The 139,550-nt window shown below is 44.6% G+C and overlaps 1 protein-coding gene across 5 annotated transcripts; it reads right to left on the reverse strand.

The window, feature by feature from the left end:
• Nucleotides 1-46,080: 46,080 nt before the first annotated feature.
• LOC115092619 (arylsulfatase H-like) lies at nucleotides 46,081-121,169 on the reverse strand. 5 transcript variants are annotated; one of them, XM_029603684.1, is made up of 12 exons: nucleotides 120,948-121,169; nucleotides 104,937-105,069; nucleotides 100,608-100,733; nucleotides 94,285-94,437; nucleotides 84,182-84,303; nucleotides 77,336-77,461; nucleotides 75,889-76,312; nucleotides 66,436-66,572; nucleotides 62,564-62,698; nucleotides 56,869-57,031; nucleotides 47,715-47,836; nucleotides 46,081-47,085 (listed from the first exon to the last, which is right to left on the reverse strand). In XM_029603684.1, exons 3-12 carry the CDS (start codon nucleotides 100,631-100,633, stop codon nucleotides 46,718-46,720), a joined length of 1,776 nt encoding a protein of 591 aa, XP_029459544.1. In that variant the 5' UTR covers nucleotides 100,634-100,733; nucleotides 104,937-105,069; nucleotides 120,948-121,169; the 3' UTR covers nucleotides 46,081-46,717. The 5 variants fall into 5 exon arrangements, with proteins under 5 accessions (XP_029459544.1, XP_029459545.1, XP_029459543.1 ...); XM_029603685.1 differs by lacking the exon at nucleotides 104,937-105,069 and having other exon boundaries at nucleotides 100,608-100,682; XM_029603683.1 differs by lacking the exon at nucleotides 104,937-105,069.
• Nucleotides 121,170-139,550: the final 18,381 nt, after the last annotated feature.

Genomic DNA, 139,550 nt, shown 5'->3' on the forward strand with positions numbered 1-139,550 from the left:
AGGGATAAAACTTCTGTATTACAGAGTACATTTGGGGCTAATATTAAAGATAGTCTAATTCTTCATAATGAAGTTGAGTCTTTGGAAAATGTTAGAGCAAAAAAAATCTACATTTGTTGAATTTTCCTAAAACTAGTTTTTTGGCTCCAGTTGAACTTTTGAGGAAATATGCCTATGAAATGCTCAGATAGAACGAGATAAAGAGCTTCCTTTGTCTCAGTGCTATTATGTTCCGGAAGCTAAGGGTATGGTTAATAATATAGAGGGTGATTTAAATTTTTTAGCTTCTTTTGAAAACACAGATGTTTCAAACTTTCTTTGTTCTTCAAATGACAATATCTCTTCCAGAACAACTTGAATAATTCCCTTTGCTCTGGCTGCTGACAAAGAGTTGTTTTTTAGACAATATTTTAAGTATAAACAGGAGTTGTTCAGCAGCCAAAAGCTATAAATGTTTCCTGATGTTTCCTGTCCCACTCATTTCCATAAGAAAGCTTTTCTCCAGAAGACAAAGTGTAGTCAATTTAGGTGCATCTTTTTTTTACCTGAAATGTTCTTGTAAGTGTGTAAATGTATTAAAGGAATACATTTTGTTTTTTTGGATCTTATGCATCTTGAGCAGCTCATTTTGGAAAGGTTAAATAGAGCTCCAACATCTCAGTTAGCTTTGGAGGGTGATACTTAGTATATAGTGGTCTTGTTACACCTTGCCTTGGATATATCATTTTCTTTAAATCTCCCTGAATGTAGACTTGTAATGCTTACCTTTTTTCTTTTTTTTTGTAAATTATATTTTAATTTTGCTTGATGAAATCATTTCCTTTGCCTTATCTCATGTAAATGATTTAAAGCTATATAAAACTAAAATTTAAAAAAAAAAATTGTTCCACGAAGAAAGATAGAAGCTCCAGAACCAAATGTATTGAAGATTCAATTGGTCTTCCTGGTGGCTGGTGTAGTTGTTTGTGAATTTTGGAAATAGTATGCGTTCTTAGGTGTCAAAAAGGTTTGTTCCTTTTAGTCAAAAACTCAATTTTAGAACCAAATCCAATTAAATTTCTATTAGTGACATCAGTTCAGAGAGAAAATCTCCAGGTAATTCTTCATAAAAAAGAGAGTTGGAAAGTTGTCCCTGATTTTCCTTTATGTAATCTGTATATCCTTGGTACCTCCCTTTTTGGCATGTTTGATAATAAGACTGGTGTTCTTTTGTTGCTCCTTCAAAGCATCAGCTTCACAACTTGTTACATTATGATATGTTCTGACTAATTGTTGTTCCACCAAAACTAAATCTTTTAATGTTAAATCCATGTAAGTCTTAATGTAAGGTTGCTGATTAAATTCAATCTTCCATTAGAGGAGGGGACTGTGGATCCCTTCTTAACCACTGAGAACAATTTTGGTTCTTTAAGCTAAACACTGAGTCTGTTATGTCTTAATCAAGAGATTGATTGATATTCACTAATTTAGCTGACATTGAGCTGAAGGCTTAATGTGGAACATCAGTTCCAGCTGATCATGAGATGCCAGGCCCTCATCAGCTGTTTGTCTATATTATGACTTCACTTCCGGGCCTGGCTAGAGCTTAGTGCTAAGGAAGAAAAACACGCCTACATATCATATCGGTTTGTCTTGTTGCTAGTAGTGGTGCTATTCGTGTTGTCCTTTTTCAAGAGAGAATTCGTAATGCCATTGTGTTCTTTTACCAGATATTGTTGCGTCAGTGGACCCTTGGCCTGAGGTGGTGCTGGCACCACCTGTGGGGGAAACCCCCAGAGGTCCCCACTGTCGGGAGGTGAGGCCAAGCGAGAAGTGGAGGCCGACTGAAGCTTCGCCAATACCAGCCCTTGTTCTCCACAGGTGGAGCCCTTGGATACCGGGGCCAGCTGGACCTAGGTGGGAATCCACGTGGTTGATCCCAGAGACTATGTGCAGAGACGGAGGGTCCCAGAAGGAAGAGACAAGATCCGATGTCGGGTCCAGACGAGGGTTGAGGCAGGCGGCTAGTGACAAGGTCAGGTCCGAGCAGAGGGTCAAAGCCAAGGAGGTCTGTCAGAAGGTGAACAGGAGTAGACATGAAGCGCATGACTGGAAAGCGTGGAGACCTTTGCCAAGGCAAGCTCTGAACGACTGAGCCTGCTTTATATAGGGAAGCTGGTTGACGTCATCTGGGGCTGCGGGACTCTTTCCTGCCATGGCCCCTTTGAAGTCCAGAGAAGCGCACACCTAAGGCTGACAGGCCAGGGAAGAGGAAGTGGTGGTGTCTCCCTGCAGCACACGTGGGGAGGCCCAGTCAGCCCCAGAGGAGGATGCAGCGACACAGGAGGTTCCCAGGAACACAAGCACGTAGGTGGCTGCCTATCGTCTCCAAAGAGGTTGTTCTGTTTGAAGCACTGTGGAGTCTTGGTCACTGCAGTGATGACTCCACCCATGGGGAGTCATCACTGCAGTGACCAAGCGGGGAACTGCAGTGATAGGCTGGAGTTAAGGAACACACACAGTATGGATGGAGGCTTTATTGTACTGCTGTAATAATGATGTAGGCAGGTAGGCACTGAGGTCCGCGAAGTGCCAATATGTTCAACAGGCCCCGGATGTAGAATCTCACCCAGATGATATGATAGGCAGTAGCCTGCAGTCTGGCAATGCTGTTGCTGGTAGGTGAAGTTGGTGCACCGGATCATAGAGGTACTCACAGGAATAGGTGACCTCCTGGTGGTGGTAGAGAGGGACCGAAGGTCCGAGGTGCGGGATACTAGCAGATAGGCCCTCAAGGAGCGAGTGCCCGATGTCTGATATCCTGTAAGGTAGAAAGAAAGACAGACCCCCGAGGAGCGGTTGTCTTTGTTAGTGAAACCCCGAAGGGAAGATAGAAGCGAGGGATCTCAGAGGAGCAGGTGTCTAGAGCTTCTGAGGAGTGAGGCCCTTTGAGCGAAGCAGCATCTAAGTGAACAGCTTAGAGTGGTAGGAGCAGCTTAAATTGAAGTCTTTGCTAACTCGATTTGGTATCGGAAGTGGAGGCAAGATATACCCAGAGGTACTGACGTTATGCGGTGGGGACAATGTTCCCGCCATGATGTGTATTTGAGTGCAGGAGTTGTGCGTGCGCGCGCCCTGGAAGGCCACAGGAGTGAGCATGGTGGACTGGGATGCCCATGCTCGTTTGGAGATGCCGAGGTACTCTGCATCGGAGGCAGCCATCTTGTCCAAGGAGGAGGAGAGAGGAATAAGAGGTAAGACAGAGTGGTCGCAGCTGTCTGCAACCGGGCGCAACAGAGGTCGGGCCATATCCAGGGGCCCGGCTTCGGGGGTGAGTGAGCCCTGCCACGGCCAGGGAGCGCAACAGATATCATTTTGTATCATCAAGCTTTGAGATGGATTGCCCTCTCTGTGATCTCCCCTGACACAAAAATTATATCAAAATACGGCTGTGTCAGGATTTCATGGAAAACAGTGATAAGTCTCGGGTTATGCAAGACTGAAAATTTTCTGGAATATACATTGACTTTTATGTGCATTAGAAAACAAAAAGGGAAAAAGCATACATCAGTTTGGACACTATGACCGATGTTTATAGATAAGGCAAGGAAGGTCAGATGATTATTATTGACTGGAATAAATATAGTATCATCATATACAGATTGGGACAGAAACCATTAAAAAAACAACCCCCCCCCCCTTTCCTTCATGTGCCTCTCACCCAGATTTTGGGAGGAGAGGGGAAGAGGGAGGAAGGATAGAGTTAGGGAAGTTCCTTCCCTGTCCGCTCCTCTCTCTCTCTCCCCCCCCCCCCCCCCCTAAAATGCTATTTGCGAAAAGCTTAATGCCAATGAAAAAGGTATAGTTATTTCCGGCATTAAAACTGTGTGATATGGCTTTGCAAACTGTGAAGCCAGCCCACTTGGTCAGAAACCCCGCCCCAAACTCCTCCCCCTTTTCCAAATTAGCATTGCACTATGCTTTATGGTGTTTTACGTATGCGAAAAGCCCATAACGCGAGTTGGAAAATAACCCCCTAAGTTTTGAGCTTAGCAGGACAAATCTTTTTGAATATTGGTATCCATGGTTCTTGTAAATGTCATTATTTTATGTGGAAATTCTCCTGTTAGAGCCCATGATGAATATTTTCATGACTGTATAAATTCAGCAGGACATTCCAAAAATCACAAAATATTGTATCTAAAAGTGCACAAAAATGTGTACTTTTATATTTGCAGCACTTTCTAAATCCCCATCCAAAAGTAAAGAACAAGAATTTAATTACTTAGATTAAACCAATGGCTCATTGGAGGCAAGGAGCTCTCACCACCTCATCTTACCTTTGAATATCCCATTCCAGCTGCCTCACTGTGCACCTTCTTTTTGAGTCTCCAAAAATGCCCCATGGTCAGAGGTAAAATAAGTTAATGTGGTGTTTTGCAAACCTTCCTTGTCAACTGCTTCTAGAATTTTGCCTGAAACTAAAGTTGAATGGTAGCCATGTTAGACCTCTTAAAGAACTATAAAGGATAACCTAAAAGTTGCAGTTGATACCTTTACAGTGGACTACTATCATAATACATTGGTGCCAAGCTCTGAAGAATTATGCGTTCTTCCTTAGGTCAGTGAAAAATGGCTCATTTTACAATAACCCGAAGAAGAGAACAGAGCTTCCGAAAGCTAGTTTCAATAAGGAGTGTGCAAGGATTTTTTATTTTATTTTTTTTAAAGAGTTGGGGTTTTTTTTGTGTTCCATTTCTTTACCTTTATCATTTTATTTCAATGTTTCAGTTTAGTGTGCTTTGAGTGGATTTAATGCAGGATTTAATTTATTTTTTATTTCTTCTCATTTTGAAAATGACACAACATGAAACATTTGTTATTGTTTCTGTGTCATTTGTAATAAAAGCACATCCCTAGTTATAACTGTGTTAAGTTAGTCCAATTGCAAGGTATTATCAGCAACTTCTTGCTTAATCTCTGTTTTTGAAACTAAAGTCATCAATAAATGTTAGCAGTGGAATACTAGCGAATCTCCAAGCACAGAATAAATAAAACAGAAAGAAACTGTTAATTATTGACTTGTATTAGAATTGTATTTCTTCACAGACCTCAGACAAATAGCAAACTATCTCAGCTGTAACATTACATATTGAATTCTATTATATGAATTATTTTAACAAGTATTCTTTTCAGGTAAAAAGTATGGTACTGTATTAAAACCTCCAGTCTTGCACATTTCAAGCAAAAACACAAATTAAAGGTATGTTCTAAAAAAAAATAAAAAAATTGTACAATTGCCTAGACCAGTATTTCCCAATCCTCTCCTGGAGGCACACCAAACGAGTGTGGTTTTCAGGATATCTGTAATGAATATGCGGAGAGATTTGCACACATTGGGTCACCATTGCTTGCAAATCTCTCATGCATATTCATTGCGATAATCTTGAAAACCTGACTGGCTAGGTGTGCCTACAGGAGTGGGCTGGGAAATACTGGTCTAAAAGTGTATTTTATATTTATGATATGATTCAAAGCAATGGAAGTTACATGAAACCAAACCAAAACATGTAAAGAATTTTACTCAAAAAAAATGCCTAGGAGCGTGCCTTCATTTTTAAATGAAATGAAAAATGCTAAGAAAAACGTACATCTAATTTGAAAATAAAATTTTAAAACACCACTGAAGTTTGGTTTGGTTTTTTTTTTCATTGATTTTTTCATTATGGAAAATCATGAACACACAGCCACCCAAGAACTACCATAATTTCTTTCTTTAACCACCCTTCCTTCAGTCTGTTCTGCTCCCCATAGTTACTAGCTTACCCTATCCATGGGGTTGTAGCAGTCCAAATGGGGAAGGAGGAATCCTCAGTTGCTCCTACCTCCCTGAATTCTGGTGGTTAAATGGGAGCAGTCTGCCCTGAGAACAGCACCATTTTGTCTTACAGCCTTATTCTGTATGATCGTAAAGCATATGGCTATAAAATAAAAAGGCACCAGCCCTAGGGCCCTGAGGCCGGTGCCATTTTGTTGAATGGCCATGCAACAGAATAGTGCTGGTCTCAGGGCAATCTGGTGGGGCAGGAGCAACTGGGAGACTGATCCTGCCCCATTTAGACTACTACAACCTCATGGATTAAAGTTAGCAGCTACTTATGGGAGGGGAGACGCAGCGTTACTTTTTATTATTATTGTGACAATACTGAAGATTGTGGTGTTTGATTAAAAAAAAGCATTTCTTTTTGTTAAATGAAATTAAATATACATAAAATGAAACACAAAGGAAAAATATAAATGAAAAAATAAACCAAAACTATTTTTTTGTACGCACATCCCTAGAACAGCCTGAACCTACCAGATTAAGTCATTTTTTTCATCATGCTATGTTCAACTTTCTCAACGTTATTAAGAAGGGACTCTGTCCCTCTTCAGTATGGACTAGACCCTTTGGCACACAGGAGCTGATTTTTCAACATGGCTTGAGCACCCCATCTTTAGTTTTAGCTGGTTATGTCAAAGAACCTTTCTAACCACAACCTAGCTTTGCTAATCTGTGGTAGAGAATGTGCTTAAATCTAATTGGCTAAAACAGGATCGGCATCTCATTGGTTTTTCCATAAGATGGGTTAATGAGACCCTCATGGCTGGTGCTGAAAATGAATGCTAGCTGGTTACCTTTCATTCCCCCTACCTCCTCATCCCAGTATGTGGACACCCAGTATGAGGTATTGCCTGACAATTCACTGTCAGAAATGTTCCATTTTCTGAGCTCTTTCAGGCTGAGGATCTGTGTTTTGACAGGCATAACAACAGGGGTTACCTCCCAACCATCCAGTCCATCTCTTCCACATTATCCCCATATAATCCGTGCCGACTGGTACCAATGAATCTCTCGGTGGTGACAAGTGGAGTGTGCACGTGCAAGAGAGAGAAAAAGAGAAGGAAAGGCCCTTTCTTGTTCCTAAAAAAGCAGAAAATCAGCCCGTTACTCCCTTGAGCACAATTCTGGGCTCAGGCTCCAGGACAAACAGCAGATAAAAAGGAAACCATTTTTCTTTAGGATGAGGTAGAACACAGAAAGAGGTTAATCTGCAATTAAAGCATGTGAAGCCATCACTGCAATTTCCCTTCTTGTTACTGTTTGTTCTCTCGCTTTTCATAAGCATTCAGTTGCAAAACTTTGCTCACGAAGGATTAAAGCAATGAAAGCTGCTAGGTTAGACGGAGACATTTTATTACTACTGTTAGTCATAATAATACTTATTATTATGATAGGATTGGATATATACAGGGCTGTATGATGGTGATAAGTATTTCAAGTACTATAAATCCAGGACTTACAATCTAAGGGGATACTTTTAAAACAAACTTCTGCACATAGGATATTATGTTCCACACCAAAATGAAGTTTTATATAATTGCCTGCGCAATGGGCAGGTAAACTTACGCATGTATGCCAGGTTCGCTTGCCAGCTCCACGGCATTTGACACAATCAATCAAAATATTATATTGATATTCAGCAGATTAGAATCCCTTGAGATCTCTGGGGTGGTTTTCTTTCACAGTCGGTCCCAACAAATACGTTTGGGTCTGTCCTTTTCTTCTTGGAGAGCACTTTGAACTGGTGAATCACAAGGCTCAGCCGCTCATTAACCTATTCATTGCTCCCTTGTATAAAGTTTTGAGTACCCTCGGCATAAATTATAAAATTTACACCAATGATTTTCAATTCTTCTTTCTATATTTAACATTTCTCTCTGTTTTCAGTATGTAAATAAGTGGCTATTCCCTAACAAACTTTTATTAAACATTGATAAAACAGAGCTCCTAGTATTAAGTTTCCAATAAAAAAAAAAACTTGCCATCTCACTTTTCATTTAATGATCACAATATAGCAAAATTGCTTACCTGAAATAGGTGTTATCCCAGGACAGCAGGATGTAGTCCTCACATACGGGTGACGTCACTGATGGAGCTCTATCACGGAAAACTTTCTGTCAAAGTTTCTAGAAACTTTTGACTGGTACACTGAGCCCACTGAGCATGCCCAGCATTCCATTATCCCTCGAGCCACAGGGGTCTCCCTTCAGTCTTGTTTGTAGCAATAAGTATGAGCGAAAAATAAAATAATAAAACGTTTCGGACCCAACTCCGCGAGGTGGCGGGTGGGTTTCGTGAGGACTACATCCTGCTGTCCTGGGATAACACCTAATACAGGTAAGCAATTTTGCTTTATCCCAGCACAAGCAGGATGCTAGTCCTCACATATGGGTGATTAGCAAGCTAGAGGCTGAGTCATATTTGTTTTGAACCAACAGTGTACAACTTGTGCAACAGGCACAACAACTGGTGAACTGTTGGAAAAAATGAGGCAGCCTGAAATCACAGCAGGTTGGATGTGGAAGGAGTTGGGATTATACTGGAAATAAGTTCTTTAAGACAGATTGTCCGAAGGCTGAATCTTGTCGTCCTTCCTTATCCAAGTAGTAATGGGCTGCAAATGTGTGAAGAGAGCTCCATGTTGCAGCCTTACAAATTTCAGCAATCGGTATGGAACGATAATGCGCTACTGAGGTTGACATTGCTCTTATGGAGTGCGCCTTTACTCGTCCCTGGAGAGGAAGGTCTGCTTTTTCATAGCAGAAATCTATACAATCTGCTAGCCAGTTGGAGAGTTTGTTGGAGAGTTGGAGAGTCTATTGCCATACCCAGTTTGTTTTTGTCAAAAGAAACAAAGAGCTGGGTGGATTTCCTATAGACTGCAGTGCGGTCTAGGTAATATGCAAGTGCACGTTTACAGTCTAAAGTGTTTAGAACTCTTTCACCTTGGTGAGAGTGAGGTCTTGGGATGAATGTGGGCAAAATTAAAGACTGATTCAAGTGGAAGTCAGTAACCACCTTGGGAAGGAATTTTGGGTGAGTACGGAGGACCACTCGGTCATGTAGGAACCTGGTATAGGGTGAGTATGTGACAAGTGCTTGTAACTCACTAACTCTTCTAGCAGATGTAATAGCTACTAGGAAGAGAAGTTTCCATGTAAGAAATTTAACATCACAGGAATCTATGGGCTCAAAGGGAGAATGCATGAGCCTTGTTAGTACTGCATTAAGGTCCCATTCTGTCACTGGTAGCCATGGTGGGGGTTTTAGCTGAATTAAACCTCTCATAAATCTACTGACAAGGGGTTGCACTGATATCGGAGCATCCCCTATTCCCTTGTGGTAAGCTGAGATAGCACTCAAGTATACCCTTACCGACGAAGTCTGGACACCAGAATCTGAAAGGTGCCAGCGATAGTCTAATAAAGATGATGTGGGGCAGGAAAAGGGATCAATACTTTTCTGTGTGCACCACGTGGTGAATCTTTTCCACTTACAACGATAGGATTTTCGTGTGGAAGGCTTTCATGAAGCTACAAGCACTTGAGAGACATTAGTTGAAAGATTGAGTGGTTGTAGGATCAAGCTTTCAACATCCAGGCTGTGAGGATAGGGTCTGAAGGTTGGGATGGCGCAACCTGCCCTGGTCCTGAGTTATGAGAGTGGGTGCTGTGCCCAGGTGAATTGGTTCTCTGATCAAGAGGTCGAGAAATATGGGAAACCATACTTGTCGAGGCCAATATGGGGCTATGAGTATCACTGACCCCTTGACCTGTTGTAGCTTCACTAGAGTTTTGGTTATTAGCGGTATCGGGGGTTAAGCGTATAGAAGGCCTGAGTTCCAGGGGCGAGCAAAGGTGTCCATAGATAACTGGTGTTTCTGCTTGTGCAGGGAGCAGAATCTGTCCACTTTGTGATTCAGTTCGGATGCAAAGAGGTCTATTGTTGGTTGATCCCAGCGCTGGAATAGTCTGGTCATTACCACAGGATCCAGGGACCACTCATGGGGATGGAATTGATGACTGAGGTGATCCGCAACTATGTTGTGTATGCCTGCTAGGTAAGTGGCTCGGAGAAACATGGAATGTGTCAGGGCCCAGTCCCAAATCTGCGTGGCTTCTTGACAGAGGAGATAAGAGCCTGTGCCCCCTTGTTTGTTCATGTACCACATGGCTACTGTATTGTCCGTTTGTATGACAGTCCTTGAATGCATGAAGAGCATAATGTATAGCTCGAAGTTCCAGGAAATTGATTTGAAATGTTGTTTCGAGTTTTGTCCAAGTACCTTGAGTTTGAAGATTTTCTATGTGTGCTCCCCAACCCAAGGTGGATGCATCTGTAGTTAAGGTTATTTGTGGAACTGGTTGCTGAAAAGGGTAGGCCTGTGAACAAGTTGTTCCTGTTTGTCCACCAGAAGAGGGATGAACGTAACTGGTGGGTTACTTGAATTGGAGATGACAGTGGTTGAATGGCTTGGAGCCTTTGTGATTTCAAAGTCCATTGCGTTACTCTCATGGCTAATCTGGCCATAGGCGTGATGTGGACCGTGGAAGCCATGTGGCCCAGCAGTGTTAGAAACTGATGGGCTGAAGCAGTTTTCTTTTCGCGCAGAGCTTTCGCTAGTTTGGAGAGTGTGTCTGCGCGGTCTTTTGGCAGGAAGACTTTTGATATGGTGGTGTTCAAGTCTGCTCTGATGAACTGTAGAAGGCGAGAAGGCATGAGGTGGGATTTTTGGTAGTTGATAAGAAATCCCAGCGAGTGAAGCAGATTGATTGTGAGCTGGAGAGAGTTGAGAGCTCCTTGTTTTGATTGGCTCTTGATGAGCCAGTCATCCAGATAAGGAAAAACGTGTATGCTGTCCTTGCGTAAATGGGCTGCTGCTACTGCTAGGCACTGTGAATATTTGGGGTGCTGATGCCAGTCTGATTGGCAGAACCCGGTATTGAAAGTGTTGATGACCCACCAAGAAATGCAGGAACTTGCTATGAGGAGGGAATATTGGAATGTGAGCATAAGCACCCTGAAGATCCAGAAAACAGAGCCAATCTCCTGTTTGAAGAAGTGGAAGCATGGTGCCTAAGGACACCATTCTGAATTTCTCTTTTCGTAGAAATTTGTTGAGATTTCGGAGATCTTGGATAAGGCGAAGGCCTCCTGTTTTCTTTGGAATGAGAAAATAGCGGGAATAGAATCCTCTGCCCTGCTGAGGTCGGGGAACAGGTTTCACAGCCTTGGCACTCAGGAGGGTGAATAATTCTAGTTTCTAGAAGCATGTTATGATCTTTGTGTACCCAAAGAGGGTTTGGTGGAGAACCTCTGGGCATTGTGAGAAAATTCAGATGGTAACCTTGTGTTATAATGGATAGAACCCATTGATCAGTGGTGATGCTTGACCAGTTGGGTAGAAAATAGGAAACCCTGCATTCGACTGGTAAGTGTTGCTTCGGGTTTTTGGAGAGGTTGCTGTTCTCTGGGATCATTTCAAACCCAGATGCTTGGCCTGTCTGAGGTGGAGGCTGAGGTCTGGATGCTTTTGTTTGTCTAAGTGGACCTCTTTGTGATGGCCTTGTTGTTCTACCATGAGTAGCTGGTGGATAGTATCTGCGTGGCCTGTAGAATGGTTTTCTGGTATCCTTTCTGGAAGGTCGCCTTGCAGAAGATGGAGTTTCTTCAGCTATGATGGAGAGTTGGCGCAAAGTCTTGTTGTGATCTTTCAGTTGTGCAACTGCAGCTTGCATTTTATCACCAAATAGGTTTTCACCTGTGCAAGGAAGATCAGCCAACTTTTCCTGTACCTCAGGTCTGAAATCTGATGCTTTAAGTCATGCCCATCTTCAGGCATTAATGCCAGTTGCTGGCATTCTGGAGGATATCTCGAATGAGTCATAGGCTGCACGGACTTCATGTTTTCCAGCTTCTAGACCCTTATGTATGATAGAGTTGAAAGAGTCTTGATGCTGTTGTGGAAGGGTTTCTGAAAAGTCTTGCATTTGTTTCCATAAATTCCGTTGGTACTGCTTCATATATAATTGATATGAGGCAATTCTGGATAGTAATAGGGAATCTTGGAACATTTTATGACCCAAGGTGTCTAAGAATTTTTGCTCCTTTCCAGGAGGTATGGAAGAGTGGTTGAATTCTTTTTTATCTCTTCTGCGCAGACTCTACCACAACAGATTGATGTAGCAGTTGAGGCTTTTGAAACTTGGGTATGTGTTGCACCAAATATGTGGCATCTGCCCTTTTATTAACAGGTGGCACTGTGCAGGGATGCTCCTAAAAGCGGTGTTGGAGGTCAACCAGAACCTCATGTACTGGTTTGGCACCAATCTCTTTAGGAGCGTCAACAAATTGTAGGACTTCTAAAGTCTGGTGTCTGGTATCCTCCTCTGTAAGCAGCTGAAAGGAAATTGTTTCAGACATTTCCCTCACAAAGGGCCTCATTTTCCACGCCGCTCGCACACGAAAAGTCCCTTATTGCGTGCGATACCAGGATGGGGGTGGAGTTGGGGCAGAGTTGGCCCCGGAAGAGGAGGCGTCGGGGCGTCACCGGGGCCGACTCTGCGCCGACGCTGCGGACAGCGAAAAGGTAAGTGCCTGTTTGCGGCAGCTTTCGCTCCCAATAGCTACACCTCCTATGGTGGCGCTATTGGGTGCGAAACCGGCAGCGATCTCACCGTGACGGTGCGATCGCTGCCGGCTAGCGCAGGCCCTCCCCCCATTTCGGCCCCCCGCCCCTCATCTTCTAAAGTATCGCAGGCCTGTGATGCTTTAGAAAATGAGGCCCAAAGTTAGAGAAGGAGAGATCTTCAGGAAGTGACTTTCTCCTTTCTTCCGGTGGTGTGGGGTCCGATAAGGTGTCCTCAGTAGAGGAATCTGTGTCCACATCCTCTCAGGTGTCTGAGAAAGTGTGTGGACGTGGTCTAGAAGGAGGAAAAGAGAATGGCATCGATGGTGATTTGGTCTTCGATGGATCCATTGATTATTTCTTCTTTTTCTTCGATGGCATCGATGGCGTTGGAAGCGGCATCGATGGCATCGGTGTTGGAATCGGGCAGCTCGACCCTGAGAGCCCCGACGCCCTGGCATCAGCTGAGGAGTCGATGGTTGACGGTCGGAGTTGATGGAGTCAGCATCTGAAGAGTCCGGTATCGGGTCTTTCGGGTGCTTAATCAGTGTCTTCTGCCCCGATGGTGCAGGTTGCGTTGGCAGGGCACCGATTAAGGTATCGAGCCTGGACAGCAATGGAATCACATTAAAATCCATTGTGAAAGCTTAATTTTTCAAGTTACAAATGTTGAAAAAGACTGCATCCCCTGTTCGATCCCCAGGATTTTCATGCAGTTCTCCAGTCTTTAGTACTTAACTTGTAACAGGAATCTAGACTGCTATCGGCCCGAATTTAAATGGCCGGCACACGTAAAAAAATGGGGGCTATGCGCGCAGTTGGGCCTTGCATGCGCTGCGCTCATTATAAAAGGGGCCCAGCCGCGTGCATAACCCTTGTTACACGCACAAGAGCTGGGCCAAAGAAAAGGGGTGGTCCGGGGATGGGGAGGGGCGGTCCAGGGGGTGGGGCGGAGCTGGAGGCGGTCGGTACAGCGGTCATTTGCCGCTGTGCCGGGGAGCTGGCGTAAGTTTTAAAACAAAGAAAAAAAAAAAAGGTAGGGCATTTTAAGGGGTCAACAAGGAAAGGGGAAGAGGGTAAGAAAGTTTCCTCCCAGTCCACTCCTTAATCTTAGCCGAGTTTGCTCTGTCTTGAAAGTGTATAGACCACCTTGATATTTATGATCGGTACACAAAAGTTTATCTGAAGTTCCAACAGTGAAATTGGCCTATTTGAACATCACAAGGGAAAGGGCTTTCTCAGTAGCAGGGTCAAACTTATGGAACACTCTTCCTGATGAGTTAAGAACCATATCCTGTATAACATCCTTTAATAAGACACTTAATAGCTACTTTTTTTTTTTTTTTTTTTTTTAGAAAAGCCTTTAAGGAGCAATAAATGGATATATTTTTTTGGCAACTGTTGTATTTTCTGTGAATTAATTAGTGTATTTTAATTGTATGTGGTATACATATTTTTAACAGCAAAAGGATGACAAGATGGAATCGGAAAAAATGGACTTTATTGAACTTGCCCGACTCTGGCCGAGTTTCGCTCACACGAGCTGCCTCAGGGGCTACGGTACACAAATAAAAACAATTAAAAGTACACACAAACATAAATTATGATATAAACCACACATAAATCATATTAAATAATATAAATAAAAAATACAAACAATAAATTAGTAACTAGTTTGTGTGTGTATATAGAATAACATGTGCTAATATTACATGAGACAAATGAGTGTCCAAAAGTACAGATATCACCAAAGCATATCTCTAACATGGCAAGCAAAAAAATGGGTGGGAGACTATAAGTGAATATCAGGAATTCAACATGAGAGTATTATCAAACAGCCTTCCTCAAAACATTACATACAGTATATAATTTTTAATGTAAATAAGAACAGAAAGAAAAAACAGACCAAAATTAAAGACAAACAAATTAAACAGCTTAAGGAAAAGTATGGAAAAGGTATCCAGATGAAAAAATATATAGATTAGTGTGGATGGTTGCAACATCTACTTGATATAGTGTATATAGAATAACCAAAATAGATATTATTAGTGTCTATACCTTATTTAACCAATGTAATTGGCTCTGTTCAGTTTCAATGTCATTTACATCAGGGTTGGAAAACAGCATGCTCAGTGTCAGCGTGTTCAAAGAACAGACACTTGTAATTCATTGATGTGAATGCACCTTTATGTTTTGTTCCTTAGCCCGTTGGCTTAAATGTTTATACATTTTCACAGCTGGAGATATATTTACTATACATAAGAGACCAGTCCATTTAGTACCGGAAGAATGGTATAATGTAAACATATTGTATGGCTGATTTAAGTTTTTAATATACAGATACTCTAATGAAGTGTTAAAAGGGCATGTCTTACAATTAGTTTACAATATTGTTTTTAATTAATATTTACGTTTTTGTCCATGTTTCTATTTATTTTTTCATTTAATTATTTTTGTTTTGAAAGAATCGCATTATCACTGTTTGCACAGTCATCAAGCTGTTTAATTTGTTTGTTTGTCTTTAATTTTGGTCTGTTTTTTCTTTCTGTTCTTATTTACATTAAAAATTATATACTGTATGTAATGTTTTGAGGAAGGCTGTTTGATAATACTCTCATGTTGAATTCCTGATATTCACTTATAGTCTCCCACCCATTTTTTTGCTTGCCATGTTAGAGATATGCTTTGGTGATATCTGTACATTTGGACACTCATTTGTCTCATGTAATATTAGCACATGTTATTCTATATACACACACAAACTAGTTACTAATTTATTGTTTGTATTTTTTATTTATATTATTTAATATGATTTATGTGTGGTTTATATCATAATTTTATTCATTATTACAAATATTTATGTTTGTGTGTACTTTTAATTGTTTTTATTTGTGTACCGTAGCCCCTGAGGCAGCTCATGTGCGCGAAACTCGGCCAGAGTCGGGCAAGTTCAATAAAGTCCATTTTTTCCGATTCCATCTTGTCATCCTTTTGCTGCTAGCCACATTGGATTGGTTACCGGTTTGTTTCCTTGGACCATACATATTTTTAATAAACTAAACTAAAGTTTACCCAGACTGCAAGGAGGTTTTCCAGGGGTGGGGACAGAGTTTTCACTTATGGTTATCATTTTGATTTTAAAAGTAGGGACATAGGTTTACATGGGAAATCTATATTCTCTGGCTGGCAGGCGTAACTTTTGCAAGTACCTGCAGTGGGAAAATTTATAAAACAAAGATTTGCACGTATGTTCCCTTTGAAAATTGGTGTGATTTATGCACATATTGGCCACTGTAACAATATAGTAGTATTAGTTTTGGTCTCTGTGCAAAAGATAGCTTTTAAGTATAAGGCAGGAACAGTTTGAAGCAGGGGATTAAGATGGCTATTGTAGCAGGACTACATTTCCCAGGTTTCCCAGCACCTAGTTTAAGAAAGGAGGTACAGGAAAGGGCTGCGTAAGAGGGTGTCACCTTCAGCTCACCAACAGGCTGCTAGTTTCCATAAAAAGAACCAGAGGGGAACAGCAAAAGACTCACATGCATACGCACAAGGAGGAGAGGAGGTGGAGAGAGAGAGGACTGCATTTGGCCTAATAATGGAGTACAGTGCAGACGAGGAGGGGCCAGGGCTAGATGGACTGCCCAGTTTTTATGCTAATTCTCTTGCCTAGAAAACAGCAGGGAAATTGTGGCTATTTTCTTGGGTGTTTGAGGACCCCATTTAGGAAACAGCAGATGGTTAGACTTTAGATCAGAGTCATAGAAAACGCTGCAGCATGTTAGCGTTGATGTGGCACAACTTGTAAGAAAGCCAGAGAGTGACAGCTCTAAAGGAAAAAAAGAGAAAACAAGGATAGAAAAAAAGAGAAAGCTAATTCAGACAACAGGGAATCGTAATGAAGCCTGAGGCCAATTTCAAGGATAGGAGTTGTTTGCTTTACTTTTGAGTTTAGAGTGTAACCCTACCTTTCTGCCCATGTGCGTTAGTGCCCCCCTGGCCTGGCACCCTGGGCAGCTACTTGTCCTGCCTGACAGCTCTGGCTCCCCTCTCTTTTCCCCCCTTCCTGCCCAGCATGCTTCTGACCCTCTAAGATCATAAGAACATAAGAACATGCCATACTGGGTCAGACCAAGGGTCCATCAAGCCCAGCATCCTGTTTCCAACAGAGGCCAATCCAGGCCATAAGAACCTGGCAAGTACCCAAAAACTAAGTCTATTCCATGTAACCATTGCTAATGGCAGTGGCTATTCTCTAAGTGAACTTAATAGCAGGTAATGGACTTCTCCTCCAAGAACTTATCCAATCCTTTTTTAAACACAGCTATACTAACTGCACTAACCACATCCTCTGGCAACAAATTCCAGAGTTTAATTATGCGCTGAGTGAAAAAGAACTTTCTCCGATTATTTATTTAGTTAGTTAGTTAGTTTTTATACCGTCACTCGGTAAAGCCATCATAGCGGTTTACAAAATTTAAATTGTAATTCTCTTAACAATTGTGGAAAAAGTATAACAATGTGCATATTAAACAGAGGTTAAACATTTCAAGTCCAGAAAGTATCATTATGTGGGAGGAGGAGGGATTGTTTGTTCTGGTTGGAGAGAAGTTATTTTGAGGTTTTTGGATGAAAGTTCGATTGGGAGTTAGGATGTTCAGAAGTATGAAGGTCAGTGTAGAATTTGCGAAACAGCAATGTTTTATTCCCTGGCAAGCCTGATGGTCATTATGTTTTAACCGGTTCGATTTTGAATTGTGGTACTAACCCACTCAGAAGAATCAATGTGCTGATGCCCTGTCACATTCATTCGAGGTCAATTCATATCATAGGCACAGCAAGGATCATGTTAGCTGCTACCGCGATTGTGTCACGAGGGAAGACAATAGTTCCAAGACGTCTTTGAGAGCAAGTTCTAAGATGGGCCCACGACTCCCACCTGGCAGGACACCTGGTTTCGGGAGACCTTTGGAGTTACTCACCTGTTTATTATTGGTGGCTTTGTCTACAACAAAATGTGAAAAGATATGTAGAGTCTTGCCCAACACTTGCTGCTAACAAGAGCTCCAGAGGGTGACTCTCGGGTTTGCTACAGCTGCTGTCTGCTCCCAGAGAACCCTGGACAAATCTGGATATAGATTTTATCACGGACCTGGGTGTTTATCTGGGTGGATTTTATCTGGGTGGTAGTGGATAGGTTCTCCAAAATGGTCCACTTCATTCCACTCCTAGGGTTACCCTTGGCACCTGAGTTGGCCCAGCTACTCATCCAAACAGAGAAGGTGGAAACCTCAAATCACTGGTATAATTCAGATACGATAATAGTGATTGGGAAAAAGGTCAAGGTCTACAAAATTCAAATAGCTGATCCACTAAAATATTATCTTCTCTTAATGAATAAAATATATCTTTGAACAGCTATTTGAATTTTGAGGACCTTGACCTTTTTCCCAATCACTATTATCGAATCCAACTATTCATCCAACATGACTTCCAGCTACACTGTCTCCCTCGCCATATTCTCTTGGACCAAGTTCACTGCATGCTATTTGCATGACTTATACAAGACATTTGGGATTGTGTTAGACTTCTTGTCCACCTTTCATCCTCAGGCTAATGGACAGACTGAGCAGATGAATCAATCACTCAAGTCATTTATACGCTTCTATGTAAATCATCATTAGGATAACTGAATCTCCCTGCTTCCCTGGGTGGAAGCTTGTCATAACAACCACATCTGGACATCACCGAAAATAACAGAGTCAAATGAAAGAATGTACATAGTATGTAATACACTGTTCAGAACATTCAGGACCAAATTTCTTATGCAAATAAAAATGTTTACTTTCCTTTTTCTTTTCAATCATCCAAAGCAGCAGGAATTCTTGAATTCTAGAGACTTCAAAGGCAACCCAACATAATGCTATGTTTTTTGAAATGATCTGCGTCTCAGTAAAGTGTCCAGCCACCAATGTAAAAGGGCAGGAGTTACTCGACTTATGGCATTCAAGGCATCAACCTCTGGAACAAGCTGCTGCATGCTCAAAAATACAGGCAGACAAGAAGAGGCAGCTGGCACTTCAACTCTGACCAGGGGACTTACTGGTTAAGCACCCATAACTTGAGGCTTTGCATGCCATCCCTCAGGTTTGTACCATGGTTCGTCAAACCATTCCCAATGATACGGCAATTGGGGAATGTAGCCTATAAGCTGAAGCTACCCTGCACGCTTCATATCTCTACAATTCCACTCATCCTCCAGACCAACCAGGAACCAATACCTCCCCACTATACGGACCCCCTCTCCCAAACTCTCAAACTACACATCCGCCAAAGCACGAGCGCTCTCTTTAGCCGGCCCTGTACTATGGAGCTCAATGCCCACAGCTCTACGCCAAGAACTGTGCCCTAAAAACTTCAAGCAAAAACTCAAAACGTGGCTTTTCACACAGGTTTACACCTAAAACTTACACCCTGATTAACTAATCCCCTCTATCTTTATTCTCTCCTGCCAAAACCCAGTTCCTTTCGTCTTTCCTTCTTTCTTCCCTTTCCCCCCCCAAACATGTTTTTCCCACCACCCCTCTCCAACTTCCCTCTTCTCCCCCCTCCTGTTGTCCTCTCCCCCTGTACCTTATCTCTCCTCTCAGACTTAATCCATACCTCTGTTATTATCCTGTATACAGCCCTCTGAATATATGATCCAATACATATCATCTTGTATATATTATACTACTCTATACATACACCGTTACAATATTTATTCCCTTTAAACTTTATCTAAATACTCTGTAAATGTTATTACATTCTGTTGTGCATTATATTACTTCTTAACTTCATTTACTCCAACACGTTTTTTGTCAAACGCCCCTGGCGTATGTTTTCTGTTCCATGTACACCGACGCGATATCTTTGATGAGCATCGGTATATAAAAACTGATAAATATCCATGACATGTTGCATGTATCCCTGTTGAAGCTGGCCATCCTATCCGTGCCCTTGAGACCTCTGTTTCAACCTGCTGACATTCGTGTGGAAGAAGATATACATTTCGAGGTTGCCAAGATTCTGGACTCAAGGAGGTTCCAAAATAAGCTGAAGAACCTCATAGCCTGGAAGGGATATGGACCCAAGGAAAGCCCTCTGGATTCTGCCTCCAACTTGCAAGCTCCTCAGCTAATCTAGGAATTTCACCAATTCCCCACAAAACTAAAGCCCAGGAAATTGGGGAGGGGGCTATGAAGGAAAGGTACTGTTGGACTCTACTGACCCCAGCTGCTTTCCCCAACTCACCGGTGTCCTAGCAGAATACTGCCATTACGTGCACACAAACACACCCACAACATGGACCTGGCAAGAGGCACCTTAGGTGCGCACTCAGGTGCACGCATTATGTATGCGCCCTAGGCGGGAAACTACTGTAGTAGCTCTTGGGGAGGGAGGTGGCGATGGTGAGAGGATGTGGCTGGTATGAGTGGTATTAGGGATTAAATATGTGTGTGTATGTGTCTGGGTGTGTGTGTGCACTCTTCCCCCTCACAACTTTGCCCCTCCACACCTCTCCTCCCCAGCACGTATATAGGGAGTGGGTTGTGTGTATGTGTTATAGGGTTGGTGTGACAGGTGAATCAGGTAATAACTGAAGATGTGTATGCATATTGGGTAATGGCTAGGCACGTGGGGTGTGCGTGTCAAGGAGTGAATGGGCACATGGGGAGTGTGTGGGTGAGGGAGCTGGAGATGATTGGGGGAAGATAGGGGTGGGGGATTGTGATGAGTGGGGTGGGAGTCTGTGGGTGGAGGTGTATGTGGGGGGTAGATGTGTTTGTGTGTGGATAGGGTATGTATGTGGGTAGGGGCCATGTATGGGTTGCGGTATGCGTGTGTGTGGTATACTCTCATGCCTGTCTCCCAACCTCCTTCTCTTTCACTCCCCCACCCATTTCCCAGCTCCTCTCCTTCCACTCGCCTTCCCACCAAGCCTCTCCCTTTTCACTCTCCCACTGCTCCCATCCCTTCCCCTTCCAGCCCCCTCTCCCATTTCCTTCCCTTTCCAGCCACTTCCCCTTCCCTTTTCCTTTCTCACTCCCACTCCTCCCCCCCTTACTGGCCCGCCCCGTTCCTAGTTCGCTCCGACATCATCAGCAGTTGCTTGGGCCTGGGAATACTCAGCAGTCCTTCTGCTGCTTGCAGCATTTCTCTTCAGCTTTTCTGTCAGTGAGTCAGATTCTTTTTTTGTTTCATTTTGCTGGTGAGGCCAGAAAACCCCCTCTAGCTGTCTTGTTGCCTGTGGGAGTGGAGCCTAGGAAACCCTAACAGTCTCTCCCTTACCTGCGCTGCCACTGCTCTCACTGGCCCCACACTTTGCATGCTGTCGCTTCTCCCTCTCTGCCTGTGGTCCCTCCCTCTGGTCTGGGTGAGGTTATTGCATTGCTCATGTGCAGATGTGATGCAATTGTCAACCGTACACTGAGTGAGTTGACTTGTGTCGTGGCTGATATAGATGTTATAAATGTAGTAGTCGTGTATAGCAGCGGTGAGTGAACTGATGTTATAACACACACAGTAGCATGATTTAACATCCATAATATATCGGGCTTGGTAGTGTGTCCGTCAATGCTCGTGCATGTTCCCCAGCCCGCCGATAGATGGCGCTATAATATATCGGGCTTGGTAGTGTTTCCGTCAGTGCTCGCGCATGTTCCGCAGCCTGGCGATAGATGGCGCTATAATATATCGGGCTTGGTAGTGTTTCCGTCAGTGCTCGCGCATGTTCCCCAGCCCGCCGATAGATGGCGCTATAATATATCGGGCTTGGTAGTGTGTCTGTTAGTGCTCGCGCATGTTCCGCAGCCTGGCGATAGATGGCGCTATAATATATCGGGCTTGGTAGTGTTTCCGTCAGTGCTCGCGCATGTTCCCCAGCCCGCCGATAGATGGCGTTATAATATATCGGGCTTGGTAGTGTTTCTGTCAGTGCTCGCTCATATTCCGCAGCCTGGCGATAGATGGCGCTATAATATATCGGGCTTGGTAGTGTTTCCGTCAGTGCTCGCGCATGTTCCGCAGCCTGGCGATAGATGGCGCTATAATATATCGGGCTTGGTAGTGTTTCTGTCAGTGCTCGCTCATATTCCGCAGCCTGGCGATAGATGGCGCTATAATATATCGGGCTTGGTAGTGTTTCCGTCAGTGCTCGCTCATATTCCGCAGCCTGGCGATAGATGGCGCTATAATATATCGGGCTTGGTAGTGTTTCCGTCAGTGCTCGCGCATGTTCCCCAGCCTGGCGATAGATGGCGCTATAATATATCGGGCTTGGTAGTGTTTCCGTCAGTGCTCGCGCATGTTCCCCAGCCTGGCGATAGATGGCGCTATAATATATCGGGCTTGGTAGTGTTTCCGTCAGTGCTCGCGCATGTTCCCCAGCCTGGCGATAGATGGCGCTATAATATATCGGGCTTGGTAGTGTGTCTGTTAGTGCTCGCGCATGTTCCGCAGCCTGGCGATAGATGGCGCTATAATATATCGGGCTTGGTAGTGTGTCTGTTAGTGCTCGCGCATGTTCCCCAGCCTGGCGATAGATGGCGCTATAATATATCGGGCTTGGTAGTGTTTCCGTCAGTGCTCGCGCATATTCCGCAGCCTGGCGATAGATGGCGCTATAATATATCGGGCTTGGTAGTGTGTCTGTTAGTGCTCGCGCATGTTCCGCAGCCTGGCGATAGATGGCGCTATAATATATCGGGCTTGGTAGTGTGTCTGTTAGTGCTCGCGCATGTTCCCCAGCCTGGCGATAGATGGCGCTATAATATATCGGGCTTGGTAGTGTTTCCGTCAGTGCTCGTGCATATTCCGCAGCCTGGCGATAGATGGCGCTATAATATATCGGGCTTGGTAGTGTGTCTGTTAGTGCTCGCGCATGTTCCCCAGCCTGGCGATAGATGGCGCTATAATATATCGGGCTTGGTAGTGTGTCTGTTAGTGCTCGCGCATGTTCCCCAGCCTGGCGATAGATGGCGCTATAATATATCGGGCTTGGTAGTGTGTCTGTTAGTGCTCGCGCATGTTCCCCAGCCTGGCGATAGATGGCGCTATAATATATCGGGCTTGGTAGTGTGTCTGTCAGTGCTCGCGCATGTTCCCCAGCCTGGCGATAGATGGCGCTATAATATATCGGGCTTGGTAGTGTGTCTGTTAGTGCTCGCGCATGTTCCCCAGCCTGGCGATAGATGGCGCTATAATATATCGGGCTTGGTAGTGTGTCTGTTAGTGCTCGCGCATGTTCCGCAGCCTGGCGATAGATGGCGCTATAATATATCGGGCTTGGTAGTGTGTCTGTTAGTGCTCGCGCATGTTCCCCAGCCTGGCGATAGATGGCGCTATAATATATCGGGCTTGGTAGTGTTTCCGTCAGTGCTCGCGCATGTTCCCCAGCCTGGCGATAGATGGCGCTATAATATATCGGGCTTGGTAGTGTGTCTGTTAGTGCTCGCGCATGTTCCCCAGCCCGCTGATAGATGGCGCTATAATATATCGGGCTTGGTAGTGTGTCCATCAGTGCTCGCGCATGTTCCCCAGCCTGGCGATAGATGGCGCTATAATATATCGGGCTTGGTAGTGTGTCTGTTAGTGCTCGCGCATGTTCCGCAGCCTGGCGATAGATGGCGCTATAATATATCGGGCTTGGTAGTGTGTCTGTTAGTGCTCGCGCATGTTCCGCAGCCTGGCGATAGATGGCGCTATAATATATCGGGCTTGGTAGTGTGTCTGTTAGTGCTCGCGCATGTTCCCCAGCCTGGCGATAGATGGCGCTATAATATATCGGGCTTGGTAGTGTGTCTGTTAGTGCTCGCGCATGTTCCCCAGCCTGGCGATAGATGGCGCTATAATATATCGGGCTTGGTAGTGTGTCTGTCAGTGCTCGCGCATGTTCCCCAGCCTGGCGATAGATGGCGCTATAATATATCGGGCTTGGTAGTGTGTCTGTTAGTGCTCGCGCATGTTCCCCAGCCTGGCGATAGATGGCGCTATAATATATCGGGCTTGGTAGTGTGTCTGTTAGTGCTCGCGCATGTTCCCCAGCCTGTCGATAGATGGCGCTATAATATATCGGGCTTGGTAGTGTGTCTGTTAGTGCTCGCGCATGTTCCCCAGCCTGGCGATAGATGGCGCTATAATATATCGGGCTTGGTAGTGTGTCTGTTAGTGCTCGCGCATGTTCCGCAGCCTGGCGATAGATGGCGCTATAATATATCGGGCTTGGTAGTGTGTCTGTCAGTGCTCGCGCATGTTCCCCAGCCTGGCGATAGATGGCGCTATAATATATCGGGCTTGGTAGTGTGTCCATCAGTGCTCGCGCATGTTCCCCAGCCTGGCGATAGATGGAGCTATAATATATCGGGCTTGGTAGTGCGTCTGTTAGTGCTCGCGCATGTTCCGCAGCCTGGCGATAGATGGCGCTATAATATATCGGGCTTGGTAGTGTTTCCGTCAGTGCTCGCGCATGTTCCGCAGCCTGGCGATAGATGGCGCTATAATATATCGGGCTTGGTAGTGTTTCCGTCAGTGCTCGCGCATGTTCCGCAGCCTGGCAATAGATGGCGCTATAATATATCGGGCTTGGTAGTGTTTCCGTCAGTGCTCGCGCATGTTCCGCAGCCTGGCGATAGATGGCGCTATAATATATCGGGCTTGGTAGTGTTTCCGTCAGTGCTCGCGCATGTTCCCCAGCCTGGCGATAGATGGCGCTATAATATATCGGGCTTGGTAGTGTGTCTGTTAGTGCTCGCGCATGTTCCGCAGCCTGGCGATAGATGGCGCTATAATATATCGGGCTTGGTAGTGTGTCTGTTAGTGCTCGCGCATGTTCCCCAGCCCGCTGATAGATGGCGCTATAATATATCGGGCTTGGTAGTGTGTCTGTTAGTGCTCGCGCATGTTCCCCAGCCTGGCGATAGATGGCGCTATAATATATCGGGCTTGGTAGTGTGTCTGTTAGTGCTCGCGCATGTTCCCCAGCCCGCTGATAGATGGCGCTATAATATATCGGGCTTGGTAGTGTGTCTGTTAGTGCTCGCGCATGTTCCCCAGCCTGGCGATAGATGGCGCTATAATATATCGGGCTTGGTAGTGTGTCTGTTAGTGCTCGCGCATGTTCCCCAGCCTGGCGATAGATGGCGCTATAATATATCGGGCTTGGTAGTGTGTCTGTTAGTGCTCGCGCATGTTCCCCAGCCTGGCGATAGATGGCGCTATAATATATCGGGCTTGGTAGTGTGTCTGTTAGTGCTCGCGCATGTTCCCCAGCCTGGCGATAGATGGCGCTATAATATATCGGGCTTGGTAGTGTGTCTGTTAGTGCTCGCGCATGTTCCCCAGCCTGGCGATAGATGGCGCTATAATATATCGGGCTTGGTAGTGTGTCTGTTAGTGCTCGCGCATGTTCCCCAGCCTGGCGATAGATGGCGCTATAATATATCGGGCTTGGTAGTGTGTCTGTTAGTGCTCGCGCATGTTCCCCAGCCTGGCGATAGATGGCGCTATAATATATCGGGCTTGGTAGTGTGTCTGTTAGTGCTCGCGCATGTTCCCCAGCCTGGCGATAGATGGCGCTATAATATATCGGGCTTGGTAGTGTGTCTGTTAGTGCTCGCGCATGTTCCCCAGCCTGGCGATAGATGGCGCTATAATATATCGGGCTTGGTAGTGTGTCTGTTAGTGCTCGCGCATGTTCCCCAGCCTGGCGATAGATGGCGCTATAATATATCGGGCTTGGTAGTGTGTCTGTTAGTGCTCGCGCATGTTCCCCAGCCTGGCGATAGATGGCGCTATAATATATCGGGCTTGGTAGTGTGTCTGTTAGTGCTCGCGCATGTTCCCCAGCCTGGCGATAGATGGCGCTATAATATATCGGGCTTGGTAGTGTGTCTGTTAGTGCTCGCGCATGTTCCCCAGCCTGGCGATAGATGGCGCTATAATATATCGGGCTTGGTAGTGTGTCTGTTAGTGCTCGCGCATGTTCCCCAGCCTGGCGATAGATGGCGCTATAATATATCGGGCTTGGTAGTGTGTCTGTTAGTGCTCGCGCATGTTCCCCAGCCTGGCGATAGATGGCGCTATAATATATCGGGCTTGGTAGTGTGTCTGTCAGTGCTCGCGCATGTTCCCCAGCCTGGCGATAGATGGCGCTATAATATATCGGGCTTGGTAGTGTGTCTGTTAGTGCTCGCGCATGTTCCCCAGCCTGGCGATAGATGGCGCTATAATATATCGGGCTTGGTAGTGTGTCTGTTAGTGCTCGCGCATGTTCCCCAGCCTGGCGATAGATGGCGCTATAATATATCGGGCTTGGTAGTGTGTCTGTTAGTGCTCGCGCATGTTCCCCAGCCTGGCGATAGATGGCGCTATAATATATCGGGCTTGGTAGTGTGTCTGTTAGTGCTCGCGCATGTTCCCCAGCCTGGCGATAGATGGCGCTATAATATATCGGGCTTGGTAGTGTGTCTGTTAGTGCTCGCGCATGTTCCCCAGCCTGGCGATAGATGGCGCTATAATATATCGGGCTTGGTAGTGTTTCCGTCAGTGCTCGCGCATGTTCCCCAGCCTGGCGATAGATGGCGCTATAATATATCGGGCTTGGTAGTGTGTCTGTTAGTGCTCGCGCATGTTCCGCAGCCTGGCGATAGATGGCGCTATAATATATCGGGCTTGGTAGTGTTTCCGTCAGTGCTCGCGCATGTTCCCCAGCCTGGCGATAGATGGCGCTATAATATATCGGGCTTGGTAGTGTGTCTGTCAGTGCTCGCGCATGTTCCCCAGCCTGGCGATAGATGGCGCTATAATATATCGGGCTTGGTAGTGTGTCTGTTAGTGCTCGCGCATGTTCCCCAGCCTGGCGATAGATGGCGCTATAATATATCGGGCTTGGTAGTGTGTCTGTTAGTGCTCGCGCATGTTCCCCAGCCTGGCGATAGATGGCGCTATAATATATCGGGCTTGGTAGTGTGTCTGTTAGTGCTCGCGCATGTTCCCCAGCCTGGCGATAGATGGCGCTATAATATATCGGGCTTGGTAGTGTGTCTGTTAGTGCTCGCGCATGTTCCCCAGCCTGGCGATAGATGGCGCTATAATATATCGGGCTTGGTAGTGTGTCTGTTAGTGCTCGCGCATGTTCCCCAGCCTGGCGATAGATGGCGCTATAATATATCGGGCTTGGTAGTGTTTCCGTCAGTGCTCGCGCATGTTCCCCAGCCTGGCGATAGATGGCGCTATAATATATCGGGCTTGGTAGTGTTTCCGTCAGTGCTCGCGCATGTTCCCCAGCCTGGCGATAGATGGCGCAGGCGGCTCCCTGGCCGCCTTGGAGGCTCAAACACGCCGTACAGCGGCCATGTCACAACACCAGCTACAACAGGGTCGAAGGACAGCGGCCATTGCGTGACAGGCAAAATATAGCAGAGGAGACCCTGGCATGCCGCGAACGGTGCGTGTCCTGCGGCACACGCGAACGAAGCGTGTGAGGATGAAGGCCCGGCGTGCTGTTTGCGGCGAAAAGGGAAGGCCCCCGTGTGCTGCGATAGGTGCGCCAGGCCTTCATCTTTGCCACGAATGGTGCGGGTCCCAAGGCATGCTGGTGAGAGAGAATGTGTGTCGGGGAGGGTGAGAGAGAGCATGGGGGGGGGGGGATGCTGGTGAGAGAGAATGTGTGTGTGAGAAAGGGGGGAGAGGGTGTGAGAGAGAACATGGGAGGTAAGTGAGGGTGGGTGGAGGATGCTTGAGTGTGGGTTTCAGAGAGAGGGAGCCTATATGAGGGGAGGGGGGGGATGCTTGAGTGTGGGTTTCAGAGAGGGAGCCTATATGAGGGGATGTGTGTGTGTGTGCCAGAGTGTGAGGGAGCCTGTATGAGGGTGTGTGTATGTGGAAGGGACACTCTTACAGTGAGTTTCTAGGGAAATTCTGCTCAAAACAAGAGCAGATGTGCCAATAAAAAGACTCGCTGCCTGGGTGTAGAACAGGTACAGTTGCTAGTTTAATATAATTACTCAACAACTGTTTCTCAAATACTATCTAGAATCTAGAGTTTATATACCAAACATTCCAACTATAATATAGTCATATTATATGTTCACATGTTGTAATTACTTACATTAAAGTTAACTTTTGCCGAATAGGCAAACTTCTTCTTGAACACCCAGTGCAATGCCCAGCCTGCTTGTCGCTGCAGCTCGGCATTACAGCCACAGAGATGGAAAGACATTGAAACATACACACGCTTAAGGGAAAGCCACACCAGCGCCCGAGCCAAGAAGGCCTGCCTAGAGTCCCACGGAAAGAACCCACAGCTTGGGATCAACTGGAAGGGGAAAGAGAACTAATGGGGACAGCCCCAATTATAAATTATTTTGTATGCCCTTGGAGACAGATGCCAAGCCAGAAAAAAAGGATCACATGTATAAGGTGATGCCAGGCAGTTTCCGTGGACAGTATCCTTTGAGTTCAGGATTGGGCATTAAAAGCTTGACTGAAGAGCAGCCAGTGTTTATTTGTTTCCTGAAGCAGGAATAGTCCTGTATTTGTCGGAGCTCATCCAGGAGGGAGCTTGTAACTATTTTTATTTTTTTGGTAAATGAAAGGAAGCTAATAGTATCGGTGGGCCGACTCTGATTTTTATGCAAAGCACATGGATGTTTTATACTCTGAAAGCTTTTTGCTTCAAGAGCTGACTTACATCTTCTGTGATGCCCTCTGTCACAGGCTAGCTTCTATAATGAAATTTTGCTTTTGTTTTCCCTTAGCTGTTTTGACTGTAAATGGCCCTCTTTCTTTGCTTGTGTGACAGTTTTTTTGGAGGGTGGGGTTATTTGGCCTCTCCAGCACTCGCAGCTGGTTTTACTCCTTGTTTTGTGTATGCGTAATCGCCCTCTGCTGATATTCCCACTTGGTCAGGGAATGAACCAAGGGCAGATCTGACTAAGCCACTGCTGGACATGGGCTTGTTTGAGTGAGTGTGCGGGATGGCCTGCATCTTAGAGAGGGACTGTTTGCTTGGAAAGGTTATCCAAGCACGCTGGTAGGCAAAATCCCTATTCACAAACTGATCCCTTTCTGCTGGAGAAGGAAAGGCAGAGATAAAGTAATAAACCTTAAAAAAAAAATTTAAAAAAAAATTCAGATTCCACTATATAAAGAGCTGTTGAAATGCAATCTAACTTTTTTTTCTGTTTATTTACAGCAGCCAATATTGTCACCTGAGACGGACAGTCCTGAAGTTCTAGTGTGTGACCCAGAGCCACCAGCTTCAGCCACCGGTGCAGACATCCCAGCCTCAGAGCCTCCGACCGCCCTGGTAGGTCAGTTACAGCTGATTTGGTTCTTGCTACCCACGTTGGCCGGCTGGTGCAGACGTGGCAGCAGGCAGGACAGAACTGGTGAGGCAGAAGTGGCATTGGGTGGGTGGGGTTTGGCTCCATTTAGGTTGGGGTAGGTAATGAACAAATTAGGTACAAGATGGAAAAAAAAGTATAACTAATTCAGCATTTGGCCTGAGCAGCTTCTGTGGTTAGTCTGCCTGCCACTCTCTTCTAGGCTCATAGGCAGTCCAAATCCCCACTGAAAGCTGACAAGTTCTAGATGCACCATGAAGTGGGGAGGGGATAGAGGGAGTCTGTCTGTCTGCTTTCATATTGTTGGGACTTCCTGACCACTCACGTCTGCTCCCCTGCGATGCACTCTTCAGGAGCTCCTTTATGGTGCAACCGCCAAGAAGTGAGTGGATCATCACCATGGAAGGACTAGTACCCCCTCCCCCCCATTCCAACCCCTCTCAAAACTCCAGAGATTACATAAATGTTACCTCTGGTGGGTGTGTAACTCTGCATTTGATAGTGACATGAGGCTGGGGACAGTGATGTCATTCAGTTGAAAGGTGCTATGGATCTTGCTCTCTGAGACAAAGACCAGTCATAGGACCTGTATGTGACTGGCATCACTGTATTGCTAATTTTAATAGCTTTCATACCAGCGCAAATTGAGCCAACTGTGCTGTAATGCTGCTTTATATTTAAAAATGTGAATCCTGTAATAAAACAGATTCAAAATCTAGGCAAATCTTCATGTCTCTCAGCTTTAAATGGCAAAGGATGTCCAAGGGCACGGTAATCTGGTTCCATTTTTTTTTTTTTTATAATAAAGCTGTCACAATCTGCATTCTTCCCACAGGGACTGAGGACTGAGACTCCGGCTGTCCTTCCTTCCCAGCGGCAGCTCTGTTTGCATTTGACCGGCAGGGATGAGCACAAAAAATGGAAACGGAAGGGGATTTTGATAGGGCAGGCTATTTATGTGTATGTTTATTTACTTATTTATTTAAATAGATTTGTTGACCGAGCCCTCCAAGGTTCGGGGTGGTTTAAAATAAAGCGAGCGTAATGAGGAATTATAGTACAGAATTTACATATAAAATAATGAAAATAGATAAAATCAGTAAATGAATAAACAAAAACAGGGTAATAGGGAAACTATAGACAAACTTAAGGTAGAGGACATGTCAGTGGACATAATCAGACAGGATAAAATTATAAAAGTCTTTGAAAGCCTGTTTAAATAGGTAATGCTGCAGGGCTTTCTTAAAATCTTGCTTATCATTTCAAATTCTGATGGAATTGGGTATGGAATTCCATAAGATGGGGCCATGCAGAGATGTTAAGCCAGGCTTCTCAAGCCTGTTCTGCTGACCCCACTGCCAGTCGGCGTTCCATGATCTCCATCGTGAATATGCATGAGATACATTTGCATATGTTGAGTTGCCAGTATAAGCAAATATATCTCATGCATGTTTATCATGGGTCTCATCATGGGGTCAGCAGGATAGACCTGGGAAACTCTGCTTTTAAAGCTGACGATTGGTAAAGTTTTCCATTTTGTCCAAGTCCAGAAAACGAAATGCTTGTGGCATTGGGAAGTACTTTCTAGGGCCCCTTTCACCAAAGAGTGTTTTGCTGTAGGCCAGCGCTGGAGGCAGCTGCTATTCGGAGAACTGCTTCAGCAGGAAAGTTTTGTTTTAATGTCTCGTCCTGAAGCCAGCCTGGTGAATAATGGCACTGTGGGTAAAGTGCTGCCTAATGCCTTCTACTTTACTTTTCCTGCCCCATTGCCTTTGCTTACTTATATTCAGAGGAGAATACTAGTGATGGACTTCAGCCTTGAGGGGTTCATTTGATGTGCTGGCTGCACGGGTTTTATTGCTAGGGATGAGCTTATTGAGCCTCAAACAAAAGGGGGTTTTTTTTTCTAGTTTTTGCTTGCATAACTTGTCAATTTCTGGGTTTTTTTTTTAATTTAAAAAATGTATTTTTTTGTTTCAAGTTTAAAAAAAATAAAAATGGATTTTAAAATAATTGGCCAGGAGCTAATCTTCATGTAAATGTTTATTTATTTATTTAAAAACTTTTCTATACCGTCGTTAAGTTAGATAACCATCCCAACGGTTTACAGCAAGGCACGCTAATGAAAATGTGAGTGGTATAGATTACAAATTAATCATGTGCCATCATAGTGCGGTAACAATTCATTTCAAAAAAACTATGGGGCGGATTTTAAAAGGCGCGCGAATAGCCTACTTTTGTTTGCGCTCCAGGCGCAAACAAAAGTACGCTGGATTTTAGTAGATACGCGCGGAGCCGCGCGTATCCGCTAAAATCCTGGATCGGCGCGCGCAAGGCTATCAATTACGTATAGCCGGCGCGCGCCGAGCCGCGCAGCCTACCCCCGTTCCCTCCAAGGCCGCTCCGAAATCGGAGCGGCCTCGGAGGGAACTTTCCTTTGCCCTCCCCTCACCTTCCCCTCCCTTCCCCTACCTAACCCACCCGCCCGGCCCTGTCTAAACCCCCCCCTTACCTTTGTCGGGGGATTTACGCCTCCCGGAGGGCGGCGTAAATCCCCGCGCGCCAGCGGGCCTCCTGCGCGCCGGGCTGCGACCTGGGGGCGGGTACGGAGGGCGCGGCCACGCCCCCGGACCGCCCCAGGCCGTAGCCACACCCCCGTACCCGCCCCCAAAACGCTGCCGACACGCCCCCGAAATGTCGCGACAACCGGGCCCGCCCCCCGACACGCCCCCCTCGGAGAACCCCGGGACTTACGCAAGTCCCGGGGCTCTGCGCGCGCCGGGAGGCCTATGTAAAATAGGCTTCCCGGCGCGCACGGCCCTGCTCGCGTAAATCCGCCCGGTTTTGGGCGGATTTACGCGAGCAGGGCTCTGAAAATCCGCCCCTATGTGTGTAAATTAGGCTTGTCTGTTGGGATCATATTAGGCGGTTTGAATTTAACATTAATGTGCATTTGTAGCTTACAAGTATCTACTTTTAGTTTGGTGCGTCCTTATCAGTCAACTGTTTTTTTCCTTCTCTTTATCTTTATAAAAAGCTTGTTTAAAAAGCCAGGTTTTCAGATTGGTTTTGAATATTTTGAAATTACTCTGCAGCCTTAGTTCGAGTGGCATGGTGTTCCAATGTTTCTGTTTTAGCAAGCCGAGCGTCAAGATGCAAACAGCCCTGATGCCAGCTTTGGACATGCAGATGGGGACGCAGTCCAGCCCCGATCGTCCCTTGCAGCCCTCTGGGTTGTGTTGTCTGGCACTCGCTCATCATCCATTTGCTTTGCAGTTTCTGTTGGAAGGTTGAGAGCGCTCAGCCTCGGCTAATCCTGGTTTTATTTCGAAACAGACAGATCGGTGCTTGATAGCGTAACCTTTTGCTCAGCTGTGTAATTTTCTTTCTTTCTAGCCCTTTTATATTTGAAGTTTTGTAATTTTATGTTGGTTTGATTGATCTCAATGTTTTAGTTTGTATTTCTGCCAGGGTTTTGTTTTTTTTTTATTCTTCTAATGATAATGTTTAATTCTTGCTGTCATTTCACACCATAACAGATCCCGCGTTCCTGCGAAACGTGTGCTGCTGGGGGGGGTGGGGAGAATCTCAGCACTGTGCATGAGTGCATCACATGGCTAGCGTTTTCCAGCTGGCTCCACATTATTTTCAGGGACAGGGTAATCTGGTCCTGGTTTTACCCTATGGCATGCATGGACTTGTGGTTCTGACTTCGCTCTATGCTCTGCTAATCCCCCCCCCCCCCCCACACCACAACTAGTACTACTTCCCAAGAAAGGCAGGACTTCAAGTCCATGCATGCAGTAATAGGAACCAAGCGTGAATCAGTTACTTTGTGACACAACTCATGGGTAGTGCCATAGATTATGGTGCCAGGGTCGGGTGAGGCACAGTGGTAGGATGGGGTTATCTGCCCTGACAGTACAGAGTGAGAGCAGCACCCCATGGATTGATTGCTTTCTTTCATTAACAGTGACTCTGGTCACTTTAAAGGGAGGATGTCAAACTCTTCCATTGCGGAAGGAGATTCAGCACATTTCTGAGATTCATGGGAGGGTAGTACCATGACACAAACCTCAGCTGCATCTAAGCACTGGCCCCCTTTCCAGCCTGCAGGGTAACATATAAACTAGTTATCAGCATGCATTAATGTTATTTAAGGACTTGCCTTTCTTCCTAGGCTAAATATTCACATTAAGTTTTGCTTTCTCTGGGCAAAGTGGTTGGCTGAATGTCAGTAACGCACTTAGCAATGTAAGGGAGTTAATGAGCATAAGAACCTATGCCAACTCATCTTCCAGTCTGTATTCTGCTTGAAGCAGAGGCTGTTGGTGGAGAAGGCACATATTTAATAAGTAAACAAGTTAAGTTAAAGAAACACATGCTTCTAGCATGGCACAAGAACAGAGTATATTTTTTAGTTGTCGTGTCTTATGCTTTGTGCCCCCAATTCTGCCAAAGCACGGATGGCCCCGTTCTCCCAGCACATCTGTCAGGGGTCCTCCCCCTTGATATTTTGAGCTGAAATTTGGCAGGAGTGGTGGGACTTCACTAAGCAATTCTTACCAAATAGCCAGATTTCCCATAGAGATGGCCCTTGCTATGTGCGAACGGATAGATATGATGACAGCTATAAGATCTTTGCACCTAAAAACTTGGGGGAGAATAAAAGGGCCCAGTTTGATTTGTGAAAGAGCGCTTGGAAAGGGAGTGCTGGGATTGGTCAGACAAGATCATGTGATCCATTTCACTGTCACACTATTGGATGGAAATTTAATGACCAACTTCATATGAATTGATTGACGTTCTCCCTTCCCTCTAATGCAATCCTGCTTTTTATATGCGCGGTAAGTGACTAGACTGTAGAGCAGTAGTGATTTTATAGCTCTTTGGGTACAGGGAAGGCCTTCCACCTCAGCTTGTGCTATCCACATCCTGGGGTTTGTATTGCAATCTGATCATGACTTATTGCTTGCATGACAACATTCCTGCAGAACTGTGAGATATGTGCGGACAGTGGCTGCCTCTCTTGCTGGATGTGTGGCTTCTCACATTATTGCCGGTTGTAAAAACAGGACTGTTTAGAGTCTTGGCTAATGTATCCTTAAAGACCATCAAATATCCATATCCCTGTCGAATGGCAATGGTGCGATCCTTGGCTGGTGAAGGACTGAACTTCCGAAGCAGCCTGAAACTAACGGAGGCTCAGGGTAGTGGCAGCTGGATCAGCTTTGGACACCTTGTCCCTTTAAGCTTATGCCAAGTTTTCCTGGCTGCTACTTTCACCATGTCCCAGTATTCAGAGCACTTTATATACTTAATTTTATAGAGGAGAGGCCTGGCTTATCTACACTCTGACAGTGTTTTTATTTTCTAGTTTAACTGTTCCCTATAAAATAATGTGCCCTTGAATAGCTGTTGAGATGGTTGGCTGGGTGAAGATGCAAAACAGATCTCCTAGAGCAGTGGTTCCCAAACCTGTCCTGGGGGTTCCCCAGCCATTTGGGTTTTCAGGATATCCACAATGAATATGCATGAGAGAGATTTGCATGCACTGCCTCTGTTGCATACACATTTGTATCATGCATATTCATTGTGGATCTCCTGTAAACCAGACTGGGGAGTCCTCCCAGGACAGATTTGGGGAATAACTATCCAAGAGCCAATGAACGTAATTTCCCCATAGGGTCTTCAATCTTGTGCTGAGTTGGTGTCTGTTTGTTGTGGTTCCCCCAGGGAGACCTCTCTGCTTCTGTCACAGTGTTGTTTATTCAGCTTGGGGAGGAAGAGAAGTCTAGAACGGAAGAAGAGGGCAGAAAAAGGGGGGAAGACCAGATCGACTACATAGGGAAGGATGCTTTTGAGAATATTAAGAAACAGCTGGATTGGTTTTTACAATAAGCTTTTCCCCCCTGCAGTGTGTGTTTATTTATTGCACAGCAGCGGGTGGGTTGAGCTGTAGCCTTCCTGATTTTTGTTTTTGATCTGTTGCATGAAAAGAGAGTTGTTACTTTGCACTCAAGTCATGACCAGATGTGTTCTCTCGTGTTTCTAGGCTTATTCCACCTCTCATGAAGTGCACATGTCATTCCTTCAGTAATGCACACAGGTTGGGTGGCACCGGCTTTGTAGGCTATAACATATTTTGGCATTTTTTTCAGTGCCTCTTTTGCAGAGCCACCTGTTTCTAATTGTCCCTGTATGTGTCTGTCTGGATCAGGCATGCTCAGTGTGGGGATCCCGAATATCAGCTGGCTGCCAACCGCACTGTATATGGGGTGGTTCCTCTTGCCAATGAATAGCATTAAACAACAAAAAAAATTTAGGATAAACCTGAGAATTATCTGTACAGTGCTATATTAACTGATGGCACTGCCTGCATAATAAATGTTGTGGATCTGCTTTACATAAAAGGAAATGATCAGGTAAGTAGTAATTTCTCATTATCAGGGAATCAACTTAGAATCAGTATTTATCCTTCTTGGGCTCTGCTGGATATCAGCAGAAGAAACTGTTTCTTTAGTATAGACAGGTGGATCCAGAACAAGTGGGTTATGCACCTCTACCAGCAGCAGGAGATGGAGCAAAGCTGACATCACAGTGTATATATATATATATATATATATATATATATATATATACACCCCTGCAGTGACATCAGCCCACCAGTATTCTCTGCAAAAGCCAACTATGGACAGACTAACAAATTTGATTATTAACAGATAACCATTCCAGCACTCAGGGGTAGATTTTAAAAAAGGGCGCCCTCGCGTACTTTTGTAGGCGCATCAGGCGCAAACAAAAGTACGCTGGATTTTAGTAGATACACGCGTAGCCGCTAAAATCCCGGATCGGCGCGCGCAAGGCTGCCGATTTCGTGTAGCCGGCGCGCGCCGAGCCGCACAGCCTACCTCCATTCCCTCCGAGGCCGCTCCGAAATCGGAGTGGCCTTGGAGGGAATTCGCTTTCGCCCTCCCCTCACCTTCCCCTCCCTTCCTCTACCTAACCCACCCCCCCGACCCTGTCTAAACCCCCCCCTACCTTTGTCGGGGGATTTACGCCTCCCAGAGGGAGACGTAAATCCACGCGCGCCAGCGGCTCGCTGGCGCGCCTAGACACGACCCGGGGGCGGTTCCGGAGGGTGCGGCCACGCCCCCGGACTGCCCCGGGCCGAAACCACGCCCCCGGGCCCACCCCGAAACGCCGTGCCGATCGGCCCCGCCCCGACACGCCCCCTCGAAAAACCCCGGGACTTACGTGAGTCCCGGGGCTCTGTGCGCGCCGGCAGGCCTATGTAAAATAGGCGCACCGGCGAGCAGGGCTCTTAAAATCCGCCCCCCAGTGAATAGGAAACATGGAGCTCAGACCAAGAATGTATTAACGCTAGTCTAGGGATGGATTAACACTTATCAGTAACCCCTGGAAACACACAGCCATGCAGGACGACAATAACACAACATGCCAGCAGCCATGGGCAGGAAGGTGGATCCACCTATCTAAACTAAAGAAAAGGAAATTATCAGGTAAGTATTAATTTCTAATTTCTTAGCGTTTAGATAGTGGATCCAGAACAATTGAACTGTACCAAAGCTACTCCCAAGCAGGTGGGAGGCTGCCCACGGTCCTGTCAAAACCGCATGTACAAGGCTGAGTCCTCCCAGGTCTGCACATCCAGATGATAATACCTGGAAAAGGTGTTTCAACTGGTATTGGACTGGTTGGAGAACTACGTTGCAGCTTGGCAAATGTCAATGGGAGACAACAATCTAACCTCCGCCCATGACACTGCCTGAGCCCTAGTGGAAAGAGCCCTAACATGACTAGGAAACGACTGCTCCGCATTCACATACTTGGCTGTGATTACCTCCTTAATCCAGCAAACTATTGTTGCCCGCAAAGCTAGCCCTCTCTGTTTACTTCCACTTGGGAGGACAACCAGGCAATCCATCTTCCTGAAAAGTTTAGAAACCTCTAGATCTATCATGATATGTAACATGTCATCCAAGGGCCACAACAGGCGATATTCCTTCACATCTCTCTCCCTATCCAGGGACGGCAAGGAAATGGACTGATTCAAGTAAAAATCTGAAACCACTTTGTTAAAAAGGAAACAGTATGCAACTATATTGCTCCTGGAGTCATCTAAGGAATGGCTCCTGACAAGAGAAGGCCTGCAGCTTTTGTATACTCTTCATGTAGAACAAATTACCGCAAGGAAAGGTTACGCATCGGTCGAAAAGTAGGGCCCACTAAGAAATCCAAAACCAGATTAAAACTCCAGAAGGGCATCAGTAACCACAAGGGAAGACAAAGATGTTTCACTCCTTTCAAGAAACATGCCATGTCTGAAAGAGCCAACAAGGGTCCACCATTCACCTGACCCCTGAAACAGGCAAGAGCCATTACCTGTACCTATAAAGACAACCCTTCATTCAATCCATCCTGCAAAAATTTCAAAATGAGTGGGAACTTAACCAAACGAGGAACAACCCCTCGATCTTCACACCAAGCCTCAAGCACTCGCGAAACCCGCATGTAAGCCAAGGAAGAGGAAAACTTTCTTGCTCGCAAAAAGATGTCAATCACCACAGTAGAATATCCAAGCTTCAGCAAATGAACCCTCTCAAGGGCCATACTGTAAGACAAAAAAATCGAGTCAGATCTTTTTGAAGAACAGATCCCTGTCACTGCAGATCCCTGTGCGCCAGAAGCCAGAAGGAAGAATCCACTAGGAGCCTTTGCAGATCTGTACACCGTGGTCTCCTGGGCCAACCTAGTGCCACCAGAAGCACATAAGAACATAAGAAATTGCCATGCTGGGTCAGACCAAGGGTCCATCAAGCCCAGCACCATCCCCTTGTGACTCTCGATCATCTGAATTACCTTGCCCACCATGGGTCAATCTAGGGGAAGGCCTACAGCAGCTTGCCTCCGGCCACTCCTGCACAAAGGCATCAATGATCAAGGATTTCTGATCTCTCTTGTGACTGAAGAAACAAAAAACCTTTGCAGTGCAAGAAGATGCTATAGGTCCAGATATAGAAAGCCCCAGTAGTCCAATACCAGTTGAAACACTTCATTTGACAATTCCCATTCTCCTGGATCCAGACTCTATCTGTTGAGAAAGTCTGCTCTTACCTTATCTCTTCTTGCAATGTTGAGATCTTATGAAGATGCACTTCCATCCATTCCATAAGTTGGGCTATTTACTGCAATACTTGCTGGCTCCCTGCCAATTGATGTAAGCCACTGTTGTCGCATTGTCCGACATTGTTGCTCCTTGTGACCTTGGGCAAGTCACTTTACCCTCCATTGCCTCAGGTACAAACTTAGATTGTAAGCCCTCTGGGGATAGGGAAATATGTCATTCACTTTGAAGTGCTGAAAAAAAAAGTGTGAAAAGTGGAATATAAACCTAAATAAATAAATAATTTGGACCACTCGACCCTGAAATCGATCATCGAACTGCAAGCATGCCAACTGGACCGCACAGGCTTCCAGTCGATTGATACTCCAGAGAGACTTTTCTGCACTCCAGTGCCCTTCTGCTGTAAGCTCCAGACTGTGACCTCTCCGACCCTGGAGGCTCACATCTGTCGTGAATACTAGCCAGACCAGTGCGGTTAGGGAAACCCCCTTTTTTTAGATGATCCTCTTTTAACCACCACTGCAGGTGTGTAGACCTCTGTTCGCAGATGAATCCTGAGATTTTGGACTCTAACGAGACAGCAGAGTGTACTGAAGAGGACGCATATGCGCCCTCACCTACTGCACAACTTCCAGAGTCGCCGCCAACAATCACAGCACCTGTACATAGGACCACACTGTTGGGCATATTGTGCTCATCAATAGAAGAACCTGCATTGTGTCAAACTGAACACCGAGATACTCTAGTGACTATTTATTTATTTAGTATATTTATATACTGTTTTACCAGTATAGCACTGACCAAAGCGGTTTACAATAATAAAACAAATGTTATAAACAAAACACAATTTAAAATTAAGTTTAAATTGTTTAAGTAAAATACTAAAATAAAAATAAAATAGAATTAGAAATGAATAAAAATACAGCATATTATATGATCAATTAAAATTAAAGTGACAAAAAATAAAAATTGGCCTTTATATTTAAAAACTTAAAGGTCAGAAGCAAAGCAGACAAGTCAATAGATACTTTAAAATTCAATAATTCCTTAATTGACATTAAATATGATACATACCTAACCTTATTTACTCTGGCTAGAAAGTTCAATATCCCTAAAAGCTTCCTGAAAAAGATGGGTTTTCAGAGCCTTCTTAAACTCTTTTCGATTGGGTATTAGCCTTAAAGGGTCTGGCAGTGCATTCCATAAAATAGGACCCACGACCGAAAAAGCTCTATTCCTTGTCACATTCAGAGCAGCGTTTTTTACTGAGGGAATTTCCAGTAAGTTCTTTCCTGCTGATCTGAGCTCTCTCTGTGGTTTATAAACTCGCAGAGTAGAGCATAACCAAATGGAATCTACGCTACTTAGTAGAGAATGAATTAGCATAATGATTTTATATTGGATTCTATATCTAACTGGTAACCAATGTAGTTTATACAAGATTGGTGAGATATGTTGTTTAAAAGAAGTGCCAGTAAGAAGTCTAGCTGCTGAGTTTAAAACCAGTTGTAAAGGTCTAATGGTGTTCTCAGGCAGTCCAATATATAGGCCATTACAATAATCTAAGCCCAAAAGAATCAGCACTTGTAGCACTGAACGATAATCATGAAAAAATAAAAGTGGGCGTAATCGCTTTAAAACATGCAATTTAAAAAAAGAGTTTTTTACCGTTTTTGAAATGTGTTGTACTAAAGAAAGATTAGTGTCAATCCATACGCCAAGATTATGTGCTAACTTAGTGATTGGTACCACTTCATTCCCTAAATTTACACTTGCTGGAGGAGCGTTGGCAGGGTTAGATAAGAAGCTGAGATGAGGAAGGCTGAAGACTGCTCTTGGCTAGGTTCACTACCAAACCAAGCTCCTGTAACAAGGAGATTCACCTTGTGTGACACCAGAAGGCTCTCTTTCAGAGTCTTGGCTCGAATCAGTCAATTGTCCAGAGTCCCATACTTTCTCAACTCTGCCGCCACCACGACCATAGTCTTAGAATAAAACCTCTGGCCACTGAGGCCAACCAAAAGGTAGCGCTCGAAACTGTTAATGACGCTCCAAAAACGTTCAGTGCAGAAATCTTTGATGCTCTAGCCGATGGGGATATGCAGGTATGCCTTGGCCAGCTCCAAGATGTCAGAAACTCTCTCAACTGCACAACTATTATCACAGACCGCAAGCTTCACATGCAAAAATGAGTTATCTGCAAATGTTGGATGAACCCTTGACATCCAGGATGGAGCCAAGAGTCCTCCTGTTGGGCACAATGAAATAAATGGCATATTGGCCCATATTTTTTTGAGACGTAGGCACCGGAACCACAGCCTTCAGACTGAGGAGCCTTGACAATGCACACTCCACTGCCTGCCTCTTCTGTGGGGAATGGCAGGGAAACACCATAAATACGTCCCAAGGAACACCTCAAAACTCCAGCGCATATCCTTCTTGTATCATTTCCATGACCCACAGATCTGATGTGATTTTGACCCACTTCTGATGAAAGAAAGAGAGGCGACCCCCTATCTCCTGTTCCTGGGGGTGGGTCGGCATACCTTCATTGGGAGGTGCAGGAGGTTCCACTACCCGACCCTACACCCCATCTAGGCTGTCAAGGATGAAAGGATTGAGACCGACCCAAAGGCCGAGTCCTCTGAAAAGTCGCTCCTCTGTAGGGTCAAAAACGCTTGATTCCCTAGAACAGCCTCTCATGCTAAAGGAACATGGTATTTGCTTCTTATCATTCGGTAATCAAGGAACCTGGGACTCTCCCTATTTATTGGCCATTTTCTCCAAATCACTCCCAAACAAGAGTGAGCCTTTAAAGGGCAACTTCGAAATGTTAGACTTCGAGGTTGCATCAGCCGACCAATTTCTCAGCTGTAACTGATGCATGGTCACTACCACTGAAGCCACCCCTCTGGCTGAGGTGAGGACCCAATCTCAGTCCGCATCTGCTAAAAAGGCGGCTGCTGGTTTCATTACTGCCCTGGAATTCACACCAGATTCATCGACCTCCTGAGAGAGAAGTAAACAAGAGCAAGCCATCAGGGAACAACAAGAAGCTATCTGTAAAGTCATTGCCACTGCTGCAAATGCTTGCTTAAGTATGGCCTCAATTCTTCAATCATTTGCATCCTTCAAGGCCGCACCACCCTCAATGGGAATAGTAGTTTGCTTGGTGACGGCACAAATGCATCCACTTGCGAAAGCGTAATTGCTCTCTTTCAGCTGGCTCCACGGGATACAGTCCTTCTGACTCATCCCCCCTTTAAAATTTGCTTCAGGGGCGCCCCATTCAACATCAATCAATTCTTGAATGGCCTCCATTATAGGGAAAAAACCCCACGATGTTTTAAACAAAGAAGTCAAAATGGGATTCTTACATGGCTCAGCCAGGGTCTCAGCACACAGTACTCCCAACACCTTCAGCATCTGGGAACCCAGAGCTGGCATTCATCCCTGTGAAGAAACGCAACACCATTCTGTACAGCTCCAAATCCAAAGGAATATTCATATCCTCCAGGTAACACGGATCTGCGCCATTATCTGTGTCTTCATCATAATGCCCCACAGCAGGGCAAAACACACCCTGATGCTTGCCCGCTCCACCAGCCCTGCGGGATTTCATAGCCTGGTATCCTGGACTGTCAGCCTTGGTTGGTTATGCCTTTCATGCCTATAGAAAGGATTGAAGCCCCTGAAAAATTCCATCCAAGAAATAAAGATGGAAAGATCCATGGCAAAATCAGGGGGCAGCGGTCTAACACTCACTGAGAGCTCCTCCCCTGCTGCTGATCTAGTTAGGAAGGGGGGGGGGGATCTGAAAACCAGGTGAAACATCTGACACATCCCACGCCGGTCCCATTCCCGATACTTTAGGGAAGGGCCTCGATCAGCAAAATCTGCTGGAGAACTCCCCCTGAGGGTACATCAGGCTGTGACGCCCTAATATAGCAAGCAGCTCACACAGCAAGGTGTTCAGGCTTCTTTATTACCGGTACCATGGTATGCATCCACTACCAACATGCTCAACAGCGTCTATCTGTGCGTTCGTCCAAAATAAGGACACCCAAGAAAAGGGACATCTATCACCTGGACATCCAAGACCTGGATGCACAAAACGTTTGGACATCCAAGTACGTGACCCAGGCTGATGCCTCACCTAGATGCTCAGGCACGAACCAACTGCAGACCCAGAAGTGCGGCAGACATGAATAGAACAAAAACGTGTAAACACTGCCCCAGCCTACCATGTGGCACCACAGAAAAGCCTGTGAACAGGGCCTAGCCTAGAAAGGCCACTCAACCCCCAGATTGCCGCAATCCCCAAGCCCTCCATGGAGTCAGGAAACAATGTTGAATTGGTGCGCCGAGGCTCAGAGACTAAAAGGGGGAGGGGGGGGGGATCCTTAATACACTCTTGATTTTTTTTTTTTTTTTACAACTCTACCTGAGCTCAGCCTGTCCCGGCCAAGTACAGCTCTGGTCTCTGGGTGCAGGGGGAGAAGGCTATGGTCTTCACCGCCGCACATGGCTTTCTGCAACCATTAGTCTTTCAACTGGATCTCCCATCAGCTAAGTCCACACCGGAAACTGGCATCCGGACCAAGGCACTCAACTTGGGGAGGGATCGAATGGATATTGCTCCAGGAGAAACTTGACTGAGGGAGGCACCATTAGGTATCACCTCAGGAGAACAGTGCGTATAGTCTCCAATAATTTCTTCCTTTCTTTATCTTTCTTTTTATATTTTTTTTTAAAGCAATCCCCCAGTAGGGAGATGCACGTCCACAATCTGCTGGGGCGGAGACTACTGGAGGAGTAAAATGTGCGGCTTGGCTGCACATTTTCCTTTCTGAATGCACGGGAATACCTAATAGGGCCATCAACATGCATTTGTATGTTGCGGGTGCTATTAGGTTCGGGGGGTTGGACGCGCGTTTTTGACCCCTTACTGAATAAGGGGTAATGCTAGCGCGGCGAAAACACGCGTCCAATCGTGGGTTAACAGTGCACTCCGCCGGAGCGCATTGTACTGTATCGGCCTGTTAGTATGATAAAGTGAATGTGACACTTGTGCTTACTTTTTTTGGGTGTTCCTGAATTTTATTTTTTTTTGGCATAACCCCTGATTATTTTTTTTCCACAGCCTGATAGTGTACATCCACAGGTGCACAATTCTAGTAGCAAATAGTTGATGTAACTGACTGAGGCAGGAAAGAAAGCTTACTTGCAGGCTTTTTTCTCATTTGTCTGATCCTAAAACATTAGCTCGGCTGCCACACAGGTGCTATCCATGCAACTCTCCAGACTTATCAAACTAAATTAATTACTTAGAGGAACTTCCTATGGCAGTGGTTGTGCTTTTAAAACATTGGATGAGGGAAGGAGGACAGATGTCAAGGTCCATATGGGAAATGGTATATATATGTATATATATGCTGTGGGGCAAACTGGATGGGCCATTTTGCTCTTTATCTGCTGTCATTTACTATGTTACTATGTTCACAGTACCACCTACACAATGTGGCAATAAAGCAAAGGCAGCCAAAAGAGAGGCTTCAAGAATGCACTGTGATTCATATAAAATAAAACTTAAGGACTTAAATGAGAAGTGGGGAGGGGATGTGATAGACACACTCCAAAGCTCAGTTTTGCAGAAGCCGCACACAAAGGAGATCCAGGATCAAGAGGTCATGCTAGGAGGCTGAAAGGGGTTGTTATATTTTGACCAGTGCCACCCCTGGCTGTTCCCATATAAGGAACTCCACAAGACAAGGAAAGGAGTGGGGGTTTTATCCTTTAATTTTGCTGCACAGATACAGAAGATGATAAAGTCTGCAACTTTTGAAAGACTCTCTCTCTTCTTGCCATGTCTGCTACTTCACAGATTAATACCACAAGTCCAGCTTCTGCAGTACCAGGCAGTTATGCTAGAGGTATATACTCACAGGTTAGCCCAGCCTCCCTGCAACAGCCAAATATAGTTCTTTTCATGCTACTCTATCAAACAGCTAAAACTTCAAGCAGCTTGCTTCCTAAGTCCTCTGGCATGGATATTCCCTACTAGTGTGATAGCTCTCAGGTTACCTGAGCACTGTCTAGATGGGCAGTGGCCTTTCTGGCCATGTTTGAGGCCCTGCCATCCTGGCAGATTATTGGCCCCTGAATATAGGCCACGAACCCCCATGGGTTCCTCACCTGCTCTTTTTTCTCTGAGAAGGCAAAAACCAAGGGCCTTGCTGTCGGTTCTCTTTCTCTGTACCCTTTAGTGGCTGACTAGCTGCCACAGGTCCTTACAGGGGGCTAGGTTCAGGAGTAATGTTAGGAAATGTTAAGGACAGAGAAGGCGGTGGAAGCAAAATCTAACAGGATAAAAATAATATAGGATAAGCATAGAGGATCCTTTATTGTGCGAAAGCGAAAGTAACACCAGAAATCAAGTAGGGACTATGGTATTCCAACATGGAGGACATTTAGGCACAGCATCCTTATCTGTTATCATAGTCTTTCTATGAAGGCCATTTCATGGTATCTGACACAACTGGCGGTAGCTGCAGAAAAGTTTAGCCCTCTAGTCCACTGGTTCCCAACCCAGTCTATAGGACACACCCAACTAGTTGAGTTCAGGATATCCTCAATGAATATGCATGAGATAGATTTGCCTACCAGGGAGAAAATACATGGAAATTTATTTCATGCATATTCAGTGGGGATATCCTGAACACCAGATTGACTGAATGCGTCCTAAGAGTTGGATTGAGAAAGACTGTTCTATTCTGACTAAAGACTCTCTACCCTCGTATTTGTAACTGATATGAAAAGACCTGCCCATGCATCACATGGATTATAAATGACCTGAAAATTAAATGCTTCATGTTATGCTACCTGTTGTACTCTACATATGATTAACTAAGGCTTTTCTCTATGACTATGGGAAAAGACATTGATGAATCAAGCACTATGAGGGAAAAACATTTTTGGCATTGAGTAAAAATGCATTAGACAATGTAATGTGCCCATCAGTTTCAATAAATGTACTGACAAGTTAGGTTTTAAGCAATATATTTAACCTGAAAACAGGAATGTGATTTAAAAACTTTCACAGACAGCTATACTGCTTCCGGTAGTTATGTAAGTTTTAATCTAGATTCAAATAATTTAAGAGCTAAATGTATGTTATTTGAAATGGTACACTTAAACTCAAATATGTCTTTACATTGATTTATAATGGAGGCTGTACAATACTTCAGCTGCTTGAACAAGGAATTTAGGTAATGTGATTTTGTCTGATTTTAATGGATAACCTAAGTTACAGTGACTAAAGGATATTTTGGGAGTTGATCACATGAATTGCTTTTTTAATGAATATGGTTGACCACATAATTACATACACCTTATGAAGACCACAATCCATTACTTTCAAATTCCAATGAATATGTGCTAAGACTGTAAGGGGCCGATGCAATACAGTGCGCTTAACCCAGTGCACTGTATAACCCGCAGTTGGACGTGGGTTGTATAGACGCTAACTAATCCCCTAATGCAATAAGGGGATTAGCGCCTCTACAATGCACATCCAACGCGGAGTGAAATTAATAGCGCTCATCACATGCAAATGCATGTGAATGAGGCTATTAGCTATTCACTCCCTATGCAAAAAATAAATGTGCGTCTAGGACGCATAGTTTAGTGATCAGAAATTAACGCCTGCCCGGAGCAGACATTAATTGCTGAGCGCTACTAAAACTAGTACAGAAAAGGAGAAAAAAACTGCTTTTCTGTACTGCCTCCTATTTAATATCATTGGGATATTAAGTAGGAGGAACAACTCTTTAAAAAAATATTTAAAAAAAAAAGTTTAAAAAAAGCGCTGGCAGGGGTTAAGAAAATGGACGCTGATAAATTCAGCATCCATTCTCCGAGCCTGACTACCGGCACCAGAAGGAGTGTATAAATCAATATTAAAGGGTCGGGCACTTAATATTAATTTATTCATTCCTTCACTTATTGCCGATTGGTCCCTTTACTGTCACATGTCAGTGAAAAGGACTAATGGGCAATAAGTGAAGGAGTGCATAAATTAATATTAAGTGCCCGACACTTTAATATTGATTTATTAACTCCTGGTGCCCATAGTCAGGTTCAGAGAATGGACTTATCAGCGTCCATTTTCCTAAGCCCTGCATGTGTGCTGTTAGGGAAACAGGATGCTGATAAATTCAGTGTCCCTTTTCTTAACCGGACAGCCACCGACAGCAGACCTCTCTCCGGTTCACGCTATCAAGGAGGCGTAGGGGCGCACAATCACCCCTAGCGCCTCCTCGATAGCGCGAGCCCTAATTTAAATATTGCATCGTGCTTCCAGGAGAGGTGCCTGGGGGCACATTATGAAAGTGGGCACTAAACACATAGCGCCCACTTTCAGTACAACTTTTTTGCATCGGCACCTAAATGTGTAGGAAGGAATTAGCGTTGCCTTAGTGCTTATGTGTAGGGTAACCCCCACCTGTGTGAGCCTAAGAACAAAAGCTGGTCTCAAAACTGCATGTACAAACTATTTACTTCTGGTTAACCTATCAAACAGTAGACATTGATCACTGCTAGGTAGGTTAACAATCAGTAACTTCAAAAGCAAGACTTTAGAAGTTACTATTTGCCTATGGGACCACATAATTTCAGTTAACCTTTGACGTCTTTCAAGGGCTGTGTAAGTTTTCCGTTTCCTTGTCGCACCAACACATTGGAAATGTCCCGCAGCATGGCTGCAGCCAGGGCTTCCAAACATTATTCAATAGAGATAACTGTAGAGGGACTGGAGTCACTGTCTTCTGATGCTCCTGAACTGCAAGTCTTATTCTTTTTATGACCGCAGCAAACCGTGGCTCTGTACCAACTGAAAGGGGTTGATTCTCCGATGGATCTCTGGAGAGATCGAAGAGCAACGGAGGGTCATGATGAGTTACGTATTCACCAGAACATGGGCATAGTGCTATCTCATAGCAAGCTCCGGCGTCTGCTGGACTGAACACTGGTGTCTCATAATGAGCTTTCCAAATGGCACCAACTAATGGGAAGAAGCAATATGTAAATGGTTATGAATGTTTGGTAATGTTTCCTCATTCTTCTGCCAATGAAATTCACCAGCAAGGCAATGAGTCTTCCAAATGAAAAGGAGGCCAGAAAATATATTTCTGAAAAACAAACTCACTACAGAAAACCATCCAGGCAAGCCAGCAGAAAAGGCCCAGGGTGGGTAGCAGAAGTATGGCACTGACAAGTTGACGAATGCCAAAGGGAAGGCCAAGACGAACTTAGAAAGCAGATAGAGTCAGGCGGGGTATCCTGCATGCAATCACGTCAACATGCGTCAGGGATGTGCAGGGGAAGACATTTTAATTTTTAGTTTTGTTTCATTTAGTGTGCATCTATCTGGTTAAATGCATGGTAAACAAAGCAAATAAAAGCACATCCATGTTATGCTGCTGAAGGGACTCTGGACAAAAAGAAAACCTCTTCCAACCTAAATTTCCTGAATGGGGTCAGAGACCAATCAAAGCCACAGCTTCTCTCTCCATCTCTAGTGCCTTAAGATTGTGTGCAGCACATATGTAATCCCAAGTGCTCTTGAAATGTTACCTAACTTGGTCAAGTTAAACTTGTTGAAGCGAAAATGTTATTTTGGTCATTACTTACTTTCCTTTTGATGCCAGCGCACCGCATGCAGGTGTGCGCCACAGTAGTGAAACATGAACTCGTGCTCTGAGTGCCGAACATGTCTCTGAAGTAAAGGCATCAAGTTCCGACCATCGATTATCCTAAACCAGCAGGCAAAAGCAATGAGATGAAGCACATTCATTTTTTATTCCTACTGCAACTGAAAACTGTTAGAACTGTTCTTAGTTACAGGACTACTGACACCACTTTAATCCCTTTTCTCCTGCACAGCTGATAGAGATTTGCAAAGGGTTGGCTGTCCACGTTTATGATGCTGCATCAGTAAAGAACCTTTCTTTTGTAACTGTACTTGGCTTGGCATAGTCCAGTGCCCCCCAACCTTTTTTGTTTCGTGGCACACGGTTCACTTCATTGTGGCACACTAACCACTTCCCCCATCATCACTTTCTCTTCTCTTCCTTCTCCTAGGGTGGCCAGATGTCCGGATTTTCTCCGGACAGTATAGAATTTTAAGGTACTGTCCGGAAACCAATCGGAGGGCTAAAATGTCCACAAAATTGTGCAGATTTTAGCCCTCCATGCTAGTGTATCAGTTTTCGGCATCCGTATCTTCTCAACCAGTCTGAAGGAGCTGTGGGTTAACTCCACAGTCAACAGTGGTGCTATATAACTTCCAGGGAGCTGCCTGTGCATGCACGCACACCCCCTCTCTCCCTGCTACAATCTCGGTTGCCAGCACCTTCCCTCCTGCCCACAGCCCAATAAGAAAAGATTCACCAGGGCCTCCGGCTTATTCTCCCACCCACGGACCTACAATTAAAGGCCCTGTGAGGCCTGCAGGCACCACTCCTCCTGGTTCCTGCCCATGGTAAAATAAAAAAAAAGAGGTGGCCGCTGACTCACCACCTGCCCGCGGCACTTCTGCTGCCGGTGGCAGGCTTGCAGCACAATAAGAAGTGGGGCGCCGGCACCTTTCCTCCTGCTCGAGGCCCAACAAGAGAAGGATCAGTGTGGGGCCACTGGCACCTCTCCTCCTTACCACGGGGCAATAAATAAAGGCCACTGACACCTCTCCCATAGGCGACAAAATAAAAGGCCCATGGGGACATAGTTGTGCTGAAGCAAAAGGCAGGAGAATGTGTGAGTGCCTGTGAGTATGAGAATGAAAGAGTCAAGTGTGTGTGTTTCTGTATGCATGTGTGAGGGAGAGAGAGGTATTGTGAGAGAACTTCTATGTGTGTGTGGGAGGGAGAGAGATTCATTGAGTGTGAGAGAGCCTATATGTGCATGTGGGAGGGGGAGAGAGAGAGGCAGTGAATGTGAGAGAGCCTCTGTGTGTACTACACCGCCCGCTGCTCACCCGGTGTTGCCTCTGGCCCTCTGACAAATCCGCTCCATGAGTGCGCGGAGGGAGCTGCCACCGCTCCTCTCGACATCGCCAACACCATCAACCCCAGCTGGCCCCCTAGGCACGCGCGTGTCCACCCTGATTTAAAAGGCCAGCGGCAGGGAAATGCTTCCGGCATCCCTGCCTGCTGATCTGGGTAGGGACCTATTTAAGCATTGTACCCTCTAAGCTGTATGCGTGCGTGGCCATGCACAGCTTATATTCCCCTGCGCAGGAAGATCTGCAGGGCCGTGATGGAGCTCATCCCACCACTGCCCAAAGAAAACAAGAGACCCCCAAACCTCCAGGTGCTTTTTCTCCTTCCTGTCTGTGTGGTCCTGGAAAAAATAATTTGCCAAAGCCATGCAGGCAGGAAGTAGGAGGAGTGGTGGTCCACATGCAGAAGAGGAGCATTGTCCGTGCCAGGGCTGCCACAGATCCCACCTTGCAGCAGTCCGAGAAGAGGAGGCCTGGTGGTAGGGCTGCTGTGGATCCCATCTTGTGGTGGCCAGCGAAGATCAGGGCTGCCATGGAACCCATCCTGCGGCAACCCGTGAAGAGGAGGCCCAGAGGCAAGAGCGAGGATGAGGCCCTATAGAGTATGTGTGTGTGAAAGAGTGAGTAGAGAGACTATATATGAGAGTGAGAGCCTGTATGTTGTGAGAGATGGCATATGAGAGCATCTCTGTGTGTGAGAGACAGCATATGTGAGACAGCATGTGAGAGTGGGAACCTGTGTGTGTGTGTAAGAGTGAAACAGCATGTGAAAGAGAGAGCCAGTATGTATGTATGAGAGGGAGAGATAGCATGTGAAACTGTATGTGTGTGTAAGAATGATAGCCTGAGTGTGTTTGAGAGAGGAAGGGAAGAAGACAGATGGAGAAAGAAAAAAAAAAGAGACCCTGTAAAAGGAATTGGGAAAAGACCAAGAAAGGAAATGAGGAAAAAAAAAAGCCTGGGACCAACAGATTAGAAAACTAAAGATCAGACAGCAAAGGTAAAAAAAATATTTTTTAATTTTTAGTATTTGGCATATTATTTTTGGGAATGTGCATTACATATTTGTATTCTGTTCTTTTGGGCTTTCCATTTTTTTTTAACGCATGTTTCTGTTTCTAATTTGTAGTCCCTTCTTCTGTATTAGGAAAGGGTCTATCTCTGTTCCTCATGTATAACTGAGGCGCGGTATTTCTACTGGCAGGTAGTTTTTCTGTAGGGCTTTGTAGCAGTACAACTTGTTCTGTTAACCCCAGTAGGTGGTGTATTAGTGTTCTAGGGCATGGTATAGCATTTGTATTGCAACTGTGTCATAGATAAGGCTGCTGCTATTTGAGACCTGAGAGAGTGATTATATGGTATGGCAAGATTCTAGTCTTTTTTTTTTTTTTTTTTTGTTTTGCAAGGGTTTGTATTCTCAAAGTGTTTGGCAGTGAAGGGTTTGCAGTTCCTGAGATAAGTGTATGTGTGTGTAAGAGGAGGAGAATTGAATGAGTGTGCATGTGAGTTTGGGGAGAGTAAATGAGAGGCATTAGAATGAGTGTATGTATTTGTGCGAATGAATATGAATGCCTGAGAAAGAATATGAGAGGGACTATGCAAATGTGTGTGTGTAAGAAAGTTTGTATGCATACTGCTACCAATGTTTCCTCTAAGGATTGGGTTGCTGTACATAAAATTGATAGGGTTTGTGCATCAAAGTGTTCATAAGGTAATGAAACAAAATATTTTTGCTCATGAGCAAAAGTCTTTGCAGATAACAACCCAATCCTTAGAGGGAACATTGCTTGTGAGTGCCTGGGTGTATGTGAGTGTGTTTGTCAGAGAGAGAGAGAGAGAGAGGGTGTGTGTGCATGAGAGTGAACATATGTGCAAATGTGTTTGTGAGAGAGAAAATGAATGTGTATGTTAGTGTGTGTGTGTGTGTGTGTGTGTGTGTGTGTGTGTATGTATGTATGAGAGACAGAAGATAAAATGTGCACTCTCCCTCTCCCCCATTAATCCATGACAATCTAAGATGACTGGAAATAAAAAATTCCCAGGCATGGAGTCCTGGAATATTTTTTATCTCTATTTGTTTGAATTATTGGACTTTATTTGATATGTCTGCTGTTTTTTAAATAGTTTATTGATGCTTAGGAAATATGTACAATTTTTATTATGAGTTATTAATTATTGGATGTAAAATTTGCATACGCATCTCATGATACATTATTTATCGCATGCGTTATAGTGTTATTGCGGGCGTTAGGGCCCTAACGCACTTTGACGAATGACCATCTGTATTAGGCTTCATTCAGAATTAGGTGATGCTGCAATCACTGTATTTTTAGACATGAGTGCAGCATTTGACACTCATTAATCTTTTGATAGAAACTGACCTTGTAGATGAAGCCTTAAAATTGTTTATATCTTATCTGGCAGATTGCTCATTTCAAGTAGATTGGACTGATCAGATATCTGATATTAGGTTATTGCCCACAGGAGTTCCTCACAGTTCTATACTTTCTCCACTTTTGTTCAACATTTTCATCTCGCCACTGGCTACTTTTATTCAGGATCATGGATGCCAACCTTTGTTTTATGCCCATGACATCCAAATCACCATGTTTGTAAAGACTTGCTCTAATTTTGATCTTACTATTCTTAATTCTGGTCTGGTCTGCATTGCTTTCTGGCTATCTGACGATCATCTACAAATAAATCCAGTGAAGTCAGAACCACTCTGTTTCAGATCTTCCTTTCCGTCATTGACTCCTTTGAAAAATATTGTGACTACTTTAGGTGTTATTCTTGATCCACAACTCACTATGGTCCATCAAATCTCTTCTACAGTGCAAAAGGCATTCTTTTATCTGAGATACACCTGCCGTTTACGTCCTTTCCTGGAGCTTCATGACTTGAAGACTCTAGTTCATGCATTTATTACATAAAAAATTGATTATTGTAATTCCCTATTGTTAGGCTTACCAAATTATCAATTAAGAAGATTACAATTGCTTCAGAGTACATCAGCTAGACTAATTTTCAGCCTTAAGGAATTTGATCATATTGCTCCTATTTTGTCACAACTGCACTGGCTTCTGATTAATTACCATATATGATTTAAACTTTTATGCTTTACTTTTTGAGCATAACATTCTGGTTTTCCTTTCTACCTTGTTAGACTTCTAATTCCTTACACAACTAGATGCCCTCTCCGCTCTTCTCAGAAGGGTTTATTATCTCTTCCTCCACCTTCTGAAATTTGCTTTGAGTCAACCACGGATTCCTCCTTTAGTTATCAGGTTCCTTTACGCTGGAATGCATTACCATTTGATATTCATTCAGAAACAAATTATTCCAAATTCAGACCGATTAATCATGTTGTTGTAAATTTCACATGAATAACGCCTGTGCTAAAAAAAAGGGGTGTATTTAGGGAATTTTTCAAGTTACTGCAATCTAAAGTAGTGCTTACCAAATCATGTGTTAAATTTATGAGAGAGAGAAAGAGAGAGACTCTTTATAAGGCTCTTGTATTAGTCATCTATTTATATCACATTAGGAGTGTCAACTAGTAACTTGAGGTGAGGTTTTGGTGGTGGTCTAGGGTTGGGGGGGGCAGTTTTACATGCACAGTCAGAGGTACGAACAGCACAGTACACATCAGTGAAGATTTGATGTGATTTGGAGTGAGGAAAGGTACACAGAGATTTATTTATTTATTTATTTATTTTATTTATTTAACGTCTCTTCTATACCGATGTCCGTTCGCACATCGCATCGGTTCACAAAAAACAAGAACTTTTTGGGCGAAGCCCTTACAAAGAACAGATATATACAGTTAACTTAGGGGCATAGCCCTTAACAAAACCAGGGAAGCAATAAACTGGGCGGGGTAAGGTAGGGTCATGAAAGCAATATTATTGATTTACAGACTATAAACTATATATATATATATATATATATATATATATATATAAATAACTATAAACATAAAATTATGACAGTTCCAAGTACCAAAATCAGAGGCATATCGTAATCCGCATTCAGGCCGAGTTCAAATTTGTGGATTGGGGTTATCCATTTCAGAAGAAGTTTATGTAATGGGGGGTGACGTGGGGTAGGCTTGCTGGAAGAGCCAGGTCTTTAGTTTTTTTTTTAAAGTGGGAGTATATGTCTCCATACGGATGTCATGAGGCAAGGAGTTCCAAATAGTGGGACCGGCTAGAGAGAAAGCTCTGCTTATGGTGGAGGAGAGTTTGAAAGCTTTAATGGATTGGGAACGTAGAGTTCCTTGTAGAGCTGTGCGGGTGGGTCTGTTGGAGGTCCGAGGGATGAGTGGGGGGTTGATCCAATTGAGGTTGGAGTTTAATAGACTTTTGTGGATGATGAAGAGTGCCTTATAAAGAATTCGGGAGTGTATAGGGAGCCAGTGGAGATTGATGAGTATGGGAGGGATATGGTCCTTCTTTTTGGAGTTTGATAGTATACGAGCGGCGGCATTTTGTAAAAGTTGTAAAGGCTTGGTGTATGAGGCGGGGATGCCAAGGAGGAGTGCGTTACAATAGTCTATTTTGGATAGAATAATAGCCTGAAGTACAGTGCGGAAATCCGTGAAATGGAGAAGAGGTCTGAGTTTTTTTATCGTTTGTAGCTTATAATAACATTCCTTAATGATAGAGTTAATGAATGATTTAAAAGTGAGGTGATTATCGATAAGTACACCTAAATTGCGAACATGTGTGGGGAAAGAGGAGGATGAGTGTGTAAGTGGAATGTCTGGAAGAGGTTGCTTGTTAGATATGATTAAAAGTTCAGTTTTGTTGGGATTTAAAGCTAGGTGCATGTCATTAAGAAGTTGGGTGATGGAGGAAAGGCAGGATTCCCAGTTATGTAGGGCAGTTTGGAGGGAGTCAGAAAATGGGAAGATGATTTGCACATCGTCAGCATAAATGAAATGCTTGATGTGCAGGTTAGTGAGCAGTGTGGTAAGAGGAAGCATGTATATATTGAAGAGGGTAGAGGAGAGGGAGGAGCCTTGGGGAACACCCTGGGGCCGACTAATGGGGTCAGATTCATTATTATCCACAAAGACAGTGAAGAAGCGATTTTGGAGATATGATTGTATCCAGGAGAGGGCATTGCCAGAGATCCCAATACTCCTGAGAGATGAGATTTGTACAATGTAATCTTGCCCTAGCTTGATGCACTCTCTACCTAGCTGCTATCAAGCTAGAGCAAGAGTACATTGTACAAATCTCATCTTTGTGTAACTTTCCTCATTCCAAATCTATTTATTGATTTATTTATTTAGAGTTTTTCTAGACTGACATTCGTTGGAAACATCATATCGGTTTACACATAAACATAACAACAGCGAGTGGGCTTTACAATGGAACAAAGTTGAGAATATGAAATCAACTAGGGAGGGGTTGGCTACAGTGAATCACATCAAATCTTCACTGATGTGTACTGTGCTGTTTGTATCTCTGACTATGCATGAAAAACTGCCCCCCAAACCCTAGACCACCACCAAAACCTCACCTCGAGTTACTAGTTGACCCTCCTAATGTGGTATAAATAGATGACTAATATGTGTTCCACCCTAGAGGCTCTCTCTCTTGTCTGAAATGGGATTTGTGATAACATTAAACACCCCTCATTTTCATAACCCCTCCCCTTTGACTAAAATTTTCATATGCATCTTGTGATGTGATAAATAATGCATGCATTAGAGCCATAACGCCATAAAGCAATTTGAAAAATGACCCTCTTATGGCCTCTGTTTGAAACAGGATGCTGGGCTTGATGGACCCTTGGTCTGACCCAGCATGGCAATTTCTTATGTTCTTAAAGGTTTTTTACTTAGGCATTTGATAACATCTCATAATGACTCCTACTTCCAGTTTTGTTTGACAGTTTGTCTTTGCTGGTTAATTTTAATTATTTAAATTTATCTTTATTTATTTTTATTTTTTAGTTGCACCTTGTTATTAATAAATTATGTTTTATTGTTACATTTTGATCTTATCTTAATTTATAACGTTTTTATTGTACTCCCGCTTGGCTAACACGATCTACAGGCAGTCTATATTTGAACTGCATGGGGCTAGCAGGTTTCACAACACTGCAGGGCCCTGTGTAGTTTCTATTGCAGAGGAGAGCCAGTAGAGAGGGAAGCAGTAGCAGCTGCCAATAAGATAATTTTGGCTTTTTAAGTAAACACTGTGGCTCTATTAGGTCTTATTCAAGAGTTTGATTGGTATTCACTAATTTAGTTGACATTGAGCTGACAACTTAATGTGGAACATCAGTTCCAGCTGATCATGAGATGTCAAAACCCTCATCAGCTGTTCATCTATATTTTGATTTCACTTCCAGGCCTTTCTAGAGCTTAGTGCCAAAGAAGAAAAACATGCCACCATAACATATCGGTTTATCTTGTTGCTAGTAGTCGTGCTGTATGTGCTGTCCTTTTTGAAGAGACAATTCGTAATGCCATTGCGTTCTTTTACCAGATATTGTTTCATATCATGAAGCTTTGAGATGGATTGCTCTCTCCATGATCTTCCCTGATGCAGAAATTATATTAGATCATGGCTTGTGTCGGGATTTCGTGGAAAACTAAGAATAAAGCCTCGGGTGATGCAAGATAAGTTGAATTTCTATAATTGAAAATTTGTTGGTATATACATTGACTTTTATGTGCATTAGAAAACAAAAAAAGTGAAGAAGCGTACATCAGTTTGGACACTATGACCGATGTTTATATATAAGACAAGGAAGGTCAGATGATTATTATTGACTGGTAGGGCATATTAAGATGGTCAAATCCTATATTATAGGTGAATCCAATTTTTGAATAAATATAGAAACAAAAAAAAGTTTTCCTATATGCACCTATCACCCAGATTTTGCAAGACAACTCAAGACTTTTGTCACCTGTTAACTTATATGGTCTAACCCACTAGAAACAAGTCTCAATGACCATTATCATGCTATTACAACTTCATGGACTCTTACTCCTTCACAATGGAATAAACTTTTTCCATACTGGAATTTTGTATTTTGTTCCTTATTTCTGTTTTCAATGAGCACTTAGCTCCATGAGAGCTAGAAAGAAGTTATTTCTAGGGATAGGCCCATCATGATCTCCCCTAAAATGATGCCCCCCAAGGGCTAAAGAGAATCACCTTTATGACATAGCTGGAGCCCACTGAATGAACACAGGTCTACTGTCATAATACTACTGTTTGCAATGTAACTCTCTAAAATGCAATTGCAAACTATGGGCCTGTATTCAGCCCCACTTAACTATTTAGGTTTGGTGTTAGTTGGCAAAGTGACACCATTTGAGTATCTGAGCACGGTCAGCAGCTGATGCTTAGCTGGCTAACTTTCCATCTGGCTAAAAAGCCAGCTAACTGAGGGATGGGATGGGGGAATTCCAGGGCAGGGACACTTGTCTGGCTAAGTTAGCTGGATAAATGTTGATATTCAGCGTTATTAAGTTTAGTTAGCTAGATAAGTCTAGGACTGAAGTTTGGCTCTCCTAAAGTTAGCTGGATCAACTTATCCAACTAACTATAAGATAATAGAAGTGTGCCTCTGAATATATCAGCCAAGTTACTGGAATAAGTTTATCTGGCTAACTTGTGCAGCCAAATAGCGGCTGACTATTGGCCCCATGCCTATATTGAGTGTAATAACTAATAGGGTTAAATTTGAGCTCGCTTATCTACATGAGAATCCTCTTACGCTATCATAGGTAGAGGATGAGACTGTACAAATTAGTATATGTACCTGTCCTGTGGTACTTTTCCTCCTCCCAGCTGAATCACTGTAGGGTAAATGTCCATGAGGCTTGTAGGTTCATCAATAACTGTATCAGCGGGTAAGACACCTGGCCATCGAAATATCCCTGGGACACGGATCCCGCCTTCCCAGCCTCCCATGCCTTTCCCACCTATGGAAAAAACCCAGCAGCAGCCTTAAAAATTTAATATCTTATAGGTACAAATTAAAGTCTTATTTATGCAACAAGCACACACACTGTTTCCCAGTGACTTTTCACCATAACATGAAAAAAATCCCCAAAAAGTTGTATCAATGACACAAGGTGGCTAGAAAAGAGGACTTTATGAAATGTTCATGGCAAAAGAAGAAGAGGTTTGGAGAGCTGTAGCATTGGAAGAGTGGCATTGGTTTGCAGGATCGATGAAGTTAAGAGAGCCCATCATATATTTAGGCAGAGGTAAGCACTTAGTGTTGAGTTGCTCAAAGATTTGCGCATAAATATAAAAATTGAAGTTGTACAGGTTTTAATGATGGAAACTGCAGATATTCAATGTAACTTTTTCTGTCTAACTTTGTTTTTTAAATCCTCGGTTTTTCTCTCATTTTCATACACTCTGCACCCCAGACAGTATGCCTGGGTGATGCAGGTGCCCTCGCTAGCCAGGAATAGCTGAAGGGGGAGTCACCTTCGAGACATTTTCTCAGCGCCACTCCGGTTGGCAGGGGGGGCACTGCAGAATCAGCAGCTGCTTTCTTCCAGTTCCCTGGACTGAGCACATTACTGCAGCACCATGTCCAGAATTATTTGTGAAGGAACAATAAACAAAATTCAATGTCTCTCTATGGACCCATGGTGCGACCGTACCTTGAACATTGTATGGCAGCGTTGGCCACCTCATCTCAGAACTAGAAAAAGCTCAGAGATGAGCAACAAAACTGGCAAAGGGGCTGGAATGGCTCCCTCAGCAAGAAAGGCTAAAACAGATAAAAGCTGCTCAGCTTGGAAAAGAGACAGATAAGAAAATAAGAACATAAGAACATGCCATACTGGGTCAGACCGAGGGGCGGATTTTCAGAGCCCTGCTCGCCTAAATCCGCCCAAATCTGGGTGGATTTAGGCGAGCAGGGCCCTGCGCGCCGGTGAGCCTATTTTACATAGGCCTACCGGCGCGCGCAGATCCCCGGGACTCGCGTAAGTCCCGGGGTTCTCCGAGGGGGGCGTGTCGGGGGCGGGCCCGGTCGTCACGGCGTTTAGGGGGCGTGTCAGCAGCGTTTGGGGGCGGGTACGGGGCGTGGCTACGGCCCGGGGCGGTCCGGGGGCGTGGCTGCGCCCTCCGTACCCGCCCCCAGGTCGCGTCCCGGCGCGCAAGAGGCCCGCTGGCGCGCGGGGATTTACGCCTCCCCGACAAAGGTAAGGGGGGGGCTTAGACAGGGTCGGGTGGGTGGGTTAGGTAGGGGAAGGGAAGGAATGGGGGTAGGCTGCGCGGCTCGGCGCGCGCCGGCTATACAAAATCAATAGCCTTGCGCGCGCCGATCCAGGTTTTTAGCAGATACGCGCGGCTCCGCGCGTATCTACTAAAATCCAGCTTACTTTTGCTGGCGCCTGATGCGCCAGCAAAAGTAGGCCAATTCGCGCTATTTGAAAATCTACCCCCAAGGGTCCATCAAGCCCAGCACCCAAAAACTAAGTCTATCCCATGTTACCGTTGCTAGTAATAGCAGTGGCTATTTTCTAAGTCAACTTAATTAATAGCAGGTAATGGACTTCTCCTCCAATAACTTATCCAATCCTTTTTTAAACTCAGCTATACTAACTGCACTAACCACATCCTCTGGCAACAAATTCCAGAGTTTAATTGTGCGTTGAGTAAAAAAGAACTTTCTCCGATTAGTTTTAAATGTGCCACATGCTAACTTCATGGAGTGCCCCCTAGTCTTTCTATTATCAGAAAGAGTAAATAACCGGTTCACATCTACCCGTTCTAGACCTCTCATGATCTTAAAGACCTCTATCATATCCCCCCTCAGCCGTCTCTTCTCCAAGCTGAAAAGTCCTAACCTCTTTAATCTTTCCTCATAGGGGAGCTGTTCCATTCCCCTTATCATTTTGGTAGCCCTTCTCTGTACCTTCTCCATCGCAATTATATCTTTTTTGAGATGCGGCGACCAGAATTGTACACAGTATTCAAAGTGCGGTCTCACCATGAAGCAATACAGAGGCATTATGACATTTTCCGTTTTATTCACCATTCCCTTTCTAATAATTCCCAACATTCTGTTTGCTTTTTTGACTGCCGCAACACATTGAACCGACGATTTCAATGTGTTATCCACCATGATGCCTAAATCTCTATCTTGGGTTGTAGCACCTAATATGGAACCTAACATTGTGTAACTATAGCATGGGTTATTTTTCCCTATATGCATCACCTTGCACTTATCCACATTAAATTTCATCTGCCATTTTGATGCCCAATTTTCCAGTCTCACAAGGTCTTCCTGCAATTTATCACAATCTGCTTGTGATTTAACTACTTTGAACAATTTTGTATCATCTGCAAATTTGATTATCTCACTCGTCTTATTTCTTTCCAGATCATTTATAAATATATTGAAAAGTAAGGGTCCCAATACAGATCCCTGAGGCACTCCACTGCCCACTCCCTTCCACTGAGAAAATTGTCCATTTAATCCTACTCTCTGTTTCCTGTCTTTTAGCCAGTTTGCAATCCACGAAAGGACATCGCCACCTATCCCATGACTTTTTACTTTTCCTAGAAGCCTCTCATGAGGAACTTTGTCAAATGCCTTCTCAAAGTCCAAGTATACTACATCTACCGGTTCACCTTTATCCACATGTTTATTAACTCCTTCAAAAAAGTGAAGCAGATTTGTGAGGCAAGACTTGCCTTGGGTAAAGCCATGCTGACTTTGTTCCATTAAACCATATCTTTCTATATGTTCTGTGATTTTGATGTTTAGAACACTTTCCACTATTTTTCCTGGCACTGAAGTCAGGCTAACCGGTCTGTAGTTTCCTGGATCGCTCCTAGAGCCCTTTTTAAATATTGGGGTTACATTTGCTATCCTCCAGTTTTCAGGTACAATGGATGATTTTAATGATAGGTTACAAATTTTTACTAATAGGTCTGAAATTTCATTTTTTAGTTCCTTCAGAACTCTGAGATGTATACCATCCCGTCGAGGTGATTTACTATTCTTCAGTTTGTCAATCAGGTCTACAACATCTTCTAGGTTCACCATGATTTGATTCAGGCCGTCTGAATCATTACCCATGAAAACCTTCTCCAGAACGGGTACTTCCCAACATCCTCTTCAGTAAACACCGAAGCAAAGAAATCATTTAATCTTTCCGCGATGGCCTTATCTTCTCTAAGTGCCCCTTTAACCCCTCGATCATCTAACGGTCCAACTGACTCCCTCACAGGCTTTCTGCTTCGGATATATTTTAAAAAGTTTTTACTGTGAGGTTTTGCCTCTACGGCCAACTTCTTTTCAAATTCTCTCTTAGCCTGTCTTATCAATGTCATACATTTAACTTGCCAACGTTTATGCTTTATCCTATTTTCTTCTGTTGGATCCTTCTTCCAATTTTTGAATGAAGATCTTTTGGCTAAAATAGCCTCTTTCACTTCACATTTAACCATGCTGGTAATTGTTTTGCCTTCCTTCCACCTCTCTTAATATGTGGAATACATCTGGACTGTGCTTCTAGAATGGTATTTTTTTAACAAAGTCCATGCCTATTGCACACTTTATACCTTTGTAGCTGCACCTTCCAGAGCTGTTTCCTATCATGGTTGCTCTCCATATCTGACATCCTGAGCTGAGCAATAGGAGAGTGATGTTCTGGTGTGACAATTTGGCTGTGGTAGGTGCCATAAATTCCCAGTTCACTAAGTGCCTGTTCATCTCTAAACTCCTGCATGAATTTGTGCTATCATGCTTAAAGTTAAACAATGCAGCTAGGGCTCACCATGTTCTAGGGGTCCATAATGTGATTGCTGATTTTCTTTCTCATTTGAGGCTCAGCACCAGGTTTCTTAGTTGTACTATTGTCTAAGTTAATAAAGCTGCGGCCATACTTTTCCAAAGCAAATTAAGTGTCCGCTTCTCCTATTTTGTTTCCTTTGGGGGGGAGGGGGAATAGGAGCCGGGGGGGGGGGGAAGGGCGGCAGTCTCGATGCTCCAGTTATTGGCTTTGCAGAGAATATTTGTGGAAAATTTCTAAGTCTAAGTTTTTTTGTTTTGTTTTTTTTTAATATAATGGAAAGAGAGTTTTGACAAAATGGTGAAGCTCACCTGTTGTGCTACCTTTAAGCCTCTTCTTTTACATTTTATTTAATAGGGCAACACAATTAGGTCCAAGTAGACAAGTTATCCAGCTAAAGTTAGTCGGATAACTTGTCCAGGGTATTCAGTGAGATAAACATTTTGCCGAATGAACTAGCCTAAAGGAATCCGGCTACCTTCATTCCAATAACTTTAAACCGAGCCAGGTATGTTTGAAAATAACAGGTAAGGTTTTAAAGTTATCCGGGTGCTGTACCCGAATAACGTTAGCCTTAACTGACTCTTTCAATATATAGCTGGTTCAGTGACTAAAAAACAACAGAACAAAATCTTCTGGGCCTCCAGGCCCAATTCCTCAGCCCCCTACCCTAGAAAACACTTTCAAATAAGTGCGGCCTTTACAGAGTCTGCTTTGACAGCAATGTTATTATCCTACGCCTCCAGCATTTCTCTCAGAGCAATACTGGAAGTGGCCGGTAGCGGATAAGACAATACTGTACTCCCGATTGAGGTTTCGGGGGCTCCTGAGGGGTCCAGGGAGAGGGGAATGTGGGGATAGAGGTTGGAGGAGGGTGGGGTGGAGGGTGGGGTGGAGGGTAGGAGAGGGCTCTGGAACTTTTCCAAAATTATTATGTGGCGGGGCTGGCCTTGGGCACTAACGGCAGCAGTCAAAAAAAAAATAAATCTGCAGTATTGGGGGGAATCATGTACTATGACCGCATTTATGTGAAAGTATTTTTGGGATGGAGGGGCTGGGGGATGGGGCCTGAAGCCCTGATAGTTTTTTCAGTTATTAGCCCAGAAAATTGGTAATATGTTGAATATAGCTGGTTAAGGCTAAACTTATCTGGTTACATATACTGAGGTAACTTTAGACTTGCTCCGAGGATGACTAGACCTAAATAGCTAAACTTAGCCAGATAGCATGGTTATTCAGCGCTACCTGGCTCATTTTAAGCCCTGCCCCAGAATGTCTGTTCTTTTTATCCGGCTAAGATTTAGTTGGAGTAAGACTTATCCGACTAAAACTTAGCCGGTCAGTGGGGGGAAATATTTAAACCCTAGGTTTGTCTGACTAAATCCCGAGTTCATCAGGACAAATCTTTTCGAATATTGATATCTATGACTCTTGTAAATGTCATCATTTTATGTGGAAATTCTCTTCTTACAGCCCATGATGAATATTTTCATGAGACTGCAAGTTGTGCAGGACAGTCTCAAAATCAGAAAATATTGTGCCCAAAAGTTGATACAAGCGCACAAAATGTTTACTTAAATTTGCAGCAGTTTTAAAATAATTATCCAACAGTAAAGAACAGGAATTTGATGACTTAGATTAAGCCAATGGCTCATGGGAGACAAAGAGCTCTCACCACCTCATCCTTACCTTTGTATATCCCATTCCAGCCGCCCCACTGTGCACCTTCTTTCTGAGCCTCCACAAATCCCCCATGGTCAGAGGCAAAATAAGTTAATGTGGTGTTTCGCAAACCTTCCTTGTCAACTGCTTCTAGAATTTTGCCTGAAATTAAAGTTGAATGGTAGCCATGTTAGACCTCTTAAAGAACAAAGATGGACAACCGAAACGTTGCAGGTGATACCTTTACAGTGGACTACTATCATAATACATTGGTGCCAAGCTCTGGAGAGTTAAGTGCTCTTCCTCAGGTCAGTGCAAAATGGCTCATTTTGCCATACCCTGAAGAAGGGAATAGAGCTTTCCAAATTAGAGAGTTACAATAAGAAGTGTGCATGGATATATTTTTTTTATTTTACTTTTATTAGTCGGGGGAGGGTGGGGGCTGTTCCATTTCTTTCCATTTTTTTCATTTTATTTCAATTTTTTAGTTTAGTGCACTTTGAGTGGATTTAATGCAGGGTAAAATGAAAAAAAACATTTTTTTAGTTTGTCTCATTTTGAAAACAACAGCAAATGTAAATAAAAGCACTTCCCTAGTTATAGCTGTGCTAAGTTAGTCCAATAGCAAGGTATTACCAGCAATTTGTGGCTTGTACCCGAAATTAAAGTCATCAATAAATGTTAGCTGTGGAATACTAGCGAATCTCCATGCACAGAATAAAGAAAACAGAAAGAAACTGTTAATGATTGACTTGTATAGAATTGTATTTCTTGACAGACCACAGACAAATAGCAAACTATTTCATTTATAACATTACAAATTGAATTCAATTGTATGAATTCTTTGAAGTAATTTTTTTCAGGTTAAAAAGTATAGTACTGTATTAAAACCCACAGTTCTGCATATTTGAAGCAAAACACAAGGAAAACCATCCCCCAAAGTGTTGTCATAATTTTTTTCTTTAACCACCTTTCCCTCTGCCTGTCCTGCTCCCCATAGGTACTAGCTTACCCTATCTATGGGGTTGTAGCAGTCCAAATGGGGAAGGAAGAATCCTCAGTCACTCCTACCTCACTGGATTCTGGTTGTAAAATGGCAACAGTCTGCCCTGAGAATAGCGCCATTTTGTTTTACAGCCCTATGCTTTATGGCTGTAGAGCATATCGCTATAAAATAAAAAGGCACCTGGCTCCAGGACCTATACAACAGAATAGCACTCGCCACATAACCGAGCTGTGCCGTTTTTAAACCTGGCTCTGGTGGGGCATGAGCAATTGGGGATTACTCCTGCCCCATTTAGACTACTACAACCTCATGGATTAGGGTAAGCAGCTACTTATGGGGAGGGTAGAGGATGGGGGAGATCCAGGGTTATGGATTTTTTTTTTTTTATTACTATTGTAGGTATGCTGAAAATTACAAAAGTATGACCCCCATCGGTACTATGGTACATAGTAAAACTGTTCATATAAACTCTTGTTATACCCTCCCACAGTTATTAATATAAACCGTTTGACTGTTTATGTAAACCATTGTTTTACTTGTAGTTCAGAATGAAGGCCTGGGCTGCCTCCCACAGTTATTTAATGTAAACCGTTTGATTATTCATGTAAAATGTTGTTATATCTGTAAACCGAAGTGAAGGCCTGCGCTAAACTTCGGTATATAAAAATAAATAAATAAATAACGTTTGATGGACACAATTTTTCAGTTTTATATTTATTTCATTTCAACTAAATAAAATGAAATAAACATAAATGAAAAAAAAGTAAGAAACAAACAAACTGAAACTATATTTTTTGTTTGCACATCCTTAGAAAAACCCGAACCTACCAGATTGGGATGATAACTTTCAAACTGGTGCACGGCCACACGTTGGCGCATGTGTGTCTGCGCATGCTCAGACATGTGGCAATTTTATAACTTGTGTGCAGATATGTGCGCATTGCCAGTTTCATCAGTTCGTCCAGTTAACAGCTTGGTCCTGCAAACCCCCCTTGATTTACATAAGAACATGCCATACTGGGTCAGACCAAGGGTCCATCAAGCCCAGCATCCTGTTTCCAACAGTGGCCAATCCAGGCCATAAGAACCTGGCAAGTACCCCAAAACTAGTCTGCAGCCCCCCCCAGATATCTCAGACCCTTAAATCCCCTCTAAACATAATTTAGTTTTGATTTTTTTTATTAACTTATACCTCTTCCATAGCAGAGGTAAACTTATGCAGCTCTGGACTTGGTGTGCACCCAGGTGTGTAAGTAGATACGCGTACATCTCTTGGCCACATCCTGAAATGCCCATGCCCCATCCAGATCATGCTCACGCCCTACCCCTTTTGAAAACTTTTCAGATGTGCACACAGCGGGAGATATACAACTAGGTGACTTTTAAAATTCGGTAGGCACATGCGAGCCCGACTTGTCTGCATATCTCACAATTTTGGCATGCTTTAAAATTTTTTTTTTTCATCAAATTGTTTTTAACCTCCTCCGATGTTTTCCAACATAATTAAAAAAGGAATTTGTCTCTCTTCAGTGAGGACTAGATCCTTTGGCATACAGGAGCTAATTTTTCAACAGGATCTGAGCACCCCATCTTATGTTTTGGCTGGCTGAGTCAAAGCACCTTTCCAACCACAACCTAACCTGCTAATCTGTGGCAGAGAATTGCTTAAATCTAGTTGGCTAAAACAGGGATTGGTCTTCTCATAAACTGGGTTAACGGGATCCTCATGGCTGGTGCTGGAAATGAATGTTTGTGGGCTAACATTCATTGACCTAATCTTCCTCAACCTCCCCATCCCCTCGGTGGTTGAAATTTTCATTCTGAGGGGTCTAGCCACTTACCTCCATAGTTACGTGGCTACATCCCTTTCAAAACTGACTCCTTAGACCCCTTATTTTTTGAAGAAAAATGTTTGTGGTTATTTATGGTTTGTTTTTCTTTTGTCCAGTTTATGCAGTAGATGTGCACTGAAGAAAAGTTTTCACGTTCTTCAGTTTTCAAATGTGCCATAATGCATGCACAAAGGGGAAGAGGTGCATGAAAGAAAAAGGGGGATTTTTCAAAGGGTTTATCTTTATCTTTATTAATGTACTCATATTCTACCATATGCCAAGGCCCGAGGCAGGTTTCCAAGGAGCACTGCACATGTTTTGATAAAGTCACAGATCTGATTTAGAAAATGTTTCCAAAAAGTGTGTGAAAACCATAAGCAACCAGTATACCAAAAATAAACAAATAAAATAAAAAATTTGAGATGATTGGACAAATCCTCCATGAAAATAATTTAAAAAGTGAGTTAAAATTGATATTTGTAAATGGTTTTGCAAAGATACTATAGCACTATTGATGTAGTTTGCCCTCTGTCAATTAGTTTTCAGAATAAGAAAGTATTAAAATACCTTCCATTTTCAGAACATTTTTAATGGGGGGCCCATAAATAAAGAGAAAAGAAATGCACAGCGGACTGTTAGCAGTTAAGTGAGAATTTTTTCAGTAAATAATAAAGCGTACATTTATCCTAATAAAAGCCTAGTATACTCACTGTTGAAAACCAGCCACAAAATAAACATCACCACTAATGCCTTGTTTAGGAAGAGCATTATAAATGATTTTTCCACAGCTAGAAAACACTGAGGATCTGATTCACGAAGCTTTTCTTCCATAGACGTAGAAGGGAAGGTTAGAGGAGGTCAAGCCCTTTAATGATTTATAGCATGGGTAGTTTTTTTTCTTAAGAAAAATATTTAAACAGCTGCATTAGATGCAATTCCCAGTGGACATCCACTATGAGGTATTGCATGCTAATTCACTGACAGAAATGTACTATTTTCTGAGCTCTTTCAGTCTAAGGATTTGCATTTTGACAGGCATAACAACAGTAGTGGTTACCTACCAACCATCCAGTCCATCTCTTCCACATTATCCCCATATAATCCGTGCCGACTGGTACCAATGAATCTCTCGGTGGTGACAAGTGGAGTGTGCACGTGCAAGAGAGAGAAAAAGAGAAGGAAAGGCCCTTTCTTGTTCCTAAAAAAGCAGAAAATCAGCCTGTTACTCCCTTGAGCACAAATCTGAGCTTGGGCTCCAGGACAAACAATGGATAAGATAAGAAGGAAACCATTTTTCTTTAGGAGAGGATCTGATGGAAGTGTTAATCTGTTTATACCGCACTGGGATGATATCTCCTTAATTTCCGGCAAAAAGTGAAAACTATAGATGACGTAGAACACAGAAAGAGGTTAAATTGCATTTAAAACATATGAAGCCGACACTGGAATTTCCCTTCTTGTTCCTGTTCATTCACTTGCTTTTCGTAAGCATTCAGTTGCAAAACTTTGCTCATAAAAATAGTAGTGAAAGCTGTTAGGTAAGATGGAGACCTTTTATTATTACTGTTATTCAGAGTAATAAAGTTACGTATCATTTTTATGGTAGGACTGGACATATGCAGCGCTGTATGATGAGTATTCAGGTATTATAAATCCCGGACTTACAATTGAAGGGGATACTTTTCAAACAAATTGCTGAACATACAACACTATTGTTCGCTCTGAATTGGAATTTTATAAAACTGCTCATCCAACAGGCAGATGAACTTATGCATGTATGGCACGCTCGCTTATAACTTTACCTAAACTGCGAGGAGGTTTTCCTGGGGGTGTGGTTGGGACAGAGGTTTTACTTACAGGTGTAATTTTGATTTTAAAAAAGCATGCATGGAAGTTTATATGGGAAAACCACGTGCTCTGGTTGGCAGGTGAAACTTATGCAGGTTCTTTCAGTAGGATAATTTTCAAAATGAACATATGAGCACATTCCCTTTAAAAATTGGTGACACTTATGTATGTATTGGCCACATAAGTTACTTGCTATGCTACAAAATTATCCTTTTAAATGGGCACCTGAGGTAATGAGGAAGAAAGTGACTGAAAACTAAATACCCTTTAGTGTATGATTTGGACTTTGATTTTAGATTTAATTACTCACTTTTCCAAATTCAAGCTCAAGGTGAGTCACAATTCGTGTACTGTTGCTTTCTCCCTGCCCCACAGAGCTTACAATCAGGAAGCCTAACTTCCAAACCTTTCTACGGTACAGCATTTACTTGCCTAAGTGGACACGCAGAGATTAATGCAAGTATTTTATAAACTGTGCAGCAGGAGGTGCACGGTTTATAAAATACTGTGTATTTCTGCCCTGAAATTACACAGGTATTGTTATGGCTCAGATAAAACATCCATGTTTTATTATCCAGGCAGCTAAACTTTCCCTCCAATCAGTCCTCATGACAAAGATTCTGTAAGTCTGAAATTGTTTATTGTACAAGTAAATTTTACTCACAATTGTTGCATTTCAGACACAAGCCCCAGGCAAGAATCTTTGGTAACTGGAGATAGGATGGGAGAAGGGAGAAGGGAGAATGGAGTTTCTTGTGTTGCAAGGCTGGGAAGGTAAGAGGAATCTGAGGCTGATTTAGTCCTTAGAAGAAGGCGATAAGAGGAAAGGTGAAACCCAATTCATTTCAGGGGGTAACATGAAGCACTGGAGCAACAAGCATGGAGCAATTGACTCTCGTCGAGAGCTGTCAAAGGAAATGCCTCCACAAGCTAGAGGCAGGGGACAGGGTCCAATGGCAGTGAGCCTAAGAACCATGTAACACAGGGAGAGCATGAAGGGCAGTCCTTTGAACCTATAAGGCACCCTGGAAAACTTAAGTTAGATTGAATGGGATTCAAGCTCTCCTGATGGTGAGAGAGAGTGGAGGGGGGAGGGGGCCTCTTAAAGACAAAGGCTCACAGATTTTTTATCATAGGTTACAAACAGTGCTTCAGTATAAAGAATCCTTTTGAATGGAGGACTGCACTAAACACAGTTAAACTACAATATAGACAGATACAAACATGTACCCACTGCTGGGGACAGAACAGGTAAGTTTCAGTATATGGAAGTATTTCCAGTACAAGAAATATTTCTCTATTTAATAAATACACATGTGCACGTTTTAGGTGTGTGATATATAAAAATATATACCATGTATTCTCAATAACCTTGTGTTATACACAGAAGCTGGTATTTTATATAGTATGCACATACTCTGTTTTGAAAATACTTGCTTGCACATGTACTTTAAATCACCAGTTTGCCAGACCTCCCACCCAAAAATTGCACACAACAGACAAATCCAATTTCACATGCAAAAGTCAATTAGCAGGTGTAAAAGTGTATGATTATTCAGTAATGTATACATGTATGTCTGTTGCAAAATAGCAACTACCGCATGTACTTCTGACCCCGCCCAGGAACATCCCCCTCTGCTCCGTATTTCCACCAATAAAACATAGGCATAAAATGAAAAGTATACAGGTACTCTCAACATTGATAAAACAGCATATAGAGGTAGATCTTAAAAAAATACGTGATCGCGTACTTTTGTTCGCGCACCAGGCACAAACAAAAGAACGCTGGATTTTATAAGATACGCGCGTAGCCGCGCGTATCTTATAAAATTCGGGATCGGCGCGTGCAAGGCTGCCGATTTTGGGCAGCCTGCGCGCGCCGAGCCGCACAGTCTGCCTCCGTTCCCTCTGAGGCCGCTCCAAAATCGGAGCGGCCTCGGAGGGAACTTTCTTTCGCCCTCCCCTCACCTTCCCCTACCTAACCCACCCCCCCGGCCCTATCTAACCCCCCCTACCTTTATCCATGGATTTACGCTTGCCAGCGGGCTGCTGGCACACCAAGACCCGACCCGGGGGCTGTTCCGGAGGGCGCGGTCATGCCCCGGAACGCCCCCGGGCCGAAACCACGCCCCCGGGCCCGCCCCCCAAAGGCTGCACAAAATCGGCAGCCTTGTGCGCGCCGAGCTGCGCAGCCTGCCTCCGTTCCCTCCGAGGCCGCTCCAAAATCGGAGCGGCCTCGGAGGGAACTTTCTTTCGCCTTCCCCTCACCTTCCCCTACCTAACTCACCCCCCCCTGGCCCTATCTAAACCCCCCCCACCTTTATCCATGGATTTACGCCTGCCGGAGGCAGATGTAAATCCGCGCGCGCCAGCAGGCTGCTGGCGCGCCAAGACCCAACCCGGGGGCTGTTCCGGAGGGCGCAGCCACGCCCCCAGAATGCCCCCAGGCCGAAACCACGCCCCCGGGCCCGCCCCCCAAATGCCGTGTCACGCCCCCGAAACGCCGTGTCATTTGGCGACACGCCTCAGACATGCCCCCTTAAAAAAGCCCCGGGACTTACACGCGTCCCGGGGCTCTGCGCGCGCCGGCAGCTTATGCAAAATAGGCGCGCCGGCGCGCGAGGGCCCTGCTCACCTAAATCCGGCCGGATTTACGCGAGCAGGGCATTTAAAATCCGCCCCATAGTGCATGTGCGTGCTATGGATATGTATAAAGCATTGATTTACTCACAGAAGTTCCTTTGAACATTACCGGCTCTATGACTAGGGACCTTCATTTTCAGCTTTTATTTTATTTTTCCTGGGAATTTCAATAGTACAACAAAAGAAATCCATGGAAAAATTACTTTTCCACTGATTTTTCTCCTGTGTATAATAACAGTCATTTTTCTATTGATTATTGTTTATTGTTATAACATTAACATTCTCAAGAAAAATATCCCTCTCTATGATTTATTTTGCATTCTAACTAACGGCTCGATACTGTAAGACCGCGGTAGAAAGAGTGCGGCATTGCCAGGCGCACCCTTCCTCCCCGCACGCACAGTTCTCTTCACTTAGCGCTGGATACTCTCTTCTAATTGCATGCAAATGCATGCCGCGGCTGCGAAGCCTTAGGCAAGCGTTAGGCCCGCGCAACCCATTTTACTGTATAGAGCACCTATACAGTATCCTGGGTTCGCGGGCCTAACGCTTCACGGCCACGCTGGTATCTGTCATTTCAAATGTCATTTCAAATGACATTTGAAATGACAGGTATCAGGAAGTGGACAGTTATGTTCCCCGATGCTCGGCAAACTATCCCCCAGCGCCCGCTCACCTGCCCTGGCCCCGTCCGGTCTCCGGTGCAGCCCCAGTCCTGTCTCCTCCTCCCGAAGCAAAAAAAAAAACAAAACTGCTCAAGGCGGCCGGGTGGGCGTGCATTCATCCAGGCAGAGGGAGCCGGCGGCGAAAGCGGCCTCCGGCTCCCTCTGCCTGGATGAATGCCTGGCCCCCGCCGGCTGCGAATGAATGCCCGTGCGATTTCGGCGCTCAAGGCGTGACGTCACGTCATGTGACTGCCTTGAGCGCCGAAATCGCACGGACATTCATTCGCGGCCGGCGGGGGCCGCTGGATGAATGCCCGGCCCCCGCCGGCCGCAAATGAATGCCCGTGCGATTTCGGCGCTCAAGGCGTGACGTCACGTCATGTGACTGCCTTGAGTGCCGAAATCGCACGGGCATTCATTCGCGGCCGGCGGGGGCCGCTGGATGAATGGAGCACCGAAATCGCACGGGCATTCATTCGCGGCCGGCGGGGGCCGCTGGATGAATGGAGTGCCGAAATCGCACGGGCATTCATTCGCGGCCGGCAGGGGCCGTGCATTCATCCAGCGGCCCCCGCCGGCCGCGAATGAATGTCCGTGCGATTTCGGCACTCAAGGCAGTCACATGACGTGACGTCACGCCTTGAGCGCCGAAATCGCACGGGCATTCATTCGCGGCCGGCGGGGGCCGGGCATTCATCCAGGCAGAGGGAGCCGGAGGCCGCTTTCGCCGCCGGCTCCCTCTGCCTGGATGAATGCACGCCCACCCGGCCGCCTTGAGCGCCGAAATCGGGAGGAGAGGAGAAGGGAGAAGGGACTACCGTAGCAGGCCCGAGCCTTGCTACTTTTTCGGGGGTTTTTTTTTTTTTTTTGCTTCGGGAGGAGGGGACAGGACTGGGGCTGCACCGGAGACCGGACGGGGCCAGGGCAGGTAAGCAATGTTTTTACACTTTTTTTACACCATTTTTTACACTTTATTCCCGTTTTAATTTTCGAACACCACACTAACACCAAGTAGAGGGTAGCGGTAAACTAACACGTTAAGGCCGCAGCAAAATAGCGGGTTACAAAGGAGATAATCTGAGGGCGCGTCACAGTATCGGAGGGGAATAGCTAATTCCTTCATTATACAGCTAATTCGTTCATTTACATGCTGGGTGCGGAAAGGGTTATGTGTCTGTTTTAAAAAGCACTAAGGACGCGTGAAACTGGAGACTGTATCACTGAATCGCCTTACGCGTCCGAATTGTGCTCTCCGAGCACGTTACAGACGGGAAATCTTCAACCGAACGATACTGTATCGAGCCGTAAGGAAGCTCTTTACGGATGAAAAGGAACGGGTTCCTTTCTGATATAATCAGTCAGTTTGCCAGAACAGAGATTACTTCTGTCTGAGGTTTCTGATGTGGGGGATCCTTCACGGCCGACCATTTCCTCTCTCTATGCTCTTTTAAATAAAACTAAGCCCAAAGTAAAATGGGATTCTGTGTTAGGAGGATGGCAGACGGAGATATCTCTATCATTAACGTTGCCCCAACATGAACGGATTTTTGGGAGAATAAAATCTCTAACTAGTAAAATAACTTTACGGGAAATGTTTTACAAGTTTCTACTGCGCTACTATTGTCCGCAACAAAGGGCACATCAGAGGGGGCTTTCTCCTTCTGCACTGTGTGTGAAACATACAAAGGAGTCAGGTACCCTGGGACATCAGTTTTGCTCATGCCCCAAGATTCAGGTTTTTTGGCGAGCTCTAATACGTTATATACAAACCGTTACAGAGATTTCCTTACTGATGCAGGCCCCAACTCTCCTTTTTGATTTCCTTCCTGGGATTGCAAGAGGTCGCAAATACACAAAACTTTGGATTTGAAAGGTCTTATTAATAGCTAACGGCTCGATACAGTAAGGCCGCGGTAGAAACAGTGCGGCAGTGTCAGGCGCACCCTTCCTCCCCGCACGCACAGTTCTCTTGACCTAGCGCCTGATACTCTCTTCTAATTGCATGCAAATGCATGCCGCGGCTGTGAAGCGTTAGGGAAGGGTTAGGCCCGCGCAACCCATTTTACTGTATAGGCGCTTAATACAGCGCCTATACAGTAACCTGGGTGCGCTGGTGCCTGTCATTTCAAATGACAGGCACCAGGAAGTGTAAAAAACAAAATTTTTAAATACCTGTCTGAGGGCCGCGTGGGTCCAGGCGGCCGGCAGGTGGCGGGATCCGGGGGGCGGGTGGTCGCGTGTTAAATCTAGGCCGCGGGCGGGTGGGCGCCTGTTCCAGGCGGCGGGGGCGGGTGGACACGCGTTAGTTTCAGACGGCCGGCGGGCGGCGGCGGGAGCCGGGGGGCGGGTGGTCGCGTGTTAAATCTAGGCCGCGGGCGGGTGGGCGCCTGTTCCAGGCGGCGGGGGCGGGTGGACGCGCGTTAGTTTCAGACGGCCGGCGGGCGGCAGCGGGTGGTCGCGTGTTAAATCTAGGCCGCGGGCGGGTGGACGCGCGTTAGTTTCAGACGGCCGCCGGCTCCTCCGCCTGGATGAATGAATGCGCGCCTGTGCGACCCCTGAAATTCGGTGCTCAAGGCAGTTACATGCCGTGACGTCGGGCGTCGTGACGTCACGCCTTGAGCGCCGAATCGCAGGGGTCGCACAGGCGCTCATTCATCCAGGCGGAGGAGCCGGCGGCGAAAGACCCGGCCTAGATTTAACACGCGACCACCCGCCCCCCGGCTCCCGCCGCCGCCCATCTGAAACTAACGCGCGTCCACCCGCCCCCGCCGCCGCTGCCTGGAACAGGCGCCCACCCGCCCGCGGCCTAGATTTAACACGCGACCACCCGCCCCCCGGCTCCCGCTGCCGGCCGCCTGGACCCACGCGGCCCTCCGACAGGTATTTAAAATTTTTTATTTTTTTTTCTGACAGGTTTTATGTGTTCCACAGCATTACATTTTCTCGATCATCTCTGTATCGCTTTTTTTTTTAATTGTGTTTTATTGTTTTTGAGTATCTTAAGCGGTGTCGATGGATTTGTTACTAGACTCACAGTCCTAACACCTACTAGGGGGAGGCGGTAAACTAACACGTTAAGGCCGCGGCAAAACAGCGGGTTACTAAGGAGATAATATCAGTGTCCGTTACAGTATCGGAGGGGAATAGCTAATTCCTTCATTATACAGCTAATTCGTTCATTTACACATCATATACATGCTGCATGCGGAAAGGGTTATGTGTCTATTTTACGAAGCGCTAAGGACGCGTGAAACTGGAGACTGTATCGCTGGATCGCCTTACTCGTCTGTATTGTGCGCTCCCAGCACGTTACAGACGGGGAATCTTTAACCGCACGTTACTGTATCGACCTGTAAATGCGTTATTTTACAGTGTTGGTTCTAGGCGGATCCCCCTAGTATCATACAATTATGAAACAGCATACATATAATGTGCATCAATGAGAAATATATGGAGAAGCTCGATCTATTAAAACATAGACGAATATATGTTGTTGTATGGGAACCCTATTTGCAATCTTTACCCCATATATATGAAGTTTGGTGCTTAGTGACTATACTGTTCCTTCTGGTAATGTTGTAATGGGTTGATATGCTTGCAGGGTCATAGGGTGGGGGGAGATTATAATGTATCACTGGGTAGTGACCTGGCAAAAGGAACACCCAGGTCCTACTACTAGTTTGCTATGTATATTGTACACCATTTCTAATTCAGTAAAAAGATTTGAACATAAATTATAATTTGGGCTGTCTAAACCCCTAAACATGTTACAAAATCGGGGGTCGGCATGCACAAGGGGGTGCACACTAGTGCATCTTGCACGCGCCGATGCCCACGGCCTCCCCCCATTTCCCCTATTCTAACCCTGCTCCTGACCTCTATCTTACCTTTTGCGCCTGCCTCTGAGCAGGAGCAAGTTGCGCGTGCCAGCAGCCTGCCGGCACGCGATCCCCCGGCACAGCAGCAAATGGCCTCTGACCTTGCCTCCATCCCGCCCCTTTTTTAAAGCCCCGGACTTAGATGCGTCCTGGGGCTTTATATGCATCGCCGGACCTTTGTAAAATAGGCCCAGTGTGCGCAACCCCCTCTACGCGTTTAAATCCACTGGATTTTACGTGCGTTGAGCTTTTAAAATCCAGCCCTTTAGGTTTATGTGATAAGTGAATGGACATTAACATAAATTAAAGCCTTTATGATGATGTTACTGCTCAGAATTTTCAGATTTTGGTAATTCAGTCATCTTCCCTTTAGTTTTGAAAAATCATAGATGGTAACTTTTAAACAGCAGTGTGGGCGTACATTTACGTGCATATGCCAGCTCGTGCGAATGGAGTCGGCCATTTTATATGCGCTTATGATATAAAATCAGCTGTATGCACGCACATATGCACACTATTTTGTATGGACATGTGCTTCTGCGCACAAATGCAGGCTCTACTGCTTAAGTGGGGGGATTTTATTAGACACGCGCGCCGAAGCAATTACCAGTTTCCCCAGTCCATTCTCAGTTTGCCCAGGTAAAGTCTAGGACTTCCTAACCCCCCCCTAATTAACCTTCCTCCCTTTAACCCTATTAGCCCCAACCATTCAAACCCTGCTGACTAGCCCTGAGTTTTTATTTTAAAACTTACACCATAGCAGAAGTAAAGTTATGCAGGAGGGGACCCCGGCGCACGCTTGTGCATGTAAGTACTTACACGCATACTTCAGGTTATAGACCCAGAACACCCATGCCCTGCCCAGACTCCACCCACTCCCCGCCACCTTTTTCGTAAAAGGTTTTATGCATGTACTGGGAGATATGTGCGAACTTGCCCGCTTTTTAAAATCTGCACAGCGGGCACCGGCCGGACTAGTACGTGTATCTCCCAGCTTCAACACGAGTAGGCCTTTTAAAATTCTCCTGATTGTGAAGACAGGGGCATTGGTACAATTATTATAAAAAAATGGGGAGGGGTGGGGAGGTTTACAAAAAAAAAAAAAAATCCCCTTTGACCCCTGTGTATAATGCAAGTCATTATACTTATACTTCAAGCAAGGAGTTGAAACAGCACCTCTAGTACTCCTAGTCCCAACTCCTATGACGTAGAAGTACCATAGTATAAGCAGGAAATGATAAATATTTCTGAGCTGGATGTCTAGCAAGAAGACTGCAAGACGACCTTCCAGAAGGGAGGGATGGAACAAGGGTAAATATCATTGGTTCATACCCACTATAACTGTAGCATCATAAAAGAACAGAAATAAAATTACAAGAAATATTGTGCAATCTGATGCCCTGCTCTATAACTTCTCCTACCAAAGATGCAAACAGACTGCTTCTAGCAAGGTCTAAAACTAATCAAAATCAGTTGTTACCTTTCGATGAACGAAACTGCTTCTTTCACCATGAGAGAAGCAGTTCTTTCCACTCTCATTGGCTGTTCAGTAATTTCGTAGTTTCTCATCATTAAACAGTTCCAGTGCCTGACGAAAATTAAACTGGTATACCAAGGGATTAAAAACAAGGAGGCAAGCAATGCCAGGCAAGTGATTATTTTCCAAGAAATGGGAAACAAGCCAGTGAGTTTTCCAATTGCCACTGTAAGCAGAGCGAGGGCAATTATTTGAAAATAAAACCAGAAGTTACGTCTGTAGGCGAAACCTTGCTCGGGCGCGTGTCCTGTCTGGCACTCAGTGAAAAGGCTGAAAGGCATCCCATAGTAGTAATGAAAGCCATGGTTTAAAGGATGGTGACAATAATCAGTGCGGGATTCACAGCTCATACCCAGGTGCCATTTTCCTGTTAAACCAAAAACATTTACAGTTATAGTAGTTCTACTTTAGCATAATACAAAGTATGCCTTCATCATTTTTGTAAGTTTATCATTTCGGCTAATTTTCGCTACATTGGAAATGGATCAGAAGTTGTGGGGTCTTGCGCAAAGAATAAGCACAGGGCATCCCACATTAGGGCCTAATTGAACCTATTTGCTTGATGGTTATGTGGTTGGAGATATTTCACCAGCAAATAACAAAACTGGTCTGTTTGGGATTTCAGTGAATAAATTCCTGATACAAAGTCTGTAATCACTGCCTAAAAATGTCAGAACATGGCCTCTACCATTTTGGCATTCTGCATTAGATAACTCCACTTCTTATGGAGTGCCATCCACTTTCAGAGTCCTAGTAATGATGAGATAGGACTGGGAGAGAGGAGGAGTTATGGTTTCCCCTTTTTTTCTCTTATGAATACATTGCTATTGTGGACTTTCTTGCTCATAGGTATATTACACTTCTACTACCGGTAGAAGAAAACAAATCACCACAGCTTTTCATGCTCCTTTGGAAACTTTGAACATAAAGTTTCCATGTTGTGAATATTCTCAAGAATGTAAAATGTTCAGACCCCGCTGGCTCAGCAGCAGAGTCGTACAGAAGGGCCATGACTCAATCCCTGAGTCAGGTTCTCTGTTCCCCGGGAGGATGGGGATGTTGCAGGGGGAACTGCAGTCATCATCCAAGGGTGACACCTGATGGCTGATTTTGGGGCCCAGGATTGTAGGGTTCTGGAAACAGTTTTGGTGGGGGATATAAGACAGAGGAAAGATCCTGGGTAGTTGTGAAAGAAGGCTTATGGTGGCCAAGATCCCAGCTCTTGTTCCATTTGAGCAGCGGGAGGAAAACTGCCGAGTCAAAAAATAAATGTTCAAGCCTGGACAGTAATATGATTTAGTAAAAAAACCTCTACAAATGGTAAATTCTAAGCAACAGACTGAGCTACTATAAAGGGACACAGGAATACAAGAGCCCCCCCCCCCTATACCTATAAGTCCAGTGGTGTAGCCTTGCTGCTGTAGGATCTTGGCAAAAGTTGTTTCATTTGTAGGGAGTCCTCCGGTTCCACCAAGCCAAAAAAGAATCCGAAATACATTTGATGCAGATGCCATGCCTGGATGCAAGACAAAAATATTGAGGCACTTGTTTTCTTTCTTTCTTTTTTTTTTTAGACTTTATTTATAAGATACCCCATTTTAACAATGACAAAACCTTGGAATACATAATAAGAACCAAACACCACAAACTACTAATAAAAGCCAATAATCAGGCCAAAAGCTGACAAATGTCTAATGCAATATCACATCTGTTTAAACAATATCACATATAAAGTTGCCCATAACAACAGCACAAAACATCACAAGAGACACACATTCACACATACATGCACACATAGAGGTAAATTTTAAGACCCACGCACATTTTCCGGCTCACGCACATGGATCCAGCAATTTTAAAACATTCTTGTGTATATATGCATATACGTGCGCATGTTTTAAAATTGGCTATTTGTGCATATGTGTGCGCACTATTTCACATTGAAGCGCGCAGGTGTGTTCAAATGCCACCTCATTCGCATAAGTGGGGGGGATTTTACTAGATGCGCACCGATTCTTTTCCCAGTTCGCTCCAGTAAAAGAGAGGACTTCCTAAACCTCCTAGCTAACTTGCCTCCTGTTGCGAGCGTGGAGGTGCGATCACTTCTGACAGGAGTTGTGAGCCCTTGGATCGCCACGCCACTCAGGGAGGAGCCCCGAGAGCACAGCGAGAGGTGAGCTGATTCAAGCATGGGTGGAGCAGAACAAGGCTGATACAAAGTCAAAGATGACTGAAGGATCTGACCCTGTACCGGACCTGCACGCTTCAGGAAAACCAACAACGCAATGGTTGTCTTTGAATGGTCCTCTGACCATTCCAAGCCCTTTCGGACTTGCCGCTAGGAAATGGCAATAAGTGGCAGGCCGGACAGAGGGCAAGGGCAGACGAAGGCCTTGGAACATGGAAGGCTCATACGTAGACTTGGAAGACTCGGGACGTATACTTGGAACTTGGAAGGTTCAAACAGGCACCGTCCCTCAGGGCGCCCTACACAGCCCAGCTGTGGGCTGGTCATGAACCACCCTGTCCCACTGCACGCCCTACACAACCTGAGAAGCCAGGTCGCAGACCACGCGGAGAGTGGGACAAGCGCAGGAAGGGAACCCAGCCAAAATGAGGCTCCAATGACCGGGAACAGGAACCAGATGGAATGGATTTACCCAACAGGAGGTCATCTGGAGGACCCGAGGAGCTGGAGGGTCCAAGGACTTGGGAGGCTCTGAGTGCTAGACTCAGACGAGGGCTTGGAACTCAGGACTTGGAGGAACTCTAAGCGCTAGGAAGACTCAGATGAGGACTTGGAACTCAGGACTTGGAACAGGCAAAGGAGGAGCGGAACCTCGGAACATCAGGACGTCTGGACTTGGAACAAGTAATGGAGGAGCGGAACCTTTGAACATCAGGACATGGAACATGGGGACTTGGAACAGGCGACAAAGGAGCTCAGATGGGGGACAAGACCAGGGACATCAAGATGAGGAGACCAGGAACATGAAGAACACTGAACACAAAGCCATCTATACAGATTAAAACCATGGAGGACCTGGACTGGTCACAGAGCACAGACAACTGTGGAACCCGGTCCGAAGGCCCAGAGTGACTGAAGAGAAGCCCTTTTATAGGGCTGAACCAGGAAATGATTGAATGAAGACTTCCGGTGGGGCCGCGGGCTTTTCCCACCAATGGACCTTTAAATAGCTTAGAAGAGATGTGCACCAGTGCCTAGGAAGGCCCAGGGACAGGAAACAGGACCCTGGATAGCGGTGTCCCTGCCGCACAGGAAGCAGACAGAAGAACAGGCCCTGACTGCGGCACCAGGCCGCGAAGAGGACGTTGCAGCGGCTTCTCCCTGCCGCTCAGGGAGGATCTCAGCTTAGAAGGAACGTGGGCGGCACGAGCAGGGCCACAAAGAAGACGACAGCGGCACCTGGCCATGCGGGCAAGGCCTCAAGGGGCGGCGATCCCGAGCAGAAATAGCGCGGCAGTCTAGGCCAAGCCACAGCAGAGTCCAACGGCGTTGGAATGGTGAGTTAGGTGGAGAGGCCTGCTCGTGTGGTGGGCTCCGTGAGCAGGAATCACAACACCTCCCTTTTACTCTATTATCCCCGACCCTAAAGCCCTGCTGACTACTCTTTTTTTTTTTTTTCACAACTTACACGCCATCCATAACAAAAGTAAAGTTACAAGGTAGGGGACCCCAGAGTGCTTGTGCATGTAAATACTTTTGAGCTGAATTTGTGCTTCAGACCCAGCCTACACGTCCTGCCCATGGCATGCCCAGACCATGCCCACATCTTTTTCAGAAAAAAAAAAAGTTTTGTGCACATAACAGGAGATATGCACGTTGTGGTGGGCCTTTTAAAACCTGTGCATCTGGTGTGGGTCTGAGACACACGCGCATCTCCTGGTTTTGGTGCGTGTAAGACATTTAAAATCGACCAGATAGGCACTTGCTTTCTTATTTTAAAGGTGAATTTTAAAAGCCCGATGTGTGTATTCGTTAGGGATGCGTGAATATGTCAGGTTGGTGCGTGCCGAGTGGATTTTAAAAGCCACCGCACACCTCAAACGTTTTCAAAAAGGGGCAGAGCACGGACATGGCAAGGGTAGGGAATGGGCGTTTCAGGGTGGGAACCTGAAATGTGCATGTAAATGCTTCAGGATTGGATGTTGTGTAAGAAAACATTAAGAAAAATAGGCAGATCTGCAGGGTTTTAAGGATTGGGGCTAACTGGTAGAAGTGAAGGCTATTAAACTAGGTCTTCCAAACGCCCCCATCTCTTAACTGGGTGAAATCGGGGCAAACTGGTGAAAGTGGGAAGAGAGTCAGCACGCGCCCCTTTTGAAATCCCCCGATTTATGTGGTAGAAGTGGCATTTGGGCACACGTACGCGTGCCTACTTAAAATTCGGTGCACATGTGCGCGTGGCCAGGCTATTTTATAATATGTCCACATTCCTGTGCGCGAGCCAACGTATGCATGCAAATGTGCGCACGGGTGTTGGTTTGAAAGTTACCATCTTAGACGGTAACTTTCAAACTGGCACGCGGGCCTAGTTTAATAGCCTTCACTCTCCTCGCTTAGCTCCTACCCTTAAAACCCTGCAGATCTGCCTATTTATCTTTATTTTTTTTAACTTACGCATTATCCATAGCAGAAGTAAAGTTATGTGGCAGGGGCCTCGGCGCGTGGCGGATCACGTAAGTATTTACGTGCACATCTCAGATTCATGCCCCAAAATGCCCATGCCCTGTCCAGATCATGCCCAAGCCCCTTTATGAAAACTTCGAGATACACACATTTCTGAATGGCTTTTAAAATCCGCTCGGTACGTGCGAGCCTGACTTATTCGCACATCCCCCGACTGATGCATGTGCCAGGCTTTTAAAATTCACCTTTTATTGTATTACCTAATAGAAAAAGGACAAAAACAATTTTATTCCTAACTGCTACTGTTTGGTTCAGTGAAACACCTGAGGTGCATTAGTAATATGCATTTTTGTTTTAGTACCTGTATGTAAAAATGTGCTTCACTGACAGAATCCAGGAGGCAGAGAACACAGGCCTCATTCAGTAGTAATGATTCTGTGACACCGCCAAATATCTGCAAATATGCTTTACAGATGCCAACTGATCCAGATTTTCAGGACAGACTGATCCAGTCCTAATTTTGCCCCATTAGATACAGGGACTTGTAGTCTTGCTTTCCTTAGGAAAATCAATAGGGAAATCAGAACAACAAGTAGGATAAAACCAGGACTGAGTCACCCTGTTCTTAAAATAAAAAAAAAACCTGAAACCAGTTGGTTAGCTTAGTGCATTAGTAGTTAACCTTTTGTGACTACTGCACCCCTTTCATGTTCCCTTTGGTTCGCAAAAATTCAAAATTTTAAGGGACAACTATAGCTACATTTATTTTTTTCCTTATCTTTATTGTAACTATTTTTTTACCCTCTATGCATTCTCTGGTTTCATCTGCTCTCTCTTCTAACTTTTATCCTTTCAGTTTTTCTTTTCTACTATATTTGTCTCCATCTTCGTCCTTTTTTCCCCTCACGTCTCTCAAATCTTTCTTTAGTCTCATTTCTCTCCTTCTCCAACTCTCTCGCCTGCTTTACCTCTCCCTCTCATTTCTTACCCTTTATTTCTTCATCTCCTACCCTTCCTCTTCTCTGGCTCGTCCCCTATTGATATCTCTGAGCTCTCCCTCTTATTTTCTAGCTGTCAGCCCTACCTCTCTCCTACTTTCTCCCCAACATATTCTATCCCTCAATCTAGCTATCTCTGATTCTTTCCCCTTCATCTCTCAGCCCTCCATTTCACTTTCTCCTTAGTTCTTCTCACCACACTTCCCTGTTCTCCATATCCATTTCTCCCAACTTTTAGGCCCAGGCCTCCCTGTTTAATCTATTCCCACCAATTAATCTTCCACATCCCTTCTCTTGATCTTTCTCCTCATCTCTCTCCATTTGCTCTCTCCAACTGCCAGCTCCTCTTTCCAGGCTTTGGTCTCCTCATTCCTCCATCCACCTTATCCTAACTTCTTTCCCAAGTCAACTACAAAGCAGCAACAGAGCAACCACCACGAGCATGGGAGTAACAGCCAGCCGCAGGGCTAAAGCAGAGTCAGCAGGCACCACAGCAGAGAATGAAAACACTGCAACATCCTGCCTACACATCTGCTGCCCCTTCCTCCTATCTTTGTGTAACCTTTATTTCCAGATGGAAAGGCGAAGAAAACACAATTGTGTGCACATCACTTTCACTGTTCCCTATACTGCTGCTGTTTATGGCTCTCTGCTGCTCCCGTAGTGCTTTAATGATGATAGTCTCAGGCTCCCCTCTCCTGTGTGTCAACACTGATGCCACATGTGATGTCTTTATTTTACTTCTCCAGCAGTAGATAGGGAGGGCAGGATCTCCCACTTGAGGTTACCACTTTGAGCATCAGGGGAGGGAAAAATGCTTTCCACAGTTTGGGTTCTCCTATCCCATGTAGTAGTCATCTGGTTGTGTACCCCCTGACAGGCTTCCAAATATCCCCGGGGTACATGTATCCCTGGTTGAAAACCACTGCCCTAGTATATTTTAGAAGAATAGAAGACAACAAGCAAAAGGAGAAAGACTGACCTAGTGTAGGTACTTAGGAATATATGAGACAACAGCTTTCAACTCAGTTTTTCCAATTGTTTGAAATAAGCTAATAAAGAACAAAGCAAATTTTCTGTGTGGGAACCATTTCGAAAAAAACTTACTTAGCTGCTAAAATGGCATGATATGAAAAGAAGCCCAGTTACTCACATCTCCTGTCTGGGCACTGAAAGACCCCAATCATCTTCTAACAGATAGCCAAACAGTGTTATACAGATGATGTTCTTCTCCCCAGGGCAAGATCAAGTAGAACCAGAAGGCCAGGGCCATCATTGTGAGGTAAGGGTGGAAATGGGAGAAGGAATTGGTGCAATGGCCTCTGGCCCCATGGTTTGGGAGAAGGAGGGGTGGGGTTCTGTGCTGCTATGGTAGCCCCACCCCAGCACTGTAATTTCTTCTCAAGCATTTTGGGGCCCTGATGTATCTCATTTGTTCTGGACACCACACTCCGTAAGGTCAGTCCGACAGAAAGCTCAGTATGTATTAAAACACGATCCACGTCCCCATTAGCAGGTTATTAGCTTATGAACTAAGCTTTCTTTGATACCTGTGTAAGACAAATTAGGCCTTACGTTAAGTTTAATATTAAGAATTTTCTAGCAATGGTAGCTTCAAGAAGGTAAGAGCTAAGGTGGTGAGTAAAAGGAGGGTCCTTTCCCCAAAGGGGGAAAGGGGACGGGTTTTGGAGATGGTAAAAATGATGGCCTCATGAGTCATAAGGAGGAGTTCAGGAGTTAGCTTTTGAGGAGTTCAGGGCTAGAGTGTGATAAGTATTGATTTGCTGGAGAAGCAGAGTAAGGCATAAGGGTCAACTGGGCGGATAAGGACCTCTTAGACTAGGAGGACACCATTCTGACTGGGGAAGCCCACAGCCTCAGGAATGATCAAAGGAGAAGTTTTCCTTAATTTTATGTTCTGCTGGGTAGTATAGGGTCTTGATGGAAGTTTGAGAGGGAGAAGTCCCTTTAGGATTATGCTCAAGAAATGTGTGAGGACTGTGAGTAACAACTTTGGAGATTTGGGGGTTTGTCTAAGAAGCTAATTTCTGCTTGTTGGTAATTTATTTTTTTTTTGGACTGTTCCTGGTTTTTCTGCCTTCTACTGAACTTTAAATTTGTAGGCTTCCAATAAATGTGTTCTTTCTGTTTTGGAACACAATTTTGGGTGTGGACTGCTGTTTTCTTTGTGTGTAATTCCCTTTGGGCCGCATAGCAGAAGCTATTCCCCAATGATTGAACCCTACACTGGGTCTGCAGCCCATTCATTTTCCAAAAATGACCCTCTACAGAGGATGGAGGGTTACATAAATATCACCTAAACAAGGACCCAAAAGAGAGTTAGTATATTTTTCCACATCTGTTTTTGAGTGTTTTTCCTGAAACTATCACATTTTTCTTCTCTTTGGAGATTGTGTTTAGAAGAAAATTGATCCCAGATAGTTGTAAACATGCCTGAAGGGGACAATAAAACCTACAGATATGCCAAACAGACATAGGGAAAATTATTATAGTGATAAAAGCATTGCAACTTTGCTGTACTCTTTATACTGTAAATGGTTCCCTGTATTCATGAAGGGACTCTTACCAGATCTCACAGGATATCTGCCCGTCAGGAAAGCTGCTCTACTTGGGGTGCACAAACCTGCTGCAGAAATATGCTGAGTGAGTTTCACTCCTTCCTTTGCTAATCTGTCAATGTTAGGGGTCCTAGAAAGCAACAGATGATAATAAAACAGTACTTTAACTAATATAAATAAGTTGTACAATTCTATATAAAATATTCTAGAACTATTTTGAAGGCAAGATGATGCCTTCTGTACTATATTCCCACTTTTGTTTGACATGGTATCCAGGTCCTTGTATCTCAAAAATACAAAAGTATGAAAATCAATAACATCTGAATCATTTTTGAACCATTCCGAATTTTTAACATGACTTGTGTAGAGTTGCCATTTTTATTTTTTTTCTCTTCTTGCTATGGAATACGTGCAAACTGTTAGAACTGGAAAACCAGCCAGCTCCTTGTTAAGATAAGAAACAGAGAATGTCCTTTGTGATTGAAATATTCTAGCATGGCAAAGTTCCCAGAATTTGTGCCTTAATTATTAAAGTTAGAAATATGAAATCAGATGCTCTTCATCAATTAGATACTAGATCAAAGGCACACAGGTGTTTTGATGACGTGCATCTGATGTAAGATCAAAGTTTTTTTTATACTAAATATTCTTGGATGTGTAGCTTGACTCATATATGTAGTTCTTTAGTAAATTAGAACACATGAGGTCAGAAGTCTCTGAACTTATATTGAAAAAAAATTACTATAAGTCATTAAAGGTCAGCAAGAGAAAAAGTATATATACAATGAAGTCCAGTTGTACTAGGTTGCTGTCCTAGCTACAGTATGGCATGCCTGAGACCCTGGCTGATTTAACTCGTATTTGGTAAGCAACCATTTTGAATTTTATTTTTTGTATTATATGACTTGATCAAATCAATTAAATTTAATTATATACTTTCCTCATGTAAAGTAAACATTTTATTCTTCTATTTAAGAATATATTTCTGACTGAGCTATTGAGTAGCTCTTATGTCATAAATAATTAACTGAGCTCAAAATGATGTATCATCTCATGGATTACAAACTGGTTAAAAGACAGGAAACAGAGAGTAGGATTAAATGGTCAATTTTCTCAGTGGAAAAGGATAAACAGTGGAGTGCCTCAGGGATCTGTACTTGGACCGGTGCTTTTCAATATATATATATAAATGATCTGGAAAGGAGGTTATCAAATTTGCAGATACAAAATTATTCAGAGTAGTTAAATCACAAGCAGACTGTGATACATTACAGGAGGACCTTGCAAGACTGGAAGATTGGGCATCCAAATGGCAGATGAAATTTAATGTGGACAAGTGCAAGGTGTTGTATATATGGAAAAATAACCCTTGCTGTAGTTACACGATGTTAGATTCCATATTAGGAGCTACCACCCAGGAAAAAGATCTAGGCATCATAGTGGATAATACTTTAAAATCATCGGCTCAGTGTGCTGCAGCAGTCAAAAAAGCAAATAGAATGTTAAGAATTATTAGGAAGGGAATGGTTAATAGAACGGAAAATGTCATAATGCCTCTGTATCACTCCATGGTGAGACCACACCTTGAATACTGTGTACAATTCTGGTCACTGCATCTCAAAAAAGATATAGTTGCGATGGAGAAGGTACAGAGGAAAGGCTGAAGAGGTTAGGGCTGTTCAACTTGGAGAAGAGACGGCTGAGGGGGGATATGATAGAGGTCTTTAAGATCATGAGAGGTCTTGAATGAGTAGATGTGACTTGGTTATTTACATTTTCGAATAATAGAAGGACTAGGGGGCATTCCATGAAGTTAGCAAGTAGCACATTTAAGATTAATCGGAGAAAATTCTTTTTCACTCAGCACACAATAAAGCTCTGAAATTTGTTGCCAGAGGATGTGGTTAGTGCAGTTAGTGTAGCTGGGTTCAAAAAAGGTTTGGATAAGTTCTTGGAGGAGAAATCCATTAATGGCTATTAATCAATTTTACTTAGGGAATAGCCACTGCTATTAATTGCATCAGTAGCATGGGATTTTCTTAGTGTTTGGGTAATTGCCAGGTTCTTGCCTTTGTTGGAAACAGGATGCTGGGCTTGATGGACCCTTGGTCTGACCCAGCATGGCAATTTCTTGTGTTCTTATGTTCTTATCTCTTAGTTGTGCTGATGTGTTAACTTTATGTGTCATGGGGTTCTAAGGTCAAAAGAGTAAATTTTAAAGGATTCTCCTTTAATAATGTCTCACTTACTTAGCCAATCAGAGGGGTGGCCTCACAAGCTCCATGATTAAATAAACTTGTGATGCACAACCATTGGGCATGCAGAGAAGGAATATAATATTGCATCAATTATTAATCTCTTCTTTAAGCCAAAGAGCTAAAACCCTCTTAAGCTATTTACAGGACTAATGAGTATGAGTTACCCTTAATTTTATTTGATTTGTAAAGCATATTGTTATGACTGATAACATTTTGGTTTAGAAATGTAGGGAACCTTTAGTTTCCCTCACTAAAAGGAGTATATTTATTTTATTTATTTATTTATTTATTTATTTGATTTGATTTTTTTATATACCGGCATTCGCGATGGGAGTCGCATCATGTCGGTTTACAATTAACAGGATGTGAACAAAAGGATAAGAACTTAGAACAATATCATGTGATGTAAGAAGAAGTAGCAGTTACAATAAAACAGGGACATAATGCAACTTGGAATGGAAAGAAAGCGATAGAAAAACATTAACAGTGAGATAGTAGAGTAACAAGGTAATAGACCTGTCCATTAAAAATAAAGATCATTTTGGAGTTGTCCAGTTATTGATTAGTTATCTGGGAAGTTTAATGTAAAAACTAGTGAAGAGAAGTTTGGCTTTGGGAGCTGCAGATGATGTGACCTAGTTGTTTATCATCCCCAAGCACCATCGGTCCTTGTGGATTTTTAGCTTGGATTATGTTGAAGCAGGAGCTCTTTGTCTTTTGTTTTTAATCACATTTTCCTTAAATTAATGGAAAGAAGTTAGGAATTTTCCCTTTTGGGGTCAGCCACTTGTTTGACCTGCTTCAAGCTTGTTTTCAGTCTTTTAATCCAATTTTGGAGAATAACCTGTGAGAGCTGGTCCCTCTTGTTGCAGTGGATTGGATTTTCAAGGCTAGATTTGGGGTAGGGAAGACTTGTACTTCCCTATCTCTCCTTCAGAGAAAAGATCTGACAGTAACCTGATGCAGAGAAGTTTCAGTTGAATTATCTGTCTTTTTGGATTGTCTTCTCTGTTTTGAGGCTAGGAAGTTTTATTCCACCTTTCCTGTCTTTTGCTTGATTTTTCCCTCTTTTGGGTTAGGAGACTATTTTTGTTCCACTGGGAGCTGATGGTCCTTGCTACTCGTAATTGGTAAACAAGCCATTGGGAGAATGGCGTCTTTCATCCTGAAATAACCTGAAGGTGTGGAGGAACTAATCTGGAGGAGAAGATCCTGGCCAGTGGAACAAAGGGAAAGAAACTAAAGAATATAGAGGTAGATTTTAAAAGAAATATAGAGGTAGATTTTATGCCTGATTTTATAACAGGCGTGCACAGGCACGCACATCTTATAAAATTGGGGGTCAGTGCGCGCAAGGGGGTGCACAATTATGCACCTTGTGCGCGCCGAGCTGCACTGCCTTCCCCTGTTCCCTTCCCCCTAACCTGACCTTCCCCTAACATTATCTCCCCCAGCCCTACTCTACCCCCCCCCCAAATTTTTAATTTACCTTTTGCACCTGCCTCTGGGTAGGCGCAAGTTGCGCGTGCCCGCAGCAAATGGCTGCTGTGCCTGGAGTCTCTGACCCTGCACCCGGGATTGATCCGTGGTACTACAGGAACGAAACTTAGCAGGTAAGAACCAATTTTCCTTTCCCTGTACGTACCCAGATCAGTCCAGACTGTGGGATGTACCAAAGCTTCCCTAAACAGGGTGGGACCGAGACAGTCCTGCTTGAAGCACCTGCCATCCGAAGGAGCCAAAAAATGGAGCATGCACATCAAGGCGGTAATGACGAGCAAAGGTATGCAGAGATTTCCAAGTAGCTGCCCTGCATATTTCCTGCGGAGAGACTGATTGACTCTCCGCCCAAGAAGTAGCCTGAGAACGCAAGGAATGGGCCTTCAAACCCTCTGAAACTGATTGACCCTGACAGATATATGCCGACGCAATCACCTCCTTCAACCAATGAGCAATTTGGACCACCCCATAGGACAAATAGGTGATCTGAGACTCAGAACTGATTAGTAACCTGGAGATATTGCAGCAGGAATCATTTAACATCCAGGTGCCAGAGATCACCACCAGACGTGCTCGCTATGTCTTCAGAAGAAAAAGCAGGGAGCTCCACCTGCTTTCACGTCCTGATTGACGTGAAAGGAAGATACAACCTTCGGCAAGAAGGAAGGCACCGTCCTGAGGGAGACCCCTGAATTCAAAAAATGTAGGAAGAGTTCCCTGCAAGACAACGCTTGGAGCTCCAATACCCTCCTGGCGGCGCAAATAGCAACCAGGAAAACAGTCTAAAGCATCAAATCCTTGAGTGTAGCTCACCAGAGAGGTTCGAAGGGCGCTTTGCAGAGAACCAGAAGCACCAAGTTGATTCCACGAGGGACAAGTAGCCTGGACAGGCGGATTCAAATGCTTGGCCCCCTTGAGGAAATGAATGACATCCAGATGAGCCGCCACCGTGTAAACATCAATGCTGCCTAAAAGAAACCCAAGGGCAGAAACCTGCACCCTCAGGGACCTGAAAGATAACCCCTTGGAGAAGCCATTCTGGAGAAAGGAAATGACCTGGGATACCGGAGCCTTATGAGCTGGCACTCCTGCTTCAGCACATACATTCTTAAAAACTTTCTAGACTCGGACGTAAGCGAGAGAGGTAGACGGCTTACGGGCCCGCAACAGGGTGGATATAACTTCTTCTTCTTTATAACCCTTCTTTCTTAATCTCCGCCTTTCAAAAGCCAGGCCACTAGACAAAAGCGAGCCGCCTGATCAAAAAATATGGGACCCTGCCGGAGAAGGCATGTAAGATGGCCGAGGCGAAGAGGGCCGTCCGTCGCGAGGTCACCAGAGGCCAAGGGGAAACATGTACAGGAGAACGTCATGAGGCCAGGGAAGGACCAGGGCATCCACTCCTTCCGAGCAGTGCCCCCTTCTGCGGTTGAAGAATCTGGGAGCTTTCACATTGTTCAAAGTAGCCGTCAGGTCCAAGTGAGGAGGACCCCACCTGTGGATGATCAGATCCATCGCTCCATCTGACAACTCCCACTTGCTGGGGTCTAGACGCTGACGACTGAGGAAATCGGCTTGAACATTCTCCTTCCCCCACAATGTGGGAAGCTGCTAAGCGATCCAGGTGACGCTCCACCCAGACGAAGAGCTTGCTGGCTTCCAGGGCCATCAGGCGACTTCTGGTGCCCCCCTGCTGATTGATATAGGCTACCGTGGTGGAGTTGTCCGATAGCAACCACACCACCTTGCGACGGATCAGAGGAAGGAAGACCTTGAGTGCCAGGCGACCGCTCGGGCTTCCAGCCGATTGATGTGCCAGTGGGATTGAACTAGGGACCAGTATCCCTGCATAGACTAGGTTAACACACTGCTCCCCAACCGGAGAGCCTGGCATCTGTCGTGACAACAATACACTGAGGAGTCTGTAGGGGCATCCTCTTCAGGAGGTGCGCAAGCGAGAGCCACCATTGCATGTCGGCGATAGTAGAGTCAGAGAGCGGGAAAGGCATCCGAAAGTGTTCCAACACCGGTTTCCAGCAGGATAGCAAAGCTTTCTGTAATGGCCGCATTTGCGCAAAAGCCCAAGGAACCAGATCGATACTGGAAGCCATGGACCCCGGGACCTGAAGGTAATCCCAGGCCATGGGTAGCAAGAGAGAGAAAGTTGTGCACTTGATCCATAAGTTTGAGCGCCCGAGCATCTGGCAGGAACACCTTGCCGACCCGGGTGTCGAAGCGCACCCCCAGAAATTCCAGGACCTGGAAGGGCTGAAGATTGCTCTTGGAAAAATTGACTATCCACCCGAGGGAGGTTAGGAGAGCCAGGACCCTGTTGACTGCTTCCCTGCAGAGAGACTCTGACTTCGCCCGGATGAGCCAATCGTCCAGGTAAGGATGGACTAGGACTCCTTCCCGCCACCACCACCATGACCTTGGTAAAGGTTCGTGGCATGGTGGCGAGGCCGAACGGGAGCACCCGAAACTGGAAGTGTTGTCCCAGAATATTGAAGCGGAGATACTTCTGATGATCATGGCATATCGGTATGTGCAGGTAAGCCTCCATTAGGTCGAGCGAGGCCAAATATTTGCCTAAGCGAACCACCACTATCACCGCCCTCAGGGTCTCCATTCGAAAATGGGGAACCTTGAGAGCCCGGTTGACTCTCTTGAGATCCAAGATCGGATGGAAGGAACTGACCTTCTTGGGCACGACGAAGTAGATGGAATACTGGCCGGTGCCTTGTTCCTCCACCGGGACTGGGACCATGGCTCCCAGCTCTTGTAGTCTGCCAAGTGTCTGACAGACTGCTGGCCGCTTCCGCAGGGAAAGACTATGTGAAGATCCGGCAGATCCCGAGCAAACTCTAATGCGTAACCTTTCTCTATCACCTCTAGGACCACTGATCCGTTGTAATTTTGACCCATTCCTCGAGAAACAGAGAGAGACATCCACTTAAGTTTGGAACGGAGGAATGGGCTGGCCTTATTTCATTGGGGAGCAGACTTTGTGGCCGAGTGTTGGGGATTACCATCTTGGAAGGCACGATGTCCCCGAAAGGAATGAGACCAGGATTGGGATCGGGAGGAGGACCCTCTTGGGAAGGAATCCCGCGCTCTGCTATTATACCACTGCTGACCTCTAAAACGGGAACATGAAGGGTCTTAGACTGTTTCGGGGGGTCCTCCGGCAGCTTATGGATCTTGTTCTCTCTCAGGGATTTGATAAGTTGTTCAAGGTCCTCACCAAAAAGCAACTTACCCTTGAAAGGAAGTGTGCCCAACTGTGACTTGGAGGAAGAATCTGCAGACCAATTGCGCAGCCAGAGGAGGTGCCAGGCCGACACTGCTGAGACCATTGCCCTGGCCTGCATGCGGAGTAAATCGTAGAGGGCATCTGCCCCATACGCCACCGCTCCCTCCAACTGTTTTGCCTGCTCTGCTTCTGCAGACGGGAGGTCCTGGGTGCTGAGCAATTGTTGAACCCACTTAAGGCTTGCCCACTGCATGAGATTGCTGCAGATTGTCACCCGGATTCCCAAGGCCAAGACCTTAAAAATGCGCTCGAGATAGAGTTTGAGTTTGCGGTCTTGGACATCTTTCAACGCCATGGCTCCCACCACCGGGATGGTGGTGTGCTTGGTGACAGTGGAGACGGAAGAATCCACTTTGGGAACCTTAAGCATCTCCAAGCATTCATCAGGGAGGGGATAGAGCTTGTCCATTGCCCTACACACTTGGAACCCAGCCTCGGGGGACTCCCATTCCCAAAAGAGCAGCAACTTGTGCAAAGGATGGAACGGGAACATGTGTGGAGGAGCCCTAAGTCCTGCCAGGACTGGGTCCACGTTAGCTGGCATAGAGGCTGTAACCATATCCTCAGGTGGCACCTCAATACCCAGCTCCTGCAAAATGAAGGGAATGAGTGGTTCCAGCTCTTCCCTTTGAAACAAGCGGAGCACTCGGGGGTCGTCACCCTTGAGCAGGGGATTTGGGAGCAGCAAATCAGGATCTTGGTCAGGGTCAGGTACCGTGGATGTCTGAGGGGGGTCCGGGGGGGGGGGGGGAGACCCCCAGCACCACCCGGACCCTGATGGATTCCTGCCCCTCTGGCACTGCAGGAGGTTGAGGAGTGGGCAACCGAGGGATTTTAGCAGGGGGGTGGGGACCTGGAGAGGGGTCCTCCTCTTCCTGTAGGCTTGCCAGATAAGATTTGTGCATTAAAAGCACAAAGTCAGCAGAAAAACACAGTCTAGACTTCCCGGGGGCGGGGGAGGGGGGAGAGAGAAGGTCAGGGATCTCCTCTGGAGGATGCACAGGGCTTAAATTGGGGGGAGAAATATGCAAATCTGGCTCCCCTCCCTCTAGCAGCCCCGATTCAGAAGGAAAACTAACTCCCAAAATGGCTGCCGTTCCCACGGTTTGCCGAGCAGGGAACAGCCTGGCCATGCGGTGAGAAGCCTGCTCCCGGGTCACTGGCTTCGTTGCTGCTGCAGAGGGGCCCTCCCCACTCGACAGGCACCCAGAGCAAAGCACATTGAGGGAGAGCCGCGAAGCAGGCTCCCCACAGGCTAGGCAGACATTTGAACGTGACATGATCAAAGGATAGAGCTGCCGCTGAGGAGAAAAAACAGCTGAGCTGTGCTGCCCCGGTGAGCGAGTGCAGGCGATCGAACCCTGCTCGCTACCGTCCCTGAAGCCAAACAGGGGTAAAAGTAAGGCTGCCTTAATCGCAAGCTAAATATTTAAAATTTTTTTTTTTTAAAGGATTGCAGAGGAATGAAACTTCCCTGCCAGAACACCCAGGGAATTAGACGTCCCGGGGTCAAGGCAGCCAGTGAGGGGGAGTGACTTGACCACCAATATTGCCCCAAACACTCAGGTCACCGGGAAAGGGAGCCTAGGCTGAGTAATCAAGGGGCAAGCCCCTCTAGGCCTCCAGAAGAGCAAGGAGACAGAGGTCTCTGAGAAATAAACAGAGATTCCTGTATTAATTCTTCCTTTTTTTTTTTTTTTTTTAAATTTGCAAAGATAAATAATACTTGCTTGACCTTGCCCAAAGAACTACAGGAAATCCCCACAGGGAAATGGCAAACTAAGGAAGAAAGGGAACCGCAGGTTCAGCTGCCTGCATCTACTGGAGACAGACAAATACTGAAGGGATGCAGGGTAGGCTCTGTCCTGATATAGGATACCCTTTCAGTTTTGGTCTGTCTCCATCTGCTGAACAGGAGGCTCAACCCATGGTCTGGACTGATCCGAGTATGTACAGGGAAAGACTATATTTCCTATTTTGTTGCATTTCGGCAAGTAAAAAAAAAAAAAGGAAATCCCACAAAATTTCATGTGGTTTTCCTATCATTTTTTTGGGGGGGGGGGGGGAAGGGCACATCTAAGAAACAAAAAAACAAACCTGCCCCAACCCTTCAAGTTTAATTAAATACAACACCCCCCTCCTGACTCCCTCAAGACTCCCCCAATGTCCCTGGTTGTCTAGCGAGGGTCCCGGGAACGATGTCCCGCTCTCGGACCGTCGGCTGCCAGTAATCATGGCGCTGGTAGTCCCTGTCACATGATAACAGCAAAGGGCCACTGGCGACATTTTGAATACTAGCAGCCAATGGCCCGAGAGCAGGAGATCGCTCCTGGGCCCCTCGCTGGGCCACCAGGAACTTTCAGCAAGTCTTAGGGGGGTCGGGGGGGGGGCGGGCTTGTATTTAATTAAATTTGAAGGGTTGGGGCGTTTGGGGTTGGTTTTTTTTAATGAAATTGGCAACAAAACAAATTTCCGATCTGGGGGTGGACTGAAATGGCCCACCCCCAAACCAAAAACGAAACGGGGACAAAAAATAATGTATTCTCACTTCTAGTAAATATTATTCAGTCTTCCAATCAACTATCAGTAAAGGAAGCTGGAAACCACCCTGCTTCTCAGTGTCTTTTTTTAGATGAAAAGACTGAGAACATTAGTGTTGTGTAGTGTACAGAGGACAGAGCAGAGATTGTATTGCAAGAAATGGGTGTAAGAATTATTGTTTGCCCCCCCCCCCCCATGTAGGATCCTGGAACTCAGAAAGTAAATGCTATCCGTGGAGAATCAGGAGTAAAAAGGAGTTGTGTGCAGAAAGGGTCCACTCTCTTTTCTTCTATGTGCTTCTGGGGTCAGCTAAAGGATCCTTCCTGCTCAGGGATTACATATACACAGGAAGCAAAATGGTATTTGCTTTCTGCCCACTGTTAATGAACTGTACAGAAAGTTGATATATAGTATGCAGTGGGTGCATAATACATTTTGGTTATATTTTGCCTTGTCTTTTGGTTGTATGTAAATACTTGTTGAAATAAAACACTTTTACCTTATTGTCTCATTGCCATAGCAGCCTACATCCCCAATACCAAGGTCATCTGCCATTATCAGCAAAATATTGGGCCTGTAATCACCTGCCGCTCTTTGGGATTTGCATGGCCTCCAAAGCAAGGGGAAAACGAGCAGCAGGGCTGGAAGATTCCTGCAACCAGTTCAGAAAAACAAAAGATACAATTATCTTTCCAAGCTCCTGTTATGGAGGAAATAGTAATTTTTATTACACCTGAAAGTGGTCAAAAGGGAAATTATTGGAATTACTCCTGTTCTAGGCAATATTTTGTTTTATCCTTCTTTCCCTTAAAATGCAGAGTATGTCTGGGGAGTTTTGAGAGGGTGCCAGTTAGGGCAGGAGGGTTTGGGGCAGGTTGTAGAGGGAGGGTGGGCATGAGAAAGAGGCCCATAGATTGGATATATTTCCTGAATTTAAAGAAGGGATAGAGAGGCTCCTCAGGCCAATAGGCTTGTAACATTTTTAAAATCTTTTGTGGGGTTTTGGGGAGGGGGTTTCAGGCGTTATACCTGGCGCTAGTTGGATTGATTTTGCAGGGTGGTTAGGCCTGTACAGATTTTTTTTATTTTTCTGCCAATTATCTGGCTACATATTTTAAATATTGCTAGTTAAGGCTAAAGTTGTCTGGGTATGCATACCTGGATAAAGTTAGACCTAACCAATCATATTCAAACATAGCCAGTTAGATATAAACGTTGTCCATGTACAGGTACCCAGATTACTTTAGGCCAGTATATTCAGTGGGAGACTTGTCCCGCTGAATATATATGACAAATTTAGGAGGTCATTCTCTAAAGCGATCGCACGCGAAAAGTTCCTTTTCGCGTGCGATCACTAAATGGGGGTGAAGTCAGGGCTGCATCAAGACCAGGAGGAGTCGGGGTGGACTCCGCGAAGACATCGCGGATGGCGAAAAGACAACAACCCTTTTCACTGCCAATTTCGCGCCCAATAGCACCACCTTTTACGATGGTACTATTGGGTGTGAAAGCCGGCAGCAATAACATCGCGGAGGTGCGATCGCTGCCGGCTTTCGCAAGCCCACCCCCCGCTTCGCCCCCCGGTACTGCGCGATTCAAAGAGCCCAGCGGTATTAGAAAAACTAGGCCTTAGTCAGATAATTTATCTGTTGGCCGCTTTTCTTAATATTGACTTCTGTGTCATGATGAGTATGTATGAAATAGGTGCAAGTCATGCCATCTTTAATAAAAATCCTGATTCTTGGGGATCATTTAAAAAAAATAAAGCTCAGTTCCTAAATTAGCTTACTAAAATTTCTTGCCTCTAAGTTTTCAGTTGAAAATTCACCTAAATCAGCCTGCAATTCATTTTTTTAGATTTACCGTAGATGCATATCAGGGTCATTCATGAAGCCAAGTTAGGGCTCTAAAGTGCGTTATATCCCGTATATCATGCGTTCCCCTCCTCTGTTAGAATGACCTTCTTTGCATGGGTGACAGACCTTTCAGTTATGTCATCATTAACACCTGGGTGAGCCCTGAGATCAGCTGGACACCTGGGCCTTTCTTGGACTCAGGGCATGGAGAACCCTGTGTCTGGGACATTCACGGATAAGGAAGACCTGCCCTTGAAGTGGTAGTAACCCGTTGTGAGGAGGAACTCCGGTGTAAAATTCTGTTGGGGAAAACAAGCTTTGGTTTCAAGAGCCAGGAGGAGGTTTTGTCTGCCCTTCCTTCCTGTTTTGAAGCAAACAGAGCTATTTGCTTCAAAGGGATTCCTCCAGTCAGGAATCCAGAAAGAAGAAATAGACTGTGTAAATAACCAGGGAGATCCTGAACATCTGCTAACCATAAGTAAGGAAAACCAAAAATCACTGTGGTCACCCATCCCGTGTTTCACTATCCTGGGGAGAGAAAGAGAAGATTTCATCTCTGTGCTATAGTTCTTTTACCATTTTTATCAGATTTGAAGGGGTATTTTTGACCAATCTAAAGAGACCCTGCCCACCTGGGGGCTCCACTTTACCTAATCCAAGAGAACGGATGTTTCCCTGGCCCTGGTAGGTGAGTCCTGCACAGACAGAAGGAAGGAAGAAAGAACTGTAAGAAAGAAAACGAGAGATTTCTGTGGTGCTGCAGTTTGAGTTATTGTGCCGTTCATCGCCGTTGTTTGAACAGGAAAGACTTTAATTTTGGACACTAACACAGTTACTCCATCGTATTTATTTCACACTCACTGCACCTTTCCCAAGGGACTACAAAAGAAAAGGGAATGTGTAAGAAGATCTCCTTATTTATTTTATTTGAAAATTTTTTGGTATACCACACTCTCTCCAAATGGTTTGATCATAGAGATTTACATGGTTACATAAACAAAATTAAACAAATATTACATTAAAATAAAAAAAATTAGAAACCTGCAATACATGTTAACCTTCTAAAAGATCAAATAGTTATTATTTTCTTCAGAAACATTGAGTATATAAGGAGTGCTGTTCCCAGATGGAAAACATTTTATGTGGGTATTTTAGAACGTATTCTGTAATGTTTCAGTGTCAAAGGGCTTCTTATATAAGAAAGTTTTAAGATTGTGTTTAAAAGCGCTCAACTCTGTGAAAGCACATAGTTTATCGGGTAGGGGGCTGGGAACAGGAAAAGCTCTCTTTCTTGTAATATCAAGCCCAGCTGTTTTCAGGGTAGGAGCATCTAGCAAATTTTTATCAATTGAGCGCAGTTCTCCTGTAGGTTTGCATGGATGTAATCATGTGCAGGTCCAGATTGATGTCTCATTATGTATCAGTTTAAATATCATTGTCAGTACTTTATACTGAATTCGGAAGTGTACAGTTAGCCAATGTCATGAGGCATGTTGGGTATGCAGGTAAGCCCAGGAACAGGGCAGTATAGTAATCTAGTTTGGTGAATATTAAAGCTTGTACAATTATTCTGAAGTTGCATATATGCAGTAAGAGTTTTAATCTTTTCAGTAAGTGCGATTTATAGAATGAAATTTTGACTATTTTGGATATGTGAGATTGCATGGATAAGTTGGGGGTCAAAGATTACACCTAGATTACACGATTTCTTTACAATACGAATGCTGATGTCATCAATAATGAAGGAAACTGGTGGAGGATGAATAGGATTACTTATTGCACAAGGAAACAGGGGGTCATTTTTTTTGCATATTGGGCCCTGGAAGTAAATCTCCTCCCCCACCTACAAAGGATCCGGCCCTGGAAGTAAGAGGGATTGTGAAAGAGCGAGCCGGTGAGTGGATCCAGCCCCAAAGAGAAACAAATTCTTTTATGGCCCTATCCATGCAGGATAGGCACCCTGGGGTGGGGTTACACATGCCATTTGAATGCATGAATAACACAAATGTATGCAAACAGGATCATTAATAAGCAATTTGATGCAAATATTTTCTCATGGCCAACCGAGAAGGTGGTCAGCCGCGATAAAATAATAGCACCTCCTTGGAAAGTGTTAGATGTGCGGTAGGAGGCCCGGGACCCTAATGTGGGAACCGAGGCTCCCACCGCACTTTTAAAGTGGTTGAAAAAAGAAAACGCAGCCAAAGGGGAGGCTGAGCTGGGGTCAGTGCTGCCACTCGTTTCAACCCAGGGCCGCCAGTTGAGGTAGCCCCCAATTCTCTGACAAATAGATAAACGTGTTTAAATTATGCGTGCAGTGGCAGCGGGGCCTCCTGAAGTCAAACCCCCATCCCCATCCCCTTGAAGTGATACACTCCCACTCCCTGCCCTGCCGGCATCACAATGACCCCGCCTTGAATCACATTAACACCCCCACTCCCGGCTCCCCCAGCAGCACAATGACCCCCACACCCCCCCGCCAAAAAAAGTACAGAACCCCCTCAGTTTAAAAAGGATCTCGCAGCAGCCTGGGTCCAATACCCAGACTTTAACCCAGTCACATGGCAGGGGCAAGATCAGATTGGTGCCATTTTGGAAAATGGCACCAACTGGGACTGGTGCAAGAGTGCACCCGTACCTAACGCGGGATCCTTTTTCGAAGGTGGGGGGGGGGGGGGTTCAGAAAGGGGAGGTACTGGGGGGATGCTGTACTTTTTTGGGGGACTGGGGTGGGGGATGGGAATGTTTTACTTTTGGGGGGGGGGGGTGTTCCGCTGCAGCTCACATATTTTTAAATTTTATCTATTTTGTGGGAGTTAGGGCTGCCTCAACCAGCAGCCCTGGGTTGAAACAGGGATCATCTCTGACCCTCGCTCAATTGCCATTTGTCCACAAGTTTTGGTGTTTTTTTTTTTGGGGGGGGGGGGCAATGGCTTTTAAGGTGATGGAGGTCCCATGAGGTTGAGGCCGCCATCACATTAAAGGGCCACACACCACATTCTTTTGAGTCACAGTGTTTGGCTGTAGGAACTCACCATATAGCTGCAATGTGCTTTTGGGGGAGGAATCCCACTATCATGGTGATACCCCCCTATGATAGTGGGACCCCCTCCTGCGACCCTCTCCTGCGAAAAAGCATCATGGCTTGATAAATCTAGGGGTAGGTTAGGTACCTGGTGCTGAAAATTAATGCTAAGAGCCAAAGGGCCTGATTTTAAAAAGCATTTACTTGAGTAAAACTGGGTTTCACTCAAGTAAATTCACTTTACTTGAGTAAGTGGGCTTTTGAAAATTGCTACAGTATGCGCCATTGAATTGTCCATAGGATTTACACGCATAAGTGCTCTTTACTCAAGTAAATGGCTTTTGAAAATTGCATCAAAAGTAGTTATATTTACACATGTAGCTCCTTTTGAAAATTACCCCCTAACATTTTTTCTCCTCTCTAATTCTACCCCTGTCACTGCCAACATTTTAGCATCGGAATTTAGGACCCTAAGAATATTAGGTTCTCATCCCTAGTCGATTTTCAAAGAGGTTGACTTAGGCTTCAAACCTCCTATGTTAGACACCTTAACCCTTTGAAAATTAACCCCTAGGTGTCTTAAAAAGTCTCATTGGGCTAACTTAATTGCTGTATGTTGTCAAGAGCTGAATTTCAAATAACTGAAGCAATATATATTCTCTTCTGTTTTTCCATTTAGGGTTTTGAGCAGAGATAATTGCTTTCCCTATTATTAGGAATGGGTGACCTCATTTCCTTGTAGACTCCAGGCCCCTACTTTTAAGAGTTTTCCTAGCGTAAGAGAAACTCTTTCAAAAACAGACCTCCAGGAGTCAATCTGTCATGTTTTAAAATATATATTATGACTCGTTATAATTACCATTTAAAATGGCTTCTGGAAGAATCATTATTATCATTAGTGCACTCATTATGTACGCTACTGTGTATTTTAGAGAGTTTTACTGATAGCTGATAGCTATAGAAGTGAAAATCACTCCATATGGCTGAAGATTTGTATCTGCATCATCCCCAGGTCTTCTGCTTTGACAAGTCAAAGAGATTGCAGCAGAGAGGTGTCCAGAAAGTAACTGAATGCTAAAGTTATTGCTGGCCTGTAGATATTTCTTTTGACATTTTCGTCAGTTCTTTGATGTAGGAGAATTTTGTGAACACAAATGTTCAGGTAACACTGCCCACTTTAACCTTAATTTCTGGGCACAGATAAACTAGTCACATGGGGGCAATATTCAAGTTTTCTTATGTGGCTATATGTCTTTATTCGCATCAAAATAAAAATGTGAAAATAGCAACCACTCCTAAGCAGTAGTTTTACCAATGTGAAAAAAAAAAGAGGCAGAATTAGGGCAGGGGAGCAATTTGCATTTTGAAATCTCCACTTGTACATTCTTGTGTGTACTTTGCATCTGCTTCAAAACAGGTGCAAAGTACAATGGTACCAGAGTACCCACATTTCCCGTTGGCTGCAGATTTTCAAAGAGGAGTTTCCCTTTGAAAATGAGCTTGCAGGCACAATAAATTATCTGTGGGTCTGCAAGTTCTGCGGGGAACTTGAAAATTACCTTCAGAAAAGTACTGTACTCTTCTCAGCCTATAGCCCTGGGTTTGCTTTGGGTCCTGAGCTAGGTCTTGACTTTTATTTTCATGCGTGAAACACAGGCTTGTGTCCAGGGGCTGTGCAGCTTTTCTTTTATTCATTTAAAGTGACTTGCCTTCCTGAGAAACTACTTCTATGGGATATGACATCTCTATTAAATTGTTTAGGAAACTAGCTTGCCCTTAATTCCTTGGACTTCCCTTGTGGGTTGGTTTTCAGTTGTTCCATCCCCCTTTTATTGACTTTTATTTCATGGCCATGATCTTGCATTGAAAGAATTCTGCTGTGTACCATTGAATTTGTTTATGCTTTTTTCTTTGGACATTGATTATTTTTTATTTCCTTACCATGAACTTATCAGCGGACGTCCCATGACTTCCTCTCCACCAGGGTCCTGATAGATGATTTACTGGGTTAAAGTTCTGTAAAAGCGAAGATGAATTTTCCTACCAGAGTGTCAGTGAAGCTTAAAACTGAGACAAATATAAAAAATGCAAACTTATTGAGACTAGAATTAAAAAAAAATCTCAGACAACACAAGAAAACCATTATTAAGTAAAATCATCTGCACAGCACCACTAAAATTGCTCTATTGTACCCAATGAACTTGTGTACAATAGCATGGAATACCTATGGCTTATGAAATGATAACTGTTCTCCCAGGCTAGCAGCTGAATTGACATTAGTCCAGTATAGTTACTACTGGGTTTGTTTTGAGGTTATTTTAAAATTGTTTTATTGTAGATTTTCTGGTATTCTAATGAAATTTAAATATTCAGGGCCAGAATAAAAGATCGGGCAAAAGTGAGGCAAAAGGAAAATTGGTTCTTCCCTGCTAATTTTCATTCCTGTAATACCACAGATCAGTCCAGACAAGTGGGTTTATGCCTCCCTACCAGCAGATGGAGGCAGAGAACAAAACTTTGAGATGCTACTACATAACCGAGCGTGCCACCTGCAGTCCCTCAGTATTGACCTGTACCCAAGCCAAGATTATATAGAATTCTACCCCCTTCCTCCCCAGGCTGGGAGGACCCCACAAACCATCCAGTACAGGGTTAACGCCCTCGCCATCAGACTCCTGAGTCAGCTTGACCCCTAATTCCTCCAAGACCTGAGGAATGAGTGGCCGGAGCACCTCTTTCTTAAATAAGCACACCATCCAGATGTGCTCCAGCCGCTTCCAGAAGGTCCAGGTCATCTTTGCCTCCCTCCTCAGGAGGTTGGACCTCATCCAGGTTTCCCCCCCCCCCCCCCCCCGGGTCCTTAGCCGGAGAGGCCGCCCCTCCTCCTCCAATGAATTGTCAGAGTCCCCCAGATCCCTAGGGTCTCGATCCGGACAAGTGGTCCACGACCTGCGATGCCATGGCCGACCAAACCTACCTCCACCGGCAGCGGGCCGCTCCCTCCAGGACTGACTCCAGTGTCAGGAGGCTTCTTTCGGTGGCAGGAACGGTGCCACCGCTGAAGCTCTGCCCCCCCGACACCTCCTAGGACGCGCGCGGCAGGACCAGTCCCTCTCTTAAAGGGGACAGCGTGGGAAATCCTGGGCAGCACCCAGGAAGGACTCCACCCCTTTTAGGGTATTTAAACACTCAACTCACCATTGGTGCTTCAGTTAGTAAAGACTTCACTTCGCTACTCCGACTGCTCTAAGCTGCACGCTTAGACGCCACTTTCACGCTAAGGGCCTCGCTCCAGCAGAAGCTCTAGACACCCACTCCTCAGGGGGTCTCGCTTCCAACTTCCCTCCGGGGTCCTCACTAACCAAGACAACCGCTCCTCGGGGGTCTTTTCTCTCTATTCTTTTTCAGGATATTGGACCATTAGGTACTCGCTCCTCGAGGGCCTATCTACTTCATATCCTGCCCCACGGATCTTCGGTCCCACCATTCTACCATCAGGAAGACGTCTTCTCTCTGTAAATACCTCTATGATCCGGCGCTCCAACTCCACCCACCAGCCGCAGCATTACCTGTTCTGCGGGCTCCTGCCTATCGTGAACATCTGGGCGAGTCTACACTTCTGAGCCTGTTGAACGTATTGGCACTTCATGGATCAGTGCCTTACCTTCCTGCTTCACCATCTAATTACAGCAGTACAATAAAGCCTTCCATTCCTTCTGTGTCTACTACTCTAGTCTAGCCTATTGTATTGGTTCCCCATGGGGCCCCTCCCCATGGGAGGAGTCAACTCCAATACGACCAAGTGTCCAATTCACTACAAACATAACAACTCAGAGACCTCTCCCTCCTTAAAAACATGCATTGCAGGGAAGAGAGGTGGGGGAGAGTCACCCACCTTGCAGTTGGCCTGCAATTCCCCATGGGAATTGGAGGGGAAAAGGTCCTCACCTTGGCCTCCCCCCATGGCCTCCACAGACTGGGAGGCCCTCTGGGTCTTAGGACCCTTAGTGGAAGATCCTTCCCCCTCTGCAGCACAGCCAGTGCACAGGGAAAAGGAGTTAAGGTGGGCTGACCAGGTCCCGCAGGCCCTACAGGCCTCCACATGCAGTTTCTCAGACATCCACACTGCTGCAGCGCCCCTGCTGTGAGCAAGACCGCACCACGTGGTCCCACTAGACTGCTCAGCAAAATGAGCGTGGGAAGGCCAGCGAGCGTGGGAGCCGCGTACAGGAAAAAAAAAAGGCTTCAGAGCACTGCAAAACGCAGCAGAAACAGGGAAAGCCCCTACCTGCTGTTCGTTCAGCACCACGCGGTCGGGCAGAGGCAAAAAAGGTTCCCCACCTGGGAAGCTCCCCCGCAGAGCGTCAGAAACCACTACTCCCAACTCTTAAAAAAAAGACACCGGCAGAACAAACCGCCAACTGCCGCAGCCCTGTACCACAGGCCGACTCCCCTAGCTGTCCCTCAGACAGTGCTTTAGTTCTTCTGTTTTTTTTTGTTTTTTTTAAACATAAACTTTACTACCAAAGATAAAGAAATAAGAAGAAAACACCCCTGCAGGGATACTTCCCTGAGGGTGCCGGCGGCGGGCAGGAGGGAACCTCGGGGCTTGAAGAGGGAGCCAGTCCCCTGGCTATCAGTGGCCCCAGAATCTGCAGGCAACAACAGCCAGGAGTATCCAACCGCCCCCCGTTCACCCGGCTCAACTCGAGGGATGGCCCACTAAGGAACCTGGCAACCTCGAGGAACAGATCCAATTCTCCAACTCCAGATCAGTCAGGACTGCAGGTTTGCACCTCTGCCATCTGCTAGAGACAGGGATGTACTGAAGGACTGCAGTTGGCACTTTCAGTTATGTAGCAGTGCCTCAAAGTTTTGTTCTCTGCCTCCATCTGCTGGTAGGGATGCATAAACCCCCTTGTCTGGACTGATCTGGGTATGTTCAGGAAAGAAAAAAGTATAGGAAATGTAAATCTGAAATGTTGCATCCTTCACCCGGCCATCCCCAAAGGCTTTAATTTTCTGAAGCTTCTGGAAGGGAACAAAAATCCATTCAAAAAAACTGTACGTGCAAAACTTGTGCAAAATGCACCATGGGATTTTCTCCCCATTCTCAAATGTATCTCTGTATGGAACTGACAAGTGTTGGGGGTTTTGTCCACTTGCTCCTCCTGAACTGTGTCCTCTACTTCTCCTTCACTCTCTGGGGAGCAGGGGGAGCTAACAGTTTTCTCTCCCTTCAGGACCCCCAAAGACTTCCTTATCCTCTGAATTCACAAAAATGCCCCCTTTGTTCGATTCTTATGCCCTCTTTCTTTCTGGCTGATATAAGAATATTTCAGCATGCCTGACTATGAACATTTAACCTTGCCAGCCAAAAAACCATTCTAAAAATAGAGAGTATGTAAACACAGAAATATAATAAAGAGCTTTCTCTCAATAAATCTCTAGCATTCGCCAGGTCAAACTAAATGCTTCATTTCCAAGACTCGCAAACATAACATTTAAGGAACTTCATAATTATGGGCTGTAAAACACTCTTCTGAGTGTATAAATACATTTATAAAGTGTAGCTCTGCTCCAATCTAATCTGCGGTAAGACGGATTGTTCCGAAACACTGAGAGTGTCGGGGAACCTGATCTGGAAACAGAGAAGTTTTCCTTGAACTCTTTTTGTAGTTTTAAGTGCAATGAATTAAAAATTTAATATAAAAATACAGACTTAAAGTGGATCGGTGATTAGATTGGGACAGTGCTACACATTATAAGCATTTTTATATGCTAAGAAGAGTGATTTACAACCCATAATTACGACGATCCTTAAATGTTATGTTTGTGAGTCTTGGTAAGGAAGCAATTAGTTTGACAGTGTGAATGGCAGAGAAACATTTAACCTTGTACATTATTTCTCCAATTCTTTTTTTAACACAGTCATAGGTTCTGAAAACTAAGCATCCTGGAGTTAAATTCTATTTTCGAGAAGGCACTCATTTTACCCAACCTCTTGTCCTGGTTCTCAAATGAACTTCTATGACATCAAGGGCTTGTGCCCCAGAAAATTCTTTGTGGGGGGGGGGGGGGGCATGAAGTGTGTTCCAGTAATTAAATAAGAAATGGGATAGAAAGTCAGATGTGTGAGGCTGCTACCTGAGTCGCCTTCACCCAGGTTTGCTAAATGGTATCAGATGCTCTCAATCAATGTGTGCATCTGGTGCGAAATGACTTGGACAACCATAGCAGCCTTGCCGTTTACTGGTGAGGTGAACTTACCAGCTTCAGCTCCTGTGATGACATTTACCAGTTTTCTTCAGGGGAGCTTCAAATGCTGAACACAGCTAGAGACCGCATCATATAAATCAACTCCTCTTGTTGTACCTTTCATCGATTCAAATCGATAGAAATCCTTCAATGATTTCAAATTTGCAGTCAATTCCTCTGTGTATGTAACACCACTCCAAGCTGAATGTGCCCATCTACAGTACTAGATATGTATAGAGTCCTAGTCTCCCTATTAAAGTTCCCCCCTCTCTCTCTTTCACCCAATGCATAAGTTACACTTCTCAGGCTAAAAAGCACCGAATGCGCTTTGAATATTGATCTCACCTTTTTTGTAGTGATGTGCACTCCTTTATGAATGAAAAAGTCTATTTTCAGCTTGTTCCAAATGAAATACAACAAAAATCCACTTACCAAAAGTTTAGGATATTTTTGGGTCATTCTGAAAAAAATATATTAAAAAAAAAAAAAAAAAAAGAGCTCCTCCCTTGCCTTGTTGCTGACTCTCAGGTCCCTGAGTCTCCTAAAGCCTCCCAGGCCACTTGCCTACAGTTCACCAATAAGTCAAGGCTGGAACTTACTTGGCTGGGATGAGCCAAGCCCAGCTTGGGCCTCCCAAGGCCCCTTTGACCCCCATCACTCCACAAAAATAAGCCAGGATGGCTCCGTCTCTAGCCCCCACTAACCCCTTTCATGGAGGTCTGCAGCAAAAGAAAAAATGGTAGATGCAGTCCCCAATAGCTTCTGCTCCACTTTAAAAATGGCTTTGCTGGCCCTCAGGCCAGTGACATGTTGTTGTATGACTGTACAATAAAATGGTACTGGCTAGCTCTGAGACCAGTGCCAATCTGATATCAAACATTGGCATTGGTCTCAAAGCCAGCCAGTGCCTTTTTTCAAGAGATGACGTCTAGGCAGGAGTGACTAAGGATCGCACCTGTCCTTTTCTCTGCTATAGACCTCCAGAAAAGAAGTTAAGTGGGTGCTCAGGGGTTTAGAGGGGGCCCTAGACCCTAGTTGCACTTAGCTTGGGACAGCCCAGCTGGAAAGGAGTTGGGTGGAGGGGCTCAGGAGATGCCAGGAAGCCCTAGGTTCCAATGCCATGATGATGGTGGTGGTGGCCCAGGAAAGCCACATCTTTTTTGGGGTTTTTTTTGGATGATATTTTTTTTTTTTGGTTCTGCAAACAAACTCTACCAAAATAAAATAAACATTAAACAAACTGAAACCCAAATAAAAAAAAACAACCCTAAAATGAAAAAATGAACGAAAACAACAATTTTGGGTCTGCACATCTCTACTGTTTTAGTGGCTATCTGTTTTGTTTTAAATTTCAATTTTTTTAAGTGAAACAAAAGAAAACATGGATGTTTTTTTGTGTTTATCATTTTGTTTAAAAGTGAATACATATCCCTAGTTGACGACCTGTCTAAGGTCTACATTTTCATGCAGTACTCCTCCCTCTAACTGTGCAAACGAATCAAGAGGATGAGGAAAAGGTATAATTTCACTTCTAATGAGTGGATGAACCGTCAGTTTATAGTCTGTGCATAATCTTATCAAATCATCTCGCTTTTTCCTAGAGACTCATTAAAAAGCTACAGGTTTTACTGGTCCTTATTTTTCCATCTCACATAACCTTTTAGTTCCCCTCTTTTAACTTTAAAGAAAGTAGCAAAGACTCCCAGTGATTCAGAACCCCCTAATGTGGATTGTGTGTAAAGCTGCCAACCTAGTCCAAGTACTGTCTTCTAAGTCTGTCCATTTTTGTTTCATTTATGGTCCTCCCCACTCCCAAAATGACGGGATCTCACAAATTTTAATAAAAATATTTGCTCATTCATTTATGTTACCCATTCAAGTCTATGGCTCATTCAAGACTATGGTTGTGATGTAAGCACTGAACAAACAAGTGCAGATAACTATAGCATCCAGTTGTTGCCTGTGTCACATCATAGCCTCCTGGGAGCTGAGGCAGGACAAGTTGGCAAGGAGACCAGGTGGAGGACAAATTACAGTGAAGCATCTTTTTATCTAGCCTATAGCTGCCATCTGGATGAATTGATGCTGGCAACCTCCTATAGACATGTCTGAGAATATGCAAGAAAGTCTCTAGTTCCTCTCTAGCAGTTGATAGAGAAGGATCTGGTTTTGAGAAGCTCCCCAAGAATTCAAAAAACGTTTTGGAACTGGTAAAAGGATGTTTCTCTCACTCACTGCATCAGAAAGACAGAGGTAGATTTTTGGGCCAGCTTTTCCATAATCATCAGATTAAATATTTTCCAGACCTGATGCAGAGTTTGAGATCCCTAGGTACTTTAATTTCTTCTTTTAATAGTTGAAGACAGACTTATCTAGGCTACTGGTGGTGGGGAGACAGTTGAGGAATCGATGGTCTTGAAGAATTCCTGTGCTGCGAGGATGGTGTGTATGTGTATGGGAGGGGGGCCCTGCATGATTTTAAAACTGTATGCATGTATTAGAGATCAGATATGCCAGGAGCAGACATCACCTGGTCTCATTACAGTATAGAATTCAGAGCTACAGTCTGATTTGAATTGGAAAGACTGGCAGCAAATCTGGCAGGCGTCCAGTAAGATCTCCTCCTGTAATAAAAGTCAAGAACTATTTAAATTGTTTCATTGTTTATATCGCACACCCTTCTTTTTCTCTAGATTTAGTGCTAGCAGTCCTCTGTGCTGGTGTGGATGTGGGCAAAGGGGTAGCTATATACATATGTAGTAACAATGTATATTGGTTTTGGGGGCAAGTTCTAGATCTCATCCATCAAATGTGCAGTAGGGCATCCCCCATGGATCTTACCATTTGCCTTCTGGGTTTGTGGCGAGACCGGGAAAGTTTTGTGGGGGGTCTACAAAACTGATCAGTTAAGTTTATGAGCACATCTTAGGATAGCACATGTTTTTTTTATGTATGATGTTAATTAATGTGATTCCAGTTATTCAGTATTAAGGTAGATAAGGGGGAGGGACTTCATTCTAATATGCAAACTAATATGAAAGAACGAGTATTGTGCTACCCAGTGAGATATTTCCAGCCAACTTATGATCAGAGAAAGAAAAAAGAAAATGTTTCAGATAGATTAATTGTTGACTACTTAAATGCACATTCAGTGAGAAATAAGGAGGATTTAACCGTGGATGTGATTGAGAATTATACGCTGAATTTAATGATGATTACTGAATCATGGCACCATCCCTGAGATAATGTTTTATTAAAATAGATATGGCCAACTGGTTATTCAGTTATTCAGCAGACAAGAGTGAAAGGAAAGGAGGAGATGTGCTAATAATACATAAACAATCCCTTAGGGTCCGGAGATTGGATGATATCAGAATCTCAAAATGTGAAGCACGAGTAGTTAGAATATTTCAATGAACAATTTGTGTATTGCATTGTTCTCCTGGTATGTTAGCAGAGCATTACTCTGAGGTGTATGATTGGATGACTGATCTAAACGCTAAATATTCAAAACTTGTAATCATGGGTGAATTCAATATCCACATGGATGATGCATCATCAGCCTGAGCCAATGATTTAGCATGTGTGTTGGCAATATTACAATGTAGACAATTAGCGCTGCCCACACATAGAGGAAGAAATACACTTGATCTATTGCTATGTCCAGGTAATTGCAGAAAGATGATAAGTAGACTAAGAATATTTAAAGCACTTTGGTCAGATCATTTTTTGGTTACGAATAGTATAAAATATCAGATGAAAATATCACCATATTGCCTCAGAGGAAATAGGTGCAAGCTTGGACAAATTTGGAAGAATTCCAAAGTGCATTATAGATGTTATTGAGGAAAAGGATGGGCATGCTTCAGTTGTAGAGTTGGTGAAAGGATGGAATTCACTGTTAGCCATGGCATACAATACAGTGGCACCTTTAAAAAGAGCTCCAGAGATAATTATTTAGAGAGATTATGAGTTTATAAAATGAGTTGTAAGGAGGAAAAAAGAGAATACTGTGCACAGAGGCTAACCATGTCCTTGAATTGTCCTTTGGAATTATTCCAAGTAGCAAGAACATTGACAATGAAGTCAAAGATGAATTTTGATTGTTTCCCACTGTGAGAAACACTGGCTAATTATTTTGAAGATAAGTGTTAACATTCATGTACAGCTTGCACTAGCTGAACAATGGATTAATAATTACGAGGTAGGCGTTAAATGGAATAGTTTAGGCAGACATCACTTAGTGAAGTGGAAGACATTGTCAGGAGATTGTGATCCTCTAGTTCAAAACTTGAGCCATGTCCATTTGGACTTGTGAGATCATTGAAGGAATCCATGTTTCCTACCAGTCTCTAGATGACCCTTCCAACTTCCGGCCGGTGTGAAATCTTCCAGCATTGGCAAAAATTCTCGAGAAGTGTATGTTACACCAACTAGATGAGTATATGGATCAGGTCAGATTTTGGATGGTACAAAATTTGGCTTTAGAAAGGGGAACAACACTGAGTTTTTATTATCTTTCATAGATATACATTATAGCTACATTGAGAAGGATGGAACCAGGTTAATAGTTCCACTAGACGTTTCTGCAGCCTTTGACACTGTGGATTATAACATATTGTTGATAAGGTTGCAAGAAGCTGGAATAGGTAGTGAATTCCAAAATGGTTTGAGTCTTTTGTGGTGGGCAGAAAACAGAGGGCTCAATTAGGGCAAAACTGTTCCCAATGGAAAGGCTTGACATCTGGAGTATCTCAAGGCTCAGCTCTGTTGCGTCCTTCGGTCTCAGACGGCTTCAACTCTAGTGCCTCACCTTTTTCTCTGCTCTCCCCACTAGCCTTGGGAAGATGGCTGCCACCGCATCTGCTTGCCGCTCTCTCCGGCGTCCCCGGAACAACGATGGCAAAGCCTCATGCCATGTTTCTCTTAAGGGCCTCCTAGGGATCGCGCGCGCGCACACCACCCTCATCCTTATCCACATCATGTCGGGAACCTCGGGGGCATCCCCCTTGAGTGACGTCACGCCATCCGGGTATTTAGCCTGCCCGTGTTTGCTAGCTCATTGAGTTAGCAAGGATCAGTCCACATCTGGTCTGCTGCTTTCTAGCTACCGCTGGAAGCCCTCTCTGCCCTTCGGAATAATTCACTAACCTTGGGTACCTGCTCCTCGGGGGCCCTCTGCTCTCTTTTCAGGTGCTTATCTGGGATCAGGTACTCGCTCCTCGAGGGCCTGCTCTCCCTGGTACAGTGCCTGTATTCAACAACTTCTGCCTGCTGGGATCTTCACCATTACTGCCACCAAAATAGTGAGTAATCTAACTTCTCAGTCTGTCTAATCTACAGCTCTGCTGCGCTGGGAACCTGCTCCTGGATTTCCTATATTATCTCAGTGAGACGGGTCCCTCTGCCGAGGGTCCCTGGACTACTACAGCTGGATCACCTCACTACTGCTACCTCTGGTGGCATACATCAGCTGTACAATAAGACATAACTCTGTTTGTGCATTCCGAGTCTAGCCTAGTACTGTGGCTCCTCACGGGGCTCCTCCCCGTGGGCGTGGTCATTCCCACAGTACCCAAGAATCCACTCAAACACCTCAAAACCATAACAGATTGCTAACTCCATGGATTTGGCTCAACTCACCGCATTGCAGGCCATTCAGGCCTGGCCCAGCGAATCTTCAAACAGCACAATGAGCAGTGTATAGCAATAGGGATGTGCAATCATTTTCCCAGAATTAGGCAATTTCAATGAAATTGCCTAATTTGGAATGGTTTGGGAGAACCGAAAAACGATTTAATTTTTTTTGAAATTTCAGAAACAATTCTTTTTCGGGTTAGTGCGCACTAACCCGAAAATCAGGGCCCCTGGGAAAAAAACCCCGAACCACAGGAAAAACGAAATTCCCAGAGGGGAGCCCCCGAAACAAAGCCGACACAAAATTCTAACCTGAAGCACATCTCTATATAGCAGCCTCCCCCCCAGACCAGCAAGGTGTTAGACTGGGGTTTGGCAGCAAGGCACAGTGGCAAAAAGAACTCCAAGGTATAAAGTCTGGGCATGGAAGCAAGGCTGAGTGGCAAATAAACCCCCAAGGTACAGGGTGGAATTTAGATTTGCTTGTAGAATGGGTTTTCCAAATGTAAAGGATACTACATTTAGCATATCACAATCATTTCTCTAATGATTGTGGTGTGGTTTTCCTGGAAAGTGGTGAGAAATGCTTTATTTAGAAACCATTTCCCACATCATTGAGTGCCTTAGCCTGTTCCATTTCCTGATTTTCTGGTTTTGCATAAAATCTCTGGCACTACCCTAAGTGTTATCACATTCAGAAAATAGAAATAATTATTCTTGAGCATCTTCTGTCTTGTGTCAGTATTTTCTCATTCAGAATGAATGCTTTCTCTTTCAAATATTTTTCCCATATCCTGTACCAAAACTCTGTCCAATCAATGCGGCCGGAGTTCTGGTACAGGATATGGGAAATTTTATTATGCCGGTTTCGCATGACCTCCACTGGTTACCCATGTAGTGGACGATGCGCAAAATCGGCAGCCTGCGCACGCCGAGCCGCGCAGCCTGCCTCCGTTCCCTCCGAGGCCGCTCCGAAATCGGAGCGGCCTCGGAGGGAACTTTCCTTTGCCCTCCCCACACCTTCCCCTCCCTTCTCCTATCTAACCCCCCCCCTTACCTTTGTCGGCAAAGTTACGCCTGCTGGAAGATGGCTACCGCCGCGTCTGCATGCCACTCTCTCCGGCGTCTCCAGAACGGCCATGGCAAAGCCTCATGCCATATTTCTCCTAAGGGCCTCCTGGGGTGCGCGAGCGCTCGCCACCCACATCTTTATCCACGTCATGGCGGCAACCTCAGGGATGTCCCCCCTCGAGTGATGTCACGCCATCTGGGTATTTAGCCTCCCCTTGTTTGCTAGCTCATTGAGTTCGCAAGGGTCGTGAATGGATGGAAAGTCTTTGGTCTGAGCTACTCTGCCGCCCTCCTTGCTGCCGCTGGAAGCTCTCTCTGCCCTTCGGGGTATTTCGCTAACCTGAGTACCCGCTCCTCGGGGGCCCTTTACTTTCTTTCAGGTGCCTATCTGGGATCAGGTACTCGCTCCTCGAGGGCCTGCTCTCCCTGGTTCGGTGCTCAACTACTTCTGCCTGCTGGGATCACAACCTATACAGCTACCAACCTAGTGAGTAATCTAACTTTCTGTCTGTCTCATCTACAGCTCTGCTGCGTTGGGAACCTGCATCCGGATCTCCCTATACCATCTCTATGAGACGGATCCCCTCTGCCGAGGGTCCCGGGACTGCTACCTCTGGATTATTTATTTATTTATTTTAAATCTTTTCTATACTGTCATTAAGATAAGTACCATCACAATGGTTTACAATAAGGCACATTAATGTATGGAATAATGTAATCTAAACAGGTGCCATAAAGGTTCGGTTACATAAAATTATAATAAATACTATTTGGTGAATGTGATAAATCTTGTCCTTTTATACCTGTAACATTTTTAAATACAAGTATAGTTTTATAACTGTATCTATCCATTAGTGGTGAGATAAAATAAAAAATACGCACATATTGGGTTAGGTGCTGTGCGTAGATGTTCTACTGCCCGCTCCCTACTCCTTTCTGTTTTCTAGTCTCCATTCTCTTTGTGATAAGCTTGTTTAAAGAGCCAGGTTTTTAAACTTTTAAAAAAAGTTTTGATGTCTCTTTGTAATCTGATCTCTAGAAGCATGGCATTCCATAGTATAGGTCCTGCTAATGATAGTGCTCTCTCTCTCACTTGGGTTAGTCTAGCTGTTTTGACAGAAGGGACAGTTAGGAGTGCTTTGTTGGCTGATCTCAGGTTTCTATGAGGGACATTTATTTATTTTAGTTATTTATTATTTTTATATACCGATATTCATCTCATTTGAGATATCACACCGGTTTACATTCAGGTACTGTAGGTATTTCTCTATCCCCAGAGGGCTTACAATCTAAGTTTTTGTACCTGAGGCAATGTAGGGTAAAGTGACTTGCCCAAGGTCACAAGGAGTGACAGCAGGACTTGAACCTTGGTCTCCTGGCTCATAGTCCACTGCTCTAACCACTAGGCTATTCCTCCTCCTGTACATCTAGAGATGTGTTCAGCCATTCTGCTTTTTCGTTATGTATTAATTTGTGTATAGTGCATAGTGTTTTGTACTGTATGCTGTGCTCAATGGGTAACCAGTGTAATTCAGCCAGGGTTTCGGTAATGTGGTCTCTTTTTCTTTTACCCATCAAAATTCTTGCGGTATTTTGTAGTATTTGTAGTGGTCTTAGCATTGTGTATGGTAATCCTAGCAGTAGGGCGTTACAGTAATCAGTGCTAGCAAATATTAAAGCTTGTATGTATTTATTTACTTAATTTTCTATACTGATGTTGGTGTATACTTTCACACCGGTTACAGTGTTTCATAATTAAAAAACATAAAATACAGTGTTTCATAAATAAAACATAAAATACAATAAAATAAAACCATTCAAAAGGGAACTATCTATCAGATATATACTTAAAATAATATAAAAATTACATAACAAAAACTAAATACTAATCACCCGGCAAGGACCGGGGTGATATGATCTCTTTTGTGCAGCCAGCGCGCGCTGAGCCGAGCAGCCTGCCGCCGTTCCCTCCCTTCCCCTACCTAACCCACCCCCAGCCCTTTTTTGAGAAAGTTATGCCTGCCTGAGGCAGGTGTAACTTGTATGCACTGCCTGGCCAGGCCCCAACACAGGCCGCTGTGTTGGGGCACTCGGCCATCCCCCCAGACTGCAGCTACACCCCCGGACACGTCCCAGACCATGGTCCCCCCCTCCCCGGCCCTGCCCCCAGACTGCCCATTTTTCGAAGCCCCGGCACAAACGCGTGTCCCGGGGCTTGCACGCGCTGCCGAGCCTATGCAAGATAGGCTCAGCACGCGCAGGGGGAGGTTTTCGGGGGTTGCGCACGTATCTTATGCATGCAACCCTTTGAAAATCTACCCCATTACGTCTTTGATCTGTACTTGAAAGTATCTATTGTTTAGATAAGATCTGAACCAGTTGATTGTTTGTTGTGTAATCCTATTTCTTCCAGTCTTTTTAATAGTATGTCATGATTTACTGTGTCAAAGGCTGCTAACAGGTCTAGCATCACTAGAATGTAATGTTTTCCACTATCAAAACCTCTCATGATATTGTCTGTTAGGGAAAGCAGTGTCTCTGTGCTGTAATGTTTACGGAAACCATGCTGTGATGGATACAGTATATTATTGTCTAAGTGTTCAGTTAGTTGATTTTGTACAGTTTTTTCAATTAATTTTGCAATTAATGTAGATTTGACATTGGTCTGTAATTGCTCAGTATAAGTGGGTCACTGTTTTTTTCTTTATAATTGGTTTTATGATTGCCCCTTTTAGTATATCTGGCATGGCTCCTCCTCTAAGGATAGATTTATGATCTTTGTTAATATCGGAGATATTATACTGGCTACTTTTTTTATGTCCATAGTTTGTAATGTGTCAGCTGCATGTGGGGCTAGATTTAGCTTTTTTAGCATGGATTCAACTTCCAGTCTCTGGTGGTGTATCTGGTGGTATACATCAGCTGTATAATAAAAGACAATCTCTGTGTTTGTGCATCTTGAGTCCAGCCTAGTACTGTGGTTCCCCACGGGGCTCCTCCCTGTGGGCGTGGTCACCTCCACAGTACCCAAGAATCCACTCTGATGGTGGAATAACAAAAATCTTTAACACCATGGTCAAGACATTTTTTTTTTCAGCAGGCATTTTTGCTATGACCACTAGTAACCAGCTACCTCTGAACTATGTTAGGTGGTTTTGCTCATATCATAAGATTTGATACATCTTGAAGTTTCTTGGGTCAGATTTTCTTAGTGATATATTGGCTTAGCAATATTTATTTATGCTTTTTTATATACCGTCATTCCAGAGGTAGATCACAACGGTTTACATATATAGCATTGAGTTACATTGTAAATAAGGTTACAGAAAAATTCAAACAGCATTAGAATAAATTAGAGAGTAACAAATATAGGAAAATTAGTAATTACATCAATAGATTAGAAAGTTCAAGAGATAATTCAAATAGTATGATCTGTTTTCTTGAATTTACAAATCTGAAGAGATTTTATCAAAGATTAATTTCGTTACTGTTACTGTTTTTGTTTGTTAATCTGAGATTGTGTTTGTTTTATTGTACACCATTTAGGATATCTGCATAAGCGATTTATAAATCAAATAAATCATGGTTTTGCATGAGTTCCCTCTTAATTACGTTATCCTCTTATGACATTCAGTACAATAAATGGTTTCTCGAGCATCTTTTGTCTTGTTCCAGTAGTTCTTCCTCTGGATGAGGGCTTTTCTGGAAAACCACCTCTGTTTAATCAACCAAGACAAACATATAACAGGGTGGGAGAGCCAGGCTGAGACTGTTGGAGGAAAGGAAGAACTAGAGAACAGGTTTTGTGCTCTGGTAATGAAACCTGTGTTTTTTTTGTTTTTACTTCTTTCAAATGTTTGTTATGGGGACAAAACACCCCGGTATGACAAACCAAGAAGAGAACAAGTGTAGGAAGAACACTACGAAGCCCCAAAAGAAGGTACCAGCAACATTTTGGCAGGTTGGTATGTGTCAGCAAGTTTTTTACAGTGGTTTGACAGCTGGGAGGATAGGTACTGTAGTTATGAGGCAGCAAACGTTTCTGGAAAGAGAAATTTGTTTCTTTTGTCTTTTTCACACATTTTTAATTTGTGGAAAAAACAGCAAAGTGCCAAAACAACAACAACAAAACAGGGGGTGAAAACCATGCTGGGATCATTGCTGAGGGGTTAGAGAAAAAAAAAAACAACGGGATGATGCTAATATACCTCCCAATTTTTCCTCTTCTTCACTACCTCATCTGTAGTGAGGAAAGAAGAGTGTGCTGCTGTTTTGGGGCATTCCTGTTCTTCTACCCCATTCACCTTGCAGTTAATCTCTGCCTGTGAATAGTCTACTGCCACCTTTTTCCTATTTTCCAAAACAGAATGGAGTGAAATATGCCCAGTGTCATCTGCACTCTGCAGTGGCACATGATCATCTCCATATGTCAGTTTCTTTTGGATAGAGCTGGCTTCTGCTGCCTTATTAGTCCAGAAGCAATCCTGTTTCAACTTACATGCAGGACTACTTTTTTGGTTCTTGTTAGCACTGCGTGCCAACCTGGCCAATTTTGGAATCATTTAATTTACCTGCTCTGCCTTTCGCTATCCCTGACTTGATTGATTTCACTGGCCTACATTTGAAAAAATGTTTTCTGCTGACCTAATTATTTTTGCTGATTTTACCTAAATGAAAGGTGCTGATTCCAAATATGAAGTAAAAAAATATGCAATACATCTAATTTTTTCACAAATGAGAAATGTTTGATTGAAGATTATAAAGCTGAACATCAAGGGTAATAAGTTCTGAAGAAGCGATAACACTTAATATATTTGTTTCATGCAAAAAATGAGTCTATCGTCTCAGAGAAATAGTTGTGTAAATTTTAATTGTTAGGGAGAAATTTTCTCTCCAATGGTTTTGGGGCTCTCACCACACCATTGGAACTCCTAAGCTGAGACTTTTTTTCTCGGACCTTTAGTCCACTATCTCAGGTTTTCAACACATGTTCTGCACACTTTGGGGTAGATTTTCAAAAACGGCGCGTTCGTGTACTTTTGTTGGCGCTTCAGGCGCAAACAAAAGTACGCGGGATTTTAGTAGATACGCGCGTAGCCACGCGTATCCGCTAAAATCCTGGATCGGCGCGCGCAAGGCTGCCTATTCCGTGTAGCCGGCGCGCGCCGAGCCACGCAGCCTGCCGCTGTTCCCTCCAAGGCCGCTCCGAAATCGGAGCGGCCTTGGAGGGAATTCGCTAACGCCCTCCCCTCACCTTCCCCCTCCCTCTACCTAACCCACCCCCCCGGCCCTGTCTAAACCCCCCCCTACCTTTGTTGGGGGATTTACGCCTCCCAGAGGGAGAAGTAAATCCCCACGCACCAGCGGGCTGCTGGCGCGCCTAGACGCGACCCGGGGGCGGTTCCGGAGGGCGCAGCCACGCCCCCGGACCGCCCCGGGGTGAAACCACGCCCCCAGGCCCGCCCCCGAAACGCCGCGTCTCGCCCCGAAAACGGCGCGCCGCTCGGCCCCGCCCCCGACACGCCCCCAAATGCCCCCCTCGGAAAACCCTGGGACTTACGCGAGTCCCGGGACTCTGCGCGCGCCGGTAGGCCTATTGAACATAGGCGCACCGGCACGCAGCACCCTGCTCGCATAAATCCGGGCAGATTTACGCGAGCAGGGCTCTTAAAATCCGCCCCTTTATGTGGTGCCCAAGGTTTGTCCTGATCACCCAGTTTAACCCTGAAATATGCATGATAAGCTTTTCGTACAAAGTCAGATATATTTGTCCTTTGTTTGGGTGTTGTAAAGCAACACAAATGTAACAGAATATATCAGGATCATTCCGGCACCATCCACGAACTATTCGAGTGTTGGATGACATATTCAACAAAAACAGATTTAAGAGTTAAATTTGCTGTGACTGAATGCTGCTGGTTTTCATGCTGCTTATATAGCCATAAAATGCAGATGTCAGCAGTTTTAAACTGTTTAATAAGCATTCTTCCTATTGGTAATACCGATTGCATATTCAGCATGTCTTTCTGTGCATTAATTATCTTTTTGCGTATTCAGCATATCTAAATAATAATGTTACATTATTGCTATAAGAATTTGAGTAGACAGCGTTTTGCGGAGAATCCGGATATGACTGGAGGAAACGGATGTGATTTTTGGATTCAGCACACTGAAATGCATAAAGATCACATGTTATCTTGTTGTCAGCAAAATTGATGTAGACCACTGTTTTCTATCACTGGGGATGTGAAGGTTAAAATGATTTAATATTTCGCAGTGGGCATCATAATGCCCACTGCCTGTTCCAGTGGCACACTGATGTGTTTGTACAGGGAAATATATAGAGACCCTGCTGCAGTGAGTGTCACACTGTTTGCACTCCTTCTCCGATACTGACTGGTATGCTTCAGTCTTTGCCCTGCCCTCGGTGCTCATTTTATGCCCACTACCTTCTGCTCAGGCAGGCACAAAATCACTAGCAGCTTTTCAAGCAACTCTCCAGTTTCCCTTTAGTCACCACAAAGAGAAAAGAAAGCACAGCAAGCAATACAAATCAGCTCTGAGAACAGAGATTGTGGCACAGCCTCACTACTTTCTTCTATTGTGTGACTAGCACAGTGACACTATAAAATGAGTAGCAGTGAAAAAACAACTTGTAAAAAGTTTACCTAGGACTCAGAGAAAGCTCAAATAGCACAGACGATGTCTTTTGAAGGAATGCACAGCAACTCTCTGATATGCTCTGTTGCGATCCTGCCCGCGAGGAGCGCGGGCGGGCTCTTACCTCCACGCGGCCGAGTCGGGCCTCTGACGCTGCTGCCTCCGCGGCAGGCGTGCCGCCGTCTCCGGGCTCCTTCCCGGCTGCTTCCAGCCCTGCGCAGCAGGGTCTGACTATTGGGAGCTCTCCCACGTGGCTGGGACAGCTGTGGCTGCTTCTGCTTCTCTCCAGCCTGCTGCACCCGATCCCGGGGTCCTCAACCAGCAGGGAGACCGTCCCTGCAGCCAGCGTTTCTTCTCTTCTGCCTTCCTGCTTCTGTCTTTGCGGCTGGGAGCCGCTCCTGCAGCCTGCCACCTCTCCAGCTTCAGGGCAGGGCAGGGCTGCTCTGCTCTGCTGCCTGCCTGGCTTCCTTGGGCCCTGCAGGTGGCTGAGGACGCCACCAGCTTCCAGCTCTCTTCTCTCCAGCTTCCTAGGGCACGCGCCTCTCTCCTCTTCAAGGGCCAGCCGGGTGGGGGGACCCCCCCCCCCCCCCGCTGACCCCTCCCTGGGCGTTGTCCTCATCAGCCCTACAAAAGGGCTCAGCGTCCAGTCTAACTTTGCCTTTGCAAGGAGTTGGTCACTCCTGGGATCCTGCTAGCCTTCACTCCATGAGTTGTCCATGTTCCAGCACTTCTGTAAGGTCCTGTGTTTCTTGTTCTCTGTCTGAACTCCTCGTCCAGCCCTGATGTCTGCCTGTTGTTCCATTTCTGATGTCCGCCTGTTGTTCATGTTCCTGCCCTAAGGTCTGTCTTCCAATCCGGTATCCGTGTTCCAGTCCAGATGATGCAAGCCTTGTACCTTGTTCCTGAAATCTCCTGAAAGCTAAGTACCTTGTTCCTGAATCTCCTGAAAGCTAGTACCTTGTTCCTGAGTTGGTTAATGTCCTGGTACCTCGCGGCAAGCCATGTCGTGGTCTGCAACCAGCCCCACGGGCGGGCTGAGTAGGGCGCTTCGTGATGCAAGCCATGTACCTCGTTCCTGCGTCTTTAAAATGTCCTGGTACCTCGCGGCAAGCCATGTCGTGATCCGTGACCAGCCCCACGGGCGGGCTGAGTAGGGCGCTTCATGTTGCCAGCCATGTACCTCGTTTCTGAGTCTCCGGTATGTCTTATACCTCATTCCTGTCCACGTCTGTGCCGGAGTCCACGTCTGTACTTCCAGTACCTCGTTCCTGAGTCTACGTCTGTACTTCCAGTACCTCGTTCCTGAGTCTACGTCAGTACCTGAGTCTACGTCGTCCCTGAAGTCTCGTCTGTATTTCTATGTTCCAGTCTTCGCTGCCCTGGCCTCCATCCGGCCTGCCGCTTTGTGCCGTACCCTGCGGCAGGTCCGAAAGGGCTGGGAACGGTCGGAGGACTGTTCACAAGACCAACATTGCGTTGTTGGGTCTTCCGAAGCGTGCAGATCTGGAGGAGGGTCAGTCTTCCAGTCATCACTCCAAGCCTCGTTCCTGTCCAGCCCATGCTCGGGCATGCCACGCCTACCGCGGCACCTCCTCAGAGTTCCGCTGGGGTTGAGCCGCGGCACAAGGACACACATCTCCTGGGAAGTGGGACCGCTCTTCTAGCGCTCCTCAACATGCTCAGTCTTCAAGATCAGCATGACTATACCCTGTACGCAGCAAAAGGCTGGACTAGCAAATTGCTTCACTGTGATGTCATCTCTCTTTATCCTTGACAACACGGCTGTCCTACCCATGTCTGCTGATTGCCTGCTCTATACACTATATCAAGTCCTAACTGAACACCTGTTGCTCACCTATGATTTCTGAGTCGATTGACTATAATGGCTTATATAAATCATTGTATTTCAAACAAATGAAATGAATTTTATTTATTTAACAGGTTTTATAGACTGTCATTTAGTTAAACTTTCACAACGGTTTACAATTTTTTAAGAAAATAAATACATCATTTGAGATAAAATACATACTTAAAAGGGTAAAATACATAGTAATTCAGATAAAATCTTAAAACAAATAATTAGAAACAGTAAAAGGTAAACACACTAAGAAATTCAGTTCAAGGACTATCATTCACCTATGCTGTACACTCTTTTGAACAACCATGTTTTCAAGTTCTGCACAAAATTCTTAAACTCTGGCTGTAATCTTAGCTTGGGTGGCATATTGTTCCAGTGTTTTGGGCCTGCTAGTGAGATAAATAAGATTTGTTTAATTTGGGGGCCCTCGCAATTCATTTTGGGTCCCCATGAAAGAAATAAATTGGCCCCTATTTGTTTCATTTTTCTAATTTGTTTTAAATTAGTGCACATCTCTACTTATTAATTGATCTTGTAGTGAAGCTATAATTCTGAATTTATAACTTTGTGCTCATTTTCATAATAGCAAATATGGTGATCATTTTTTTTTAATGAATGCCCCTTATGTAAACCGCTTAGAAGAGCTCTGTTAAGTGGACTATAAATAAAGAAACCATAACCATGACCATAATTAAGGGAAAGACAAATACTTTGAAATCTTACCTTATATGAAACAATTTCTATTTCACAGTTCTAAATACATCAACATCACTATTTTTGGTGCTGGAAAAACTTACCTAAAATGTGCACTCAGGCTTCCATGTTCCTAATCAACAAGCAACTGCCGTTTGTTTTCTCCTAGCACATACTGTGAGTAAATGGTTCTCTCCACAATGAATGAGGTCCAGAAGCATAGTCCTTATAATCTTTACATCATGTGGTGAATGATGTAATCCTCAGGTAAAGATCTGCCAGTTTTGCACTGCTCCCTCACACTTTCCGGTTCTTGGAAAATTCAGGACTGTGCTGGAACTGAAGAATGCAAGATTTAGTAAACCATCCAAACTGTTGGTTAATTAGTGGGGGAGGAGTCTAGTGGTTAGAGCAGGAGGCTGAAAACCAAAGAAACCAGGATTCAAATGCTGCTGATATTCCTTGTGACCTTAGGCAAGTCGCCTCAGGAACAAAATAAGGGGCCAATGCAACAAGGTGCACTCGGCACAGTGCAGTTTAACCCTTAGCTGTACACAAATTTAACTGCCAATGTGTGTTTACTACCACCCAATGCAGAAAGCTGTGCTGGCTTATCTCGTTATTTCCTTAGCGCACAAACTTAGGCCTGGATTTTCTAAGGTCGCAGACCTCCACGGTGCGATCGCTGACGGCATTCGCACCCAACGGCGCCATCGTAAAAGGTGGTGCCATTGGGTGCAAAACTGGCAGCGAAAAGGGTCCTTACCTTCTCGCCGTCAGCAGTGTCTTTGCGGCGTCCGCCCCGGTGCCGCCCCGACTCCTTCCCATCCGGTGCGGACGCCATCCAGAACCCGCCCTGATTAAGCTATCGCACGCGAAAAGTCCCTTTAACTCCTAGTCCAAGGTGGAGTAAAGTTTCCTGGGTTAATGTTAGTCTAGGGGTGGAAGCTGGAGTTCCAGCATCAGGACCTGTAGTCAGTATTTTATGCACAAAAAGCATGTTTTCCACACATAAAATATGATTTATGCGCACAAAAAATGCATTCTGTGCTGAAAACTTCTTTGTGCGCATAACTCATATTTTGTTTATGGAAAACATGGTTTACGTGCATAAATCATATTTTCCTTGCATAAAGTATGATATATAAGGAAAAAATGCTTCCTGTGTAGATAGCATTTTTTGTGTGCATAAATCAGCCTTTCACATGATTTGCTCACTTAAATCATGTTTTCTACACATAAAATATGTTATTCATATAAATCATGTTTTGCTATGCACAGGGAAGGTAACTTTAAAGCGAGCGTACGTGCCTATATGCACACATGTAGGCATTAGCATGCATGTGCTAGCATTTTGTATCATCTATGCAAGTGTGCACACATTTTATAAAATACAACCCAGCACGCACATAGCTACTCCTAATTTTAAGTACTTGTACAAGCATCTGCTAATCATGCATGTTCCTTAGGAAATTGGCTTTTACACGTGCAAGTGAGGTAATTTTTTAAAATACAGATATGCAGGAAATAACCAGTTTTACAAATTAGTCCACCAGTTTACCCAGTCAATCCCTAGATCATCAAACCCCCCTGGTTATTCAGCCTAACTGATCCTTACCTTAAAGGTAGATTTTAAAAGTGTTGCTCATGCAAAAATGCCCACATATGTGCAAATGTGGGCCACGTGAGTAATGCAGATTTTAAAAAGCCACAAAGTCCGCATGTATATGCCAGTGCACACATAAAAAATGAGAGAGTGAAAAAAGGGTGTGACATGGGTGTTCTGGGTCAAGGTCAGCAGTTACGTGCGTAACTCCGTATTTTAAAATAGGAGATCGCGATGCGTGCATAGGCTTTTTATCTGCATAACTTTACTGCTGCTCAAGAGGATAAGCAATTCTATAGATCAGAAGTTTTAAGGCTTACAGGACAGGGTGAAGGGTCTGGGTGCAGGGTGAAGAATCAGCGGGGTCAGGAAGACTTCAATATTAACTGGGCACACTGGATTGCCCCTTGTGTGAGCATGTTTTAAATCTGCCTACATATGTGTGCAAAAGCCGACAAAGTCCTATGGAAGACATGCGCGCTAGCTGTGTTCAAATAACCTCTTAAACTCAGGAGCATACTTAGACATGGTTGGCGCAATTTAAAACAAATGAGGTAGATTTTAAAAGCCTTGCGTGTGCAAAAACAACCACATACATGCATAAGTTAGGCAAAATTTTAACAGCTGGGAAGGGTGTGTGTACATTTATGTATGCATGCCCAGAAAAAGTACAGGGCATGGGTGTTCTAGAGGTTTCCCAGTGTGCATATGTTATGCATGTAACACTACAGCTCCTCAGTAGGTGTTTTGTAAATATTAGGGGGAGGGAGAAAGAGAGAGAGAGAGATTCTTTATAAGGCTCAGGCTGATACTCTATATATGGACCATTGTAAGGGGGCACTTTTGAGATTCGGGGTGAGTTTTCGGGAGGTGGGTTGGGTTAGCCAGATAAAGTTACCATTTAATGTTAAGATATCCATTTATATTTAATAGTACGGCTGCACTATTGAATATAATTTCAAAGTTAGCTGGATAAATTTATCTGGATAAATTTTCTATATGGTCTGTAACTGAATATGTTCCTCTTTTTGATTGTGGGCAAGTCACTTTACCCTCCATTGCCTCAAATACCAACTTAGGGCCTCATTTACTAAGCATTTTTCACATAAACACAGAATGGGAGAAAAGCCTTAGTAAATCAGGCTCTTAGGCTTGGATTCACTAATGCCGCAAGGCATAGTGAATCCCGGCAGTAACGGTGGGTGGGGGGTGAAGCGGGGGGCGGTCCTGCGCTAGCCGGTGTAGTTATTTGGCGTGACGCCGGCAGTGATAAGGAACCTTACCGTTTCGCTGCCTGCGCTGTCTTCGCAGAGTCGGCCCCGGTGATGCCCCCGACTCCTCCTCTTCTGGGGCCGACTCCGCCCCGATGGAGCTAGCGCATGCATGCGCTAAGCTTTAGAAAATAACCACCTTAGATTATAAGCCCTCTGGGGCAGGGATCTACCTACTGTAACCTGAATTATTACTCGCCTTATGCATGGGTTTGGAAACGCAAGTAATTAAATCCAAGTATTTGCTTTAATTTTACTTGGATAATCGTAGTCAGCTTTCACCCTGGTTTGAATTTTTGTCAGATTTTAAGAAATCCAGATTCATTGAATTTGTGCAGACTTTTGTGAACATTCTAAACATTAAAATACAGTCTCTGAATCACCAAGCTAATTGACTAGAAATGCAAATGTACAAATCTACATCTAGAGGGAGGTCAACATGATGCAGAGCACCAGATGACTCCTGGTCAACAGGCATGGCCTGAGCCATTCATGGGTTTGCCCCATTGCATCTCTGAACTCGTACTTCAAACCAGGACTGCGCCTATCCCTGCCAGGATAAGGATGTGACCTTACATTATTTTATTTTAAAAGAATTTCTAAACTCCCAATACACACACTAAAAAAAGTCATAATTACATCACTACCTGAACCTTAGAGAGGCATTTAAATCCAAACCCATCATTATATCTGCCCAGACTGCTTAGAAAAGTGGACTGATAGGGTTCAAACTCTTGAAATGCAGACGTCTTTCCATCTTCAATAACAAATATGTGCCTGAAAAGTAAACTTTTAAGACCCTTCCTAAATGTCATTAAGCATGTTCCTGCCCTCAGATTATCCGGTAAGAACTTCCAGAGCTGTGGACCTGCAACCCTAAAAGTCCTTGCATGTGTTTCAGCCAATTGCACTTGTCATGGTAAAACGAATATGCAAAAATTCACCTCCGGTGAAGCATACTGCTGTTGTTGGGTTATAAATGTTTAGGAACGTGCTGACAGAAATTGGGCTATTTGCCACTCAACACCTAATGGAACTGTGACAAGATCTTAAATTTAATCCGGTATCATATCGGCAACCAATGGAAGGGTTGCAATGCCGATGGATGGTGATCTCTTAATCTGGCACTTGTCAGCACTCCTGTGGTCAACGTCTGCATTATTTGGAGAGTGCTCATCACTCTCACTGGTCACCCAACCTGAATTGAGTGGCAGAGATCAAGGACCAATGAAACCAGGGCCAGAAAAACAGTGTGGAAGTCATTAAAGCTTAAATATGGTTTCTGTTTCCGTATCAAGCACTAATTTAAAAAAATGAGCTTTTGAGCTCTGCTTCTACTCTTTTTTTTTTTTTTTGGGAGGGAGAGTATTTTTGTTTGTGGTTTATTTCATTTTATTTCATTTACTTGAAACAAAATGAATACAATTATAAAATTCAAAACAAAACAATAATAAAAAAAAATGTTTGAACTGGTGCTTCCCCTCTCCTCCTGCTATAAAAACCCAGGGCTTCCAACATATAAAAATTCAAGCACCTCCCCCTCAGGCCTGCCCCCTCCCCTCTCTCCTCCACCTGCATCTTATCCCAGCCATGGTGTACACAAGCCCAAGTGTGCAGGAGTGACGGGGATTTCACCTGTCGTATTTGCACTTGTGGCATCCTCAGAGGGGGTAGGATATAGCAGATTGGGGGATGCAGGCAGGCAGGGAGGGGGATTGAATTTTTTAAAATTTTGGTGGTGCTGGGTTGTTTTAGCAACAGGGTGGAGGGGGAGCCGACCAAGGGGGCTGGCCAGGCCAGATGGCAGCGTTTTGTTGAATACAAAACGGGCCTTCTCTACAGCAGGTCCACCGATTATGGAATTCCATTCCTCCGGATCTGCGACAGGAGCCCTGCCTCCCAACTTTCAGAAAAAGGCTTAAGCCTTGGTTATTTAAACAAGCCTTTCCAGACCCTGCCTAAATCTCAAATCAACATTATCTTCAATCAGACACTCCAGAATATCGTATATACTGTAAATAATTACGCCTCATTCTGTTAATTCTCTCTAGCTTTCCCTCTTCTCCCAGTTTGAACAGCCTTGTTTTATTGTAACTTCATGGTTTCTTTGCACTCGTTCTATGTTCTTGTTTCACCCACTCCCCCTGTTAATTGTAAACCAGCATGATGTGATTCGATCATGAATGCCGGTATATAAAAACCTTAAATGAAAAAAACATTTCATTTATTTTTTGTTTTTAAAATAAATATAAAACAAATTCTAATGAAATTTCCACTTTTGATTTTAAATGAAAGCATATCCCTAATGCCTGATGGATTGGGGCCATCTGGTATCCTTAATTTTTGTCTCATTTAGAGCCTGATTATCTGATTCTCCCCAATCTGAAGTTGCCACCTCACCCTAGTAAACCAAACAGGATGATCCAGCCCTGGTTTTGCCCCACTGCATGCAGGGATCTGTAGTTCTGAAATTCCTAAAGAAAAGAATGGGAAACTTAGACCTACAGTTTATACCATGGGCCAGGTATGTGGACCCATCAGCTTTTGCTCCACATACCCTTCCACGCTCCCCACTACAGAATATAAACAGGAATAAATAGAAAGAAAATGATTAAATTCTATTCAGTTATACAAATTAAAAAATGCAATGCATGAACAAATTACAGCCAAACTTCTGCCCCTTGTGAGTCTGCGTTATGTAATATTAGGGTGGGTCATATGGTGTTTTCCTGATTCCTCAGGCTGCAGCCTGCTAGGCAAACCCAGCTGCTATCAATCTGCCAGACCATTCCAGTCAACGTGAGGAATGTGAGGCCTGCTAGGCAGATTGGGCTACACATGCCTGCATATCCACTAGGACCTCTACTCAACTGGTGCTCTCACAGCTTGCCAGAGACCCAGCTATGTATGCCTGCATTTCTAGGAGCATTTCTCCTCATGCTTGTGTCTGCAGCCTGCCAATGGGCTCACTTGTTTGTTGTCACCAGGACTTTTTACATTACTGATTCTTTTTAATTTTTTTTTTTAATTTAAATTTTTATATTCCGCTTTTCACACTTTTTTAAGCACTTCAAAGCGGATTACATTCAGGTACTGTAGGTATTTCCCTATCCCCACAGGGGCTTACAATCCATGAAGACTGGAGGTTAGCTAATGTAACCCCAATATTTAAAAAGGGCTCCAGGGGCGAACCGGGAAACTACAGACCGGTTAGCCTGACTTCACTTCCAGGAAAAATAGTGGAAAGTGTTCTAAACATCAAAATCACAGAACATATAGAAAGATATGGTTTAATGGAACAAAGTCAGCATGGCTTTACCCAAGGCAAGTCTTGCCTCACAAATCTGCTTCACTTTTTTGAAGGAGTTAATAAACATGTGGATAAAGGTGAACCGGTAGATGTAGTATACTTGGATTTTCAAAAGGCGTTTGACAAAGTTCCTCATGAGAGGCTTCTAGGAAAAGTAAAAAGTCATGGGATAGGTGGCGATGTCCTTTCGTGGATTGCAAACTGGCTAAAAGACAGGAAACAGAGAATAGGATTAAATGGACAGTTTTCTCAGTGGAAGGGAGTGGACTGTAGAGTGCCTCAGGGATCTATATTGGGACCCCTTAATTTTCAATATATTTATAAATGATCTGGAAAGAAATACAACGAGTGAGATAATCAAATTTGCAGATGATACAAAATTGTTCAGAGTAGTTAAATCACAAGCAGATTGTGATAAATTGCAGGAAGACCTTGTGAGACTGGAAAGTTGGGCATCAAAATGGCAGATGAAATTTAATGTGGATAAGTGCAAGGTGATGCATATAGGGAAAAATAACCCATGCTATAATTACACAATGTTGGGTTCCATATTAGGTGCTACAACCCAAGAAAGAGATCTAGGCGTCATAGTGGATAACACATTGAAATCGTTGGTTCAATGTGCTGCGGCAGTCAAAAAATTATTAAAAAGGGAATGGCGAATAAAATGGAAAATGTCATAATGCCTCTGTATCGCTCCATGGTGAGATCGCACCTTGAATACTGTGTACAATTCTGGTCGCCGCATCTCAAAAAAGATAAAATTGCCATGGAGAAGGTACAGAGAAGGGCGACCAAAATGATAAAGGGAATGGAACAGCTCACCTATGAGGAAAGACTAAAGATGTTAGGACTTTTCAGCTTGGAGAAGAGACGGCTGAGGGGGGATATGATAGAGGTGTTTAAAATCATGAGAGGTCTAGAACGAGTAGATGTGAATCGGTTATTTACTCTTTCGGATAGTAGAAAGACTAGTCTGACCCAGTATGGCATGTTCTTATGTTCTTATAGCAGCCCGTTGCTCATTAAAAGGGCTGAGTGAGTTCATCCAGGCACATTACTTAATTAGTCACTGTTTATCCTTTCTCTAGTGCAAACCTGGGGGCTCCTTCCAGGCTAGATGTGATATCCTTACCTTTAATAAACCCACACCATTAACAATGCCGAGTGAGTTCATCCATGCACATTACTTAATTAGTCACTGTTCATCTTAACTCTACAGCAAACCTGGGGTCCTTTGAGGCTAGATGTGACAGCCCTACCTAAATTAAATCCTAACAGGGGGCAAGGCTAGCAGGATCTCTGTTACCCTCTGCTACAAGAAAAAGGCAGAGGGCTTTTTGCATCCTTCTTTTATCCTTTGCGGGAGGGGGGTCTAGGCTGGCTCCGTTCCCATATTGCCTCTCCCTTTCCTGCTTTTGTTTGCCATCCTTGGGGTCTATAAGTGGGTTCAGCTGCTGCATTTTGATCTCCTGCTTGTTACTCACAAGGCTGAGCAACATACACATGGTACGTTAGCTTGCCAGTTTTTTTGTTCTCACTCTCTTCCTTCTCCCCTCGCTCAGGGCCAGCGCATCCATTAGGCGAACTAGGTGGTCACCTATGGCGCCGACCCTTAGGGAGCACTGAAGAGCAGCCATGTGTTGTCGCGAGCAGAACCTGTCCTGCTTGCGGCAAAGAGGAGCAAAGATTCGTCAGGCCACAAGCAGCGCACGCTGCTCACGGCCCTGAGAGGAACGCAGTCAGTGGTGCGAACGAGGTAGGAGTCGGGGCCAAGATCAGTGGGGGTGGCGCGGGCGACCGGGGAGGGTAGGTACAAGGCAGAAATCACCTAGGGCACCTACTACCCTTGCACTGACCCTTCCCTCCCTCCCCCAGAATGAGGCACCTGGAGAGAGACAAGTGGAGAGCAAGTGGCCACAGTTTTATTCATAGAAAAATAGAAACATGATGGCAGAAAAGGTCTGTATAACCCATCTAGTCTGCCCATCTGCCCAATTAATTTAGCTTTATAATTCCCATCATTCCCTCAGAGATCCCCAATATTTATCCCATGCTTTCTTGAATTCAGATACTGTTTTTTGTCTCCACCAGTGTCACTGGGAGGGCATTCCATGCCTCCACCACTAGGGGTGGATTGGCCTATTGGGGCTTCAGGTATGCTCCGGTGGGCCGGTCAGGCCAGTCACATGGTTGCAAGGCTAACTGGTGTGGGCTTCCTGCAGTCAGGGCACCTTCTGGCTTTCTAATTTTAAGCCCCAATAATTCCTCTGACGAAATTTTTTCCTGTGCTGGGTCCCTCCTCCCTGTGGACTGAAGAGAAGGCTGCTACGTCTGCTGGGCCTGTGCAGTAGCTGAATTGCCTGGGTCTGTGCGGCTGAAAAGAGAAGGCTGCTATCAGCCGGGCCACATGGCAGAAGAGAGGATGCCACTGTCACCTGGGCCACATAGCTGAAGAGAAGAGGCCGCCATCAGCCGGGCCACGCGGCCTTCTCTTTTCTGTCTCGCGGCCCAGATGACAGGGGCCTCTTCTTTTCGGCCTTGCGGCCCGGCTATGGAAGCCTCTTCTCTTTGGCCACACAGCTGAAGCTAAGAGGCCCCTGTTAGCTGGGCCACGAATTCAGAAAATAGAAGGCTGTTGTCTGCGGGGGCTGTGGGGGGCTGCGGGGGCTGTTGTCTGACGTGGCCCAGCCTGTTGTCTGCGGGGGCTGTGGGGGGCTGCGGGGGCTGTTGTCTGACGTGGCCCAGCCTGTCAGCTGGCCACGTCATAGAAAAGAGGCTGTTGCTGGGAGCTGTGCCACTTTACAGACTCTTTCAGGTAGCTATAGAGCTGTATGGCCGAAATATACTTTTACGTTCATGAACTGTGCGGCAAGGAGGGTGTTGTGATAGTGGGGCCACGCGTCTGAAGAAAGAATGTTGATGCCACATGTACCCTTTATGTTCCTTGGAGAGAGAGAGAGAGTATGTGTGTGAGTAAATAGAATATAAGACAGCATGTGTTTGTGTGTGCGAGAGAATTTGTTATGGTTATGAGGCGTTGGAGTGGATTCTTGGGTACTGCGGTGATGGCCACTCCCACAGGGAGGAGCCCCGTGAGGAACCGCAGTACTAGGCTAGACTCTATACACGCAGACACAGAGAAGTTGTATTTATTGTACAGCTCAATGGTACTGGCCGGGGAGCGGGCAGCAGTGAAGGTAACCCAACAGAAGTAGTCAGGGGTCCTCAGCAGAGGAGATCAGTCTAACACTCGAGTAGGTGATAGGTGTAGCAGCGACAGGTCCCGGATGTAGACACAGAGCGCTGAAGCTGAAGAAGAGACAGACTGAAAGGGTTAGTACTCACTGAAGCAGAAACTGTATTGTAGAAGGTCCTGGCAGGCAGAAGTTGTTCAGTGGCAGGCACCAGATTAGGGAGAGCAGGCCCTCGAGGAGCGAGTACCCGGTATCCCAAGATAGGTACCTGAAATAGAGCAAAAGGGCCCCCGAGGAGCGGGTACCCAGGTAAGTGAAGAAATATCCCCGAAGGGCAGAGAGAGCTTCCTGCGGCAGCTGGGAAGCGGCAGAGCAGCTTAGACCGGAGGCAATCCAATCCTTGCTAACTCAGTTTGTTAGCAAATGAATGGCAGGCTAACAATGGAGGGGATGCCCCCGAGGTTCCCGCCATGACGTGGATAAAGACGTGGGTGGCATGCGCGTGTGCACCCTAGGTTGCCCTCAGGAAAATCATGGCGAACACCGTTGCCGATCCAGGAACACCGGAGAGAGCAGCATGAAGACGCGGCAGCAGCCATCTTCCCAAGGCTTGAGGAGAGAGAAGGAAGAAAGGTGAGGCACAGAGGTCGAAGCCGTCTGAGACCGGACGCAACAGAAGTTACACAGGTCCAAAGAGCAGGCTTCTGTTATTGGTAGGTTCCAGAGAGAGAGAAAGTGTTTGTGTTTGTGAGAGAGCATATATATGTGAGATGGAGAATGTATATATGTGTGAGAGAGCTTATGTGTGAGCAAATAGCATGTAAGAGAGCATGTGGGTGAACATGCGTAGGAGCACGTGGTCATGAAAGACTGTATGTGAGTGAGAAAGAAGCTGTGCAAGTCAGAGGAAGCCTCTGTTTATATGTTCTGGAGAGAGAATGTGTGTGCATGTATGTGTGGGAGAGAGAATGTGAGAGCATATGTACGGTAGGTATATGTGAGAGAGCATATGAGAGAGAGAGAACATGAGTGTGAGGATGTTTGAGTAAGCAAGTTTGTGTGTTGGAGAATATGGATATGTGAGAGAGAAAGGAGAGGGTGACTAGAAATCAAAAGTTCCCAGGTATGGAGAGCAGGGGATTTTTTTTAATCCTTATGGGGTTTTAATAATTGGGTTTTATTTGATGTCTTCTGTTTTTAAATACTTTATTTATTGATTTGGTTTACATTCTGCTTTTAATGGTATCTGGGAATAATTTAAAAAATTAATTATTGGGTATTCTTTTCATCAGCTGTTTTGAAATATTTTTTTTATGATTATAGTTTTACTATGATTTATGGTTTATATATTTTGATTTTATTGTTTGACGTTTCTGTTTTGTCCATTTTTGCATTGCAAATAGTCTGTTTTGTTACCGTTTCCAATTCAATTTTTGTCTGCATGTTTCTAGTTACACTTTGTCTCTTTATCCTGTATTTGGTGAGAGTCTGTCTGTGTTCTGCATGTGTGAGGTATTTTGCTAGCATGTAGTTTCTGTGTAGGGATCTATAACAACTTGGCTTGCTCTGTTTTCCTAATATCAGGTGTACTGGTGTTTTAGGGCCTAGTGTAATATTTGAAATGTTGTCTTTTCATAGGTAGGGTTGTTACTGTTTGAGTGCTGGCAGTTAGTGCTGTTTTTGTATGGAAAGTTAATATATTGCAATTAGGTTTACTTAAAGCTTTCTGAGGGCCGACAGGCTTTACAATAGTCCCAATACCATATAACTGTAGGTGTCTTTTTTGTAGAGTTTTCCGGTTGGTACCATAGCAATGTATGTAAATAATACACATTTTAAGTGATATTTTTACCTTAGAACACTGAATATTCTTTTTCATGTAAAATCTGTTATTATAAATCCATATTTTTTAAATTATTAGTGGGAAGAATGGAACCAGGAGTGTGTGCAAGGCTGTAAGGTTCGCCTATGATACCTAAGACTCTCGCAGCAGCTGTAGCTGCACTGGCTCCATAAGAGAAAGCAGCTGTAGTAACCCTGGGGAGAGCCAGTAACCCAAAGTAGCTGGGTTACTGGCTCTCCCCAGTCTCAGCTAGGGCTTAATTTTCTCTTTTTATAAGCCCAGGGAACAGTAGGGGGTCACTTCTGGTCCTCTCTCCCCTGGAATCAACAGGTAGAGCAAAGCAGCAGATTACGTAGCCTGCAGTCAATGGGAATGCACTAGAGTGCTGGGAGGGTTGTGGAGAAGTGTAGGCTAGCTAAGGTACATGTTAGAAGGGGATAAACCAGGAGGAAGTGCCTATACGGTGTTGGTGAGACGTCTATCTGAGCTGACTGCACCGAGCTCTGAGAACTAGCTAGTCTCTTAGAGATTGCAATTGGGAAAGGGAGGGGTCTGCAACAGAATGGGGAAGGCTGGCAGCAAGCAAGAACTTTACACTATGATGCAGCAGTGCTGGACTGGGGGCACTCACTGTCAGGTCGATACTGTAAGGCCGCGTTAGAAAGAGTGCGGCAGTGCCGGGCGCACCCTCGTTCCCCGCACGCACAGTTCTCTTCACATACCGCTCGATACTCTATTCAAATTGCTTGCAAATGCAAGCCGCGTCTGCGAAGCGTTAGGGAAGCGTTAGGCCCGCACAACCCATTTTACTGTATAGGCGCTTAATACAGCACCTATACAGTATCCAGGGTGCGCTGGTACCTGTCATTTCAAATGTCATTTCAAGTGACATTTCAAATGACAGGTACCAGGAAGTGGATGGTTCCCCCCCTCCCGAAGCAAGGCGCAGGGCGAAAATTAAAACAAAAGGGAATAAAGTGTAAAAAAAAAAGTAAACTTACTGGCGGGAGCCGGCGGGGCGCGTGTTCGATCAGGCGGCGGCGGGAGGGTGGGTGCGCGTTTATCCGGGAGCCGGAGGGCGGGTGGGCGTGCATTCATCCAGGCGGAGGGAACCGGCGGCGAAAACGGCCTCTGGCAGCCCCCGCCGGCAGTGAATGAATGCGCGCCTGTGCGACCCGTGCGATTTTGGCGCGCCTGTGCGACCCGTTTGATTTCGGCGCTCAAGGTGTGACGTCACGACGCTTGACGTCACCTTGAGCGCCGAAATCGCATGGGTCGCACAGGCACGCATTCATTCACTGCCGGCGGGGGCTGCCGGAGGCCGCTTTCGCCGCTGGCTCCCTCCGCCTGGATGAATGCACGCCCACCCGCCCGCCGGCTCCCGGATAAACGCGTGCCCACCCTCCCGCCGCCGCCTGGATGAACGCGCGCTCGCCCGCCCGCCGGCTCCCACCGCCGCCTGGATGAACAGGCGCCCACCCGCCCGCCGGCTCCCGCCACCGCCTCGATGACCGCCCGCCCGCCCGTGTGGAGATGGGGGATTCGGAAAGTGACAAGGTATTATATATATATATTAATCTATATATATCTATAACAACTTTAGCATTTTATGAGAACTGTAATTTTTTTTGTAAGCCGCTGTCAGCTCCCATACGGAACATGCGGGATGAAATAATTTTTTTAAGCAAATAACTAATGCGATCGGAGTTCCATGCAGCATCGTTCATGCAAAAAGAAGGGCTGAATGCAGTTTGAAAGAGGGTTAGTATATATGGAGGTCGTCCATGGTGCAGGACTAACACCAGATAGAGGGTAGGCGGTAAACTAACAGGCTAAGGACGCGGCAAAATAGTGGGTTACAAAGGAGATAATCGGAGCGCGCGTCACAGTATTGGGAGGGAATAGCTAATTCCTTCACTAAATAGCTAATTCGTTCATTTACATATGATATACATGCTGGGTGCGGAAAGGGTTATGCGTCGGTTTCAAGAAGCACTGAGGACGCGTGAAACTGGAGACTGTATCGCAGGATCGCTTTACGCGTCCCAATTGTGCGCCCACAGCGAGTTGCAGACGAAGAATCTCCAACCACACTTTACAGTATAGACCTGTGTGTGAGCACATAAGCAGCAGCACAACAGTAGCATGTCAGAGAGAGTGCTTGTGTGTTTGTGTCAGAGAGAGTGAAAGACACACACACCCATACACACTTTGCTTGTGAGAGTGTATGTGTGTGGGTATCTTCTTCTCTGACACAGACACACACACTCTGTGTATGGGTGTGCTTTTGTGTCTGAGAAAGAGTATGTGTCTTTGTGGGTGTTAGTGTGGATCTGGGTGGCAGGAAAGGCCCAATGAAATTCCCCAAGCAATATAGGAAGTGGGAGGAGAGAATAAAATCAATAAGCTCAAAAAAAGCAGAAAAGGTGACTAGGAAGTACAACAATTCAAGGAAGAAAAATTGGAAAGATTTGACCACAAATGCTCGTAGTTTGGGCAATAAAATCCCAGACCTGCAGGACCTAATGGTGGAGGCAGACTTGGTTCACGGATTCTCGTGATTGGGATATGGCCATACAGGGCTATAAATTGTTAAGGAAGGACAGAGAGGACAGAAAAAGAAGAGGAGTACCTCTTTATGTCAAACACAATATCCAAGCAACTGAACTGCAAGGAATGTGAGGTAAAGAAGAAGCATTATGGACCGTCCTAAAAAAAAAAGATGATGGTGCATCCATTTTTACTGGAGTGGTTTACAGGCCTCCAACTCAAATGGAAGATCTGGTCGAAGACATCCAAAAGATGGGAAAGAAGGGAGAAGGAAGAAGTGCTGGACCTAGACTGGAGAATCCCTTCTGCAGAATCTACCAGAAGTAGAGAGATAGTGGATGCCCTGCAAGGGGCTCTCTTCAAACAAATGGTAATGGAACCCACGAGGGAGGGAGCTATACATGACCTAGTGCTCACTAATGGGGATAATGTCTCTAATGTCCGGGTGGGTGCCCACCTCACACCAGTGATCATTAACGGTATGGTTTGATATCGCAAACAGGATAGAGAAAGGTCACACAGAGACCCGAGTTTTGAATTTAAAAATACGGACTTTGTTACATAAGATTTAAACAGTTCAATTGGGCCCATATATCTTGTAATTGGAAAATTAGTTACCCTTAAATTCAAGGATCTAACAGTATTCTCCAGATTTTCAATTTTTCTCTGTACTTCTATTTCATTTTCTTTATCTGATGTTCTTGAATTTTTTCTATCCCCAATATTTTCTTATCTATTTCAATTATTTTCTTTTGCTGATCTTCCGTCTTACTGATATTTTCTATTAAAGAATTATTGACTTTTCTAACTTCTTCAGATAAATTGACAATAGAAGTATCTAGTTTTACCATATATGTCCAAATTGTCTCTAAAGTGATGTTACCAGGTTTTATTACCACAGTTCTAATCGGGTCCGATTTTATAGAGTCTGTAATTTTAATTATTGGTGTACTTGTTTCTTTAGGGCTTATTCGAATTCTTCCATTTATACTTTCCATCTCATTAGATACTTGGGAGTCTGTTTCTGTATGTTGTGTCCACTTTTCCTCTTCATCCAACCTTCTTCCTTTATTTTCCATAACCTCTTGGGCTATGCCCGGCTCTCTTTGAGGGACAAACCCTTCATAGCCGGGCGGAGATGGAGTAACCGGTGCCCCCAGACTCAAAGATATTTCAGTGGCCATTTGGAGGGGGGTTTTGCTCACTAACCTCCTCCACAGCGGCCCATACTAGGGATGTGCAGCCAAAAAGTTTTCGTTGCATTCGTGATACGTATTCGTGGGGGGTCAATTCCGTTTCATGCGGAAGTATGGAGAATTCCATAAGTTGTCGATCTGTCAATACGTTACTATGGTGAGTTAAATTCCTGTCTCAGCTAAAATTAAAATTAACTACAACCCCCCACCCTCCTGACCCCCCCCAAGACTTACCACAACTCTCTGGTGGTCCAGCGGGGGGTCCGGGAACTCACTCACACCCTCAGTGCTGGTTTTTCATCATGGCGCCGATAGCCTTTGTCACAGGGGCTACCGGTGCCATTGGTCAGCCCCTGTCACATGGTCACCGGCGCCATCTTGTGCTCCTACCATGTGACAGGGGCTGACCAATGGCACCGGTAGCCCCTGTGACATAGTATGGGCAAAGGCTATCGGCGCCATTTTGAGTCCTGGTATCGGATGGCAGGTTGCTCCGGGACCCCTGTTGGACCCACAGGGACTTTTGGCCAGCTTGGGGGGCCTCCTGACCCCCACAAGACTTGCCAAAAGTCCAGTGGGGGTCCGGGAGCAACCTCGTGCATGCCGGCCGTCAGATGCCAATACTCAAAATGGCGCCGATCGCCTTTGCCCTCACTATGTCACACATAGTGAGGGCAAAGGCGATCGGAGCCATTTTGAGACTCAAAATTGCCGTCTGATGCCAATACTCAATATTTCTCCCAGCACTGAAGTTAGACTCACCAGTCTATAGTTTCCTGGATTACCTATGGAGCTCTTTTTAAAGATGGGGGTTACATTGGCCACCCTCCAATCTTCAGGCACAACAGACAATCCCAATGATAGGTTCTACAATTTCATTTTTTAGTTCTTTCAGAACTCTGGGGTATATACCATCTGGTCAGGGTGATTTACTACTCTTTAGTTTGTCAATCTGCTTTATTACATTTTCCAGCTTCACCGTGATTTGTTTCAGTTCTTCTGATTCTGTCACAGGCATCTCCCCAACTTCCTCTTCAGTAAACACCGAAACAAAGAATTAATTTAGGTTTCCTGTGATGGCCTTATCTTCCCTAAGTGCCCCTTTAACCCCTCGATCATCTAATGGTCTGACTCCCTCACAGGCTTTCTGCTTCAGATATATATTTTTTTAATTTTATTAGGAGTTTTTGCCTTTAAGGCCAGCTTCTTTTCAAATTCTCTTTTAGCCTGTATTATCAATGTTTTACATTTAATTTGCCAGTGCTTATGCTTTTTCCTGTTTTCTTCAGATGGATCCTTTTTCCAATTTTTGAAGAAGTTCTTTTGGCTAAAATAGCCTCTTTCACCTCATCTTTTAACCATGCTGGCAGTTGTTTGGCCTTTCTTTCACTTTTTTTTTTAATGAATGGAATGTATCTTGACGGGATTTCCAAACTAATTCATGACATCTGAATGAGAAATGGGGCTTTGAATTATGCCATCTAGTCTAATTCAGGTATCATGACCACCAGTTTGGGAAGAAGCTCCAAAAACTGCCCGTAAATTGGGATAGGATATGGAAATAAAAGATCAGAGTAAACCATCAGTACAGAGTCACAGATTTATTGGAAAATGAGAGTGCATTGAAAAATTATTTGTAAATTGTTATTCATTTACTTCTTCATACTTAAAAATCTAAATCCTATAATAAACAGATTCAAAATCTCGGTAAATCTAAAATTGGAAAGAGTGCCCAAGAGCACGGTAATCCGTCCAATTTTTTTTTTTTTAAAATAAGTTGTCACAATCTACATTCTTCCCTCAGGACCAAGACTCCGGCTGCATGTTTTTCCCCGCAGTAGTTCCGTTTACATTTCACCAACGGGGAGGAGCACAGAAAATGGAAACGGAAGGAGTTATTGATGGGGCATGTTACACGCAGAGATGCTTAAGCCAAGGCTTTCCAAGCCTGTCCTGCTGACCCCACCGCTAGTAGGGTTTTCAAGATCTCCGTGGTGAATATGCATGAGATAGAGTTGCATATGCTGAGTTGCTGTATCAGCAAATATATCTTGTGCACGTTCATCATGGGGTCAGCAGGACAGACCTGAGAAATTATCTGCTTTTATAGCTGATGATTGGGAAAATTTTACATTTTGTCCAAGTCCAGAAAACGAAATGCTTGAGGCATTGGGAAGTACTTTCACTGAAGAGTCTTTTGCTGTAGGCCAGCGATGGAGGCAGCTGCTATTCGGAGAACTGCTTCAGCAGGAAAGTTTTGTTTTAACGTCTCGCCCTGAAGCCGGCCTGGTGAATAATGGCACTGTGGTTAAAGTGCTGCCTTCTGCTTTACTTTTCCTGCCCCATTGCCTTTTCTTACTTATATTCAGAGGAAAATACTAATGAGGGGGTTCATTAGATGTGCTTGCTGTATAGGTTTTATTGCTAGGGATGAGCTTATTGAGCCTCAAAAGTTATCTCTTTTGATTTTTTTTTCTAGTTTTGCTTGCATAACCTAAAGCAATTTGTTTTCTAAAATATATTTTTAAACATACTTTTTGGTTTAAAAAAAAAAAAAAAAAAAGATTAAAAACTCTAGTTTTTAGCTAGGAACTAATCTATGCCTAACCGATAACATAACGCGTTGATAACTAATTTTCAAGTTGCCCTGCAGACTGAAAAAGAGCCCAGTTCTTAGATCAGTGAAGGCGAACTCCAGTCCTTGAGTACCACAAACACTACTGTATGCAAATCTATCTCATGCATTTCATTGTAGATATCCTGAAAATCTGGCCTGTTTGTGGCACTCGAGGACTAGAATTCACCATTACTGGCTTAGATAGTCAGGGCTTGTGTCATGTACCACCCTCCCATGAATCTCAGAAATGTGCTGAATCTCCTTCCGCAATGGGAAAGTTTGACATCCTCCCTTTAAAGTGACCAGAATGACTGTTGATGAAAGAAAGCAATCAGAGCACTTTATATACTTAATTTTATAGAGGAGAGGCCTGGCTTACTCACATCCTTAGTTACTGTTCGCCTATACAGTAGGAACTAATCTATGCCTAACCGATTCTGTTTTTAGCAAGCTGATCCTCTCCCTCAGGAACCCCTGGAACTGGTACCCAGACCTTGCAGCCCTCTGGGTTGTCTCTCACTTGCTCATCATTCATTTGCTTTGCAGGCTGCTGGTGGAGGATTGAGAACTTGAGAGAGCTTGACCTCAGCTAATCCTGGTTTAATTTCAAAATGGACAGATTGGTGCTTGAAAACATAACGTTTTGCTCGGCTGTGTAATTCTTTTGTTTCTAACCTTTTTTATGTTTGAAGTTTTATAATTTTATGTACAGTGGCCAAGACTATTTATTGTTTAAAGAAATTGACCCATGTCTCCCCAATTTTGCCAGCATTACAGTGGTTACCTATCTCTTATCAAATTGGGTTCAAGACACTTTGCTTTCCAGTTTGGTTTTCCTCTTTATCTTTCAAAACTTCTCATTCAATATTCTCCTTCATGCTCTCTTCACTCTTCCCAGATGGGTCACTTATGCCTTCTCCCTCCCTTAGTTATAAGATGAGATCACACTAGAGAATCTTCTTTTTCATACCAAGCACTGCTCCTCTGGAATTCACATCTGGGCTGAATCCAACTTTCTGAAATTCCAGAAAGCCAAATATTTTTTTTTAACATCTGGTATGATTAGTAAGCAGCACCAACAGTGATTTATTTCGGAGTGCCATGACTTTTCAACATC

The sequence above is a fragment of the Rhinatrema bivittatum genome, chromosome 5 (assembly GCF_901001135.1).
Source record: "Rhinatrema bivittatum chromosome 5, aRhiBiv1.1, whole genome shotgun sequence".
In the NCBI taxonomy this organism is placed as follows: Eukaryota; Metazoa; Chordata; class Amphibia; order Gymnophiona; family Rhinatrematidae; genus Rhinatrema; species Rhinatrema bivittatum.

Bases quoted from the DNA above. Each gene is read 5' to 3' on its own strand.
- LOC115092619 (XM_029603685.1), bottom strand. From the start codon at position 100,633: ATGGGACGTCCGCTGATAAGTTCATG. The intron at 94,438-100,607 runs GTAAGGAAATAA...AACTGGTTGCAG, and splicing joins CGTCCGCTGATAAGTTCATG to GAATCTTCCAGCCCTGCTGC. The intron at 57,032-62,563 runs GTAAGGATGAGG...TTTTTTCCATAG, and splicing joins CTGGAATGGGATATACAAAG to GTGGGAAAGGCATGGGAGGC.